The sequence below is a fragment of the Pelodiscus sinensis genome, chromosome 28 (genome assembly GCF_052426305.1).
Source record: "Pelodiscus sinensis isolate ZL-2025 chromosome 28, ASM5242630v1, whole genome shotgun sequence".
Taxonomy (NCBI): Eukaryota; Metazoa; Chordata; order Testudines; family Trionychidae; genus Pelodiscus; species Pelodiscus sinensis.
In genome coordinates, this window is record NC_143079.1 from 11,573,498 (window position 1) to 11,712,946 (window position 139,449).

General features: G+C 51.7%; 4 protein-coding genes and 2 long non-coding RNA genes across 16 annotated transcripts; 2 read left to right on the top strand and 4 right to left on the bottom strand.

Annotated features, from left to right (window-relative positions):
• Positions 1 to 19,127: 19,127 nt before the first annotated feature.
• On the bottom strand, positions 19,128 to 41,085 carry LOC102451755 (uncharacterized). 2 transcript variants are annotated; one of them, XR_012897994.2, is made up of 5 exons: positions 40,946 to 41,085; positions 32,206 to 32,375; positions 31,261 to 31,346; positions 25,334 to 25,707; positions 19,128 to 19,506 (listed from the first exon to the last, which is right to left on the bottom strand). It is a non-coding gene; the product is annotated as an uncharacterized LOC102451755 (long non-coding RNA). The 2 variants fall into 2 exon arrangements; XR_001368675.3 differs by lacking the exons at positions 19,128 to 19,506; positions 25,334 to 25,707 and having other exon boundaries at positions 30,804 to 31,346.
• ITPRIPL1 (ITPRIP like 1) lies at positions 28,166 to 38,961 on the top strand. Of its 2 annotated transcripts, none has more exons than XM_089773848.1 (2): positions 28,166 to 28,239; positions 37,143 to 38,961. In XM_089773848.1, the coding sequence occupies exon 2, from the start codon at positions 37,146 to 37,148 to the stop codon at positions 38,766 to 38,768; it is 1,623 nt and encodes a 540-aa protein (XP_089629974.1). In that variant the 5' UTR covers positions 28,166 to 28,239; positions 37,143 to 37,145; the 3' UTR covers positions 38,769 to 38,961. The 2 variants fall into 2 exon arrangements, with proteins under 2 accessions (XP_089629974.1, XP_025043476.1); XM_025187691.3 differs by lacking the exon at positions 28,166 to 28,239 and adding an exon at positions 35,822 to 36,271.
• Positions 40,950 to 74,056, top strand: NCAPH (non-SMC condensin I complex subunit H). 7 transcript variants are annotated; one of them, XM_089773844.1, is made up of 18 exons: positions 40,950 to 41,079; positions 44,069 to 44,322; positions 45,109 to 45,202; positions 47,134 to 47,226; positions 53,624 to 53,762; positions 56,881 to 57,002; positions 58,200 to 58,389; positions 58,914 to 59,005; positions 61,138 to 61,343; positions 63,256 to 63,404; positions 63,918 to 64,024; positions 64,870 to 64,992; positions 65,300 to 65,407; positions 66,063 to 66,227; positions 66,750 to 66,866; positions 68,644 to 68,729; positions 70,048 to 70,123; positions 72,124 to 74,056. In XM_089773844.1, the coding sequence occupies exons 2-18, from the start codon at positions 44,087 to 44,089 to the stop codon at positions 72,316 to 72,318; spliced, it is 2,298 nt and encodes a 765-aa protein (XP_089629970.1). In that variant the 5' UTR covers positions 40,950 to 41,079; positions 44,069 to 44,086; the 3' UTR covers positions 72,319 to 74,056. The 7 variants fall into 7 exon arrangements, with proteins under 7 accessions (XP_089629970.1, XP_089629969.1, XP_089629971.1 ...); XM_089773843.1 differs by lacking the exon at positions 40,950 to 41,079 and adding an exon at positions 41,724 to 41,821; XM_089773845.1 differs by lacking the exon at positions 40,950 to 41,079 and adding an exon at positions 43,843 to 43,872.
• LOC149521327 (uncharacterized) lies at positions 61,157 to 70,054 on the bottom strand. Its single transcript, XR_016348017.1, has 2 exons — positions 69,839 to 70,054; positions 61,157 to 69,737 (listed from the first exon to the last, which is right to left on the bottom strand). It is a non-coding gene; the product is annotated as an uncharacterized LOC149521327 (long non-coding RNA).
• On the bottom strand, positions 73,885 to 104,028 carry LOC102452579 (uncharacterized). Of its 2 annotated transcripts, XM_075911053.2 has the most exons (18): positions 103,421 to 104,025; positions 98,740 to 98,904; positions 96,340 to 96,388; positions 94,476 to 94,625; positions 93,489 to 93,561; positions 92,447 to 92,641; positions 91,952 to 92,033; positions 91,392 to 91,511; positions 88,489 to 90,966; positions 85,137 to 85,267; positions 80,741 to 80,864; positions 79,825 to 80,004; positions 78,735 to 78,864; positions 78,288 to 78,412; positions 77,466 to 77,651; positions 76,816 to 76,941; positions 75,790 to 75,903; positions 73,885 to 75,287 (listed from the first exon to the last, which is right to left on the bottom strand). In XM_075911053.2, exons 1-18 carry the CDS (start codon positions 103,565 to 103,567, stop codon positions 75,180 to 75,182), a joined length of 4,683 nt encoding a protein of 1,560 aa, XP_075767168.2. In that variant the 5' UTR covers positions 103,568 to 104,025; the 3' UTR covers positions 73,885 to 75,179. The 2 variants fall into 2 exon arrangements, with proteins under 2 accessions (XP_075767168.2, XP_089629968.1); XM_089773842.1 differs by lacking the exons at positions 73,885 to 75,287; positions 75,790 to 75,903; positions 76,816 to 76,941 and having other exon boundaries at positions 76,984 to 77,651; positions 103,421 to 104,028.
• Positions 104,029 to 114,520: 10,492 nt separating this feature from the next.
• On the bottom strand, positions 114,521 to 124,631 carry NEURL3 (neuralized E3 ubiquitin protein ligase 3). Of its 2 annotated transcripts, none has more exons than XM_025187688.3 (3): positions 124,364 to 124,621; positions 118,153 to 118,653; positions 114,521 to 116,677 (listed from the first exon to the last, which is right to left on the bottom strand). In XM_025187688.3, the coding sequence occupies exons 1-3, from the start codon at positions 124,467 to 124,469 to the stop codon at positions 116,466 to 116,468; spliced, it is 819 nt and encodes a 272-aa protein (XP_025043473.3). In that variant the 5' UTR covers positions 124,470 to 124,621; the 3' UTR covers positions 114,521 to 116,465. The 2 variants fall into 2 exon arrangements, with proteins under 2 accessions (XP_025043473.3, XP_089629962.1); XM_089773836.1 differs by lacking the exon at positions 114,521 to 116,677 and adding an exon at positions 116,695 to 117,672 and having other exon boundaries at positions 124,364 to 124,631.
• Positions 124,632 to 139,449: the final 14,818 nt, after the last annotated feature.

Consider the following 139,449-nt stretch of genomic DNA (forward strand, 5'->3'; position numbering starts at 1 on the left):
TGTCGGCTCAGCGCGATAGTCTGGACGCGCGGGTGTCGACATCAAAGGTATTTGTTGACCACCCAGATAAACCTCATTCCAGGAGGCATACCTGGGTGGTCGACAAATACCTTTGATGTCGACACCCGCGCGTCCAGACTATCGCGCTGAGCCGACAAACAGCTGATCAGCTGTTTGTCAGCTCAGCGTGGCAGCCATATAAATTTAAATGAAGCGGCGATTATTTAAATCGCCGCTTCATTTCCCTATGTCTGGTAGCCTAATCTACATGCCTCTGACAACAGAGGCATGTAGTCTAGATGTACCCTTAGAAACTGAAAACATGGTATCCCAAGTCATCTAGGTGTCCTACGTGAAAGGAGATGGTGGGTTCAGTTCAGGAAGATAGTCTCCTGCCATAACCTTGGGGACAATTAGCAGCAGTTTGTCGGAAAAAAGCGCCAGTCTAGATGGGATCTTTCGGAAAATAAAGCCTTTTCCGAAAGATTCCTTATTCCTTATTTTGGAGGAATAAGGGATCTTTCGGAAAAGACTTTATTTTCCGAAAGATCCTCGTCTAGACTGGCGCTTTTTTCCGGCAAAGCCCCGAGCCGGAAAAAAGCGGCAGCCATGTTTATGCAAATGAAGCAGGGGGCATTTAAATCCCCGCTTCATTTGCAATTGCGATGTGTCTAATTTGTATCCCTTTTACGGAAAAGGGATGCAGTCTAGACACAGCCTAGGGGAAAGTTTGAATTAAGATACACCACTTCAGATATGTGAATTGTGTAGCTGAAGTCCAAGTGTCTGAACTCAAATTTTGGGGCTGTCCACACTGCGGGAAGTCAAAGGGAGCATACTCCTTCTTCAACTTCCCTTACTCCTCACAAAAGCAGGGGAGAGGGGAAGAGAGAGGGTGGGAGAGGGGAGGGCAACTAAAATGATCAGAGGTTTGGAACAGGTCCCATATGAAGAGAGGATAAAGAGACTGGGACTTCTCAGCTTAGAAAAGAGGAGACTGAGGTGGGGATAGGATAGAGGTCTATAAAAGCATGAGTGGGGTGGAGAGGGTGCATAAAGAAAAGTTCCTCATTAGTTCCCATAATAGAAGGACTAGAGGACACCAAAGGAAAGGAATTGGGTAGCAGGCTTCAAACTAGTAACAGAAAGTTGTTCTTCACAAAGCAAAGAGTCAACCTGTGGAACTCCTTGCTGCAGGAGGCTGTGAAGGCTAGAACTAGAACAGAGTTTAAAGAGAAGTGAGATAAAGTCATGGAGGTTGGGTCCATGGAGTGGTATTAGCCAGGGGGTAGGAGTGGTGTCCCTGCCCAAAGTTTGTGGAAGGCTGGAGAGGGATGGTATGAGACAAATGGCTTGGTCACTGTCTTCGGTCCATCCCCTCCAGGGTCCCCAGGGTTGGCCGCTGTCGGCAGACAGGCTACTGGGCTAGATGGACCTTTGGTCTGACCCAGTACGGCCATTGTAAGCTCAGCGCTCAGGGCCGGGGGTCTCAGTGTACCACCTTGATTTTCATGCACACCTGCTCCTGGGTGGCCAGGCTGGCAGCTCTCCTGCCCTAGACGACCACTTTCCTGTGCCTAGTGCGGAGGTCGTGGACGAGGTCCACTATGTCTGCACTAGACCAGGTGGGTGCCCGCCTCTTGCGGTCCTGGGCAAGCTCCCGGGAGCCGCCAGCCTGGTCCCGGGAAGAGGGGGAGGGCTGGGGGGCATCGGGTGGCTGGCTCGAGCTGTGCCAGGTGCAGGGTCTGCTGGCTGGGTGCTGGCAGGCTTGCACCTGGCACGGGCACCATAGCCAGCCCGTGCCCCTTTAAGGGGTCCGGGGCTGGGAGGGGGGCATACGAGTTTCCCTGGTGTTGGCCAGAGTGGCCACCAGGGAAAGCTGGGGAGGGCTAGCCTCCCACTAGTTCGAATTAAGGGGCTACACAGCCCTTAATTCGAACTAGTAAGTTCGAACTAGGCTTAGTCCTCGTAGAATGAGGTTTACCTAGTTCGAACTAAGAGCTCCGCTAGTGTAGCGCCTATCAAAGTTAACTTTGTAGTGTAGACATACCCTCAGGTATTTTTCAGCAGCACTAAAAATTCAGACAAAGCAAGTCCCAAAGAAGTGATCAAATAAAGGTCATGGTACTCAAATGATTTCAGAACTGATTAACAAATATGGCATGCACAATTCATGTTGTTCTATTGCCATATAGTCTCAATTATATCCTTGTATTCATTAATGTTAGCTACATAAGGAGTCGTTATAATTACAGTAAATTATGCACTATGAATCCTGGACTTAAAACGTGTTACTAATCATTCATTCTTAGAGGAAAAGCTCTCCTTAAGTATGAAGGCGATAAAGAGGAGCAGCAAAGTTTTACGATGCATGAAATTTTTGCATTCAATGTCTCTTTAGTGTAATTTTTTAGCGGATTCAGCCTGGGACCTAATTCCTACATATACAAACAGCCAAGCTGTTAGACACAATCCAGTTGATTGGTATCTGAGAAACCAAATGCCTTCAGAAACATTTAGATTTCATTACAGAAGCTGACATTTTATCTGTGCTTGCAGAATTTCCAGCAGACTTCAGTTAGAACTTGCATACCACACAATTCAGATAGCAACACTGAAAAACCGCTTCAGAAATTAATAAGTGGCAGTATGTTTCAACAGTCAAATCAATGAACTGGAGAAGAGGAGCCCTGGATCCTATTTTCTATTATTGATGCACTAGAACTTCGAGCAAGTCGTTTGACCTGATTGAGTTTCAGTTTATCCATCCAAAAAATAACACGCAATGAGGCATACTATCAGACCGTCAGATGTTAGTCAATGCACTTTGAAATCTTTTGTGAAAGGATTTGAACACAGGGCATTGAGCACAGATACCACTTGAACTAAAGAAAGAATTTATTTAAGTGCTGCAAAGAACAGGCTCTTTGTTTTTGTGTTCAAAGGCTTCCAAGGGGTAGCCGAGTTAGTTTTTAAGGTGCTGCTAGACTATTTGTTGTTTTTAAAGTTTTTCTAGTTACAGGGTAACAAAACATGTAGATGGTATCATGAGCTTTCGTGGGCACAACCCAGATGACTGGAGTATTAAGAGTCAAGATCCAAAAATAAATAAGGGGACAGGGGGAAGGAGAAAAAAAAGGAGAAAAAAGACAGTGATTAGTTTGTTCAAGTTACAAGAGGCTGATAAGAACAATTAGTACCTCCATTGCTTCTGTGTTGTTCAGCCACTAGAGGGGGACATCACATTTATCCAAAGAGTTATATTTGGTTGAAATGGAAGAAATTCATCCTGGCATTTTGGTCCATTTCACACAAATACCTTAAACCTATATTAGGTGCTGAGGCATCTTTCAATACAATGTACTATCCATTAGTCTATGTGCTAGACCAATATATACCCTGAAATAATAATAATTTCTGAATGCAAACTACTTTTTTAAGTATCCATGTTGCTACTGAACAGGATTTATTAGTAAATTTTTAGAAGTCTTTATTCTACAAGTGGTCTTTCCAAGCTGACATCTTTGATGCTAATACAATAATACCTTGCCAAGCAAAGTGATAGAGATGTAGCCGTGTTAGTCTGGGGTAGTTGAAGCAAAATGCAGGACAATGTAGCACTTTAAAGACTAACAAGATGGTTTATTAGATGATGAGCTTTCGTGGGCCAGACCCACTTCCTCAGATCAAATAGTGGAAGAAAATAGTCACAACCATATATACCAAAGGATACAATTTAAAAAAATGAACAAATATGAAAAGGACAAATCACATTGCAGAACAGAAGGGGGATGCGGGGGGGTGGGAAGGGGGAGGAAGGAAGGTAAGTGTCTGTGAATTGCTGATATTAAAGGTAGGGAGAGTGGGATGTTTGTGAGTTAATGGTATTACAGGTGATAATTGGGGAAACTGTCTTGGTAATGGGTGAGAAAGTTCAAAGTCTTGTTAAGTCCCTGGTGGTAAGTGTCGAATTTTAACATGAATGACAGTTCAGAGGATTCCCTTTCAAGTGCAGATGTAAAAGGTCTTTGTAGCAGAATGCAGGTGGCTAAGTCATTTAGAGAGTGTCCTTTCTGGTTAGTGGCAAGAAACTGTTTTCTCTTTGTGATCTTGTCTGATATCTGTTTTGTGGGCATTAATCCTTTGGCGAAGTGTCTGAGATGTTTGTCCAATACATTGTCCTGCATTTTGCCAAGCAAAGACATTTAAGGCTGATCTTAACACCCAGCTTATTCTTAATCCTTATGGGTATGTCTACACTACAAGGTTAATTCGAACTAATAGACGTTAGTTTCAATTAACTTTCATAGCAGCTATTCATGCAAACCGCTAGTTTGAATTTAATTCGAACTAGCGGAGCGCTTAATTTGAACTAGGAAAACCTCATTCTACGAGGACTAACACCTAGTTCGAATTAAGTAGTTTGAATTAAGGGCTGTGTAGCCACTTAATTCGAACTAGTGGGAGGCTAGCCCTCCCCAACTTTCCCTGGTGGCCACTCTGGGTCAAACCAGGGAAACCCTTCTGCCCCTGTCCCTGCCCTGGAGCCCTTAAAGGGCCACGGTCTAGCTACGGTGCTTGTGCCAGTTGCAAGCCTGCCAGCACCCAGCCAGCAGACCCTGCACCTGGCACAGGATGAGCCAGCCACCCGCTGCCACCCAGCCCTCCCCCTCTTCCTAGGACCAGGCTGGCGGCTCACAGGAGCCTGCCCGGGGCCGCAAGAGGCGGGCACCCGCCTGGTCTAGTGCGGAGATCGTGGACCATATCAAGGTTTGGGGGGAGGCCTTCAACGGCCACGATCTCCGCACTAGGCACAGGAACGCGGCCGTCTACAGCTGCACGGCTGCCAGCCTGGCCACCAGAGGCCACATGCGGATCCAGGAGCAGGTCCACAGCAAAATAAAGGGTCTGCGGCAGGCCTAGTCCAGGGCCTCCCAGCCAGGGGCCAATCTGGAGGCATGCCCTCAATATGAGGCCCTGGACCGCATCCTGGGGGCTCACACAGTCCATGCCCCCCGGGTGGTGATTGATCCTAGGGCAGAGGGCCCCGTTCCTGACATGGAGGAGGAGGATGCCAAGATCCAGGAGCCTGCCCAGGACCCAGGACCCCCAAGGCATCCCACAGAGCCCATCTGCTGTGTCGTCTGAGGCCGGGGAGGGCTCCACATGTGAGTGCCATCATGCTCCTCTTATGTGTATGGGGTGGGTGGAGAGGGAGCCCAGGGACCGTGTGCCTAGGCCTTGCCCAGCATGGAGCAGCAGCTGGGTTTCATGCAGGGGCCCTGGCCCATTCCCCACATTCCAACCTCGCCTGTGTCCCCAGGGAGAACTGACCACTGCGCTTGTTTCATCACAGCCGCAGCACCTGGGCCTGCAGGGCGCACCACCCCATCTGGAACAGCCACCTGCACCTGGGCCAACAGGCGCACCCACAACCAAGAGGAGTACCAGCGGTGGTACCTGCGGGTACTGGAGGAGCAGTTCCGCACCCAGGACCACTGGGTCCGGGAGGACCTGCGACTGCGGCAGTGGAGCTTGGAGGCACTGGAGGAGCAGGGCCGTGCCCTCAGAGGCCACCTCCAGACCCTGGTGGACAGGTTCCTTCCTCCTCCTGCTTCAGCCCCTGCAACCACCCCAGCTCTCACTCCTCCTCCCTCCTTTGCTCCCCGTCCCGCTTCCTCCACCCCCCATCCCTCCTGCCCCACCCTCCACACCCACTCTCCTCCAATGCCCCCGCACCCACAGTGCTGCAAGACAGGAGAGCCAGCAAGACCCCTAACCCTGAGCTTTCCCTTCCCTTCCTCCCCTTCCTCCCCCTTCCAGCTCCCTCCTCCCAGGTTTCCCCTTTCCCTCTCCCACCCTCATTCCTCCCTCCCCCAACCCCAATGATGTAAAATAAAAGAGATTTTTGTTGTCAAAACAGGTGTCTTTATTTGACATTAGGAAGGGGGGTTAGAGAGGGAAAGGGGGAAGGAGGTGAGGGTGGAAGAAGGCCCCATTGGGGCATGCAGGGAGAGGTCAGTCCTCCTCCACCAGGAAGCTCTCCCACAGGACTTCCCGGATCCAGATGGTCCCCCGCTGGGCCTCTCAGATGGCGGCGGTGCGGCGCTGCATGTACTGGCCAGCCAAGTATTCCACATCAACCATTCAGGCTGGCAGGAAAGCCTCCCCCTTCTGTTCACATAAATTGTGCAGCACACAACATGCTGCCACCACGGGAGGGATATTGTGCTCGGCGAGGCCGAGACAGGTTAGGTGGCATCAGAATAGGGCTTTCAGGCGTCCGAAGGCCCCCTCCACTACAATGAGGACCCTGGTGAGCCTGGCATTGAAGGCCTGTCGGGAGGGGTTGAGGTGTCCCGCGTAGGGCTTCATTAGCCCGGGCTCCAGGGGGTAGGTCACATCCCCCACCAGGCAGACGGACATGTCTATTTCCACAACCCTGATGTGGCGGTCGGGGAAGAAGGTCCCAGCGTGCAGCCTCTGGCACATGGAGGAGTTCCGGTACACCTGTGCGTCGTGTGCCTTGCCAGACCATCCCACATTAATGTCCGTGAACTGGCCCTGGTGGTCACACACAGCCTGCAGGATGACGGAGAAGTACCCTTGCAGTTGATATACTGGGAGGTCTGGTGTTCCGGGGCACGGATGGGGATGTGCGTCCCATCGATGGCCCCCAGCAGTTGGGGAAGCCAAGGGCGCCGAACCCCTGGATGACCATGTCCAGGTTGGTGAGGTGGACCACCCTGTGGAGCAGCACCCTGTTGATGGCCTTGACCACCTGCAGAGAGACACAGCAAACCGCGAATGACTGGGGTGCCCGGGTGGCTAGGAGTGTTCGTTCCCTGGCACTGCCCCGCGCCCCACTCCCAGAAGCAACCCCCGCTGCAATCCTGGCCACCACGGGTGGCGTTTAATACGGCCGGGACAGACCAAACCCTCCTGTGTGGGGCACTTTCGCCTCCTCCCTCCCCCCCGCCTGTTTTCCCTGGGGCAGCCCATCCCCTCCTTGCAGCCCCCCTTCCCTGCCAGCCCAGTGGCTGGTGAGTGCCGTACCTGCATGAGCACTGCTCCGATGGTGGATCTCCCCACGCTGAACTGGTTCCCGACGAATCAGTAGCTGTCTGGCATGGAGAGCTTCTACAGGGCGAAGGCCACACGCTTCTGGAGGGGGATGGCGGACCTCATGCGAGTGTCCCATCACCTCAGAGCAGGGACGAGCCACTCGCAGAGCTCCAGGAAGGTGTCCTACTTCATCCTGAAGTTCTGGGTCCACTGTTGGTCTCCCCAGTGCTCCAGCATGATGCGGTCCCACCAGTTGCTGCTGCTGTCCAGACGCCAGATGCGGTGGGGCACGCTGGCATCCAGGCACTGCTGTGGCTCCTCCATGACCCCAGGAAGGCCAGGGGGAGGGGCAGGGGGCTGACGTGCACCAGACGGTGCCATGCAGCCTCCAGCCATTGCTGGCAGGCTTGCAGCAGCAAGTCCAAAAGCTGGAGCAGAATGCCCAAGGTGAGCTCTGGCTCCTTGGTGCCGACTGCGGTGGCGTCCCCAATGGGAACCACCGACACAGGCAGGCAGAGAGGAATACGCTTTGCTGTCCCTCGGTGAGGTAGGCAAGCAAGCAAAAAAGCTGAAAACCGGCTGTCCAGGGGGGTCCCTTTAAGCACGAGCCTCAGATAGCCTCAGACAGCAGCCACACAAAGCAACTACTGACCTGATGCCCTGCCGGAACCGGTTTCAGCTGCCCTTAAATGCGACCCAGTATCCAATCAGTGTGGACGCGCTATTTCGAATTAGCAAAACGCTAATTCGAATTAGTTTTTGGGTCTAGATGCATTATTTCGAATTAGCTTATTTCAAATTAACTAATTCGAAATAAGTTAGTTCGAATTAGCACCATAGTGTAGACATACCCTATGATTGGCTGGAGCAACAGCATCCGTTTTGAAAATACATTATTTCTACCCAACAGCTTCCATTTATGCTGAGAAGGAAGGTGAATCTGAAGCAAAACAACGGAATAGGATTTTTCTCCTCCCCCTTCAAAGAAAATAAAAGTATTTAAATGATAGTGAGATGAACAAAGGAGAACAGAAATCAATTTGCATCAAAATACAAAAGATCCCTCTAGTCACACTAAACATTCCCTCAATGAATCCTAGCCAGCTGAGTCAAGTAACTGGATAGACTTTTAAAACCCTTGCTAAAAAATGGATTGCAAATAACCTGATTACAGACAAATTGGGAAAAGTGTAGATATTGCCTGTGATGTTTTAAGTAATTGAGCCACTGGGTCATGTAGTCTCATTTGCTTAAAAATAAATAACAGCTGTGCTGCTGTGAATACTTCCCGTTCATCTTTCATGCTTCCTTTTGAGCTTTGTGAGCAATACAGTTGATACTCAGATAATGTTCCTTCAAACTATGCCCAGTTGCACAGCCAGTGACCAGAGAAGAGCCTCTACTGAACATGAATATAGGGGCAATGTAGATATAGAGGCAACATGATGACATGACTAAAGCAGAAAACGGAAACAGTGCATCTGGAATCTCATTCCTGGTATTAATCCACAGCCATCTACCTACTGCTTTTCATCATGAGAGTATCCAAGTACATTCCCTGAAGTAACTGTAGTCAAGTTTCAGATTTAAAAAGTGTTAATAAACATACCCAATGAAAGATTGTAGGGAGGAATAACAGCAAAACCACAGGCCTTTGCCACTTCAGCTAATGAGGAATCTCCTTCAGGTTGCAGAAGTGGGGGTGTTGGACACACATTTGAACAGTTCTGCACCCATACACTAGAGGGCAGAGGGATACAGTACAGACACACTAACCAGTTTGTTGCCGTTTTAAAATAAAATCAAAATAAGTACCAAAAATACCAAAAATCAAAACTGTACCAAAAGTGTGGAAATCTGAGTAATGTGAGCCATCCAAAAAAAGCAGTCATGTAGCACTTTAAAGACTAACAAGATGGTTTATTAGGTGATGAGCTTTCGTTTCACGAGGCATAAGGGAGCGATCGACAAAGGCTTCCCCAGCCGACCGATCTGCGTCTAGACTACCGCGCTGTGCCGGATCAGCTGATCGTCGGCACAGCGTGGCGGCCATGTTTATTTTAATGAAGTGGGGATTATTTAATTCCCCGCTTCTTTGCCTATGCCGAGTAAACCAGTTTACATGGCTCCGTCAACAGAGCCATGTAGTCTAGACATACCCCAAGAGAACAGTAAAACCAGAGTTCACTGCATGCATTGCCGTGACAACAAAGACCAGAATGGAATGAATGTTTGATTAGCTGCTTTCAGAGAACCACATAATTGAAAGCAGCTGTAGCCCTTTGCGCTGCACGCAGGGTGGCATCAATTTGTGCAGAACTGGCTGCCATTTCCACTTGTACTGGTTCCTCACTGGATGCACTTGGCGCACTGTTTACGGACTCCGACCATGAGAGCAGACACATTGTACTCTCTACATCGGAGTGGGCAATAATTTTTGGTGGGAGGCCAAGATTTTGGAAAGTGGGCAAGGCCGCACCGTTCTGTGGAGGAGATATGGGGTCTTGGATGGAGGCTGGGTACAGAAGGTGCACAGTGGGGTACAGGAAATGGTGTGAGGTCTGAGAGGGAGTTTGGGTGAAGAAGGGGGTCTCAGACCCAGGTCTCAGACCTGGGTCAGTGATTGGGGTGCAGGATCTGGGAGGGTGTTTGGGTGCAGGAGAGGATTCTGGCTTGGGGGAGGAGTGTATGAGGGGGTACAAAGTCTGGAAGGAAGTTATAACCTGGGGCAGGAGGGTGCAGAGGGTTTGGATGGTGACCTGCGGGAGGGAGTTGGAGTGTGGGAGGGGTAGGAGTGCCAGAGGCTGGCTCTGGCTGAGAGGTGCTTAACTAAGAATCTCTTGGCCAGTACCCCCAGGGCAGGCTGGACTCCCTGCCCGCTGCAGTCCCAGATCACGTTAAACTGCAGGCTTGTTCCCTCCATGTGGCTCTCAGTCCAGGAGGGGGAAGAGGCTTGAGCTGCCCCCATCCCACGGGCCAATCTGTCAGCTCCTGTTGGCAGCTTGTTTCTGGTCCATAGGAGCTGAGGATTGGTCTGGGAGCTGCATACCTGAGGGTCCTGGCAGGGTGGTCCGCAGGCTGGATCTGGTGGCTTTGCGGGCCAATCTGGCCCTCAGGCTGTATTTTGTCAAGTCCTGCTCTATATGAAGGAGTTGAGGTGATCACAAGGGTCTCTTCAGGATTTATAATGTACAAGAAGATTTACCCAGCATTCTTCAGGTTCTTCACTGAAATAAGTTTCATTTTTCTTCATTTAAATCATTCTGGGGTGAGGCTGGGGATGAGGGAGAAAGGGTGAACCAGCCCTCTCTCTCTGCAGCAGCTTAGGGCCAGGCAAGAAGTGGCTGTCCATGGCCACTGGAGCTGAAGTGAGCACAGCTTGAGGAGGGGCTAATTTAGTTACAACTAATCAGGAAAGAGATCTTGGAGTTATCGTGGATAGTTCTCTGAAAACGTCCACACAGTGTGCAGCAGCAGTCAAAAAAGCCAATAGGATGCTAGGAATTATTTAAAAAAGGATATAAAATAAGATGAAGAATATATTACTGCCCCTATATAAAACTATATTATGCCCACATCTTGAATATTGTGTACAGGTGGTGTCCTCACCTCAAAAAAGATATACTGGCACTAGAAAAGGTTCAGAGAAGGGCAACTAAAATGATTAGGGGTTTGGAACAGGTCCCATACGAGGAGAGGCTAAAGAGACTGGTACTTTTCAGTTGAGAAAAGAGGAGACTGATGGGGGATATGATAGAGGTCTATAAAATCATGAGTGGTGTGAAGAGGGTGAATAAAGAAAAGTTATTTACTTGTACCAATAATATAAGAACTAGATGACATCAAATGAAAATGGGTAGCAGGTTTAAAATTAACAAAAGAAAGTTCTTCTTCACACAGCTCACAGTCAACCTGTGGAACTCCTTGCCAGAGGAGGCTGTGAAGGCTAGGACTATAACAGAGTTTTTAAAAGAGCTAGATAAATTCATGGAGGTTAGGTCCATAAAAGGATATTAGCCATGGGATAAGAAATAGTGCCCCTGGCTTCTGTTTGTCAAAGGCAGAAGAAGGATGGCAGGAGACAAATTGCTTGATCATTGTCTTCAGTCTAGCCCTTCTGGGGCACCTGGTACTGGCCACTGTTGGAAGACAGGATACTGGGCTAGATGGACCTTTGGTCTGACCCAGTACGGCCGTTCTTATGTTCTTATGTTCGACTTCAGCTACACAATTAATGTAGCTGAAGTTTTATATCTAAATTCAACCTTATCCCCTAGTGTAGACGTACCCTAAAAATTAAATAAAATGGCTAATTTTTCAAAAAACTAAACACGTAAGAAAAGAGGTAGCACTGCGGTGTATTGGTGGCTTGAGGACTAATACATAATGAGAATGAATGTCACAAGATAAATTAACTTGGGCACACACTGAAATTAATAGGTGACTAAGACAGTAGCCCTACAGTTAAATGTGGATTAATGATGACTTTGCCAAGTTCTTATCGCACACTTCTACAAGTATCATAAAAAATGGGGGAGGAAAGCAAAGGGTCACGAGGAAAGCTTGTGTCATTAACAAATGATGGAGGGTAGAAGGATAAATGATGTGTCTTACCACCTTAGAATAATGTCTCTTGGGAGAACTTTATCATGTGATTCTGTGTACCTCACAGTATGGCAGAACCTAGAGTTTAATGCAGAAGAAGATGAGTTAGCATATGTGACTATGCAGATGCAGCATAGGAACGAACTGTGTTAGCAATGTGGCATGGGCTATCCCTGTACACAAATAAACCAGAAGTGTGCTAAAAATATCACCTGGCTTGGAAGTATTGTGAAGAACCAGAAGTTCCAGACCCATCTGCTGAAAGGCCTGCAGAGCTTCTGACAAACTGAGCAGAAATCCAATCAAGTAGAATGGGTTTCACTAGAAAATTGAAAGAGATTCTACCAAGAACAGCTATTTGTATTAGCATCTGCAATACCTATAAGTATTTAATATCTATATTACTAGAAGTCCTAGTAATCCACCAGGATCTCATTCTGCTAGGCACTATACAAACGGGGCAGGGGGGGAAGAAGACATATCCCTGCCCCACCGAGCTCACATTTCATGTATGGTACAGTTAATTTATCATGCATCACTGATTTCCAGATTAAATGTGCTCAGTTTACACACTTAAAAGATTATTTTGCCCACTAGCTGGCAGACCTCTCAACTTCCTTTGGGATGTGAGAGTTAATCTGCTTTCTTTCTTCATTTACTGTCACCTATTCCTGGTTCTGACAGCAAAACTGACACAGATTTCATCAGCTTTGGATTTGCAACTTTTCAGTTTCATTGAATCCACTTTTGTTGTGGAGTTAGGAAACAGAAAGAATAGATACTCCTGGAATTAGATTATAGGAAATTTAAACTCCACACAAGATTCACATGAGCCATGCACTACTTGGCTCTCTCTCGCTCTACTAATTGCCCTACATTAAGCAGTCCAAGCAATTGGCTTCCAATGAACCGGACTGATTTGATAGACCAAACAGTAGAGCAGCTCTTGGCAAAATACATCCTGGGGGCCAGATCCGGCCCACGAAGCCACCAGATCCGGCCTGTGGACCACCCTGTCAGGACCCTCAGGCACACAGCAGCTGCAGGTTTAAAGCGCAGTCCATGCAGCTCTCTGCTGTGGAGGGAGAGGGAGGCTTTGTGTGATCTCCCCGCTCCCAGACCAATCCTCAGCTCCTATGGACCAGAAACAACCGGCCAACAGGAGCTGACAGATTGGCCCGTGGGCTGGGGGCAGCACAAGCCTCTTCCCCCTCCTGGACTGAGAGCCACATGGAGGGAACAAGCCTGCAGTTTAAAGTGATCTGGGACTGCAGCAGGCAGGGAGCCCAGCCTGCCTTGGGGGTGCTGGCCAGGAGATTCTTAGGTAAGCACCTCTCATCCAGAGCCAGCCTCTGGCACCCCTCCCCCAGGTCACCATCCAAACCTTCTGCACCCTCCTGCCCCAAGTCACAACTCCCTCACAGGCTCTGTACCTTCTCCTACACCCCTCCCCCAGGCCAAAATCTTCTCCTGCACCCAAACAGCCTCCCAGATCCTGCACCCCAATCCCTTGACCCAGGTCTCAACCCCCTTCTTCACCCAAACTCCCTCTCAAGACCTCACACCATTTCCTGCACCCCACTCCCTTACCCCGTGCACCCTTCTGTACCCAGCCTCCATCCAAGACCCCATATCTCCTCCACAGAACGGTGCGGCCTTGACCACTTTCCAAAATCTTGGCCTTCCACCAAAAATTATTGCCTGCTTTTGCGTAGAGGCTTGTGTGCTTGAAAGCAGTGTTCCTGTTAGCTCAGTGTTTCTCATCCAGTGGTCTGAGTACCCTTAGAGGTACTTGAGAGAAGTCTGGAGGATACATCAACACAACTGAAATTTGGAGAAAACTGAATTTTTGTTTTAAGTTTTACAGCGCTTTATTATTTTTGTACTTTTTACACCCAAAAATTTCATCACCCACCCGACTACGACTAAGTTGTTTAAACAAATGTGTTGCAACGGTAGAAAAAAATTTGTGTGTCTGAAAACTTGTAAGTACTGGGGGTTCTTATAATTTTTTTAAAGACTTTATAAAAAAAAAGGTTGCGAAACACTGGTCTAGCTGACATCAGACCAAACAGGAACTCAGGAAATCTGAGTTCAATTTCTGACCCTCCAACTTAGTGACCCTAGACAAATCACCTCCCCTCTGTGTGCCTCAGGTTTCCCACCTGTTAAATGGGGATAATGATACTGATGTCCTTTGAAAAACAGCTTGAGACATATAAATGAAATGTGTCATGTAAGAGCTAGGTATTATTATAACATTAGCCTACCAGCTCCACCATTACAATACTACTAATAAGCATGCTTGAACTAAACAGTACAATTTGCCTACCAACTTCTAAACCACGGCATAAATTAGCAGTTACCTACTGCTCATAGCAGGAGTTAGCATTTGTTTTCAGAAGTCTCTGTTGGCACAAGGTGTAATTACAGGTGTAGCCTAGGATCAATTGTTCACTGAATCAAAAGAGACCTAAGAGAAAACAACTTTTAATGCCAAAAAGGTTGTGTTCATATTTTTCACCAGTCTATCAGTTGTGGATCAGTAAGAAGGAGACATTTATTAACACAGAAAACCTCAACCAGATCATGTTCCATTGTGTCTCAGTGATTTAAACTATGAAGAATGTAACCCATATGCACTCTGTGGTTCTCCTGTCCCCTTCTAATGGTGGCTGGGCCAGCTAGAGAGGTTAATGAACCTGATACGGCCCTGGCTAGAGGAATGGAACATTTTAGCTCAAGAAAGCAACCTATGCTTGTGAGTGGGCCGCATGAGTATCCTTCCTTCATCTCAAAAGGCCACATGATTGTCCTAACCAAAATGGTCTCTCCAGTGTTTTGCTAACTGCATTTGCATACCTTGCATTTGCATGGTGTGCTAATTAAACTGTGGCAGCACTTTGACTGGATGCAGAGGGAGCACATGGCTCTCACAGTCAATGTTTAAAATCTCAGAGGGGTAGTCATCAAGAGTACCCTTTATGGGGGGCTGGGGAAGGCAATAGCCTCCCCTCTTGAATTTGAACCCCTGGATTTCATATTTGAGGGATGCTTAAAGCCCATGTTCTGACTCCAGAGGCAGTTCTTAAATGCAACAGAGTTTGAGCTGCTTGCAGCATTGACTTAGGGGCAGGGACTTTGTTATAAAAAGAGGGAGGCAGAATGGTTAAGAATAACAAAATACCAGGCATTCAAGCAATTAAAGGATCATTAGGTCATCATGAAAACATTGTCGGGTACTCCACTTAAAAGATAGGGGTGGAAGAGTAGGAATGAGTGTTGTCCGGCAGGGATCTGCATTTGGACCACTTCTATTAAAAATTTTAAAATGTCTTTGAAAAGGGGGTAAACAGTGACTAATCCAAAGCTAACTGCAAAGTGTTACAAAGGAATCTCAAAAACTGGGTGATTGGACAACAAAGGGTAGATGAAATTCAGTGCTGATAATTGCAAAGTAATGCACATGGGAAAATGTAATCCTAACTATTGATACAAAAATGATGGGGTCCAACATTGCTGTTACCACTCAAGAAAGAGATCTTGGAATCCCTGTGGATAGCTCCCTGAAAACATCTCTTCAATGTGCAGTGGCAGTCTAAAAACTGAAACGCTAACAGAACGCTGGGAATCATTGGGACAGGAACAGATAATAAAACACAATGCCATATTACCTCTACATAAAGTCATCGTATGCCCACATCTTGAATACTGTGTGCCGATTTGGTCACCTCATCTAAAAAAAAAGATAAATTGTATTTGGAAAAGGTACAGAAAGAGCAATAAAAATGATTAGGGAGTAAGGAACAGCTTCCATATGAGGAGAAATTAACAAGACTGGGACTTTTCAGCTTGGAAAAGAAATGACTAAAGAGTAGGGGGATATGTTAGAAGGTCTAGAAAATCATGAAAGGTGTGGAAAATAGAATAAGGAAATGTTATTCTTCCCTTCAGTAACACAACACAAGATGACCCAATTACATTTATTGACAGCAGATTTAAAACAAACAAAATAGGTGACAATGATGATTCCTTCTTCTGTTTATTCTTTCTGAATTACCTGGCATTGGCCACAGTTGGAAGACAGGATACAGGCCTAGAAGGATGGTTGGTCTGACCCAGTATGGCCATTCTGGTGTTCTTATATAGAGCTGAAATGTATCTGCCCCCTTGCTGTAACCCACTAGACCTCCTCCTCTTCCAGAGCTGAGATAGAGCCCAAGAGTCCTGACAGGGTCTGTCTCTCTCTCTCTCTCCACAGAGTTAGAGACACAGTTAGAATATATATTAAAATTTTAAGGCTAACCAGTGTCCCTTAAGTGTCTTGCCACAAGATACCAGAATATACGAGTGTGAGAGCTGAATGGGTCTAATATTTATTTAATGTGCTTTCTTTTACATAGGAGTTTGATACAATTTGATCCTGTTAGCTAACTGCTAAGAGGTCTGCCAAAAATGTAGAGTTTTCCAGTGACTTAGTAGCTCCTGGATAGAGATGATGTGAGGGGGAGGGCGGATGGTGTTGGTTTCCCCCTCTCTATTTTGTGCTTGGCTTGTACTGAGCATGCTCAGTAACACAGCTGAAGCTTCTGCCCACAGTCCATTCCCCTCATGCTCTCATTCTCGACACACCCCCCATCATGGCATCCACAGATCACCCCCCAAAAATCTGAAATGGCACCCCTGGTAGCCGTGTTAGTCTGTAACTTTAAAAACAATAAGTATTCCTGTAGCACCTTAGGGCATGTCTACACTACCACCCTAGTTCGAACTAGGGTGGTTAATGTAGTCAACCGGAGTTGCAAATGATGCCCGGGATTTGAATTTCCTGGCCTTCATTTGCATGTTGCCAGGCGCCGCCATTTTTAAATGTCCGCTAGTTCGGACTCCGTGCCCCGCGGCTACACGCGGCACGAACTAGGTAGTTTGGACTAGGCTTCCTATTCCGAACTACCGTTACTCCTCCTTTTAGAGCGTGAGGTTCCATGTATTCCACTGTGACAGGGATGCAGCATTACAGGTAGCTGAGGACTGATCATGCACATTTGTAGATTTAATTCAACTTTAATGCTGACATACACAAGAATGTGAACACCAATGCCTCCCAAAGTACAGTCCTGCCTGGCTACCTCCACTTGCGTGATCCCACATCACCAGTGTGACCTTGCTCACCCAGCATGTTTGAGTCAGTGCCAGACAGAGGACAACATTGTACAGGGCACATTCCCCTGCTGGTAAGACATCACATACAAGTGTGTTTGGAAGCTTCGGGGATAGCCGAGTTAGTCTGTACAGTTTAACTTAAAAAACAACAAACGTCTGGTAGCACTTTATAGACTATCAAGGTAAGGTATCATGAGCACAGCCCACTTCTTCAAATGACCAGAGTTTTTGAAGTAATACCAGAAGGAACTGGTCAGCATGCTCTGCAAAATAGAAGTTTCTGTGCCCAGTAGTGGACAAAAGCACATCCTTATTTTACATGAATACTGGATGGAGGGCAACCAGAGAAAAACAGGACTCTCTGGCATAAAACCAGACAAGTAGCCCACCTAACCCCATAGAAACCAGCAGGCACCATCGCTAGGGCAGACAAAGCCAAAAGGCAAGAATCATGAGATAGTGAAATTATAATGGTTCCTGGCAAGGATCTTCAGGGAGCCAAAAAAAAGCAGATGCCCAAATATCACTGGAAGACAATGGCAGTTGGGAGTTTCTCAGCTGTAAATAGAAGTTTGCAAGAAATTAAACTAATTGTATAGTGATTAAGTGTTATTTACACAAGGTCACTTTACATTCCTCTTGCAAATTAAAAGAGGAGTATGTGACATACCTAGGGTATGTCTAGACTACAGGGTTCTGTCGACAGAAGTTTTGTTGACAGATACTGTCGACAAATCTTCTGTTGACAAAGAGCGTCTAGACTACATCCAGTTCTGTCGACAAAGCAAGCCGCTTTGTCGACATAACAGTGTGGACGCAAAGGACAGTGTAGATGCAATAATGCCTTCTATCGACAGAACTCTGTCGATAAAAGGCGTTATTCCTCGTAGAATGAGGTTTACATACGTCGACAAAACTACTGAGTTTTGTCGACGTTATGTCGACATAACTAAAAAGCAGTGTGGACGCAGGGATAGTTTTGTCGACAAAAGTCCACTTTTGGGGTGTGTCTAGACTACAGGGTTTTGTCGACAAAAGTGGACTTTTGTCGACAAAACTAGACCTGCGTCCACACTACCGCTGAGTTCTGTCGACATAACGTCGACAGAACTCAGCAGTTTTGTCGACGCTGGTAAACCTCATTTTACGAGGCATAACGCCTTCTGTCGACAGAGTTCTGTCGACAGAAGGTGTTATTGCATGTAAACTGTCCTTTGCGTCCACACTATCATGTCGACAAAGCAGCTTGCTTTGTCGACAGAACTGAATGTAGTGTAGACGCTCTTTGTCGACAGAAGTTTTGTCGACAGTATCTGTCGACAAAACTTCTGTCGACAAAAGCCTGTAGTCTAGATGTACCCATGTCGACAAAACCCTGTAGTCTAGTCACACCCCTAGTTATGCCCCCTTTGCACTACCAGCATGGAATACATACTCCTTGGTACATGGGAATGAAGCTCTTACTGTTTTTTTGTTGTCAATGGGTTTGAGGACAATCATCTTTTTATTAATGAAAGGGGAAACCTGCTTCTGAAAGAGAGCATGCTTACAAAACAGCCCTTCCTCATTTTACTCCAGTTAAACTCCCATTGATCCAGAGGAGGAGAAGAAAAATAAAAAGCTGTCAGAGGAACTATTATTCAGATTTCTTTTGGAGGGGGAGAAATAAATCATAGTAAGCTCATTTAGTAAGACCTTGAACATTTCTAATGAAAAATACATATTACATTTTAATAAAACCATCGTTATCCTCTTTCTCTCCAAGTAATTTACATTCTGGCTATGTCATGGGGGCAGTTATGAGCCAGCTAAGCTTCTAATATAATAACTATCAGGAAACTGCCGTGCATTATTCATGTTAATTATACTGAACCAAACACTGTGGACAGGAAAAAGTATTTTCCATTGAAATATATTTTGCCCCACAGAGATTTTTAAAATTGATTGGTCCAAGTTTCTTTCTTAAGATTAAACCTGGAGGCAAGGAGACTGATCAGAACACGTGTGCCGCATTGGAGAGAACTGATATTTCTGCTTGCAGAGTTTTGTTATTTCCATCTGGAAGGGCTACAGAGTTTTTGTCTCCATAAACAGGGAGCAAAGCCAGAGTTCTAAATTAGCAGAACTCCCAGTACTCACATGCAAAGAAAGTAATTTCTGGGAAACTATTAATAGGCACATCTAATCTAATATTTTGTCTCTGGGCTTATTCACACGTGGATATTTTTCTGCTTATACTATACCAATGTTGTTAAAGTAGCAACCCTGTTGGAAAAAATCCAGGACACTCTGGATGCAGGTGAAAACAAGCGGAGGATTTATTATACACCAGCTGATGGAGTGACACACAGGGGTTACCCTGGTGAACACTGGTTAATTAACACAATACAATAGGTTATATAGTCAGCAGGTGGACGGAGGAAAAATGATTTGATAGGTCTAGCAGCAAGATGAAATAAGCACATAAGCCAACAGAACTAGTAAAGATTACATAATATCTCCGTCCATTGCAAAGTAACAGCTCATTAATTAATATACAGGTGGTTATTGTTCAAATGCCAAAACATGTCAGCAAAACAGTAATAACATTTTAGTCTGCATAGATGATGATGTTGCTATAGCAGGCGGGTATGGCCTTGAGTTGGTGCAGCGCTTGGTTCTCAGGCTTATTATCTAGGAGTGAAGCAAGACAGTTTAAGCAAATTTTATGAATGTTATCTTAAGCAAAATGCCGTTTGACGTTACCAACTGGGACCCTGTCCGAGTGTTTTAGAACGTGGTTGCTATGGTGCCCAGGGTCTTTTACTGTCTTTAGTTCTTATCCTGACCGTGCTGTTCCCAGGCCTTAATCCTAGAATGGAGTTATGCTGTTTAGAGGCCTACTAGCACATTTAGGGCTGCCTCAGTTTACCCTACAAACCCACCCTCCAGAGTGGACACAATTACATACTTATACAAGCATAGGCTATTCTGGTTCAGTAATTGAAATAAATTAGAACAGTTTTAGGCACAATTATCTATCTATATATTTTAGAAATGTGCATCTATCTCTCCGTCCATCTCTTGGCGGTAAGAGTTTGATTTGGATTCAGTAACTATATCTGCAATAAGAAGGTGTAACAAGATTTCTTTTGGAATGACAAGGGAGTTAATGGGCCAACAGAGCCTTACTTTGGATTTCACTACTGAGATATGGCTCTCAATGAACGAGTAAGTTAGCACATACCAAAGCAGAAGAGACTAGAAAAGAACATGTCATTCAATTCCAAAAATTCCAGGAGTTTATGTTCTCTTTGTCACTAATCTATATCTTTGTCACTAATATGTTCTGTGTTAATAAATCTCTCAGTTATTTGATCCACTGTTGGATTAGGGTTAATTTTTCACAATGCTTTGAAGAGAACTGGCGTCAATTGTGTAACAATGCCCTTAGTCAATTACCGGGCTTGGCTCCCAGAGCAGAGTTAGTGGCTTGACAAGCAGCCACTTGCAAAAGTTTGAGCGTGCCCTGGAACACAGAGAGGGGAGATGTTTCTGGCTGCATAGTATTATATTTTTAACAGTTTTAAGTTACATGACCTAATATTACATCCCTAACAAATTATATTCTGGAGGGGCAATAATTATAAAACTAAACATTTAACAATCTTAACAAATAATAATAATAATAATAAATCTAAACACTTATCAAGTTTGATAACACTAAATCTAAACACTTTAACAAGAATAAATCTAAACACTTATATGCTTCTTCTACTTAACAAACTTATACTACTTAGACTTTTACGTTTAATCCTGCAAGCACGGCAGGCGGAAAAGCCAGAGAGGGCAGTATGGGACCAGGAAGAGAACTGGCAGCATGTTACTTCTAGAAGGGGAAAAAGGCCAGCACAGGAATCCCCCAATGCTACAGAGGTAAGTAATCGCTTTCAGGCTCTCTCCACAGGCTCTGCAGTGGAGAATGCTTTGGAAGGGACCTCACAAAGAAGAAACCGGAAGTGAACACCATCTACTGGAAGGCATGAGATAAGTAGCCATAGAGATGGGGGTTCCATTACTGCCACCCCCAAAAGAAGACGACGGGTGGTGGTGGTCAGGGACTCCCTCCTAAGAGGGACTGAGCCATCCATCTGCTGTCTGGACCCGGAATCTCGAGAGGCGTGCTGCTTACCGGGAACTCGAATTCAGGATGTGACTGAGAGGCTTACAAAACTGATCAAACCTTCGGATCGCTACCCCTTCCTGCTTCTCCATGTGGGAACTAACGATACGGCCAAGAACAACATTGAACAGGTTACTGCGGATTATGTACTGCTGGGAAGAAGGATCCAAGAATTCGGAGTGCAACTGGTGTTCTCGTCCATCCTCCCTGTTGAAGGGAAAGGACTGAGGAAGTAAATGCACGGTTGCACAGATGGTGTCGCAGAGAAGGCTTTGGTTTCTTCGACCATGGGACTCTGTTCCGGGCACAAGGATTGTGAGGAAGAGATTGGATCCACCTAACCAAGAAGGAAGGAGAATCTTCGTGGGCAGGCTTGCAAACCTAGTGAGGAGGGATTTAAACTAGGTTCATCGGGGGACGGTGACCAAAACCCTGAGGGGAATGGGAAAGTCGGATACCGGGAAGAAATGCAAAGAGGAACGAGCAAGAAAGGAGGGCCCCTGACTTGAATGGAGAAGATAGGGCAATCAACTAGTTTTGTGAGGTGTTTGTACACTAATTCGAGAAGCCTAGGCAACAAACAGGGAGAATTGAAGGCCCTGACCCAGTCCTAGAAATATGATTTAATTGGGATAACAGAGGGGAGGAATGACTCGCATGACTGGAGTGCTGTCATGGAAAGGTATAGACTGTTCCGGAAGAACAGGCAGGGGAGAAAAGGAGGAGGAGTTGCACTATATGTAAGAGAGCACTACGATTGCTCAGAACTCCAGAATCTAGAGGGAGAAAAGCCTGTTGAGAGTCTATGGGTTAAGTTTAGAGGCGCAAACAACAGCAGTGATGTTGTGGTTGGTGTCTACTACAGGCCACCGAATCAGGTGGACGAGGTACATGAGGCTTTCTTCGGACAACTGAGAGAAGCTTCCAGATCGCAGGCCCTGGTTCTCGTGGGGGACTTTAATCCCCCTGACATCTGTTGGGAAACCAATATGGCAGTACACAGACAATGCAGGAAGGTTTTGGAGAATGTTGGGGATAACTTCTTGGTACAAGTACTGAAGGATCCAACCAGGGGCCGTGCGCAGCTTGACCTGCTCACAAACAGGGAGGAACTAATAGGGGAAGTAGAGGTGGGTGGGACGCAGTGACCATGATATGGTAGATTTCAGTGCTTTTTTTGTGATGGTACTGCCCAGTACACAGTACCAGCACCTCAAGACACAGTACCAGCACCTCCAGTCAGAGCAGAACAACTTTTCCCCTGGATTCAAGTATCAGAGGGGTAGCCGTGTTAGTCTGAATCTGCAAAAGCGGCGAGGAGTCCTGTGGTACCTTAGGGTATGTCTACACTACCCCGCTAGTTCGAACTAGCAGGGTAATGTAGGCATACAGCACTTGCAAATGAAGCCCGGGATTTGAATTTCCCGGGCTTCATTTGCAAAAGCGGGGAGCCGCCATTTTTAAATCACCGCTGGTTCGAAACCCCGTGCAGCGCGGCTACACGGGGCTCGAACTAGGTAGTTCGGACTAGGATTCCTATTCCGAACTACCTAGTTTGAGCCCCATGTAGCCGCGCTGCACGGGGTTCGAACCAGCGGGGATTTAAAAATGGCGGCTCCCCGCTTATGCAAATGAAGCCCGGGAAATTCAAATCCCGGGCTTCATTTGCAAGTGCGGTATGCCTACATTACCCTCCTAGTTCGAACTAGCGGGGTAGTGTAGACATACCCTTATAGACTAACTGAAGTGTAGGAGCATAAGCTTTCGTGGGCAAAGACCCACTTTGTCAGATGCAAGTACATGTGCATGCATCTGACGAAGTGGGTCTTTGCCCACGAAAGCTTATGCTCCTACACTTCAGTTAGTCTATAAGGTGCCACAGGACTCCTCGCCGCTTTTCCCCTGGAGTACTGGCACCTTTTATTTTTTAACACAAGAAAAGCACTGCTACAGGTAATGACCAGGGCACTGTGGGGTCCTTCAGGCCAATCCTCTAGGTCACCACCCATCAGCACCACAGCAGGCAAGTGCTGCTGCACCCCCACATCCTTGGGGTCCTCCTTAGCCCCCCATTTCAGATGCACTCTGGACACAGGTACCATGAACAGGGTCCCATCTATACCCATCAGGGTCAGGTGGGTGTTGGGCACCACGCAGTCTGGTGCCACTAGCTCGGGTCAGGCCAGCATCATCTGTGTGCCCATGTCCCAGTGACCCATGACCTTCCTCCCATCCACCTCCAAGGGAATGAGGCACTCGCTCCACAGGGGCAGCCCAGCCCCCACCTGGTACACTGAGAAACCTTCCTCTGGAGCATCAGACCCCACAGAGGAACTGGCCTGAGGGGCCTCCCCAACCTGAGCTGAAGGCAGCCAGCCAGCCCCTCCCGCCTGGAGAGCTTACCCCTCCTCCAGCCTCACCCAGTTAGTCTAAGCAAACTGAGACTTCCCAGGATGGTCCCGGAAGCCCTAAGCCCTCTTGCCCACAGTGATGGCAGGGCAGGTCCCATTGGTTACCTCAGGCAGGCTGATTCACCCGTGTACTGGCTGTCCCCTTAGGGAGGAAGTTGCCGGATCCTCCCTTCTGGGAGGCCCAAGTGGGCACCTCTCCCCACTGCACAGCTGTGAGATGGTCTCTCTGGGTTTCCCCTTCACACCTGGACTGGCTGGCTGTAAACTCAATCCTCTGGTTTCCTGTTCTTCAGTCACAGTCTCAGGGTAGGGAGGCAGATTTCATAGAGCTGCTCCAGGACCATCAGCTTAACCAGGTCTGCTGGGGTCTGGGCCGTGTACCCAGTTGTGGACGTATCACGCCATCCAGAAGACTAGATCCTCAGAGCCCTTCTGCACACTGGAATTTTTTCCTGTACACCTCAGGGGTCAGCCCAAACTTGGGCAGCAGGGATTGTTTGATCTGTTCTTAATCCCCCCCGCCCTGTAGCCCCTCCACCTCACTGAGCAACAGAGGTAAATGTCTGTGAGCTAATGATATTAGAGGTGATAATTGGGGAAGCTATCTTTGTAATGGGTAAGATAATTAATGTCTTTGTTTAAACTTAGGTGTAGAGTGTTGAATTTAAGCATGAATGTCAGTTCAGAGGATTCTCTTTCAAGTGTGGCCTTAAAAGGTCTTTGATGCAGGTAATCAAGTTCCCCAATTATCACCTCATATATCATTAGCTCACAGACATTTACCTTCCCCCCCCCTTCTGTTCTGAAATTTGATTTGTCCTTTTCATATGTGTTCACTTTTTTTAAATTGTATCCTTTGGTATATATGGTTCTGACAATTTTCTTCCACTATTTGATCTGCGGAAGTGGGTCTGGCCCACGAAAACTCATCACCTAATAAACCATCTTGTTAGTCTTTAAAGTGCTACATAGTCCTGTTTTTTGTTTCAGCTACACCAGACTAACAGGGCTACATTTCTATCTCTAAGATAATAGTGTGAATAACATCTCATTAGCTCTGTGCTGATTAGGCCTCAACAATTCTGGGCACCACATTTAAGGAACAATGTGGAAGAATTGGAGAAGATCCAGACAAGAGCAACAAAATAATTAAAGCTACAGAAAACATTACCTTAACCTCCAATGGTAGAGCAAGAAGCAATGGGTGGTTAGGTTCCTAACTGGCTAGGTAATAAAGAACTGGAAAAAACTGTCTTGGGAGAGTGTGGAATCTTCATCATTGGAGGTATTTAAGAGCAAGCCTGCTTAACAGCTGTCAGGGATAATCTAAACCAAGGCTACTCAACACGTGGCCCGCATGTAGCCCACAGCCTATGTCTTTGCAGCCCACGGTGCAGTTTGGGTTTACATGGGGCTCACACAGCCCACAGGTGGGATCCTTTGAACATGGCCTCCACTGAGAACATGCTCCACAACAGCAACGCATCTCCAAGGTGGGGTGAGCATCGAAAGACACAAGCAGATGGGCTGGCTGGAACAGACAGGTACCAGGAGTTGGCGTTTCGAGCCCCCAGGGAGGAGGTGAAAGAAGTTATTTCCATATTTTTACATGTATAGTTGCATGTACACACAACCACACTAAAGCTGCAGCCCTTGTCATGCACTGTGAGTATCACTGTGGGCCCCGGAGCTTCCAAAGTTGAGTAGCCCTGGTTTAGATGGTGCTTGGGCCTGCCATGATTGCGGCGACAGGTCTTGATGAGCTCGAAGATCCCTTCCAGTTCTAGTATTATTTGAAGCTATGGTTCTATTATGATTGAAAATGTAAAATTTTTGTTTTTCAGTTTACATGTTTGCAATTGACACTCTGACCTGAAACAAATAAACTCATTTTTGTTTGGCCAGGGGGACCGATGCCGCAACTCACCAACTCTCGGGTCTTCTTTGACCCCGTCCTGGGATCCTTCCTTCCCTCGGGCCGTCCCATGTCCTGGTCGCTCCCGTCAGCTTTCTCCCCCAGTCACCTGGTGCCTCTCTGGCCTCGGCGTCTCAGGGTCCCATGGCTTCTCCGTCGCCCGGTCCAGGTGGATCTGCCTCACGGGTTCCGGCCACCAACCCGACTCCTACCCTCCTCCTCCTTTGAGGGTGGGCACCCTCCTTTTTAAAGCCGGACCCCTCTTCCTGGGACACTGGCACATGCACTTCTCGGCCCCCCACCCCTCTCCAGTGAGTCGGCTGGGGGAATCCCCGCGCCTGTGCAGGCATCGCCAGCTGACCAGGCTTGGCAGAGCTGCTTGCATGCTGCAAATGACAGGAGGAATGTTATATTTTAAACCATGATCTAGTTTTACAATGATTAGTTCAATGTAAACAGGTAAGCCTTGTAGTAATCTTCATAGCATGGCAAGGCTGTAACAGAACATTTCCATAGTAACATATGGCTTAGTGTCTAGGATTAAGTGGTAATTTTGCATTAACACTAGGAACTATAACACAATCTTTCAAACCCTTAAATCACTTCAGGTGTTCGAAAGGATGAACTAGAACGAATCGTAGCACTATCAAAAACGTTATTCTGGATAAGGTCTTTCATATTGATCAATCCCAAAATACAGTAATGGTAGCAGCTCTAAAGATGTGTCTAGAGAATGAAGGAAAGAGAGGCTCTCAGCAGAGACTTGATCACAAAAAGGTCCAGGAGACAGAGTGGGATAAACAGGGCTTCCAGGCGGTGGTAAAAGTAATGATCCAGGCTCACATACCAACAATAGCATGACTTGATACAGAAAGAGAGAGGTTGTTGACAGATGAGGTTGGATTTTGAGGGGAGCAAGCAGATCACTGCTGTACTCATTGAGGGGGGGTGTTGGCCCCAAAAGTTGGTACAAAGGGGGCCAAGTGAGGTGTCAAACAAAAGCTCACTTTCGACTGATTCTGTGTAATGCATATGCTCTTCATATATCTGAATAATGTCTGTGTGTGGACTTATGAATATGTACTCTGTATGGATACTGGAAGTTTCTCTGTATGTGGTTGAGCAATAGGCGAGAAAAGCTCAGTCTATGGACATGCTAATTGGCAAGCCACCAGCAACAATAGGTCTCTTAAGTACTAGGGACCCACCTGGGAAGGAATCTAGGTGCCTGGCCAGAAACCATGTGACTCTCTCCAGCTTGGAAGAAGCTAGGGAGGGATATAAATAGGCCATGTGGCCGACTCCATGTTGGTGCTCAGTTCTTCATCCCAGATGCAGCATTGGAGGGATCAATGAGCCAGAAAGAACTGTGGACCCACCCTGACTTTTAAGCCAGCAGTTATAACGTCTCTGCTGCGAGCCTGCATTGAGAAGTGTGAAATTCAATGCATGTAATATATGATACTTTAACTACCTTAGGGTATGTCTACACTACCCCGCTAGTTCGAACTAGCGGGGTAATGTATGCATACCGCACTTGCTAATGAAGCCCGGGATTTGAATTTCCCGGGCTTCATTAGCATAAGCGGGGAGCCGCCATTTTTAAATCCCCGCTGCTTCGAACCCCGTGCAGCGCGGCTACACGGGGCTCGAACTAGGTAGTTCGGACTAGGTGCCTATTCCGAACTACCGTTACTCCTCGTGAAACGAGGTGTACCGGTAGTTCGGAATAGGCACCCTAGTCCGAACTACCTAGTTCGAGCCCCGTGTAGCTGCGCTGCACGGGGTTCGAACCAGCGGGGATTTAAAAATGGCGGCTCCCCGCTTATGCTAATGAAGCCCGGGAAATTCAAATCCCAGGCTTCATTAGCAAGTGCGGTATGCATACATTACCCCGCTAGTTCGAACTAGCGGGGTAGTGTAGACATACCCTCTCTCTCATGCTTTTCTTTCTTTTAGTAATAAACCTTTAGATTTTAGATTCTAAAGGATTGGCTCAGCGTGGTTTGTGGGTAAGATCTAGAGTGTAAATTGACCTGGGATCTGTGGCTGGTTTCTTGGGACCGGACAGAACCTGTTCAGGGTAGGTAAGATTGGGCTTTAAAATCCCTCACCTGTGAGCAGGCCCGGGGCTGTTTGGGGCATGGAGAGAGCTGGGGTGCCAGAGGGGTTTTGCTCGTGTGGCTTCAGGCTGGCCAGGCAGGCAGCTGAAGTGCTCTGAGGGACTGGTTTGTGGCCTATTTGGGAAGGGCCGCCAGTTGGGGGCTGTAAGGAGTCCCGAGTTTGAGCTATTTGCTTTGAGCTGACGCCCTCAGCTGTGCCCAGACCCGCCTCACACAGTGGGATAAGCAGGGTTTCCAGGCAGTGGTAAAAGTAATGATCCAGGCTCACATACCAACAGTAGCATGACTTGATACAGGAAGAGAGAGGAAGTGTCAGTTGTTGACAGATGAGGTTACATTTAAGTTCTGCATTCAATTACTGGTTTCCACATTACATTCAAGAATTCTCCCTGTCTAAAATGGTAAGAATAGTCCATACCTTGGCTGTATTGTGCTTTTTAACTGTCAGCGCTTCAGAACTGCGTGATGAGATATCTGCCCCACATAGGCAGAGAAGGGGTTAAGAGAGCTACTGGGGAGTCGGTGTAGGAGGCCACCTGTCATGAATAGGAGCTGCAAAGGAGAGTTTGACTTACCTGGGGAGTGAGGAAAGGGTTAAGCAACTCTGGAGATGCATCTTAGGGAGGGGGCTCTGGGCATTCAGCCAGTAAAATGCAGATAACGAATTTCAAATCGAGATTTTTTTTTTCTCTTCCTTTTTTTTTTTTTTTTTTTTTTGAGTCAGAGCAATTTTTCCCCAGGTAGCGGGAGAGACAGACTCTCCCAGAAACAAACTCCTTGAATTCACTGAAATGTGTAAGTAGTCCATCGGGTTTTCTTGTTTTTCTTGTTTGGGGGTTTGGAAATCATGTCTGATCTGGTTAATTGTTTCTTTGGTAGCTAAGGATTACAGCCCAGGGATTCTCCCTGAATCTATTTCACAGTCCATAGTCATTTACTATGCTTGCAACAGTAGTCTTGTTCTAATAATAAAAGTGTTTTCTTTTTGGTTTGGTTAACTGGTATTGGTTGATTTTTGTGTCCATAAACTTACGTACCCAGGGGGAGCAAAAACCCATTTTTCTCTGTGGATTATCTCTGTAGGCTGTGTCCAGACTCAGGGTTTTTTTCAAAAAAAAGTAGCCTTTTTTCGAAAAAACTTCACCTGCGTCTAGACTGTAACCGCTTTCTTTCGAAATTAAATCAAAAGAACGCGGCTTTTCTTTCGACAGCGGTAAACCTCATTGCATGAGGAAGAACGCCTTTTTTCAAAAGTGCTTTTTCGAAAAAATGCATTCTTGAATGCAAACAGGGGTTTTTCAAAAGAGAGCATCCAAACTGCCTGGGTGCTCTCTTTCGAAAAAGCGGCTTGCTTTTTCGAAAGAGGCTTGCAGTCTAGACATAGCCTGTTTGTTTTCCCAACTCCAAGCAAAATGGAGGGAGGAGATTGCCTCAGGGAGGAGATTCCAAGTGATTTCTTCCCTGGAAAACAGCTTATTTATATTTATATTGACACTTGGTGGGTCTCAGGGAAACTGAGACTGGACAAGTTTGTCTCTGGGGCTGTGTCTAGACTACACCTCTCTGTCGACAGAGGGGTACAGTCTAGACATAGCCCGGGAGTTACAGAGACAGGTTCTTACAGAATTTATTCTACTAGCCAGCCTCCATACCTACACTTGAAGTGCCAAGTTGGGGAATTGAGCCATGACACCACACATGGCAGAGACTCTCAGAGACATGGCCATATAAAAGTTGCTGCTAAGAGCCCACACAGGGCATCTGTAGATGGCTGAGAGAATTGTTAGCACCATGAACAGAGCAGGAGCTAACAAAGTGGCCCAGGGAAATAGAGCAACGTTGACCTATGGCACAGAGGAGCAGCAGGAGGCTGCTTGCTATTTTAAGGGTCTGTGAGTTGATCTCCGGAGTAGCGGGTGGGTCCAGATCCCCACCCCCTCCACTCGCTGCCACGCAAGTGTCAGGACTGTATGAAAGTGGACAGCGACCTAGAGAGAGGGCCAAATCACAAAGAGGATGCTGTTGTTCTTTGAGATGAAATTCTTTGATAACGAGCCTTGTGGATAAGGGAGAAGCGGTGGATGTCATATACCTAGACTTTAGTAAGGCATTTGATACGGTCTCGCATGATATTCTTATTGATAAACTAGGCAAATATAACTTAGATAGGGCCACGATAAGGTGGGTGCATAATTGGCTGGATAACCGTAGTCAGAGAGTTGTTGTTAACGGTTCTAAATCCTGCTGGAAAGGGATAACAAGTGGAGTTCCTCAAGGGTCTGTTTTGGGACCCGTACTGTTCAATATCTTCATCAATGATGTAGATATTGGGATAGAGAGTACGCTTATTAAGTTTGCAGATGATACCAAACTGGGTGGGGTTGCAACTTCTTTGGAGGATAGGGACATAATTCAAAATGACCTTAGCAAGTTAGAGAAATGGTCAGAGGTAAACAGGATGAGGTTTAATAAAGAGAAATGCAAAGTGCTCCACTTAGGAAGGAACAATCAGTTCCATACATACAAGATGGGAAGCGACTGTCTAGGAAGGAGCATGGCGGAAAGGGATCTAGGGGTCATAGTGGACCACAAGTTGAATATGAGTCAACAGTGTGATGCTGTTGCAAAAAAAGCAAATATGATTTTAGGTTGTATTAACAGGTGTGTTGTAAGCAAAACTCGTGAAGTCATTCTGCCGCTCTACTCTGCACTAGTTAGGCCTCAGCTGGAGTACTGTGTCCAGTTCTGGGCGCCACATTTCAAGAAAGATGTGGAGAAATTGGAAAGGGTACAGAGAAGAGCGACAAGAATGATTAAAGGTTTAGAGAAGATGACCTATGAAGCCAGGCTTCATGAACTGGGCTTGTTTAGTTTGGAAAAAAGAAGATTAAGGGGGGGACATGATAGCGGTTTTCAAATATCTAAAAGGGTGTCACAAGGAGGAAGGCGAAAATTTGTTCCTCTTGGTTTCTGAGGACAGGACAAGGAGTAATGGGCTTAAAGTGCAGCAGGGGAGGTTTAGATTGGACATTAGGAAAAAATTCCTAACTGTCAGGGTGGTCAAATATTGGAATAAATTGCCAAGGGAGGTGGTGGAATCTCCCTCTCTGGAGATATTTAAGAACAGGTTAGATAGACATCTGTCAGGGATGGTGTAGACGGAGCGTGGTCCTGCCTTGAGGGCGGGGGGGCTGGACTCGATGACCTCTTGAGGTCCCTTCCAGTCCTATTATTCTATGATTCTATGAGAGAAGAGCCATAGATGAGGACACAGACATTGCTGGTGTGCCTGGAGCTAAACCCCAACACCCAAATGAAACTTTTTAATTGAAAGAGTTTTTTACAAAAAATCCAGCCTCTGGAAAAGAAAAACAAAACTTTTTTACTATGTGTTTCATAGAACTTGGGTAACAAAAGAGTCCCAAAAGATTCACAAAATAAATTAACCCCCCAAAATATGTTTTTTCAGACACTTCAAAACTGCAATGTTTCCCAACATGAATGTTTCATTTTTCAACAGCTCAAACTTTAGTTTTTCCAGTGAGTTGCCAAAATTGTTCAGATCTCTCCAAAGTTTTTTAAAGTATGTCCTATTAAAAAGCACACTGTGCGTTCTGAATTGATGTATTTTAGGCTTTGCAAAACCTGAAATTGAGTTTTGATTTGCAGGTAGCATTTTGTAAATCCTTTATATTGGTAGATTACTTTGGACCTTCATACTCATTATTCCTAGTGTGACTTTATAATGCAAGTTAGCTGTGATCTGATATGATTTGCATCCATGTCCTAGTAGCTGTGAGCTTTTCCAATATTTACTTGGCAAGAATGTGTTTCAGCTTGAGCACACTGGTTCTTTCATTGCTGTAGGTACATCCATCACTGACGAGCATGCTTTCATAAATCTGAATAAAACAGGAAAAACTGAATTCAGAAAGCGAATGTTTCCACTGCCATTGCAGAATTCTCCCAGAACAAGAAGGGGGGCATTAGCTGGAAAACTTATCTTCAGAAAGTTAGTGTTGGATGGATTCACAAAAAGTCTGGCCCTATTAAGGAAGGCAGTGTGTGAAAAGAACTATAAGGGCAGGATACATGGAGTGTGGCAATATGGCTATTGGCGTTATTGAAAATAGAATTTAAAATAGCAGAAATTATGCTATCCACATAACCCATAGTAGTGCTGTTAGGTGACAGTTAGAAGGGAAGTATGTATTGGGAAAAGATCCACTAATAACTATTACAACTAGCAGTCAGATGTATAGCAACTTGTTTTGGTAAATGCTCTCCAACCACCAGTGTCCTGGAGAAATAATTGTAGGCAACCTTATTCATTAGGATCAAGTCAAGTATGTTATATCTGGTTACAATTAGGGAAGATTTGAACAAAACAAATGCAACCTCAAAAATATAACAGGAGGCTCAAACACATAAGGCAAAGAAAAGGTCAAAAAAATGTGCATGGAGAGTTAATTTATGTGAATAATTACAACATAAAAAGTTCTTTAAAAATTTCTTATATCGTTGAGATTGCAACACCATGTGCCCGCCCCATTTCAGGAACATATCCTTAATTTGGGAAGCTTGATTAAGCACGAGCTTAAATACCACTGAAGTTATTCAAGTTTAATTCCTACTTAAAGTTATACATTGATTTTTCTAATGCTGGAGCTGGTGGCATTAAATTGGGGTCTCATGTAAGATTTCACTGGGGATGTCTCTGAAGATAGGAACGCAGTTCAACAGTTAGCCACGACCACTTACAAGATGAGAAAATAATGAGTCTGTTCTATAGCTTTAGCCAGCTGGCTTTTGGCTTATGCAGTAATCCCCGGAAGCCCCAGGTTTGTTTGTGTCCGCAGATGACTGAGGTCAGTCAGGGTTACACATGTAATATCCATCCATACAGATTCTGTAGACAGTTTCATTCCTTTCTGTTCAGGAAACAAATTGAGAAAATATAAATGAGAAACTATAAATGTCCGGTATTTTCTAAATCAGATGTAATGGAGATTGTCAAGCATTTCTGATGTTTTTGTTGAAACCATCTGGCAGCCCTATTTGTAGGACCAGTCAGAGTCCAGGCTCCCAGGAAAAGCAGGTCTATTCACAGCTCATTGGTCCAAAACTGGGCCATTCAGGTCCCTAAGTCCCAGGAAGGGCCCTCCCTTAGCATGTGGAGATCAACAAACAGGGTTATGCTTCTACTTCCCCATGCTCCCCACCCCAGAGAGGCACATCACATTGAGCCAGCAGAACGTGCACTGCCAGGGGTTCCAGCCTCGCCAGCAATGGGTCACATCAGGCCATTGGAGTCAGGCATATTCATATTCATAGGTGTATTTCCATAAAGAATATGAGGTGCGACATCACAGGTTACTCAACATCTCTGGCCATGCTAGGCTCCAATCTTGCCCTGCTTCAGGCCATAAATACACCAGCCTCTGTCACGTTATACTCCAGGGCTAGGCGAGATGCGGCCCGGGAACCAGATCCTGCCCATGTAACACTTTGATCCGGCCTGCGGACTGTATCTGGCTGCTTTCTATTTATTTCCTGCTGCCTGTGCCACCAAGTTTCCAGGCAATGACTCGGGCAGTAGATCCTATTTAAATGGCTCCCAGCCATGGCACTGCATTGGTAGGAGCTGAGCTGTGAGACCTTTAAAGAGCCATAGCAACCCTGGGGAGCTGCCAGGCAGCTGTGTTCCCAGCCCAGGCTGCAAGTGGCAACGCTGTACAGAGGGGCCTGCACTAAGGGCCAGGCTGCCAAAAGAGCATGGCTCCAGTGTTCCCACTCATTTTTTCCATCCTTGTGCAGAATAAATTTTATGAGCACTGAGGGATGTGTGAATGTGCACCACCAGTGGAAACACAAACCTAGCTGTGGGTGCTCTGGTAATCAGCTGGGCGGCCGCACAAACTTACAGGGAACACTGCTTGGCTCCCATTTAGACTCCCCCATGAAGACCAGAGTTTCCAAACTGCCAGCACCCTAGGCCTGCACACTACAGACACAAGAGAGCTGGCAGAACAGGGAGCCCAAAAGTAGCACAGGGGAAGATCAAACACCTCCTGGCCAGCAGGATCCAGCCAAGCTCCTGGGATGGGGGAGCCCAGCCAGCAACAGCAAAGAGTCTGCTCCACTCTGGCAAAGGGGCTGATCATTAGTCTGTTAATTAGCACCTGGCAGTTTATTAGCTAATTCCTGTCCCAGCATGGTGGGTTAATACCCCAACCCAGTTCACAGCTAGGAAACCCTAGACTGAGGCTCTGTGTCTCTGATGTGTGAGTTCAGGGCCTTGCATGGGGAAGGCCCTGCTGTGCTGTCACATTACTGGATTTGATGGGGATCAGACAAGTCACTGCTGCACCCAAGGGGGAGGGTTGTCATAAAGTCTGCACAAAAAGGGGCCATGTGAGGTGTCAAACAAAAGCTTACGTTCTACTGATTTTATGTATGTTGTTCATGTACTCGTGTGATATCTGCGTGTGGAGTTATAACTATGGACTCTGTGTCGATGCGGGAAGATTCTGTCTGAGACAAAGCAATGGGCCAGGAATGTTCAGTCAGTGACTATGCTAATTAGCAAGGCTCCAGGGGCAAGGCTCTCAGAGAAGCCAATACACACCTGAGGAATGTGTCTGGGACCTGCAAACCAGCCAATATCTTTACTGCTGACATGGGACACAGGGATAGGTCACTGGGCCATGTGACCTGCTCCAGCTTCGATGATACCAGGGATGGATATAAAATGCCATGAGGCAGACTCCATCTTGCCTTCAGTTCTGCTCCTGATCCCAGATGCAGCCTTGTGAGGAACAGCTAGCCGGGAAGAATCATTGGCCCATCCTGACATCGGATGTACACCAAAGACTTTTAAGATAGCAGTTTGTAACTTCTCTGCTGAGAGCTTGCATTGAAAACTTGGTGATTCGATGCATGTAATGTATTCTCCTTAACAACCTTATTCTCATGCTTTTCTTTCTTTTAATAAACCTTTAGATTTTAGATTCTAAAGGATTGGCGCAGCATGATCTTACGGGTAAGATCCAGAGTTTAAATTGACTGGGAACTGTGGCTGGTCTTTTGGGACCAGGAGAACCTGTTCAGGGTAGGTGAGATTGGGTTTTATAACTCCTCACCTGTGTGTTAGGCTCAGGGCTGATTGTAGCACAGGGGCTACGTCTAGACTGGCATGATTTTCCGCAAATGCTTTTAACGGAAAAGTTTTTCCGTTAAAAGCATTTGCAGAAAAGAGCATCTAGATTGGCATGGATGCTTTTCTGCAAAAGCACTTTTGGCGGAAAAGCATCCGTGCCAATCTAGACGCGGTTTTGCACAAGAAAGCCCCGATCGCCATTTTCGCCATCGGGGCTTTTTTGTGCAAAACAGTTTTTAGCTGTCTACACTGGCCCTCTTGCGCAAAAACATTTCCGGAAAAGGGCTTTTGCCCGAACGGGAACATCAGAGCATTTGCGCAAGAAGCACTGATTTCGGACAGTAGAACGTCAGTGCTTTTGCACAAAATCAAGCGGCCAGTGTAGACAGCTGGCAAGTTTTTGCGCAAAAGCAGCTGCTTTTGCAGAAAAACTTGCCAGTCTAGATGCAGCCAGGGAGAGCTGGGGTGTCTGAGGGGTTTTACTCATGATGCTTCCTGCTGGCCGGACTGGCAGCTGAAGCGCTCTGCGTGACTGGTTTATGACCTGTTTGGGAAAGGTCTCCAGTCTGGGGCTCTAAGGAGCCCTGGTTTTTAAGCAATTTGCCCCGAGTGGACACCCTCAGCTGTGCCCAGACCTGGCTCGGTCTGCCACAGCAACCCAGTGGTAACTCATCATAAAGGCAGAGGCACAAGAGGCTGGGGAAGGAGACAGCTTAAAGCCAGGGCTGAGAGGCTGTAGGGGGGGGAATCTGTGGGTAGGGGGATAGGGGAAGGAAGAGGGCCAGGGCTGGGACACTGGAGGTGGCAAGCAGGGCTTAGTTCATGCTTGAAGTGCCTTGAAGAGGTTACGTGCTGTCCAGAATAAAATGGATTCTCTTCTGCTCCCCACATCATGTGCGCTGCCAAGTTCCTCCCTGCTCCTGCAAGCAGCTGGCTGAAAGGAGCCAGGGGCCAGCCCCAGCCAGCGGTGGAGTAGGGCCTTGTTAGAGCGTCTCTTGGGCTTCTCAGGAACTAGTTGGCACTGCTAAGGAACAGAGCTCCATGTCTGGATGCTGGGTTCAAACCCACTAAGGGCCAGTGGCTGGCAGCCTTGTGCTGGCTGTGGGGATCAGCAATCCCTAGCAGCTCCTGGGTTTGTAGCCTGCGTATGAAACACTGAGAAAAGAAGGCAGGAAGGGAAGCCAGCGTCAGAGCAGAGCAAAAAGCAAAGCCAGGGAAAGCTAGACAGAGCTTTATGGATGCTGCGCCCCCCTGCATAACTCAGCCGAAACGGCTACAGAGGAATCAAACCCATGGCCTTGGCCTTGTCACCCAATCCAGGCTTCTGCTCCAGCATGTCCCCTTTGCTAGAGCTGCTCAGAGGGGGGGCAATTGTTGCCCTGATGAGCCAAGCTTCAGCTTGATCACAAGCCATCCCAACCGCTTTGAACTGTGCCACTTCCCGCCACGCTGCCACAGGGCGCTGTGTGCCGTCCCTTTAAAGGGCTCCAGCAGGTGTGACTTCACAGAGAGCGGGTAACAATGGAAGGTGGCTGGCGTCACTGGGCCAGGGAGCTGGGAAGGTGGTACAGCCAGTGAGTAAGAGGGGCTGATTGTAGCAGGGCTGTAGTATGGGCCATTCCTGGCATAAGCTGCATCCTCCCTGCAAGAGTGTGACATCTCCATAGAGTGAGTAGGGAGAGGCTGGGGAGAGGGGGTCAAATAGAGGGGGTGCCCTGTGTACAGAGTTAGAGAAGCATCCTGACTGCTGGAGCATGGGTGTCTTGAGAGTCCTTAGCATTGGGCCACATTTGCAGGAGCTCCCATTAATCTGAGGTGCCCAGGCCAGAGGTGCTGAGCAGGTGCCGCCCCTGGCACACTAACAGGAGCACTGTGCATGGGGGCATCAGCCACGGCACCTCCAGCTGGGCATGAAAACAGGGGAGCCTCCCAGCCTTCACTGGAAGCCTGACTGGGCTTTTGGGGGCCACAGCAGCTGGCAACTCACGGCTTGCAGTGGGCGGAATGGGACCCAAACTCCCCCATGGCAGGCAGTTGTGTAGATCACAATCAGCTCCTGTGGACTGTTCAGCCCTTCCTAACTGGCTTCCACACAGTGTCCCATTGCAGCATGTCTGGGCTGAGACACAAGGGCAGGGGCAGACCCAGCATGGCACCGATCAGCTCTGCAGGCCCCAGCGGGGCAGAAAATCCCTCCTGTGCCTTAGAGCTGGTGCACCCCCATTTCCCCACAACCGCAGCAGTCCAATCCCCTCCCACAAGCTCAGGGGCCCACCCCTCCAACCTGCTGCACCCGCATACATCCACCCTCTCTCTTGATAGCCCCCATGTTTATCCATGCCCCGACTCACCTGCCCTCTCCCAGGGCCAGGGCACAGGGTGAATGAAAGGCTGGAGGAGGCCCTATGGCTCTGCTAGTAGAGCCTCAGGCAGTACTCAGCCAGGGACCTGGGGGTGCTGTGGCAGAGCCGGGGGGAGGGGCAATGCCCTCATCCTTTCCCTCATATGTCCCCCTGAGTTGGTCTCTTCCCTCCTGCAGGCCATGGCCGTGGGCAGCCTGCTCTTTCTGGCGGTGCTCGCCATTGTGTACCACCCCATGATGGTTAGTGACAACAAGCAAGACCCCATGACTGTGGAGAGGGTGCAGCAGCAGGAGCAGCTGCTGGCCCTGGAGATGAACCGCTTGCAGCTGGAGTTTGAGCAGAGAAACCAAGAGCAGGGGCAGGGCCTACAGCAGAGCCAGAACCTGGGGCCAAACCAAAGCCAGGGGGAGGAGGGAGCTGCGCTGAAGGTGGAGTCTGAGCAAGGGCCTGAGGAGGTGGCCTGGCATGGCTGGCACTGCGGGGTACTGGTTATTATCCTGCTCTTTGAGCTCTGCAGGCCAAGCATGGAGCATGAGTCTAGCTATGACTCCAGCAGCGATGATGCCAGCAGTGTTGAGGAGGAGGAGGAGGCCGAAACAGCACCCAGGAGCGTCTGCACCCAACATCCTGATTTCCCAGACACAGAGACCCTGGAGCACTTTTACGAGCAGCACCTCCAAGGTACGTCCAAGGAGCTGGCTAGCACCTGCGAGTTTGTGACAGGCCTCGTGAACAGCCTGCTGGAGGCATGCCGAGTCCTCATCTGCCAGACCTTCCTCCCCCAGCTGGAGAACTGCATTGGCGTGGCCAGCGCCTTTGAAGGCTGGTGCCCCCACAGGGACTCCAAAACCTACTGCGTGCTCGTGCCCCTGCTGCCGCCCAAGGGGCACTCCTTCCATCTGGAGATGGATTACACAGAGGGCACCCCAGAGAACCATGGCCACATCCTGGTGGAGCTGGAGTGTGTGTGCAAGAGGGAGAGGCTGTTGGGGGACGTGCTGTGTCTCTTGCACCACTCCGAGGCAGACATGAGTGACAGTAAGCGGGGACCCTTCCGAGTGCACATTTTATGCAGCAGCTCCCACCTGGATGTGGAAAAAACTACCCACTGGTTCCAGAGTCTGATAGGCAAGGCCTGGGAGCTCATGTCTCACAACTATAGCTTCCAGCTCTCACTCCAGCCCTCCACCTCCTGCTGCAAGCTCTGGCTGGCTTATGAGTCTGGCAGGGCCCTCTCCATCGAGATCATCCTGGGGGTGCAACGGGGAGACTCTCTGGTCTTCCTGGCCAGCCAGGGGGCTGAGATGGGCCATTCCAGCGGCTTGGCGTGGCTAGAAACCTTCGCTGTTCAGGAAATGTTGTTCTTCCAGTTGATGAGCAGGTATGCCCCCCAGGACAGTTGCCACCTCAAATGCCTCCAGATCCTCATCTACCTCAAGGAATGCAGGATGCCCACCCTAGAGAACAAGATCCTCACCACCTACCACTTCAAAACCGCCCTGATGCACCTTCTGCTCCTCCTGCCACTGTCGGAATGGTGCCCGGAGCAGTTAGCTCAGAGGCTGCAGGATATCCTCTTGTACCTGCACCATGGGCTAGAGGAGAAATGCCTATACCACTTCCTGATTGGAAACAGTGCCCTGCCCAGGCAGATCCCTGTACCCAAGGCCTTCCAGAACGCCAAGCCACTCAACCTCTTTCAGCACTTGGCACTGGAGCCTGCTGCTCATGCCCAGGCCAGAAGCGAATTCTTGGAAGTGATGGAACAAGTGAGGGCTCTACTCCCACAGAGCAGCAAGTAGCAAGACAGAATGTGGGTCCACTGCACTGAGCTCCCTAGACTCTGGTAGCCTAGCACATCGTCCGCAGCACAGTCACCATGCCACTGATTTTAGAGTGGAGCCAGAACAGCATTGCTGAGCCTGGGGCAGGGCCATGTTTCCAATCAGGAGATGCCAGCCTGTGTACCCTAGGCACGGAGACATCTGGAGACAGGTCGGCACAGAAAGGGCACTGTACAGTTAAAGCCAAGGCAGACGAACTTTCTTGTCCCAGAGTATTTTTGTACATGTGTACGTATGTTCTCAAGGGCTTGGCTCTATTGGTTCAAATAAAAGCTTTGACAAAACTATATTGTTAAACACCTGAACCCATCACTCCTGGGCCGAGGAACAATCTTCTACCTCCAAACATATCCCACTGAGCCCCGGGGGGTCACGGAGTCTGCCGTTGAATTTGGATGGAATAAATGAACACATAACCCAGACTGTCCAAGGTCAAACCGGAGTTTGGTATGCAGAGCCCTCAGCTTGCTCAGTACCAGGAAACATTTTAACCCTTTGCTAAAGCTAGAGAAACAATGAGAAACCAGTTAAAAGTATTAAGTGAGGCATTAAGAGCACTCGTGTCTCACAACTACAACTCCCAGCTCACAGGCAAGCCCTCTGCCGCCTCCTGCCTATATCCTGCGGTCCCTCTTCCTATGATTGGAGAAAGGTTTTAGGAGGAAATCTCCCTTTGTTTGGTGGTAACAAAGATGGCCATCATAGGCACAGACTCCATGGGTTGCTTAGCATCTGTTGGCAGCCAGCTCTTCCCATCTGCCAGGGCCCTGCTGAACAACTCCTCCCCCTCCCTCCCAGCACTTCCCACTCACCCCAGGGTAGGTAACCCTTGAAAATTCTTTTTATGGACAGTATAGAAATAAATGATGGACAAGCAAACTGTGTTACGGACACTTCTAATGGAATAGAACAATGGCTCAAAAAGACAACAGTGTGGTGTGGAATGGGGCCCAAGGCTGAGAGGGGGTAGAGACCCATAGGGAAAGTTGGAAGCTGGTACCTGTGACAGGAACAACTGTTTTGGGGAGAAGGAGCTGGAGCTGTCCTTGCAGCTGCTGTTCAAGTCCAAACCCACAAACCAGGAACGAAAAGAACAGGAAAGAAAAAGGCAGCTCCCGCCTCTGGTGTGACACTTGTAGCCTCCCTGCTAGAGAAACCCAGGCTCAGGTACTCTGAGGCCTGGCAAACTCGTACCAGCATCAGGCTGGTCAGGGTGTTGCTTTTAGCTGTTTTTTTCTGGTTTCAGGCTTATAGCAATGCTACAAAATCTGCAGGCTTGGCTGCCTTGACTCGTTAAGCAGAAGGAAAGAGGAGAGGGCAGGCCAAGGGAAGAACAAAGGTAGAGAAAGAAAAGGAGACAGGGGCTGGAGAAGAAGAGATAAAGTTTCACATCCCAGCTGTTGGTTCGGATTCAGCCAGAGTCTGTGATGTTTACATCTCTTTCTAGCTCAGTCTGGTCAGGACCTCACTCAGCAGCCATGCTGGGGGTCAAGAGATAGCAGCCATGGTGGTGATGCTCGCTCCAGAAGCCTCCAGGTGTCTGACAGGCCCCACAAAAGGTGTGCTGCAGGCATGAGCCCATTCCCTTCATTTTGTCCTGCCCATAACACCCTAACTTCCCCTCAGTATCAGATGGGGCTGGAACACACCCCTGCATTCACAACCTACACACAAGTATCAATCTTTTACCAGGTAAGGTATCACCAGAAAACTCATCATCCTGTGCTGACCAGGGTTGGCCTCACTGAAATATCATGGGAAGTTACAGATTCCCCAGCACGGTGTTATTAACATACTCTCCAAACTTCACAGTTCTGCCCAGGCAGCAAAGAGGTCTGTCCTGAACAAATCTTGCCTTGATCAGCATTTTGTTTTTAAAGTTACAGACTAACAGGAATACCCCTCAGACATTTAAACAGAAAACATTCACCAAGCAGAAAATGAAAGCTCAAGGCCCCACCTCTCACGCACAGTTGTGACCAAACAACAGCACACATGTATTCACCCAAAAGACTGAAAACAATGAGTAGTCCTGCAGCACTCAAAGAGGAACAAAAAGAGATCAAGGCAGTCCAAGGGAAGAGGCCTGGGAGTCATCACACAGCAGCCAAGGGTTAACACTTACACTGACTTACCAAACCCTGTCAGACCCAAGCACTGTCTTCTTCCTCTGGTAAGGCTAAGGACAAGGAGCCAGCAAGTCTCAGCAAGATCTCAACTCAGAATGCCGGTTTAGAGCCCTGAGGACTGTTCCTTGCACTCCAGCAAGGTCAGTAACCAAATGTGTCAGGTCACACCTGCCCCAGCTATTGCCTTGGTCTCTTCCAGGGCAGAGGAAACCTTGGGGACAACTCCTTCTTACCCTTTCAGTGCCCACCCCGTCAATATTCCCTGCAGGGAACAAGGAGCCTCACTCCCCACTCACAGCCCCCGCCCGCCCCACTCCTAGCCTTGCCCCCCCCACTCCCCATTCACAGCCCCCGCCCGCCCCACTCCTAGCCTTGCCCCCCCCACTCCCCATCCACAGCCCCCCCGCCCCACTCCTAGCCTTGCCCCCCCCACTGCCCCACTCCTAGCCTTGCCCCCCCCACTCCCCACTCACAGCCCCCGCCCGCCCCACTCCTAGCCTTGCCCCCCCCACTCCCCATCACAGCCCCCGCCTGCCCCACTCCCTGCCCCCCACTCCCCATCCACAGCCCCTGCCCCCCCTCCCCCCCACTCCCCATCCACAGCCCCTGCCCGCCCCACTCCTAGCCCCCCCCCACTCCCCCCCGCCCCTGCCCCACTCCTAGCCCCCCACTCCCCATCCACAGCCCCCCCCCCCACTCCTAGTCTTGCCCCCCCCCCCCCATCCACAGCCCCGCCCGTATCTACCCCCCCCCCCCCCCCAGCGCGGGTCGCTCAGGGTTTGGCCTCTCGGCACCCGTAGCCCCGCCCCCTCTGTGCGCTTGGCGCGTCAGAACCGCCGCGACTGCGCAGTGTCAGCGCGCGCCGATTCAAACCGGGAAGCGGTAAGTGGGGGGGAGACAGCGGGGCCAGCGCGTCACGGGCAAGGGGGGGAGGGGAGCGGTCTCGGGGCAGTTACTGGGGGCAGGCGGGGGGGCAGAGGAGCGGTCTCGGGGCAGTTACTGGGGGGCAGGCGGGGGGGCAGGGGAGCGGTCTCGGGGCAGTTACTGGGGGGCAGGCGGGGGGGAGGGGAGCGGTCTCGGGGCAGTTACTGGGGGGCAGGCGGGGGGGGCAGAGGAGCGGTCTCGGGGCAGTTACTGGGGGGCAGGCGGGGGGGGCAGAGGAGCGGTCTCGGGGCAGTTACTGGGGGGCAGGCGGGGGGCAGAGGAGCGGTCTCGGGGCAGTTACTGGGGGGGGGGGGCAGGGGAGCGGTCTCGGGGCAGTTACTGGGGGGCAGGCGGGGGGCAGAGGAGCGGTCTCGGGGCAGTTACTGGGGGGCAGGCGGGGGGCAGAGGAGCGGTCTCGGGGCAGTTACTGGGGGGCAGGCGGGGGGGCAGGGGAGCGGTCTCGGGGCAGTTACTGGGGGGCAGGCGGGGGGCAGAGGAGCGGTCTCGGGGCAGTTACTGGGGGACAGGCGGGGGGGAGGGGAGCGGTCTCGGGGCAGTTACTGGGGGGCAGGCGGGGGGGGCAGAGGAGCGGTCTCGGGGCAGTTACTGGGGGGCAGGCGGGGGGGCAGAGGAGCGGTCTCGGGGCAGTTACTGGGGGGCAGGCGGGGGGGCAGGGGAGCGGTCTCGGGGCAGTTACTGGGGGGCAGGCGGGGGGCAGAGGAGCGGTCTCGGGGCAGTTACTGGGGGACAGGCGGGGGGGGAGGGGAGCGGTCTCGGGGCAGTTACTGGGGGGCAGGCGGGGGGGGCAGAGGAGCGGTCTCGGGGCAGTTACTGGGGGGCAGGCGGGGGGCAGAGGAGCGGTCTCGGGGCAGTTACTGGGGGGCAGGCGGGGGGGCAGGGGAGCGGTCTCGGGGCAGTTACTGGGGGGCAGGCGGGGGGCAGAGGAGCGGTCTCGGGGCAGTTACTGGGGGACAGGCGGGGGGGAGGGGAGCGGTCTCGGGGCAGTTACTGGGGGGCAGGCGGGGGGGGCAGAGGAGCGGTCTCGGGGCAGTTACTGGGGGGCAGGCGGGGGGGCAGAGGAGCGGTCTCGGGGCAGTTACTGGGGGGCAGGCGGGGGGGCAGGGGAGCGGTCTCGGGGCAGTTACTGGGGGGCAGGCGGGGGGCAGAGGAGCGGTCTCGGGGCAGTTACTGGGGGGCAGGCGGGGGGCAGAGGAGCGGTCTCGGGGCAGTTACTGGGGGGCAGGCGGGGGGGCAGGGGAGCGGTCTCGGGGCAGTTACTGGGGGGCAGGCGGGGGGGAGGGGAGCGGTCTCGGGGCAGTTACTGGGGGGCAGGCGGGGGGGGCAGAGGAGCGGTCTCGGGGCAGTTACTGAGGGTAGGCGGGGGGGCAGAGGAGCGGTCTCGGGGCAGTTACTGGGGGGGCAGGCGGGGGCTGGGAAGAGGAGCGGTCTCGGGGCAGTTACTGGGGGACAGGCGGGGGGAGGGGAGCGGTCTCGGGGCAGTTACTGGGGGGCAGGCGGGGGGGCAGAGGAGCGGTCTCGGGGCAGTTACTGAGGGTAGGCGGGGGGGCAGAGGAGCGGTCTCGGGGCAGTTACTGGGGGGGCAGGCGGGGGCTGGGAAGAGGAGCGGTCTCGGGGCAGTTACTGGGGGACAGGCGGGGGGGAGGGGAGCGGTCTCGGGGCAGTTACTGGGGGGCAGGCGGGGGGGGCAGAGGAGCGGTCTCGGGGCAGTTACTGAGGGTAGGCGGGGGGGCAGAGGAGCGGTCTCGGGGCAGTTACTGGGGGGCAGGCGGGGGGGGCAGAGGAGCGGTCTCGGGGCAGTTACTGAGGGTAGGCGGGGGGGCAGAGGAGCGGTCTCGGGGCAGTTACTGAGGGTAGGCGGGGGGGGCAGAGGAGCGGTCTCGGGGCAGTTACTGGGGGGGCAGGCGGGGGCTGGGAAGAGGAGCGGTCTCGGGGCAGTTACTGGGGGACAGGCGGGGGGCAGAGGAGCGGTCTCGGGGCAGTTACTGAGGGTAGGCGGGGGGGAAGAGGAGCGGCCACGGGGTAGTTACTGAGGGTAGGCGGGGGGGGAAGAGGAGCGGTCTCGGGGCAGTTACTGGGGGGGCAGGCGGGGGCTGGGAAGAGGAGCGGTCTCAGAGCAGTTACTGGCAGCAGGCCGGGGCAGAAGATAAGGTCTCTTTAGCTCATCACCTGTCTTTGATTTCTCAGCTGTGCCCTTCAAGGAAGATGAGTGGTTCCACACCCCAGTGTCATGGTCGCAGCCAGAGTGCCTCCTCCAATGGTGTGTTCGTGTCCCCCAGCACCCGGCGGCAGCCTCTCAGTGCCTCCAACACTCCGGTGCTTGACAGCTTTCTGGGGAATGACGATGAACAGGAAAGGAAGCAGCGACGACGCTCCCGGGCCATTGATCTGCATCTCAGCAGCAATGAGTCACCCCTCTCTGTGAAGTCCATTTCCAACAGGTCAGATCAGTGACAGGCAAATTGCAGCCCATTAGGGTTCTAGGTGTGGTCCACCAGACATTTGGTTTACCGTAGCCCATGCACAGAGTTGCCAGATTCTGCTGGTGTCCATCGGGATAGTTTTTTTTTTTTCCTGCCTGTATTACAAAAGTGACACACACATAGAGGGGTAGGCGTGCCTGAAGTGAGGTGCGTACTGATTGTACACAACATTGTGAAAACTGTGCTCTTCCACTGCATCCATCAAAGTGCTGCTGTGGTGCAATTGGTACACCCCACAAATTCTAGGTACGCAACTACCGTTAACAAAACTACCTTATCCTTGGATACTGTCTTGGTTACGGCCAGGGCTCGACAAATCTGCTTATCTACTCGCCCATGGCGAGTGGATTTCAGCCGGTCGCCCCGTTCACCGGTGGTGCGTGCATGCGCAGTGCGGGTCTGGCGCATGTGCGGGGCTGGTGAGTGGATTTTCGCCATGCTTGTTGAGCCCTGGTTAACGACAATCTTGAGGTCCATTCATGCAGCCTACTCACTAGTCCAGGTTGCCCATGTGAAGCAGGTCTGTAAAAGTTTGATGATTGCATGCAGGATATGCCCTGGTCTGGGATAGTACCAGCGGAGGTGGGTAAATATGCTGGTAGAGTTGTGCTAAAGGCCAGGACTCAAGGATAAGAAGGCATTTCTGAGTGCATAACGTGTGTGTTTTATACCTGCTCTCTTGTGCCTTGCAGTTCAGGGGGAAGCTTTGCTCTCTAAAGCAGAGGTTTTTGCTTGTTTCTTTAGGTCAGCTGAGATTTCTGTACCTGTGATCCCGAAATTGACAAACACCCAGATTTCAGATCACTATTCCACCTGCATCAAGCTGTCAACAGAGAATGTGAGTGAAAATAGTTCTGCATGTAGAACAGCAAGCTAGCTTTGAAAAAAGTTGGTTCTAAGGTGGGGCAGTTCTACACGTGCAGCTCATACCTAAACACAAATCTGAAAGAGGTGGCGTAGCCTGCTGGGGATGGTGATGTTTGAGGCTCTTATGCATATGCTACAGCAGGAACCGGCAATAATTTTTGATGGGCCGCTCCAAGAATTTGGTAAGTGGTCAAAGGGCTGCACACTTCTGTGTTAATGGAGGAGGTGCTGGGGCTGGGATGGAGGTTGGGTGCAGAAGTTGTGAACAAGATGTGAACATGTTGGAAAGAATTCAGAGGAGGGAAACAGAAATGAAAAGGGTTAGAAAACCTGCCCTGAGAGGAAAGGTTAAAATACGTGAGCCTGTTTAGTTTTGAGAAATAGAAGCTGTGTAGGTACCTGCCAACAGTCTTCAAATATGTGATTGACTGTTCTAAGGAGGACTAGTCTCCATGTTGCCTGGAGATAGGCCAAGAAGTCTTGGGGGATTTAGGTTAGATTTTAGGAAAAGTTTTCTAACAGCTTTGTCTACACTGTGCTGCTTTTTAGCAACAAGGTTGTGTCGACACAGGCCTGTTGTTAAGTTGGGCAGTGTAAACGCTGTTTGTTAGTGCTTTTGCTAATGAAATACTTCTACCCCTCTCAAATGGCGACAAGAGTGACATTTGCACTTGATGCAGCAAACTGTGAACAACAAAACTACTGTTGTTTAATTGCAATTGTAGACATGACCTTACTCTGAGGGAAAGTTAGGCTCTGGAATAGTCTTCCAGGGATGACTGTGGGATCCCCATCATTAGAGGTCTTTAAGAAATGATTAGATGGACACCTGTCAGGAGTGGTCTAGGTTTACTTGATCCTGCCTCAGCCGGGGGACAGAGGATGAACTTAGTGACTCCTAGAGGTCCCTTCCAATCATTATTGTGAACCTGGGAAGCAGTGACTCTGCAAAAGTCTTGGAGGTCGTGGCATATAATCAGCTGAACATGAGCTCCCAGTATGATGCTGAGGCCAAAAGGTCTAATGCAATCCTTGGAGGGATAAACTGGGGAATACTGAGTAGGAACAGAGAGGATATTTAACTTCTGTATTTGGCAGCAGTACAGTAACTATTGAAATACTATGCCCAGTTCTGACAATTCAGGAAGGGTGTAGACCCATGGTCACCAACCCAGGAAGGGTGTAGACCTATGGTCACCAACCCGTCGATGGGGAGGGCTCGACCAGTTGATTGCGAGGAGTTCGGGACCCCAGAAATGGGATAATAGAAGGCTTTTCAGTCTGACAGAGAGAACAAGAGCCAGTGGCTGGAAGTGGGAGTTAGACAAGATCAGACTCTAAATAGGCACAAATTGTTAACCGTGAGGAGAGCTCACCATGAGTGGTCATGGTGGAGTCCCACGCGTTGGGAAATTTAATTAAATAATGTTTGGATATTTTTCTAAAATATACCTTCTAGTTCAAACAGGATAGGATTGTGGGAAGTTCTTTGGCCTGTGCTATGCAGGAGCTCAGCCTAGATGTTGGCAATAACTTATAATTGATGAACTCTGAAGGTGTAGTCTGCATTCTTTATGCCTAGATGTGTAAACTTAGCCTTTGGCTGCATTACAACAGTGTGTTTTAAATGGGCACAGTTTGCCCAGGGATACAGATCACTGTGACTCCTGTCATGCGTAGTATTTACCATTCTGCTGATCTTTGTGCTAGCCTCAGATTTTAACAGCTGAGATTTATGTATTTGTGTGTGGATCACTGATGACAATGCTGAACAGTGTCAGGCCTTGAACTGCTCCCCAAAGAAGAGATTTCCCCTGTCCCCCCAAAAAGAGTTGCTCATGTAACTGAATTGAGGGACATGACTTTCCAAAGCTAAAGGTTGACTTATGTGCTCTGTTTCAGAGAATCACCACGAAGAATGCATTTGGCCTGCACCTCATAGACTACATGGCCGAGATACTCAAACAGAAGGACTCCGAACTGACCAATTTCAAGGTGAGGGGGGTGGCTGCTGCCAACTTGGCACAATGGTCTGTCTCTTCCTCTCTGCTTCAGCGTCCTCCAGTGGGCACAGCCAGGTGGATGAGAACCCCTCTGCTGGCCCTGATTAGAAGAGCAGCTAGAAATGACTGGATAGTAAGTAACCCCAAATAGTCTTCAATAGGGCCAGTTTCCCTGAGACTTCACTGAAGTTCTGCATTGGTATAATTGAGCAGAATTTAGCCCATAGAAACTATGTAAAAGATAAGATAGGCAAGAGTATTGACATCTTCATTCAGCAGAGGATTCTGTTAGGCTTGGCGAAAGAAGAGCCTGCACAGAAGAGTTTATAATTCCACTTCAGCCAAGGAGGAATTCATGTCCAAAACATTGTCTCTGTGCCTCAGGGACCTCTTGTTGCCAAATTAGAGAGAGATTACCAAGGATTACAGAGATCCCCTGAATCTGGCCTTTACATATTTGTTTGCCACAGACTGCCACATAGATCTCAACTGAAACTTGTCACCCTAGTGGTCATAATCCTTGTGAAACGTGCACAGATAACCAGTGAGGATCGATGTGTGTATACTCAAAATAATGTGCTCAAGATCTGTTTGAGTTAGGGCTGCTCATCAGAAGGTAGTAATTGAGTTTCTTTCAAACAGGAGACACTTCTCTACCTCTCAGGCTGCAGAGAGTCACAAAGGGATCTCACAAAACTGGGTGACTAGGCAACAAAATGGCAGATGAAATTCCATGTTGATAAATGCGAAGTACTGCACCTGGGCAAATATCTAACTATGCATACAAACTGATGGGTACTAAATTAGCTTACCACTCAAGATCTTAGTCATTGTGGACAGTTTTCTAAACGTCAACTCAATCTGCAGAGGCAGTAAAAATATTAGGAAAGGGATACATATATCCTAACATTAATTAATTAGTTAATATCCTAATGCCTCTGTATAATTCCATTGAACACCCACACCTTGAATCCTCCATGCAGTTCTGGTCACCCCTTCTCCAAAAAGGTATATTAGAATTGAGAAATATGAAGAGAAGGGCAACAACAATTGTTAGGAATATGGAAAAGTTGCCGTATGAGGAGAAATTAAAAAGATAGGGACTACTCAGATTGGAAAAGACATGACCAAGAGGTGGTATGATAACGATCTATAAAATCATGAATGGTGTAGAAATAGTGAATAAGAACATAAGAACGGCCGTACTGGGTCTGACCAAGGGTCCATCTAGCCCAGTATCCTGTCTGCCGACAGTGGCCAGCACCAGGTGCCCCAGAGAGGGTGGACTGAAGACAATGATCAAGCAATTTGTCTTCTGCCATCCCTCTCCAGCCTCTGACAAACAGAGGCCAAGGACACCATTTTATCCCCTGGCTAATAGCCTTTTATGGACCTAACCTCCATGAAATTATCTAGCTTCTCTTTAAACTCTGTTATAGTCCTAGCCTTCACAGCCTCCTCTGGCAAGGAGTTCCACAGGTTGACTACACGCTGAGTGAAGAAGAACTTTCTTTTATTAGTTTTAAACATGCTACCCATTAATTTCATTTGGTGTCCTCTAGTTCTTCTATTTAGGGAACTAATAAATAACTTTCTTTATTGGCCCTCTCCACACCACTCATGATTTTATATACCTCTATCATATCCCCCCTCAGTCTCCTCTTTTCTAAACTGAAAAGTCCCAGTCGCTTTAACCTCTCCTCATATGGGACCCGTTCCAAACCCCTAATCATTTTAGTTGCCCTTTTCTGAACCCTTTCCAAAGCCAAAATATCTTTTTTAAGGTGAGGAGACCACATCTGTACACAGTATTCAAGATGTGGGCGTACCATAGTTTTATACAGGGGCAGTAAGATAGTCTGGGTCTTATTTTCTATCCCTTTCTTAATAATTCCTAGCATCCTATTTGCCTTTTTGACCGCCGCTGCACACTGTGTGGAAGTTTTCAGAGAACTGTCCACGATAACTCCAAGATCTCTTTCCTGATTTGTCGTAGCCAAATTAGCCCCCATCATACTGTACGTATAGTTGGGGTTATTTTTCCCGATGTGCATTACTTTACACTTATCCACATTAAATTTCATTTGCCATTTTGTTGCTCAATCACTCAGTTTGGTGAGATCTTCTTGGAGTCCCTCACAGTCTGCTTCTGTCTTGACTATCCTAAACAGTTTGGTATCACTTGCAAACTTTACTACCTCATTGTTTACCCCTTTCTCCAGATCATTTATGAATAAGTTGAAAAGGATTGGTCCCAGGACTGACCCTTGGGGGACACCACTAGTTACCCCTCCCCAATCTGAAAATTTACCATTTATTCCTACCCTTTGTTTCCTGTCTTTTAACCAGTTCTCAATCCAAGAAAGGACCTTCCCTCTTATCCCATGGCCATGTAATTTACACAAGAGCCTTTGGTGAGGGACCTTGTCAAATGCTTTCTTCAAATCTAAGTGCACTATATCTACTGGATCCCCCTTGTCCGCATGTTTGTTAACCCCTTCAAAGAACTCTAATAGATTAGTAAGACTGGATTTCCCTTTACAGAAACCATGTTGACTTTTGTCCAACAAATTATGTTCTTCTACATGCTTCACAATTTTATTCTTTTATGTAAGACCAGAACCAGGGGTCACCCAATGAAATTAATAGGTTTAAAATAAAAGTATTTCTTCACACCATGCACAGTCTGTGGCACAGGCTGCCAGATGATGTGAATGGCAAGAGTGACTGGATTCAGGAAGAATAAGATAAGTTCTTAAGAGGACAGGTCCATCAATGGCTGTTCACCAGGATGGGCAGGGATGCTAGTCCATGCTCTCAGAGCCCCTAAGCTTTGTTTAATAATTGCCCTGTTCTGTTAAATTCTCCTGAAGTGTCTTGTATTAACCACTGTCCGAAGCCAGGATGCTGGGCTGGGCGGACCATTGGTCTTATCCAAAATGGCCCTTCTGCTGTTGCCAGAGGCTGCTGGTGTTGAGGAACAGATACCTAGTAGACAAGAATTCCTTGTGGTACAGACTGCTGAGAAGCATCAACATCCCACACTTCTGCAATCTTTTCCAAGCTTTGGGTGGACTTAGAAAGCTGGTATTGGCTGAAGGGCACTACAGGCTAGAAAATTGTACAGCATAAGTACAAGTGAAACTGTCTCTGGCAGGCAGTGGTAATGTAATGGGATGGGAGAGGCACATGGAGAAGCCATTAATGAAACTTTCTGCAACAATGTAATAAAGCACATTCCAAACCAGTCTTTGAAATTAGGCACATTCCAACAACTTGGCCGTCCAATCTATTGCTCCCAGATAAAGAGAAGAGCCTAGAAACAGGTTGATAGCTTTCAGTTTGGCAATGACCCACATGTCAATAGAGGGGTTGTGAAATCTGCATTTCTTTCTTGCTTTGTCATTATGTTCTCTATCTCGCTAGTGTTTATCTGTATGGTCTGTGTCTGGTTTTTGTATTGTTTCTGTTTCCTGCATAATTAATGTTGTTGGGAGTAAACCAATTAGGCGGTGGGATATAATTGGTTATATCAGTGTTTCCCAATTGGTGCTCGTGGAACCCTGAGACCTGGCACTCCTGCGCCCCCTCTCAATGAGACAGAGCTTTTATTTTTTGTGGCAGGACTCGTGATTTTTTTAGTTTTTGCTTGATGAAATGCAGTGGGGGCTTTTTTTTTTTTTTTTTTAAGGCAACCCTAGGGGTTCTGTGGCCAAAATTGGGAAACACTGGGTTAGATAATCACGTTGCAAAATGTTAGAATTCGTTTTAATTTCAGTAGAATGATTGGTTTTGGATAGCTGAAAATATTATACTAGCAGATGTGCCTGGCATTGCTCGGGTCTTTAACTGAAGGTCTGTGTGGTATGTTATTTTTTGTGGGAGGGGCGTTGTTTGTGTTTTGTTTTTGAAAAACAAATGAAAAATGTTCATGCTTTATTTCAATTGTTGTATTTTTCGAAAATGAAGGCTTGAGTGTGTTCAGGTGTGAGGAGGGGCAGGGAGTGAGTGGCTTAGGGCAGGGAGTTGGAAGGTGTGAGGGGGCTCAGGGCAGGGAGAGGAGGTGCAGGAGTCAGGGCAGGGGGCTAAGGACAAGGGGCTGGAGGTAGGGGTGGGGAGGGCTTACCAGGGCTTCCTGTGGCAGCAAGGGTGGTGCTGCTCCGGCAGCAACTCCTCTGAGGAAGCCAGGGCAATGCTTCCCTGCCAGTGGTCTCCCTCTGCAGGCTGTCTGCGGGGGGGAGGACCAAGTTCTGGAAGCTGCTGCCTCCACCAGCCCCCACTGGCAGCCTTCAGGTCGTCTGGGGGGGGATACGGTTCTGGGGACTGCGGCTGGTCTGCAGTGGCCTCCCACCATGGTTTTTAGACTGTTGAGGTGGGGACGAGACTCTGGGGGCTGCCATCAGCCTCCTTCAGGCTGTGTGTGAAGTCGGAGGCACCAAACATGGCTGACCCCCTCTGCCCCCAGCAGCCCCTCCTCACAGCCTGCAGGCTATGGGGGGGAACCATGCTCCTGAGGCTGCCTGCCCCCTGCAGGCAGTCTGGGGAGGCAGGCTGCAGGTGCTGCCCCCCGTTCAGCGGCCCTCATTGCAGGCTGTCTGGGGGAGAGGTGAGGCTCTGGGGCCTCCATTGGCCCCCCCTCTACCACCCTCACCCACAGTCTGCAGGCTCTCTGGGGGGATGAGGTTCCTGGGGCTGGCCCTGGCTTGCAGCATCCCCATCCCCATGCACAAAGCCTGCAGTATCTTGAGTGGGGGGAGGATCTGGGGGCTGTCCCGCACAGCCTACAGGCTGGGGGACCCAGGATCCAAAGGTTGCCCCTCCCCAGCAGCCCTCCCTGCAGGCTGTTTGGGGGGAAGCTAGGCTCTAGCGGCTCTCTCCAGCTGCTTCTGTCTGGGGGAGCCCAAGCTCCAGTTAGACCATTTCTTCAGTTTGTCCAGATCATTGTGAATTATAACCCTATCCTCCAAAGCACTTACAACCCCGCCCAGCTTGGGATCATCTGCAAACTTAATAAGCGTACTCTCTATGCCAATATCTACATCATTGATGAAGATATTGAACAGCACCGGTCCCAAAACTGACCCCTGAGTAACTCCATTTGTTATGCCCTTCCAGCATGACTGTAAGCCAGAAATGTCAAACATGCGGCCTGATCGAATTTTTTTGTGGCCCACAACTACATCTTTATAAATTATCTAAGTGCGGCCCGGTTACATTGTTTATAACAGGGGTGGCTAACCCGTGGCTTTCGAGCCACATGCGGCTCTTTGATTAAATAAATGCGGCTCCTGCTGGTTCTGAGCCGCACGCCCAGAGTGCTCACGGCCGACCACTGTGCACACATGTCCCAGCACCTGCTCACGGCAGGCCACTCTGTGCATGCACCCCAGTGCCTGGAGGGAGAAGCACAAGGCGGCAGCGGCTCTGGGACCCAGGCATTAGGTTAGAGCAGGACAGGAAGCTGGGGGGTGCCTGGCTCTGGAGAAGAGGAGGGAGATTGGGTTAGAGAGGAGGGGGAGTGCCTGGCTGGGGGAGGGGTGAGGCATTTGGTTAGAGGGGGAGGGGTGGGAGTGCTTGGCTCTGGGGGAGAGGTGGGAGATTGGGTTAGAGCAGTGGGGAGGGGAGCTGGGAGTGCCTGGCTCTGGGGGAGAAGAGGAGGCATGGGTTAGAGCAGGGAGGCTGAGGTTGCTTGGCTCTGCGGGAGGGGGAGGGCATTGGGTTACAGCGGGGGGGAGGGGGGGGGAGTTGAAGTACCTTAAAATCAAAGTCTTCATGGATGCAGATAACAATTTTACACCTCAAATGACTATTATATTAAAACAAGACCTGAACAAATATTATAAAGTATACCTAAAACATAATCTATAATAAATATTTATGACTTTCCAATAGAAGTATGTTTTCTTTGGTGGTTCTGAAAGCTATCAGTTTTTGTTTGTGTGGCTTCGAGTTTGACATTCCTGCTGTAAACCATTAATAACTACTTTTTGAGACTGATTATCCAGCCAGTTATGCGCGCACCTTATAGTAGCCCCATCTATGTTGTATTTCCCTAGTTTATTGATAAGAAGGTCATGTGAGATTATTCAATGTTTACTGAATTCTAGGTATACCATGTTCACCACTTCTCACTTATCCACTAGACCCGTTAGCCTATTTAAAAAAAAGCTATTAGATTGGTTTGACATGATTTGTTCTTTATAAATCCATGCTGGCTGTTACCTATCACCTTTTTGCTAGTCTCCAGTCACATAGGGAATATAAAAATAAACGTTCTTGCAGAAATTCAGTCCTGCAGCTCCCATTATGTGTATATTTTCTCTGACAGCGCTTTGTCCCGATGAGATCAGATCATGTCTAATTGTGTGTTCTGTTTGGTCTGTTCACAGATAGCAGCCGGCACCCTGGATGCCAGCACAAAGATCTATGCGGTTAGAGTGGATGCTGTCCATGCAGATGTGTACAAAGTTCTTGGAGGGCTGGGCAAAGACTCAGCACCTCCAAGGGATGTGGACAGCCAGGATACAGGTGTGCTGCTTGCTGCTTTTATTTTGGTATATTAATCAAGGGAGACAGAACAGACTCTTCTGGTCATAATTCCAAATACCGGTGCAGAACCTTAGTACAGGCAGTCCCCGACTTATGTCAGATCCGCACTTACGAACGGGGCTTTTCTCGCCCCAGAGCTCACGGGCGGCGGGTCGCCACCCGTGTCCTCCGGGGCAAGAAAAGCTTCTCCCGGTGTCCCTGGTCTGCTGGGGGGGTCCAGCAAAGCCGCTGGACCCCCCCAGCAGACCAGGGACACCCGAGCAAAGCCGCCGCCTGGGCGGCTTTGCTCGTTTGCCCGGGAGCAAAGCCGTCCAGGCAGCGGGACTCCCGCCGCCTGGGCGGCTTTGCTTCTGTCCCCCTGGACTGCTGGGGGGGGGGGGGGTCCAGCAAAGCCGCTGGACCCCCCCCAGCAGACCAGGGACACCCGAGGAAAGCCGCCGCCTGGGCGGCTTTGCTCCTGTCCCCCTGGTCTGCTGTGGGGGTCCAGCGGCTTTGCTGGACCCCCCAGCAGACCAGGGAGACGGGGAGCAAAGCCGCGGAGCATGCCCGCTGCGGGCGTGCTCCAAGGCTTTGCTCCCCATCTCCCTGCAGACCCTGGGCTGTCCTGCTGCGGGCGTGCGCCAAGGCTTTGCTCCCCGTCTCCCTGGTCAGTAGACCAGGGAGATGGAGCAAAGCCGTGGAGGACGCGGGCGGTCCCGCCACCCGTGTCTCCCTGGTCTGCTGGGGGGGGGTGCAGCTAGTGCCCCCCCAGCAGACCAGGCTTTTCTTGCCTATGCCTGGGGCAGAGCAGCTGGGGTGCTGCTGGGTTGCTCCAGTAGCGCCGCTCCTCGGTGCTACTTTACCAACCCGGCAGCACCCCAGCTGCTCTGCCCCAGGCGCCCTGATTCAGCCGCTGCTGGTCAGTTTCAGCAGTTGCTGAATCAGGACGCCTGGGGCAGAACAGCTGGGGTGCTGCTGAATTGCTCCAGTAGCGCCGAGGAGCGGCGCTACTGGAGCAACTCAGCAGCACCCCAGCTGCTCTGCCCCAGGCGTCCCCAAGTCAGCCGCTGCTGAAACTGACCAGGGGCTTACTACAGGAAGCCCGAGGCAGAGTTGCTCTGCCCCATGCTTCCTGTAATCAGCCGCTGATCAGTTTCAGCAGCAGCTGACTTGGGGACGCCTGGGTTTCTTAAGTTGAATTTGTATGTAAGTCAGAACTGGCGTCCAGATTCAGCCACTGTTGAAACTGATCAGTTTCAGTAGCGGCTGACGCCAGTTCCGACTTACATACAGATTCAATTTAAGAACAAACCTACAGTCCCTATCTTGTACGTAACCCGGGGACTGCTTGTATAGCAATCCTATGCTTGAACAGCATCTATAGATTTCAAGGGCCTTTTTAAACATGGGAAAATGGAGGAAAGCGCATAAATTCACACAGTAAGTCAGTGATGGGCAGGATTAGAATCCAAATCTCCTGACATTACGTCCTGTGTTTAGTCTGCTACAGCCTTCTCCCTCCCCTGAGCCACGGGTGAGAACTTGGTTTACTTGGTCTGAAAGGCCTGACAGATTCAAACTCATGAGAAGCAGCATGTTTGTGTTCAACCTATCTTGTTACAAATGCAGAATGTTATGCAGCAAGATAACTCAACAAAAGGAAACAAAGTCTTTATCTAATTTTAGTAACTTCCCTTTGCTGGGAATTCAGATTACCCAGTATGAATAACTTTATGCCCATCAACCTTTGTAGACATACAAGATAAAATAAAACTTATGGAATCTAATCCTTAGGGTACTATCTTCATTGCCCTGGATTTTCCACACCCTTTGTGATCATCAGCGTCACATCGTTGATTAGATGCATTATAGGACAGTTTTGTGTGCAGGTGTTGGCTACAGGTTGAAGCAACATATTGAGCCATATGGACTAATGGGCTGACCTGTTTATGGCAAACCTATATTCCTAAGAAAGCTGGATGAATTCAGATTGCTCTAGTATGCTAGAGCATTCTTTTTTAGCTTCCCAATACATGGGCAGTAAGGGATGGGCTGAATTGCTTGGGTTTCTGATTCCCTGTTAATTTAGCAATATAAGTGCAGTTGAATAAGAAATAATTTAAAAGATTTCTCCAAATGTTTAGTGCTTATTCTGGCCTGTTTGTGCTCCCTACTTTCCTTTAGTGTAAGGAAGGCTTTGTTGTTAGTAGATATTTTGGGGGTGACTTGATCGGTTTTGGGGCCTTGGTTTCTGACTTGTCTAGGTCTGCATTCCCTAATGAATAATGAAGTCCAAAGAGTTGCTTACCTAGACCAACACAAGGAGGAGAAAGGAGATGACGATCTACAAGTGTACAATTAGTTTCCTGTTTGCTGGCAGACAGAACACTGGCTTTGTTAAACTGTGTCCGCTTCAACTGAGCCCAAGGACTTGTCACTACTAGCTGCACTATCAGTGAGGTAGGGCTGTACAATGCGAAATCAGAGAGGATAGTCTTGCCAGCAGTGTCATTCTATAAACTCATTTAAATGGGAAGAGATTTTATGGAAGACTGCATTGGATTCTGCACACCAAAGGACACTTCCTTGTCTGCATCTCTGCAGTATCTGCCCATTAGGTTAAGTAATGCCTGTTGTACTCAGATTGCTACATAACACTAGAATTATTACAAGTAGTTCTGTGGCACCTTAGAGACTAACAAAAATATATAGTATCATGAGGTTTTTTGTTTGTTTTGGGTTTTTTGTGGGCAAAACCCACTTCAGCAGTTGATGAGCTGGAGTAGGAATAACAGAAACCAAGTTATTTATAATGGGGGAAGAAGGGGAGGTATCTGTTGATTGTAGGACTGGTGTTACTTATAGTAATTCTGAGTGTGTTTGGGGTTTTTTGTAAACTCTTGAACCTGCTCACTGATTCTGTGGTAAGACCTCATAAAACCGAATCACACAACCCCTCATAGACAAGGCCTTGAGGGAATAGCAGAGATAAACGGTATGGGTAGGTCAGGTCTAGGTTGGATATACTCTGACTCTTCTTGAAAAGTGGTGAGTTGAACCCTCCCGCTCCCCCTCACTGCTCTTGAGACAGCCTCTGCAGTAATTCTTCTTTTCATAGATGGAGCTGCTGCTGGTACGGAAGCTGCCAAGAAATCTCAGCCAAAGAAGAAGCACTCGTACAAAACAATCGAGCAGAATCTGAATAACATAAATATCTCTGAGGCAGATCGCAGAAGTGAGGTGGGGAACATGACCCTGGTGTCATAGTGTAGCAATTGTTCTAGTCAACCCTGTGCCAGATGGACACTTCTCCTTCCTCACCCCTATGTAACTGCTCTCCTCAACATGGCAATCCTGAGTCAGGCTTTGGCATTCATATGCTCTCCTCTTGTCTATCTACACACTGCTGTCCTAGCAAGTCCCTTTTCTGTCTCCCTCTGCCCCTCCCGTAGTGATGTGCTTTACATTCTACAGCAGCGATGGGCAACCTCAGGAAAGAACATAAGAATGGCCATACTGGGTCAGACCAAAGGTCCATCCAGCCCAGTACTCTGTCTGCCGACAATGGCCAATGCCAGGTGCCCCAGAGGAAGTGAACCGAACAGGTAATGATCAAGCGATCTCTCTCCTGCCATCCATCTCCACACTCTGACAAACAGAGGCTGGGGACACCATTCCTTACCCTGCCGGGCTAATAGCCATTGATGGACTTAACCTCCATGAATGTATCTAGTTCTCTTTTAAACCCTGTTCTAGTCCTAGCCTTCACAGCCTCCTCAGGCAAGGAGTTCCACAGGTTGACTGTGTGCTGTGTGAAGAAGAACTTCCTTTTATTTGTTTTAAACCTGCTGCCCATTAATTCCATTTGGTGGCCCCTAGTTCTTATATTATGTATTTAGGTAGTGAATGGCTGCATGAGTAGCTCTGCATCTCAATGAGCTGCAAAATTATCATAACCAAGATGGTCTCCCAGGATAGGTTTGTTTTGCTCACTGCATGTGCAGGCCTAGAATTTAAAGGCTGTGCTGACTGGATGCAGAGGGAGCGCACAGCAATCAGTCAGTGTCATGTGCAATCAGCATGCACCTCACATCACGGGCCCTTGCTTTACGGGCGTGTCATTTTAGTAATACTGGTAGGAAAAAAATGACACGGATGGATACCAGCAGAATCTGGCAACCCTGTGCATGGGCAACAGTAAACCTCTCACAGGCTGAACACACAACCTTGAGGACTTGCATGTGGCCCACGGGTCGCAGATTACCCCACTGTCCTACAGCATAACAACTCTGCACTAGCCCAGGACACTAACCCAAATGTGAGTGTGAAGCTCATGCATCTATTTAGAGCTTCTCCGTGGTGGGGCCTTGTGTCCATCCGTCATGTTTTCCCTCCCCCTCTGTTGCTTGATTCTTCTCGCTTTGTGTCCATATGCAGGTCGATCCCATGTTCCAGAAGACCGCAGCCTCCTTTGATGAGTGCAGCACGGCTGGCATCTTCCTCAGCACCCTGCACACTCACAGCTATTGCTGTGAACTCCTGTTGGATTCTAAGGTCACACCTCTCCCATCTTCTGAACCTGTAGAGTCGCCGAGCTCAACTCCTGTGAAGGTGGCAGACTTGAAATGTAGGTGCAAGTCATAACTGTCAATAAGCTCATTCTCTATCTAACTCCCTAATGCAGTTCTTATGCTCGTTATCTCTCCATGCATGGGCTGTATGCTCCCTTCCTGTTGGATCATTTGTGAACATTTTGGTCTCAGCTGATCTCATTCTTGTTTGTTATCCAATTCTGGCTCCTCCCCCCCCCCCCCCCCCCAGTTATGTCTTTAGTGCTGTCCTGCATCTATTGCTTAGGGAGATTGATTCCTACACTTGGTGCGTATTTTATGTTTCTGGGTTCCAGCTTTTTAGGCTTAGATCATAAAATTGTCGACCGTGTAGGATGAGAGGCTTCAGGCTTTTATTTTCTGTTTTAGGTCACTCAGCTGTGGGGCAATAGCTTTCTTCTCCAACCTTCAGCTCCCTTGAGTGTGTTCTGAAATGCTCATTCCTACTTGAAGCACCGTCACCTCAGCAGAAGTATATGTTTAGGTAACTGCTGATCATTAACCTGTTTGTAATGTCTCCTTACTGTTTTATGGTACCCAGCTATCCTGCTGCAGTGTCTGGAACAGCGCCCCATCTGCCCAACCTTGAGTGGCTTCCAGTTCACTCAGTGGGACAGTGACTCCCATAATGAGGTATGTCTGTTAACAAGCGGCTTGTATGAGCTCCATGCAGACTGTGATATGGGAGTCGTACTCTGTGTGCTCCACTGCCTCTGTCAAATATTTCTGTAGGCTGGAAAGAAAAGTGAGATTTGCTCTGTGGGGTTGGAGCTGTTCTACCGGAACTGGACAGGGAAGTGGTATGCAGGATTTCCCTGGGGTGCACCTTAACCAGAACTCTGGGACTAAGTAAAGCATTCTCTGAACTACTTTTAAACAGAAAATAGGGTTCAAACCTATTAGAAGGGACATCTCTGGAGAAATACGGACTGCTCAGACATCTAAAGCCTTTGCAAAGGGGTTCCCCAGCACCCATTGGTAGCCAGCACCCATTGGTGTGGAGCAGAAAGGTTGATTTCTCTTGCATATTGAGGTTCTGAGAAAACAAATCTTGTCCTCCTAGATTGGGAGGAGGGTGACGTACTCTGGGCTCAAATGGCCTGCATGTGCCTGAGGATATGATTCATTCTGGAGGCATCACTTGAGTTCAGGGCTTCAGATTCTTAACCATTTCTTCCCCCATCTCTTCCCTAGGGCTAATGTCCTATAGCTGTGGACACCAACAGGTCGATCGCGATCGACTGGTCAATCGCGAGGCCTCGACCAGTCGATCACGAGGCGTCCTGTCCGCCCCACCCCAATTTCCCTCCCGCCCCTGAGAAGCCCCACTACCTACCTACAGTGAAAATGGAGGTAGTGTAGGCTTCCCAGGGATGGACAGAAGTCCCGCAGCTTAGCGCCACTTCTGGCGATTGCAGAAGTGCACTAGCTGCTCTGCCGGGTGTACTGCGGGAGGGAGCATCGGCTCCCTGCACCGCACGGGAGGGGTGAGTCACCCCCGGGGGAAGGCGCGCGCGCGGGGTTTCCCTGTGCCGGGGGGGTCGGCCCCAGGGGAGGCGCGCGCTGGTTTCCCTGTGGGGGCGGAGGAATCCTGGGAGGAGGCAGATACAGGGGACTCTGCCTCCACTGGCACCCCACTCCCCAGCCACAGAACTCTGTCCCCACTCTCCTGTCCCCCACTCCCCGAACTCTGTCCCCCGGTCCCCAGCCACAGAATTCGGTCCCCCACTCCCCGGTCCCCCACCCCCCGAACTCTGTTCCCAGCCACAGAATTCTGTCCCCATTCTCCTGTCCCCAGCTACAGAACTCTGTCCCTATTCCTGTCCCCACTGGCACCCTGTCCCCTGCTACAGAATCCTGTCCTCTGCCCTCCCAGCACCCTGTTCCCTGCCCCCAGCCACAGAACTCTGTCCCCACAAAATGTATAATTTTAAATGCTTCATTTTAGATTTAAATGGCATGAATAAAAAACAGACCATTTATTTCATAACTATAAACACCTGATTTTAATTTTATACATCGCATAATTTAAAAATGAACTGTTTATCAGAGTATGTAAATAAGGCCTGGGGATAGCAAATGATGGACAGGAGGAGAATAGAGAGGGCGGGGCTTCAAGAAAGGGGCGGGGCGATAGATCTTCGCCTGTTCGGAGATTTAAAAAGTGATCTTGGGTGTAAAAAGGTTGGAGCCCACTGTCCTATAGCATCTAATCTGCAGGCTGGAGGCTCCATGGCTGAGCAGGTTATCTGTGACTAGGTCTAGACTGCGATGTTTTTGTGGAAAAAGCTACACACAATGCACTCCGCATATTGCATAGCTTTTTCCGTGTTTTTGTTTTTTTTTCCGAGAAGAGACTTTTCTGCCATTTGGCCCCGTCTAGATGGGGCCAAATGGCGGAAAATCCTCCTGTTTTGGTGGAGCCTTTGTGCCTCGTGAAATGAGGTATACAGTGCTCCCCGAAAGAGTGCATTTACTCTTCCTCAAAAAAAGCAGAAGAGCAAAATGTGTTCCTTGGACACTGGGGTTTTTGTGGGATACCTATGGTATCCCCCAAACCCCTATAGTCTAAATGTAGCTTGAATGTGGGATTCTCTGAAGTGACCATTCTCTGGATAACCAATCTCCTTGATGTGTTTGGTTGGTCCACTGTCTCCAAGTACTGTGGTTTATATTCTGGGGCACGTGTTAAAGCTGTTGGTAGGTGCTTGTTTTGCCCTGGAGGCCCAGGGTTTGGATTGAACCCTTTGTTGCTCTTTCTGCAGTCAGCATCTGCTCTGCTGGATAAATTTAAGAAAAGCGACCACGTGTTTGATATCAACACTGAGGTGGATTGTGACCCTGTAGACTTGGCTGACGCTCTAGTAGACGATGACTTTGATGCAGACATGCCAGATAGGACAGTAGCAGAGGATCTTGGAGAATTCTCAGAAAAGCTGGAAGCCCGCAGGATGGTGCGTGAGAACATGAGGTACGTTGCTTTGGTCTCTAGGGCTATGGCACTCAGCTGGGGTTTGCAATTGAGCAACAGCTTCCAGCTCAGGATTGCCATGCCATACAGCATTGTCTTGCTTATAGGTTTCCTGATACTTTTCCTGGACTTTTTTGCTGGCGGTGAGGAGTGGCAGCAGGCTGAGGGGGCTGATGATAGGGGACCTTCCCTGGTCTGGCAAATTCCCTCCATTGGGACCGCTAAGGTCCTGAGGATACCAGATCAGGGAGGTCCAACTTAGAATCATAGAATACTAGGACTGGAAGGGACCTTGAGAGGTCATCGAGTGCAGTCCCTACTCTTCAATATCTCCAGAAATGGAAATTCCACAACCTCCCTGGGCAATTTATTCCAGTGTTTGACCACCCTGACAGTTAGGAACTTTTTCCTAATGTCCAACCTAAACCTCCCTTGCTGCAGTTTAAGCCCATTGCTTGTTCTATCCTCAGAGGCCAAGATGTACAAGTTTTCTCCCTCCTCCTTATGACACCCTTTTAGATACCTGAAAACTGCTATCATGTCCTCCCTCAATCTTCTCTTTTCTAAACTAAACAAACCCAATTCCTTCAGCCTTCCTTCATAGGTCATGTTCTCTAGACCTTTAATCATTCTTGTTGCTCTTCTCTGGACCCCATCCAATTTCTCCTTTTTCACATAACACAGTCAACTTGTGGAGCTCCTTGCCTGAGAGTGTTGTGAAGACCAGGACTTTAACAGGGTTTAAAAAAGAACTAGATAAATTCATGGAGGATAGATCCTTTAATGGCTGTTAGCCAGGATGGGCAGAGATGGAGTCCTTAGCTTCTGTTTGCCAGAAGCTGGGAATGGGTGACAGGAGAAGGATCCCTGATCATTCCCCCGAGGCATTTGTCAGTGGCCACTGTGGGAAAGCAGGATACTGGGCTATATGGACCTTTGGTCTGACCCAGTTTGGCCTTTCTTATGTTCTTATCACAGAAAACTAGCCAGCATCCATCCAGTATGTTATCCAGGTTAAAAATAAGCTACATAGCTCTCTGAAGGGTTTCTTTAGGCTGCAAAGGGCTTTACATGCAATTAAAATGGTGTTACATTTCTCCCATTCCCCAATACTGACCATTCCTATTATGAATCACTGGGACCCTCCTTGCAGAAGATATTCATGTTGAGCTATGTCAGTGAACCTCCATCTTTGGTTAGAACTTGTCTGTGTCACACCAAAGTATTTGTTACTTCAATTCAAGACGCTTCAGTCTGTTGACCACCAGTCCCTGGCCCTGTGTAAAGCATCTCTGAAAGGACTGGCATCCTTGCCCTGCACCAACCATTTGACCGCTGTGTCCTGAAAAGCTTTTGTAGCTGGAAGCTGACAGCCCCAAACATGTGGCAGGGACTGTAAGGTACCCAGACTGTTCCTTTGGCTAGAGCCAGAACAGCTAGCTTTACCCCCTGTGGACTTCAGAAGGAGGAAAGTAAAACTCCTTCCCACCACTTGCTGGGATGGGATGAGACAAAAAGGAATAACTCAGGAAATCACCCTTATCCAGTTGCTTCTCTGGTACCTCCTTTAGGGAGCAAGATAGCCAGTCACCATCTGCTTCCCAGAACTCTGTTGGCAAGTAAGCTAACTTGTAATACTTTGTGTGTGTGCCTCTATAACAAACGGCATGGGCTCTAGTGAAGAAGAGATGTAGGGATTAGAGGCCCCTGCTCCCCCTTGCTTGAGCCCAAGAGTTGTCTGTGGTTTTTGCAGACTAACCACTGGAGGGGAAAATGACAAGCATCTGAGCAGGGCTGATGTCATCCAACAGTGAAGCAAGCACCCTCTGGGCTCCTGTGGTGTGTGGTGGGGGCTTTTTGAATGCAAAGCTTGCACAGGTTATAACTGACTTGTGGGGGATGCTCTTTCTAGAAAGGACGAGATTCCCCTTGTGGAGGGAGACATCGGGACCATGTGCCTCCATCTCTCTGTGAACCCTGGAGAGTATTCCTACTTCAGCCCTCGCACCATGTCAATGTGGGCCGGCCCTGAGCACTGGCGTTTTAAGCCTCTCCATAAACGTATGTATTTAGTGGATGCAGTTCAGAAAGTGGATCCAATTGCTATACGCTTTGAGTATGTCTAGAGCCACTGAATTGTGAATAGCTGGGTAGGGATCCTCCGTGCTTTGCTCTCCAGTTGTTTTGCAGCCAGTTAAGAGGAATTCTTTCTAGGTAGGTATGGAGTGAGAGGCAATATGTATCTAGGCACTCTCCTAGTACAGCATCTATCCTTGTTCAGCCTGCAACCTCCCTCCAACACCACAAAACTCATTTGCATTTTCTGCTTGTGCTTCTTTAGGAAAACAAGCAGCCCTAGAATGAAAACTCCAGTACCTCTGGTAGCTCCCAGGAAAGCTGTGCTGTGTGAAGGCAGAGCATATCCCATCTTCCTTTCCTTTAGCTCAGGAGTATCTGGGTGAGGTGTTCTGAGGAGCTTTCCAAGTAGGCCAGGAATGCTGAGAAGTAAGCGCAGCAGCACTTTGTTCTCTTCCCCAAAAGGTCTAACGCTGACTCTCACCCCGCTTTCTGCAGCAGACGTGGCCTCTGAGAAGGTTGGCAGGAAGAAGAACACAAAGAAAGACTTTGAACTCAACTTTGATGAGGATATTGACTTTGAGATGCATTTCCGTAAGACTAGGGTATGTACTGAGTTGTCAAGAGGACCTGTCTGTTTGCTGCTCCCTTCTCCAGGACATTAGGAGTCTCTTTAATACAAACTGTTAGCGGCCTTCCCCCCCAGTTCTTGTCAAAGACAGACGACGAAGGATCAGCACTCCGAAGTGCAGGCGATGCCATGTTTATTGGGGTTTGTTCCAAGCAAGCCCGGCCATAGGTCTCCCTGCTGACAGAGTCTGTTTCCATGTGTGCCCCTTCTCAGCCCTGATGCTGCTGAGCCTTTACCCCCTGTGCCCCGTCCCAGCTGGAATTGGGGAATGGTGGTCCTAGCCTCTGTTAGTCAAGCTGGGAATGGGTGAGAGGGGAGGGATCACTCACTGATTCCCTGTTCTGTTCATTCCCTCTAGGGCACCTGGCATTGGCCACTGTGGGAAGACAGGACACTGGGGCTGGATGGACCTTTGGTCTGACCCAGTCTGTTCTTATGTTCTTTTCCCCTCCTAACCGGTTGCTTGATTCTGGCTTCAGAGAGAATGGGGCAGATCTGTTGAGTAAATAGGGTCTCTTTTCCATCATTACTTGTGAGATGAGACCCATAGCTCAAGCCTCTTGAGTTACCATAGTGCTAGGCCCACATACTCTCTGCTGCTATCCCCCACTTGCTGTGCCACATGAAGCTCTGAGGACCCACTGCAGAATTTTTAGTGTGCTAGCTCCAATGCACCATGGACCTTGCAGCTGCTGTGCCCTGGCAAGCAAAGGGGTTCTTTGAAATGGCTCCCCAGTGTGTAGGCTGGAGATGATTAGTCTAGGCCCAGCCGTCAGGTTGGCAGGTGATCTTATGTAATACAGTGCTGACCTTCAACAGGCAGCTACAACTCTGGCCAAATCAACTCTGGACAACCAGAACAAGAAGGGCACCACGCTCCCTGAAGACTTCCACTATGACCCTGACAGCATCATCCAGCTCTCCCTCAAACCAGCTGTCAAGGTAGAGTTCCTGACCTCATTGTGTTCTCTGCCTGGCCAATGTGCTGTAGGCAGAGGGACTCGTATTGTGCAATCACCGAGCATCCTCCAGCAGGAGACAGGTCACCAAGGAGGTGCTCAGTTTATCTGGCCTTACCTGACTTGTTGGTATCGGATGTGTTATGCTCCTCACCCTGTGCACAAGCAGGAGGGGAGGGTAAAGCGGAGGAGGGCTGGGGCGGGCCTAGGAGGAAGGGGATGTGGCCAGTTGTTCTGTGCAGCGGCCAGGGTCTGTGTGTCCTCTCCTCACTCTGGCCTTGTCCCTGCAGCTGTGGAGGAGAGCTGTGCAGAGCAACCCTGCTGAGCAAGAGGATGAGATTGGCGAGTATGATTACAACAACCCCAATGACACCTCCGACTTCTGTCCTGCACTGAAGGTAGGTGGGGCACTCAGATGTGGGCTGTCCTGTCCACCTTACCACGGGTAGGCCCTTTATCCCGCCTGCCCCAGCTGGTAGGGTGGCCTGCCGCACTGCTCAGACCCCGTGTCTTGCTGCCCTGCCTGCTTCCACTCATTCCCATGTGGTCCCTGCAGTCCTTGAGCCAGCACTAGAAAAGCCCACTGGTGGAATGGCTGTTGACTGGCCTATAATGCAGCTGTAAGTTTTCTTGGCCCATAGGAGCGTCTTCATGACTAACTCTACCCCTCCACACTTACTAACCTTGGACTCATGCTGACACGAACTTGCCAGCTCCTGGGTCTGCAAATCTGTCCCCTCCACCTGCTGAAACCCTGGGCCGGACTTTCACCCTCTGGGCCATCTCCAGTGTGCAACCCCTTGCCCAGCCTGCAGCGCCACTGTCACATCCTCCAAGGCCTCCAGCGGCATCTCAGCTGGTTTTCAGGATCCTGGTCCAAGTGCTCTGCTTTGGCTCTTTCAGAGCTTCATGGACTTGTTTCAGGGCCCTCTCAGACCATTTGTTCAGTCACGGGAAATGCACCGTGCTGGGGATATTTGAGGGGTGTGCGAGTGCAGGAAGGACATGGGCTCCAGCAGCTGCATGAGGCCTCTCTCTGCAAAATCTGCTTAGGCTGCTGCCAGTGATGACGACGATGATCCCATGGACTGTGTGGGCCAGGGTGGAACCTTTGAGGTGACTGTCGGGGGGGTGGATCCATACGGTGAGCTCAGCGGGGCGCTTGTGGCTGACATCATGACGTACGGCGAGGCCAACCTTGTTGCTGAGCCCCAGAAGGTAAGAACTGGTGCGCTGCATGTGCAGTCCCTTCAGGTATGTGGCCAAGCGCCATCAGGGCCAGTCCTGTCCGGGCTGTGGCCCCCGGAGAGCAGGGGAGCCCTGTGTTGCTCCCCATAGCACACTAGCAGTCAGTGCAGGAGAGGGTAACTCATCTGAAGGGGGCTCAGTCCCTGGGAGGAAAGCTGTGAGATGGAGCAGGTATCCTGTCAGGGTGGTCAAACACTGGAATAAGTTGCCTAGGGAGGTTGTGGATTCTCCATCTCTGGAGATATTTAAGAGCAGGTTAGATAGACATCTATCAGGGATGGGCTACTGGGTCCTGCCATGAGGGCAGTGGACTGGACTCAATGACCTCTCGAGGTCCCTTCCAGTCCTAGTATTCTAGGATTCAAATCGACCAGAGAGGGGACCCTGCTGGGCTCAGCTCTTTAGTCAAATGGATACATTTCCACTTGTTTGGGGCAACAGCTGTTTTCTTTGCTCCGCACCACCCTTCTCACCTTGCATCTCTGTCTTCAGGTCAATAAGATAGAAATACATTATGCAAAGATGGCCAAAAAGATGGATATGAAGAGGCTAAAGCGGACCATGTGGGATCTCCTGACTGATGTGCAGAAGGAACAGGTGGGGGCAGAGGTGAGTGCAAAGAGAACCCAAAGCCACCATCCATCCACTCACCCCTGTGTAAACCAACCTGACATCCCAATCTCAGGCTGCCCTCTGCATCTTAGTGCCCTAGCTGACTTAGTCCCCTGCATTTGTAGCCAAGGGATCTCTGCTGCTTCTAGGAGTCACCTTAGAATCATAGAACCATAGAGCTGGAAGAGACCTCAGGAGGTCATCAAGTCCAGCCCCCTGCTCTAGGCAGGACCAATCCCAACTAAATCAACCCGGCCAGGGCTTTGTCAAGCCGAGACTTAAACACCTCTAGGGATGGAGATTCCACTACTTCCCTAGGTAACCCATTCCAGTGCTTCACCACTCTCCTAGTGAAAGTTTTTCCTAATATCCAACCCGGACCTCTCCCACCACAACTTGAGGCCATTGCTCCTTGTTCTGCCATCTGTCACTACTGAGAACAGCCTCTCTCCATCCTCTCTTCCCTTCAGGAAGTTGAAGGCTGCAATCAAATCCCCCCTCACTCTTCGCTTCTGCAGACTAAACAGACCCAAGTCCCTCAGCCTCTCCTCATAAGTCATATGCTCCAGCCCCCTAATCATTTTGGTTGCCCTCCACTGGACCCTCTCCAATGCGTCCACATCCTTTTTGTAGTGGGGGGCCCAGAACTGGACACAATACTCCAGATGTGGCCTCACCAAAGCCAAATAAAGGGAAATGATGACATCTCTGGATCTGCTGGCAGTGTTCCTCTTAATGCAACCTAATATGCCATTAGCCTTCTTGGCTACAAGGGCTCCCTGTCGACTCATATCCAGCTTCTCATCCACTGTAACCTCCAGGTCCTTTTCTGCAGAACTGCTAGTTAACTGGTTGGTCCCCAACTTGTAGCTATGCTTGAGATTCTTCCGTCCCAAGTGCAGGACTCTACACTTGTCCTTGTTGAACCTCATCAGATTTCTTGTGGCCTAATCCTCCAATTTGTCTAAGTCACTCTGGACCCTATCTCTGCCCTCCAGCGTATCTACCTCTCCCCCTAGCTTAGTGTCATCCGCAAACTTGCTGAGGGTGCAATCCATCCCCTCATCCAGGTCATTAATAAAGATATTGAACAAAACTGGTCCTAGAACCGAACCTTGGGGCACTCCGCTAGAAACCGACCGCCATCCTGACATCAAGCCGTTGATCACTACCCACTGGGCCCGGCCTTCTAGCCATCTTTCTATCCATCTTACCGTCCATTTATCCAATCCACATTCCCTTAACTTGCTGGCAAGTATATTGTGGGAGACCGTATCAAAAGCCTTGCTAAAGTCAAGGTATATCACATCCACTGACTTTCCCACGTCCACAGAGCCAGTTACCTCCCTGGTGGATCTTGAACGTTGGATGAAGCAGTCCATTGAGTGCAACCCATCTAGCACTGGCAGAATTGTCTTCAGGTGTAGGAGCTCCAAGGACATGCTCTTGGCTTTGGTCCCTTTCTCTCATGCTGAGGTGGGCTTGGGAGGGCTGCAGATCAATGCCCATGGCCCCTTGAGGGCTAGACTGTCCCTGGCAGCCTTAGGAGAGGGGCTGGCTCCCTTCAAAAGGAGCTGTCCCTTCCTGCACTGACGGGGAGAGAAGTTCAAGTCTGGTGCTGCTGTGAGTCTCCTCCTTGATGCATCTTGTGCCTGCTCATATTTGGGAAAACAAAAGACCTGGAGGCTTTCCTGGCGTAGTCTCAGAGAGCACCCGATTGCTGGACCTGCCTGTGCCTGAATATGACCCGCCTTTTCTCCCCTTGCTGAAGCAGAATGAAGAGGCAGAGAAGAAGACTCACTCTGCAACAGTAGCAGGCGAGAAGGTTTTCAGTGGCATCACAAAGGATCTGCTTCACAGGTATGTGGGGCCAAGACCCTTACAGGGGCTGGGCCACGGCTGCTGGTGGCTGACTCAGATGTGATGCTGCTAGAAGCCTCTAGAGCAGAGGTGGACAAACTTTCTGACCTGAGGGCCATGTCAGAGTATGGAAATTGTATTGTGGACCATGAATGCTCATGAAATTGGGGATGGGCTGTGAGAAGGGGAGTAGGGCTCCAGCTGGGGGCACAGGCTCCACAGTGGGGTTGGGGATGAGGGGTTTGGAGTTCAGGAAGGGGCCCTGGGCTGGGACTGAGAGGGCCTGGGCCTGGCCTTGGAGGGTAGGAGGGGGGGATCAGGGTTCTGGTAGGGTGATTGGGCACAGGAGGAGGTCAGGTTGCAGGCTCTGGTGGTGCTTACCTCCTCAAGCAGCTCCCAGATGCACGTCCCCCCTCCAGCCAGCCCCTATGCTTAGGCATGGCTGGGCAGCTCCGTGCACTGCCCCGTCCGGAGGCACACTCCTGCAGTTCCCTTTGGCTGTGGTTCCTAGCCAATGGGAGTTGTGGGGGCAGCACACGCAGCCTCTGGCTGTGCCTACACATAAGAGTTGGAGAGGAAATGTGCTCCTGCTTCCAGGAGCCGTGTGGGGCGAGGCAAGCCTCCGACCCCAGGCTCTAGTAGGAGCTTGAGGAATGGATAAAAATGGCTGATTGTCTGGATGTGGACCGAGGGCCATGGTTTGCCCACAACTACCCATCTTGTCCTGTTGTGGGATAATGTCAGTCTTGGCTTTTAACCAGGGGTGTCAGTCTGAAGCAATTGGCTGCTGAGGGTGTGCCTGAATTACAGTGCAACACCAACAGCTGCCCTGTGTCAGCTCAGGCACAGACGGGACCCTGGGTTCTGGGACCCTCCCCCTGCCAGATCCCAGAGCTTGGGCTGAGTTCATAGGTCTATACTGGCATTTTATAGCCCTGAGCCCAAGCCAGCTGCGGTGCCTCTTGGTTGTGTGGCCAGCGCTGCCTGTCTTGGCTGTAATGAGAGGCTCTCCTAGTTGCTGCGTGTCAGAACCGCTTGGGCTGAAGTTCTGGTTGCTGAATGCCGATTACCCTTCAGCCCAGGCACCATTTAGGCTGCTTTGCTGAGACCAGTGTGAAGTAGCTTCAGGCCTGAGCCGGGTTTGTGAGCACTTCCCTTCGGGGGAGACAGATTTTGGGCTCCTTTATTGAGAAATTGGAAAAGCTGGAGACCAATGAAGGATCTGTCCATACTTAACCAGTGTGCTCCATCGGTGGTATTTTCAGCGAAGCCTGCAGCTGTCTGTATAACCACCTTCATTCCCTTGGCTGTTTTGCAGGCTGCCTTCCATGATGGCTCAGAACCTCTCGGTGCCACTGGCGTTTGCCTGCCTCTTGCACTTGGCAAATGAAAAGGTGAGTGCTGTATGTGAGTGCATTTCCGAGCAATTCCCATGAATCAATGGGGTCTACAGGCAGCAGTCAGTGAAAGAGGGTGGGGTGCTGGGTTTGAAAGACCCACCTGGCACATACCCAGGAAAGAATCCTCTTCAGTGACTCAGCACCCTCCCCACCTAGGGTACGTCTAAACTACATGCCTCCGTCGACGGAGGCATGTAGATTAGCCAGATCGGCAGAGGGAAATGAAGCCGTGATTAAAATAATCACGGCTTCATTTAAATTTAAATGGCTGCCCCGCTTTGCCGATCAGCTGTTTGTCGGCAGATCGGGGCAGTCTGGACGCGCCGCACCAACAAAGAAGCCTTTCTTGATCGGCACGGGTATGCCTCGTGAAACCAGGCTTACCTGTGCCGATCAAGAAAGGCTTCTTTGTCGGCGCGGCGGGTCCAGACTGCCCCGATATGCCGACAAATAGCTGATCAGCAGAGCGGGGCAGCCATTTAAATTTAAATGAAGCCGCGATTATTTTAATCGCGGCTTCATTTCCCTCTGCCGATCTGGCTAATCTACATGCCTCCATCGACGGAGGCATGTAGTCTAGACACACCCCTAGTGTCCCATCTCCGGCGACTGGAGATATTTGCTGTTAGCAGTCCCAGGTCAGCGCCATGCCATTAGAGGCAGTCCCACCATCCTGTCCTGCCGTAAGTCTCAAAGCCACGTTCAAGCTCAAAGCCAGGTAGGTTTTTGCCCCCACTGCTCCCCTTGGCAGGCTGTTCCAGATCTTCACCCCTCTGCTGCTTCATAGTAACCCCACTTTTTTTCTCATTCTGTTTGTTTCTATGGCCAGATACCTTTTCTTGCTATTTAAATTTCCTTTGCAAGAGGTAACTCAGCTTGACTTTTTGAACCCTCTCTCATCCCTATGCTTTCTAGCCTCCCAGCTGTAGCTTTCTTTGCTGATCAGTCCCTTCTGTGAGTCCTTGTATAAGTCTCTCTGCTTACTCCTGCATTCTCTTGGAAGTGGCTATTCATCCAGCAGCAAACACACTGGCCACAATTTACAGCTTGAATTTAGCTTTTCACCTCTGAAATCAGACCCCGAGCTTCCCTCTGAACATCAGTTCTGGGTTTTAGTTCCGTTCCCTGAGTGCAGATAAGAAATAGGCAAGTTGGCTCCTGGGTAGTGGCTCAAGAGCCATCCTGAGCTGCCTGGAACCATTTTAGGGACAAAGCTGGAAGTCGGTCTAGCTACTGCTGACCCTGGCCTGAGCCCTGTGACTGGTGGGTTACAGTGTACCTGTGGGATGCTGTCATGGTGCTTGGGTGCTGATGGAAAGAGTCTGGCTTGTAGAATCTTTCCTACTCTTTTCAGAATCTGAAGCTGGAGGGGGTGGAGGACCTGTCTGACGTCCTTGTGAAGCAAGGGGATTGACCTACCGTGGGCAGAGCTGGCTGCTTTTCATCCCACCATGAGACTGGCCATTTGCTCCAGCAAGTGACACGACTGGGTCTCATCACTCAGAGGTTTCTCTCCCCGGCCAGCAATATCAATTGGCTTTCTCAACCCCTCGTGCAAATCATGGACACCTGCCTCTTCAACCTGAGCTTGTAAGGTCACTCAGGCAGATGGGATTGCTGCTCTTTGGCCTCCAGGGGAGCGGAAGACCTCTTTGAACTATCACCCTTCTCCCTTGCTTTGTTAGGTGGGGTCCCCTGTAATAGTGACCCACAGATTTCTGGTGCTTGCCAGAGCCACTGCTTCAGCAAGGAACTCCCCAGTATCACCCATCTCTGGGTGTGAACACTGCTGAGCTCTCCTGTACAGATGAGGCTTCACCCCCTTGCCTGCGTTCTCTCTGAAATGATTTTACATATTTTGTACAGAGACTTCTTTTTTAAAAAAAATAAACTGCTGCAGCATTGGTTCAGATCTGAGGGGTTCTGCTTTCACGAGGGTGGGGGAGAGAGGGTTTCCCCAGGGTAGAATCAAACCTACCACATCTCCCTTATAGAATTCTCAGGGCTGGGAGGTGCTAAAGCAGAGAAGAGTAAAACAGTGTGAATGCTGCAGCATGGGACTGCGAATGCCCTCCTGCACCTCTGGCACAAGACCTAGGGTGCCTGAAGAGGCTGCATTGACAGACTTGACACTAATTCTTCTGCCCGTTTTCAAAACTGGAGTAAACAGCAAATGGTGCCACCACTGAGCTGTAGAATTCCATGGTGCATCATCCTGGTCACCTTGCCAAATAAATAGTACATAAACCACAAGGGGTGCTTCCCAGTGGTGCTGCAGGCAGTGGTGGATCATAAAGGCCATTTCACTAACATAAAAGTGGACTGCTTGGGAAAAGTCCATGATGCGTGCATCTTTAGGAACATCTTCCTCTTCAGAAAGCTGCAAGACAGAACTTTCTACCCACACCGGAAAATCATTGGAGATGTTGAAATGCCAATAGTCATCCTTGGAGACCCAGCCTACCCCATGCTCCTCTGGCTCATGAAACCGTACATAGTGAAATTATCATGAAGACTATTTCACTCAGGTCTCTGCCATGTTCTATGATTTGGAAAAGACTGATACCATGCAAGTACCAACGGTGACCCTTTTCCTGAGCCCCATTTGAGAGTGTTAAGTTCCCTTCTCTCTCTGCATTCCTGTGGTGTCCCCAGCAAAGAGCCCTGGGGGAGCAATTGCCTTTGGTTCTCTTCCCCAACTTCCGTAGCTGTGGCTGAGAAGCAACAAGAAAGCCTGCCAGCAAGTGGAATTCAGCATGAGGATACTGGTGCAGAGCAAGCTGTGTGGATTGTAACAGGAGTACTGGGAGGATCAGGGTCTGTTTCATCGGAACTGAAACACTGTAGTTGCTTATGACCTTTTGGAAATGTTTCCCCTAGTTTTTGATCTTTCTAAGGCAGCCTTGCAAAGTCGCTTGGAAAATGTATGGGTCAAGGCGTGAAAGAAGGAACATTCTTACTCTGCCCGGAAGAAGGTCTCAGCTGCTTTAATGTCACCCTTTTTCTGTGGCTTGTGTTGGAAGAAAAGTTTGCTTCAGTAACCACAGTGCCTTCCACACCAATTGGGGAAATATACCAGCCCCATCATGGAGATCCAGTGTCACTACAGCCACTTTGCTAAGACCCACAATCTCTCCCTTCAAACTGGTATAAATGCATGTTTCTTGCTATATTAAGACAATGAAATATGAGATTTGTAGTTTGGTTTTACTCCACTCCTGCCAAAGGAGTCAATTCATGGTGGTTTGGTACAGCACAATAGCTCGTTAAGTTAGCTCCTCCATGGGTGCTCCCTGCAATTCTGCCTGTAGGTTAATGTGCTTTTGTCAGTGGCCCGAATAATCCCTCTTGTGGCCAATGGACTGCACACCTTGAATTAGAATCCGAGGCCTGGATTTTGCCCTCATAAGTTTCTCTAAGTTGACCACCCAGTAGATCCTGGAGCCTCTGACAGGTGATCCTGACTGATTTGGCCATGAAACTATCAAATGCAAGCATTTCAGCTGCCCCTCACCTACTGTCATGCTGTACTTGCCCTCTGCTTTGGCTGCCCCACAGGAGCCTCCTGCTTGCTGTGTGAGGGAGAAGAGGGGAGCATGGATGTCCTGGTGTCCCCCTTCCTCCACTTCTGTACTCCATCTCTGCAGAGATAAGGGGAATACGATGGCTCGGGATGGAGGAGCTTGCTGGCAGCAGCTCTTATGTCTGACTGCTCAGAATATTTAAAGGAGTGATGCGCATCTGTCATTCTATACTTTTATGTACGCTGTCTCTCACATACCCTGTCTTTCACACTCACCTACTTTCAAAGTGTTTGTAGGGTTTTGACTGGCCTGTGAATTTCATAACTTTTATTTCTCTTGTGCTTAAATTTTAATTCTCTGAGTAGTGAGTTAAAAAATGCCTAACCTGTCATGGCTGGAGTAATTATCTCTCTTTTTTTTTTTTTTTAATTGCCATATATGAATGGTTTCTACTGATGGTGCACGTCCACATGTTACCTTAATAACAAAACTCATTCTGCACATGGAAAAAATTAGAGGGGAAACCAGCAGGAAGTCTCCTGGAATCGGGATAAATCTTGGAGGCTGCTGTAGCCAAACAAGGAGATTGGTCACAGTTCCCCATTCCTGGACTGCTAGTGGCCACTGGGAGTTGCAGGGGCAGTGCCTGTGGATACAGGGCAGCACACGGAGCCTCCACTTTTTGGGAGCAGTGCAAGGCCAGAGGGGTGAGCTTGCTTTTGCCCTGTTGCACCACTGTCTGGGAGCCACCTGAGGTAAGTGGTGCCCAGCCTGAGCACGCATCCTGACCTCCCAGCCCTGAGTCCCCTCTTGCACCCCAACCCTCTGCCCCAAGCTCAGCCTGGGGCCTTTCCCATACTCCCAACCTCTTGGCCCAAGACCAGAACCTGCACCCAAACTCCTGCCCCAGCCTGGTGAAAGTGAGTGAGGATGTGAGAAGAGGTGGGGTCTCAGGAGTGGAGAAGGAGGCGGGCCACAGGTGTTGGGTTTGAGGTAGATCCTGGATTGCCCTTTAAATGCAAAGTGTTCCTGTGCTAATGAAGTCAGTGAATCCTGCTGGGAGGCCTTCTAGTGCCACGAGCACATAAGGATTTATGCTCCTGCTTAGGGAGCAGAACATACTGGGCTGGGCAGAAGGGGGACACAGAAAGTAGCTATGGCTGAGCCTCCCCACAAGAGTCTGTCCTATGTCCCTCCAGGACAGGTTTTGTTTCCAGCAGCCTGAGATGCTCCTACTATGGGCCATGAGCATCAGTCTATAGAGCTCTGGGCCAACAAGCTCTGTGGCTCCCCCTCACAGTGTCCAACTGGAAACAGCAGTCTACCCCCAGGACTCCCTGGCCGTATCGCATAGCAGGTCCCAGCATGTCCTTTCTGCCTGATGGCACCTTGGTCAAACCCATAGGTGGGATCTTCTCCTGTCTGCTCAGGCACTTTCTCTGCTCTGGCTCGCAGGAGCCGAGCGGGTCCTGGGGAGAAGGCCTAGGACCCCCCCTGGCTGTCCCCGCTGAGATCCAAGGGCGCTGTCAGGGTGGGAAGTGGAAGAACCGGGATATCCTGCTGCCTGGTCCGCTGCCTTGGGGTAGCCCCTTCAGCTGCAGTGGGTGCCTGTGAGCCAGCTCTTCCTCCAGCATCTAGAGCAGATGAGAAGAAAGGGTCAGGGGTTACCAGCAGTGCAGCTTAGAGCCGCTTGCCCAGGGAAGCCTGCTCGGCCTTTCAGCCAAGGCCCTTCCTTGCCCCAGCTGGAGACCCAGGTTCAAAGCAGCACGTGTCAGACATGTGAAGGCTCCACACCTGCTTCTATGGTTGACTGGGCCTTGTGATGGGTGCCTGGAGCAGGGCCAGGAGCGTGCTGCTCTATGTAGATTGTGCCCCACTCCTGGGGATGTGCTGTGTGCACAGCAAGCTCCAGAGCTGCCATCCACCGCTCCTAAGAGCTCCCAACAGCCAGGCTGGCCTGCCCATGAGGTCAGTTTCTTCCCCCATATCCCTGCAGTAGAGTTGGTGCCGCTACAGCACGGTGTGGGGAAGGAGAAGTGGGGCCTAGAACCTCCCCCCTTTGGATTTCTAGGGCTTTGCAATGCTGTTCCCCCTCTCCCGGTGCTGATGTGATAATCCCAGCTCTGGGAGGCTCACTTCTTTGCGGGCAGCGAGCCGCTGTTTCCACTCGCTCAGCTCCATGGTGTGTTCCTCGTCCAGTCCCTTCAGCTGCTTCTTCTCCTGCTCAACCAGCAGGCGGAGCTTCTCTCTCTGGGGATGTGCAGGGCAAGAGCAGTTAGGTAGGGCTGTGGGGAAAGCCCTGCCCAGCTCTGAGCATGCGGCTGGTGAGACGTGTGAGGCAGGAGCAGTTAGCTAGAGCGATGAGGAGACCCCAGCTGGATGTGAACGACTAGTCGACTATCCCATAAGCAAACGTTTATCGGATAGTCACCAGAGTAGTTGACTAGTTGCTTTTCCCCCTTGTTGCCTCTATATCAGAAATAGGCAGTATGGGGGGGGGGAGATGGGGTACTTCAAAGGGCAGCACTGCGTGCAACCCAGGACGAGCTGGGGACTCCAGGAGCCCAGGCTCAGTGGGGGAGTCCCCAGCTGATCCTGGGCTCCATGGGGCACTGCTGTTTTGAAATGCCATGAGGAGTCTGATGCCGGGCTCCGCACAGTGTTTCAAAGCGGTAGCTCCGCATGGAGCCCAGAGTCAGCATGGGAGGCTCCAGCTGTCCCTAGGCTCCACTTGGCACTTTCACCTTTGAAGAGCAGCAAGAGCCCTAAGGCTGCCGTTACACTTCAAAGGTGGAGCCGCCCTATCGACTAACTGGATAGTCAATGCAAAATGCATCGATTAGTCAACTACTTGCAATTTACCATCCCTGCTCTGAGCAGGGGGTTGGTAAAGTGCGAGGCCGGAGCTGTTAGCCAGGACCATGGGGATAGCACAGCCGGGATCTGAGCATGCCGCTGAGGCAGAGCACCTCCAGGCCAGGCTCCCAGATGCCTGAGGAGCTCACAGTTGCCTGATACCAAAACCTGCAAGGGCTGGTGTGCTGGTTCCCGAGGCAACTGCCCAGCAGCCCACGTCAGCCAGCTGGGCCATAGGGGAAGGGAAAGAGGCCTGCTCCTGTGTGGTGCTGGGAAGTGACCTGCCCAGACTTGGCTCAAACTCACCTGCAGCTGCTCCAGCTCACTGAGGCTCTCAGCCAGATGCTGCTGCAGGTCCTGCAGCTGCTGCTTGTGCTGCTGCTGCTGGCGCTGCACCTCTGCCCTCTGGCGTGGCTCCTCCTGCTGCAGGAACTGAGAGCAGGTAGGACCTTGCATTACGCTGCTGTGCTCGCAATTCTGGCAAGGCCTCAGGGGTGGGGGACCTGCCAGAGGCCTTGGGCAGGTGCAGACTCTTCCTGCTCAGCACAACCCTCCTGGCATCAGCCCAGCTCCTTGAGCGGCCCCCCGGGACTGAGCCTGCTGCGGGCCAGGGTGCCAGAGGTCCAGCTGGCAGCCAGAGCCGAGCCAGGAGGGAGGTGGTGGTCTCCAGGACCCTTCACAGAAATTACAGCCACTCTGGGCCCCAGACCCCATGTGCTGGGAGTCTCGGGGACTGGCCAGCTGCTGGTGGCTCCATTACTGGACCCTCTTATCTTCCCTGCTAGCAACGGAAACGTACTCAGCTGTGGGGCTGAGCTGGGCCGTGGCTGCCCACAGCTGAGAAAGCGCCTTCCTCTGCCCAGTGCCTGGGCTGGCCACATGGGCTCTGCACTAGCAGCGGCCTGTGGCTGTGCTGAGGCCCATGCAGCAGGAGAGGGGCTGCTGGTGGCCAGTACCTGCTTAGTCCTGTCCCTCTGCTCAGCGCCCATCACCTCCTGGATCTTCAGACTTTCCTTGAACATGGCCAAGCGGAGCTTGGCCTCCCCACGCTGGGTTTTCAGCAGCTGTACCTGCTGCTGTGCCTGCTGCTGCCTCAGCTCGGCCAGCAGGCGCTGGTGGAAGCGGGTCATCCGCTCGGTCTCCTAGGAGAGAGGCACACACAAGTCTCAGGGGTCAGCAGCCAGCATGGGGCAGGCCCAGGTGCTTAGGCAGTGAGCTGCTGTTAGCTCTGGACTGCCTGCTGGCTCCTGTTGACTGCTGCACAGCCCCTCCTGGGGGCAGAGTGAATGCCTGGCAGAAATCTCCCCTCCAAGCTCCAGTCTCCCTCTCTCTTCTCAGTGCTGGCTCCAGGCTGAGCTGAGAGAACTTCGGTGGGGTTCCAGCAATGATCCCTAGCCCAGCACCCCCCTCCCTCAGGAACCAGCATGAGCCAGGCCGGGCGCCCTGGAGGGGCAGGGCAGTGCAATGCAGTGGCTGGAGGAGGCCGTGTGCAGGGAGAGTGCGGCTCAGGCAGGCGGTGCTCATGTGCACTGGCCCAAGCCTGCCATTCCCTCCCCAGCTTGAGCCTGGGACCGGGGTGGGCAATGGCTGTGCCAGTGTGGGCTCAGCCCAGTTCCTCAGGTACAGGAGATGCTGGGTCCTGCTGGCCCAGGGGCTCTGGTCCTTCTCTGCGGATACTGAAGCCTCCTGCCCTAGCTTCCATTCTGCCCACGTGGCTCACTCAGTGGCTGGGCTCAACCCGCTCCCCTGTCCCATGCAGGGGGAGCTTCAGTGCTCACCTGCTCCTGCCGCTTGTTGAGCTGCTGCTGCTGCAGGGAGTACTGCTCCTTCACCTGCTGCTTGAAGAGATGGTACTTCTCCTGCAGGTGGCCTTGCTCAACGCTCCACACCACTGACTCCCGGGCTGCAAAGGGCGGAGAATCCCTGCTCTGACCCGCACAAAGTGCTTCTCTGCTCAGTCCCGCCAGTCCCCCCTGACCCTCCCTCCCTCCACCACGTGACTCCCCCATGTAGCTGTTCCTAGCACCACCCAGCCCTGCTGCTCCTTCTCCCTCTAAACCAGCGTTCAGAGAAGGCTCTTTAAAGACCTAGGAGGAAGGGGAAGGCAAGTGCCAGTCCTCCTCTTAGCGGGGAAGGAGAGCTAACAATGGAGGACAGCAAAAAAGCAGATGTGAATCATTGGTTTGCTGCATCTCAGCCCTTATCCCTCCCCCAGCTCCAGGTACCTCTCTTGAGACTGTGAATCTTGCTGACGCACTCCCACTCGATGGAGGTCACTTTCTTTTTGTGCTCCTGCACAATTCTCTGCAAGGCCAGGTTTAGCTCCTCTTGCTGCTGCTGCAGAAATCTCTGCTCCTGCCAGTTAGAATCACATGAAGCTGGCCCAGGGCACCCAGTCTCAAACAGTCAGCCCCACAAGCGCAGCAACTGCTGCTATGAGCCAGCTCCATCAGCTGGGACCTCTCTGGGTCAGTGCCCAGGCTGCTCTGCCCACCATTTAGCAGCTTGCTTGAAGGGTCCTTAGCAGGCCTGCTCGGAGCCCCCCAAGGCAGGGAATCTCACCCCAGGGCCCCTAGCAAGAGAGGGCTCCACATGCCCCGTGCTGCTGGCAGCAAAAATTGGGCAGGAACTAACCATTGAACAAAGTCTGTTCTGCAGGAGCCCAGCTCCAGCTTGCTGTTAATGCCATTCCACGAGGCCTGGGCTTTTCCTTGGGCCCAAAGGAGTCACATTGCAACACATGGGCACTTGCCCCCCTTTGGCCTTGTGCAAAGTCCCAGCTTTGCTGGTGTATGAAAGTGACCCAGCTGAACTAGACCAGCACGTGACCCAGCCCCTCCGGGGCTCCAGTCACAAATCCTGCTGTAGGGCAGGAACAGCAGTACAAGGGCTCGGGAGCCAGGAGTGCTCCCCACAGAAATAGCCCTAGCCGTAGGCGCACCTAGGCTGCATGACCAGGGTTTTTACAGGATGGCAGGGACCTTTGGATCCTACTGGGTAAGTGAAGTGTCTTAGAGCCAGTGGCACAGTGGGGGCTGCAGAGTCCATTAGCTAAGTCAGGCGGCTTAGCTCTGAGCAGCCGGATTGTCATTGTTGCCCATTGGCTTAGGGAAGGAGAGGGATCCCTAGATTCCCCATGGCTTAGGGGGGAAAGAAAAGATCCCTGGGTCCCACTGGCTCGGGGAGGAAGGATCCCTAGGGCTCTAGGTTCCATTGTCTGGAAGAAGGATCATAGGTCTCACTGGCTCAGGGCGGGGGGGAAAGGAGACCCAGATCCCACTGGCTTGAGACTGTAGGCTCTCGGCAGGCAGGTACCTCTCTCCTGTTGCCTCTCAAGGCTGGTAGCTTCTTGCCATAGTCCTTTTCCTGCAGGGCTTTCAGGCGCTTGGCTTCGTCCCGGAGCCGGATGGTGAACTCGTGCTCCTGGCGTTCCCGGGCCTGCCGATGCTGCCGCTCCAGGCTCTCCACCTCCTGGTCATAATACTGCTTCTTGCTCTGTGAGCACAGAGCAGGGTGCTTAGCAGGCCTTTTCCACACTCTCCCAGCGGCCCTGATAGCGGGGCCTGCCAGAGGGGCTGAACCAAGAAAGCACCAGCCCCAAATCGCAGGGGTTGCTGTTCCCAGGCAAACAGTTGGCTCCAAGCCTCTGGGCTTTGGCCACCCTGGGTCTTCCTCGCAGAGTGGGAAAGTGCTGGGCACATGAGCCTCTTGCACACTTGCCTCCCACAGGCTGTGAACACGGGGCAGCCTCCAGGCCTCTGCCCTCCTCTCGCCCCCCGTCTGCAGGCCCAATGACACTCCATGCTGGAGGGGGTAGGGCTCAGCCCGGGGGGCAATGAGACCCCATGCAAAAGGGAGACAGGCTCAGTGTGGGGGGGGGAGCAGGGTTGCCAGCCCCAGACATGTGCAGGGAGGAGTCTCAGCTGAGCAGCGACACCAGCCCCACATGGGGAGGGCAGCTCAGGCCAGGAGGGCTTGGGCGAGTGACTTAGACCAGTCCCGTGCCGGGTACCAGAGGTCCTTGGTCCAGTCCCATGTGGTGTCCCATTTCCCTTTGGGAATGATGGTCACCCTCAGCATGTCCCATCCATGTGGGATTTGGAAGAGGAATCTGGGGAGATTGAGGCCTGGGATGGTTTTCAGTTCCCTGCTTGCTGAGCTGCATGTGAGCCTGGTGCTGCAGGATGTGCCATGGGGACGGGAGGGGCTGTGGTCTGCCTGGCCTGGTTACCATCATTTCCTGCTCAATGTGGCGGAACATCTGCTCCCGCTGCTGATGGAGCTTCTGCTCCAGGTGACTCTGGGCTCGCTGCTCTTCCTTCTGGAGGAGGCGGAGTTCGTGCAGCTCCTGGCGCCTGGCAAGTCAGATCCACCAAGAGGGAGATACATTGGCAAGCAACCTCATGACCGTCAGCCATTTCAGACCCAGACTTGACCCCAAACCCATTTCATTTGTCTCCTCGGGTGACCCTTTCCTAAGTTTTCAAACTCCACTGTCTTCAGCACAGCTATGCCAATAGAAACACGAGTCAGCACTGGTAGAATCATAGAGCTGGAAGAGACCTCAGGAGGTCATCAAGTCTGGCCCCCTTCCCAACGCAGGACCAATCCCAACTCAATCAACCCAGCCAGGGCCCTGTCAAGCCGAGATTTAAAAACCTCCAGGGATGGAGATTCCACCCCCGCCCTAGGTAACCCATTCCACAACTTCACCACCCTCCTAGTGAAATAGTTCTTCCTAATATCCAACCTAGATCTCCCCCACTGTAACTTGAGACCATTGCTCCTTGTTCTGCCATCCGTCACAACTGTGAACAGCCTCTCTCCATCCTCTTTGGAACCTCCCTTCAGGAAGTTGAAGGCTGCTATCAAATCCCCCCTCACTCTTCGCTTCTGCAGACTAAACAAACCCAAATCGCTCAGTCTCTCCTCAGGTCATGCGCTCCAGTCCCCTAATAATTTTGGTCACCCTCCGCTGGACCCTCTCCAATGCGTCCACATCCTTTCTTTAGTGGGGAGCCCAGAACTGGATATAATACTCCAGGGCTGTGTCTACACTGGCGCGATCTCGCACAAAAGCAGCCGCTCTTACGCAAAAACTTGCTGCCTGTCTACACTGGCCACGTATTCTTGTGCAAGTAAACTGATGTTCTAATGTATAAAATCAAGGCCTCTTGCGCAAATACTCTGACACTCCCGCTCAGGAATAAGCCCTCTTGCGCAAGAGCACTTCCAGAAGAGGCCAATGTAGACAGGCAACATGAATTTCTTGCTCAAGAAAGCCCTATGGATAAAATGGCCATCAGAACTTTCTTGCGCAAGAGAGCGTCTACACTAGCATGGATGCTCTTGCACAAAAGCACATGCCAGTGTAGACGCTCTCTTCTGGAAGAATTTTTGCAGAAGAACTCTTCCGCGAAAGTTTTTGTGTGAGAACGTGCCAGTGTAGACGTAGCCCAGGTGTGGCCTCACCAACACCAAATAAAGGGGAATAATCACTTCTCTAGATCTCATAGCAATGCTCTTCCTAATGCAACCTTATATGCCATTAGCCTTCTTGGCTACAAAGGCAACTGTTGACTCATATCCAGCTTCTCATCCACTGTAACCCCCAGGTCCTTTTCTGCCGAACTGCTACTTAGCCATTCCATCCCAAGCCTGTAACAATGCTTGGGATTCTTCCGTCCCAAGTGCAGGACTCTACACTTGTCCTTGTTGAACCTCATCAGATTTCTTTTGGTCCAATCCCCTAATCTGTTTAGGTCACTCTGGACCCTATCCCTGCCCTCCAGCATATGTACCTCTCCCCCTGGCTTAGTGTCATCCGCAAACTTGCTGAGGGTGCAATCCATCTCCTCATCTAGGTCATTAATAAAAATGTTGAACAAAACCAGCCCTAGAACTGATCCTTGGGGCACTCTGCTAGAAACTGACCGCCAACCTGACATCGAGCCGTTGATCACTACCCGTTGGGCCTGACATTCCAGCCAGCTTTCTATCCATCTTACAGTCCATTTATCCAATCCATACTCCCTTAACTTGCTAGCAAGAATATTGTGGAAGACTGTATCAAAAGCTTTGCTGAAGTCAAGGTATATCACATCCACAGAGCCAGTTACCTCATCACAGAAGCCAATCAGATTGGTCAGGCATGCTTGCCCTTCATGAATCCATGTTGACTATTCCTCATCACTTTCCCCTCTTCCAAGTGCCTCAAAATGGATTCCTCAAGGATCCCCTCCATGATTTTTCTGGGGACCAAGGTAAGGCTGACTGGTCTGTGGTTCCCTGGATTGTCCTTCTTCCCTTTTTTAAAGATGGGCACTACATTTGCTTTTTCCAATCATCCGGGATCTCTCCCGATCTCCACCAGTTTTCATAGATAATGGCCAAAGGCTCCTCAGTGACATTTGCCAACTCCCTCAGAACCCTCAGATGCATTAAATCCGGACCCATGGATTTGTTTATGTCTAGCTTTTCTAAATAGTTCCTAACTTGTTCTTTCTCCACCCGGGGCTGTGCACCTCCTTTCCCTACTGCGTTGTCTAGTGCATTTGTCTGGGAGCTGACCTTGCACGGGAAGACAGAGGCAAAGAAAGCATTGAGCACTTCAGCTTTTCCCACATCATCTGTCACTAGGGGTATGTCTAGACTAAATGGCTCCATTGATGGAGCCATGTAAACTAGTTTGCCCGGCATAGGCAAAAAAGCGGGGATTTAAATAATCCCCGCTTCATTAAAACATGGCCGCCGCGCTGTGCCGACAATCAGCTGATCCAGCACAGCGCGGCAGTCTAGATGCGGATCTGTCGGCTGGGGAAGCCTTTGCTGACTGATCCCTTATGCCTCGTGAAATGAGGTTTACAGGATCAGTCGGCAAAGGCTTCCCCAGCCAACAGATCCGCATCTATTTAAATCCCCACTTCTTTGCCTATGTCGGGTAAACTAGTTTACATGGCTCTGTCGATGAAGCCAGGTAGTCTAGACATACCCTAGGTTACCTCCCTCAACCAGTAATGGCCCCACACCCTTTCTTCTTGCTCACATGCCTGCAGAAACCTTTTTTGTTACCCCTCACATCCCTTGCTAGCTGGAATTCCAACTGCACTTTCGCCTTCTTGATAACACCTCTGTATTCTCGAGCAATATATTGATACTCCTCCCTAGTCATCTGTCCAAGTTTCCACTTCTTGTCAGCTTCCTTTTGTGTTTAAGCTCACCAAGGATTTCCCCGATAAGCCAACCTGGTCACCTACCATATTTGCTTTTCTTACTGCGCATCAGGATGGTTTCTTCCTGTGCCTTCAATAAGGCTTCTTTAAAATACTGCCAGTTCTCCTGGACTCCTTTCCCCTTCATGTAAGCATTCCCCAGAATCCTGCCCATCAGTTCTCTGAGGGAGTCAAAGTCTGCTCTTCTGAATTCCAGGGTGTGTATTTTGCTACTCTTCCTTCTTCCTTTGGTCAGGATCCTGAAATCTACCATCTCATGATCACTGCTTCTGAGGTTGTCATCCGCCTCTACACTTCCCCTACCAGTTCCTCCCTGTTTGTGAGCAGCAGGTCAAACTGCACATGGCCCCTGGTAGGTTCCTTCAGCACTTGTACCAAGAAGTTATCCCCAACATTCTCCCAAAAACTTCCTGCATTGTCTGTGTACTGCCGTATTGGTCTCCCAACAGATGTCAGGGTGATTAAAGTCCCCAATGAGAACCAGGGCCTTCAATCTGGAAGCTTCTCTCGGTTGTCTGAAGAAAGCCTGGTCTACCTCATCCACCTGATCCGGTGGTCTATAGCAGATCCCAATCACAACATCACTCCTGTTGCTTCCACCTCTAAACTTAACCCGTAGACTCTCAACAGGCTTTTCACTCTCTATATACTGGTCTGCAGGTGTCCTTCCCACACCCCAGCACACATTCTCTGCACATGTCTCACCCACACTGCAGCACATTATCAAACTCCCTCCCACACTCCAGTGCATGCTGTCTGCCAAGGTCCCTCCCACACCCCAGCGCATGCTGTCGGCCAGCATCCCTCCCACACCCTAGCGCATGCTGTCTGCCAGCGTCCCTCCCACACTGCAGTGCATGCTGCCTGCCAGCATCCCTCCCACACCCCAGCGCATGCTGTCTGCCAGCGTCCCTCCCACACCCCAGCGCATGCTGTCTGCCAAGGTCCCTCCCACACCCCAGCGCATGCTGTCTGCCAGCATCCCTCCCACACCGCAGTGCACATGTCCCACCCACACCACAGCGTGGTGTCAACCTCCCTCACACAGCCCAGCACATGCTGTCTGTCAATGTCCCTTCTACACCCCAGAGCACATTGTCTGCACATGTCGCAACCACACTCCAGTGTGCTGTCAACCTCCCTCCCACACCGCAGCGCATGCTGTCTGCCAACGTCCCTCCCACACCACAGTGCATGCTATCTGCCAACGTCCCTCCCACACCCCAGCGCATGCTGTCTGCCAGCGTCCTTCCCACACTCTGACACATGCTGTTTGCAGACATCCCTCCCTTTTTCACAATATGGGAAAGGCAGGGTGCACTCAACCCCTGCACCAGGATCCCCTGCTATATTCATTCCTCTATGTCCCTTCCCAGTTGACCAAGTGCCCCTTACCGCTCTGAGCGCATCTTCTCATCCTTCATATCCACTTTGCTGATTGTCTTTGAGGTTGTCACACTGATCTCCTTCCCATCCACAACAAACTTCCGGGTTTTCCTCACTGTTCTTCTTAGGGCAACAGGCTCCTGAGATCAGAAATGGGGTTTTAAGCTCACAACAAGCCTAGAATCCACAAATTCAGAGCGAAACCCAACAAAATAACTGATGTGGAGTCAGCGTCAGCCTGCACCACAGAATTCCATTTGCTCCTGTACCACTCAGGGCCCAGATAACCATGAGGACTGACACAAGCGTTCACTCTGTTCTTTCTCGGGGGAGCTCCCAGAGAAGCCAAGTCACTGCCTGAGAAAGGACTGAGTCAAAACTCATAGATTCACAGACAGCAAGGCCAGAAGAGCCACCATAATCATCCAGTGTGATCTCCTGCACATTGCCAGCCATAGAACTGCACCCACTCTCTCTAATTCAGACCAGCACATGACCTGCACCCCTTGACATTCCCTCAACCCAGGGCCTCTCCCAATCTGACTTAGCGGAAAATTCCTTTCCTACCCCCAAAACAGCAGCCAGTTAGACACTGCACATGTGGGCAAGACCCACCAGGCAGCTACCTGGGAAAGAATCCTCTGCAGTAACTCAGTGCCCTCTCCACCTAGTGTCCCATCTCCGGCCATTGGAGATATTTGCCATTAGCAGTCACAGGTCAGCTCCATGCCCTCGGGGGCAGCTCCTCCTTCCCGCCATAAACTTACCAAGCTCAGGTAGGTCTTTGCCCCCACTGCTCCTCTTGGGAGGCTGTTCCAGACTTTCACCCCTTTGATGGCTAGAAACCATTGATACATTTCAAGCCTAAACTTGTTGATGGCCAGTTTCTATCCATTTGTTCTTGTGCCCACATTGACCCTTAACTTGAATAACTCCTCTCCCCCCGGTATTTATCCCTTTGATGTATTTATAGAGAGCAATCAAAGCCTCCCTCAGCCTTCGTTTCCTTAGGCTAAACAAGCCAAACTCTTTGAGTCTCTCTGATAAGGTGGGTTTTCCATTCCTCTGATCCTCTTAGTAGCTCAGCAGTTCATCTGTTCCAGTCTGAATTCAACTTTCTTACATGGAGACCAGAACTGCACTCAGGGTTCCCAGATAAAGACTTTGAATATTTTTGAAGCGTGTTAGGGACAATTTCTGGGGGCAAGTGCTGAAGGAACAAACTAGGGATAGTCTGTTCCCCACCACTCAGGTTGTTCTCCTCTTTCACTTCTAACCGATATGCCCCAGGTTATATCAAAAAATTCTGGTTTTAGTCCCCATGTACATGACCTTGCACTTTGCATTATTACATTTCATCCGATTTCTATTATTCCAGTTTTCAAGGTCATTCAGATCTTCTTGCATCTTCTTCTCTGGATTGAAAATACCTTCCTGCTTTGTGTCATCTGCAAATTTCATTAGCATGCTGTGATAGGTAGGCCTGACCACACGAGGCCAGACTGCCTGGAGCTGAAGGGCAGCCCAAAGCCAGCCATCCAATCACAGAATCATAGAATACTAGAACTGAAAGGGACCTTGAGAGGTCATTGAGTCCAGTCCCCTGCCCTCATGGCAGGACCAAGCACTGTCTAGACTAGGGTCTCCCAACCTATGGGTCGGGATCCAAATATGGGTCATTATTACATTTCAAAAGGGTCACCAAGTGTCTCCCTGGGTGGCTCTGCCTCCCTCCCTCCCCCGTTTTTAAATTGCCGTGGGTCACCAAGTCTTCCTGAATTGTCAAAATGGGTCCCCATCTGGAAAAGGTTGGGAACCGCTAGTCTAGACCATCCCTGATAGATGTCTATCCAATCTGCTCTTAAATATCTCCAGGGATGGAGATTCCACAACCTCCCTGGGCAATTTATTCCAGTGTTTAACCCCCCTGACAGGAAATTTTTCCCAATGTCCAACCTCAACCTCCCTTGCTGCAGTATAGGGAGCCTCCTGGTGGGAGGATGCGTTCCCAGGCAGCAGTTAGCAAGCAGCTTGTGGTACCTGAGTGTTATTGTGATGAATTGTTAAAACTGGCTCATCATGGTCCATTTGCAGGACATCTGGGTGTCAGCAAAACTGGTGATAGGCCGGAGCAAAATTTCTACTGACCCCACATGTTCAGGTCAGTGAGACAATATCACAGAAGCTGAGTTGTGACAGAAGCATAAGAAGTTAAGGGGGCCTAGCAAGGTGCCCCTGCAGCCTCTACCCATCATTGGGGAGGCCTTTGCCAGAGTGTCGGTGGGACCACTCCCAACGCCTTTCAGGAATGGGAAGGAGCCAGGAGCGGCCCGAGGCCGACTGCGGCAGCTGGCGCCCTAGGCGGAAGGTGCGGTCTGCGCCCCCGCCTGCATGGCCATCAATGGCCGTGACATCATCATTGGGCGCCCGGGCCCGCGGCGCCCTAGGAAACTGCCTAGTTTGCCTAGGTCCACGGGCCGCCCTTGGAAGGAGCACATCTTTGTGGGGCAGATTTTGCCAACAGGTACCTTGAAGCTGTAGCTTTGTCTAATGTGGAGGCAGAGACAGTAGCAGCAGCTTTGTTTGCTATTTTTAGCAGGGTGGGTTTCCCCAAGGAAATTCCATCTGGCTGTGGGTCTAACTTCATGTTGGTTGTTTTCAGGCAGTTGTGAGGTGAAGCCCCCGAGGGCTGCTCCATACCACCCACAGACTAATGGGCTGGTGGCGAGTTCCCAAAGCCACGCACCATCCATACTCAGGCAAAGCTCCAGTGCAGGAGATTTTGGAACAGCTCCTCAGCCAGGGTAAAGTGCACGTGGCACCAGCGGGGAGTCTGTCCCACTGAGCACAGGCAGAGAAAAGAGTGTCGGGGTTGCTGCTGGCAGTTTAATCCATTTCTATGGCTTTTCTGTTTCACTATGTGCTGTGAGACACACACCATCCAGCACTGTGCTACTGGACTGCTTTGCACTGCCCAGCCACACAGCATGGCTCGGAATGGAGCCGGCCCTTGGAGCGGCCAGGGGAGAGCACAGCAGGATGATGTCCTGTCTGCAGCCACGAAATGGCAGCAAGTTGCTTTCTCCTTTACCCATGGCTGTCTCAGCCCTGACCCAATGGGACCCGTTTCTCAATTCCATCAGCTCAGTCCTCTCCAGGGAGCCAGTTTGTGCTGGGCCAGCTGTGTTACAGGGGCTCGGGGGGAATGGACACAGGACTTAGCATGCCAAGTCAGCCCACATCAGCCTCTCAGCCAGGCCCAGAGACAGCCCTAGAGATAAAAGGCCCCAGGCCTCAGCCCCTGGCAGCCCATCCCACCCCCATACAAAGCATTCTGGACTCATGTGCCGTGCCACCGTACCTGTGTGATGTCTTGCACATGGCATGGGGGCTGCAGCCTGGCAGAAGGAAGGTGGTGGTGTATGTCAGACTCTGTAGCGCCTGGTGACGTCAGCGTCTCTTCTCCTTGGCTTTGTATTAAACCATCATTTAAGGTCGAATCTCCCTTACCACTAGGATCTTTTCCATCTCTCATTGCTCCTCTATCAGCTGCTTGTTCCAGGGGCTCCTCACCAAAGCTCACTCTCTTCTGTACCTTTGGGTGCTCAGGAGGTGCCCTCTGGGGTTCTGGCACAGCTCCGTTCCCCAGTGGGGCACTTATCTCTTCTTTTCCAGCTCCTGAAGCCCCTTCTGGATCCTGAGCAGCCTCTGCCAGATCTTCTCCAGGTGGGCGTCTCTCTTCCTTCGCTGTTTCTCTACCATGTACGCCTCCCTCAGCTTTATGATTTCTGTCCTCAACAACATGTAATGGGCCACCTCTAGAGCTGTCTATTGTGTCTTTCATTTTCTCCCCTGAGTGTGCTTTGGCTGGCACCAGGCTCTCCTCAGGGGAGATATCCACCACTGAGTTTTCAGCCTCTAAATTTAAATGTCCCAGTGTTGTGTTGCCTTCCTGGGCTCTCTCTTTTGCAGGCCCCAGTATCTCCTGGCTGGAGGTGTCCACCTCTGCACTTTGGTCTCCATTGAAATATTCCTCCACAACCTGCTTTACAGGAACTCTTTCCGTCTCCTCACGTGCTGGCCCCATGATCTCCTTGGGGGAGGTGTCCACCCCTGACTGTGGGTCTTCATTTACAGGACCCCTTCTATAGTCTGGAATTTCTTCCTCAGTTTTCCCTCTTTCCTCTTTGGCTGGAACCTCTGTCTCTTTAGAAAATCTATTGCCCACTGTCTCAGTCTCTCCCATACAGTGTGGCTCTTGTTGCTCTTCTAGGGCTGCTGATCCCACCTTTATGTTTTCATTTGTGTTCTCCACATCTCCTTCTGTTTCATTTGTCACTGAGGATGGTTCTGGCTCCTGCTGATTCTCATCGCTCTGGGCTAGTTCCTTGGGGAGCTGTTCCTTCTCACTTTCACAGGGTGTCTGCTCTGCTATTGCTCGTACTTCTGCTGCAGGTAAGCAATTTTCAGTCTGTAATCTAACCCCACTTGTTCCCTGGTTGACACACGTTCCAGAGCCTTTGGGCCAGACGTGTCGCCAGGATTCTGTGATGCTCAGACCTCCTGTGCTCGTCTGACAAAGGTCTAGAGCTGCTATTAGCCGCATGCCCTCGCTCAGGTCCAGCTTTGCACGAGGGCTGGGCACAGACGCACAATCCAGGTAATGGTTCATGGCTAGGCGCCGCATTTCCTCTGTCCTTTCAGCCTGAGTCCTCAGTCTCCTGGGACCGGGGGCAGGATTCTCATCCCCTGTCTGCCCTTCTCCCATCCCAGCTGAGCGTTCAGACATGTCCCACTTGGCTGCTCCTGCATGTTCATGCAGAGACAATAAATCACAGGTAGGGTCGTGATTTGACAGGCTTTCCGTGGGACTCCCTGAGTGCAAACTGGGGCACGTCGGGGTTCTGCCCTCTAGGCCTGGAGCAGCCTGGTGACTCTCTGGAGTACTGCAGGCTTCTGGGGAGGGAATTCTGTCTGTTGTGGGGGACTCACAGAGTTTAAAACCTGCCTGAATCCCTTCCAATACAGACTTGGCCTGATCATCAGCAGTTTCTGCTGCTTCTCTTTCCGGCTCTTGCCCTTCGGCTGGATCTGTAGATGGTGCTAAATGATTTGGCTCAATATACAGTTCTTTTGCTGGAGCTGGTCTCTCTACAGGGCTAGCCTCTTTTTCACGGCGGTCTATAAATTGCGTCTCTGCTTCTAGTTTGAGTGCTGCTGTTCCTTCTAGTGTGCCTGGCCGTCCCACACACGGCTGAGGCTCAGGACACTCAGACAGCTGCTCCTCCTCCAGCCCCTCTTTCCCAGTGGCTGCATGCACCCCAGGCTCGCCACTGACCCCACGTTGTTTGCTGCCATTTTCTTGTGTCTTGAATCCACCAAAGAATGACCTGCGTCTCATTAGCTTCAGGATGTCGGGGGGCCTTCGAGAGGGGAGCCTCATGGAGCCACGCAGCTCCCGGGAAGCCGCAAACAAGGGTGTGGACTTTCGCCTCATTTGTTTTAGGAAGTCAGAAGCTTTTTTTGCCCTCATCTGGGGACCACAGTGACCAGATTCCCCCTGAAGACTGGTGCTTCCCCCCGGTCCTGCAGACTCCAGCTGGGCAAGAGGGGAAGGGCTCCCTGTCTCATTCTTTGGAAACCCCATTTGCTCTTCCTGCTGACTCTCCTCTGTTGGCGCAGCAGACTGGCTGGCTGGCTGAGCCATCTCCATCTCCCCGCCAGCTCCTACCAGCCAGCAGGGAGGCACTTCCCTCCCCTCTAGGTTCTGGCTGGGTTTGGACAGTGTCTCCTGCTGGCAGGGACTGCTGCTGGAGGCCTTGTAGGAGCCATGCGGTGGCTGTTGGACCAAAAGGAGATGGGTTAGAGGCTGCATATGGATGTATCCTTTCCCATCCCAACCCCGGGAACCTGCCCTATCAAATCACGAGGCGCCAGTGGGCCAGATCATTGCTCTAGAGCCCAACATGCCTGGCCTTGCTCGCTCCACAACCCCAACACACCTGGATTCACACACTCTACTCCCCACTCCGGAAACTAGCCTTGCCCCCTATCACCCCAGCCTGTCCCTCCCAGCACATGGGTCTTGCTCTTTCTCTCCCGTGCAGCACACTTGGCCCCCCACTATCACCCCTCCCCCCAAGGCAGGCCAGGTTCAGCAGGGGCTCTTTGAGGGGCAGGCTGCCCTGGTCCACGTGGTCTGATGTTTCCCTTCCTGAGCTGACAGCCTTAAGAACACGAGAATGGGATTCAGTTGGTGCTTACTGACAGTACGTGTCCTTCTTCCTCCTCCTCCTCTTCCACCTCCTCCATCACCTCAGCCCTGGCCTCTGCAATCAACTCCCGCAGGGGCCTCTTCTCTGACACCTCTGCCACGAAGGGATGCTGGAAGGAAGCAAAGGCCCATACGGTGCAGTTCTCCACCAGATGGTCTCTGTCTGCCAGGCCCAGGGCCAGGGCCCAGCTGGTGTAAACTGCCCCATGATGTGAGCTCCACAAAACCAGGTGGAACCTGAGTTTCACTGCTGAGGGAAGGGGGATTCTGGGGCACAAGATGACATGAACTCCCCTCCGGTATTCCTTGTAAGCTGTGCACACATGCAGCCACTTAGGAGAGAGTCCAGTGCCGCCCAGTTGATTAGTAGAGCGCCCACAGCTAGGTTTGTGTTTATACTGGTAGTGCACATTTTCACAGGCCTTGGTGCACATAATTTATTCCACACATGGATGAGAAAGATTAAAGGGAACATTTCTCCCCTCGCCCGCACCCCCACTCTGCCCCTTCCTTGATTGGAGGACATGGCCAATGTGGGTGCGTGTCTCACCTGAAGGAGCTGGATGGCTGACCACCGGGCCTCGGGATTCCTCTCCAGCGATTTCCTCAGAAAATCTTTGAATTCCTCAGACCTGCAGGACACAGCAATGGACAATTCAGCCACTCTGTGCTGCTTCGCCCTGAGCTCTGCTAGCTCTGGGCTCCCCCAGGCAGCCTGGCCAAGGACCCTCCTTTAAGCCTAGGCAGGTGGTGGGAAGAAGACTCAGTTTGTGGCTAAGAAGTGGCCTAGAAGCTGGCACTCCTAGGAGCTAACTAGGTGACCTTGGCTCAGTGCCTGCAGCTGCCTTATGGGGTGATGGTAACCACCCATTACCAGCTTGCACCATGGACCAGAGTTACCAGGACATTGGTGCCCACCCCAGAGATGCTATCTGCTGAGCAGTGTGGGTTGCTGGAAGTGAGTGCCCTTGGACGTCACTGCTGTGGCCACGAAGGCGAGTTTCCAGAACGAGACATTGCAGGGTTCCCTGGTCAATGGACTCACCACCGCTTGGGATAGCACAGGGTGGGCGGGTGGGACTTGGAGATTTTCAGCAGCACCCTCATGGGGTTCAGCTCATGGTAGGGGGGCTCCATCTCCGCCATCTCGATCAGGGTGATCCCCAGGGACCAGATGTCAGCCTTGTAGTTGTAGGGGTTCTCCTTTGAGGTCTCACACTGCACCACTTCTGGAGCCATCCTGCACCCCAGGAGAAAGACAAGCTCACAACGGTTACTGGTGCCCCCTGCAGTCCACTGCCCTGGTGCACTCAGGGGACAGAGGTTTCAGCATCTGCCTTGCCCGGAGCATTTGCTGTCTACAGCACCAAGTGGCATGTCGGGCTGTCTTGCAAGTGGCCCAGGAATGAGGATGAGCTTGGCGTCTTTTCCATGGAGCCCATCCAGCGCTGCTCAGGCTCCTAAAGCGAGGCATGTGGGAACAGGGGGTCTGCCTAGGTGAAGTGGCTCAGGGCCAAAAGCCTGTTCGGCGCTCACCTGGGGCTGCAGATGCCACCCAATGTCAGGGGACAGCTGGAATTGACTACATCCTGCACCGGACACAGCTGGTCAAAAGGCCAAGAATTTATGATGGGAAACATCATTGTTTCTGGGTTTTTTTCAAAATTTCCTAGGAAATTTGTCACATTTGCAAAGAAAAGCCGGACTCGGAAACAGAAAAAAATCGTTTTATGAAACCATCGCCAGTAAAACAAAATATGGGTTTCAATATTAGCAAGCAACAATTTTTACCAAAAGCCAAGGATTGTCAGATTTTTTTCAGCTGCTGCTTTTTCATCCAAACCTCTTTTTGTATCACATTTTCCTTTTCAATAAAACACCCTTGTTGTGCTGAAATTATGCCAATGGAAACCCTTGGTTCCCGTTTCCCGTCTCTTGGCTCACTGGAGCTCAGCCTGCCCCTGAAGGGACAGTACTGACCATTTCTGATGCGTATCTACAGGCTCCAGAAGCCAGTCGAAAAGCACTTTGTTCCCAAGTCCATTACCCACAATGCCCTTCTGTCCCCAGACAGTGCTTGAACTTACCAATATGGTGTCCCAAGGAAGGATGCCCGTCGCTGCAGGGTGCGGGCATTTTTGGCAGAAACTCCAAAATCAGCTACGTGATAAAGAAAGAAGACAATGACTGTGAGTGGGCCTCGTTTCCTGGGGCTGAGCTCTCTGTGTATGTAACTCCATAGCAATGGAAGAGGGCACTTCACTGCTGCCAGTGGTGTTATGGCAGCCAAGTGTGTGACCCCTCGCTTGCCCACACCACCGCTACGGTTGCTCTGGGAACACGGTGCATCTCGCTGGCTGTGGCCCATAGCTCCTGCTGATCATGCACTAGAACGCTTCTGAGGGTAGAACTATCTGTGAGTTACCCAAAGGCATTAGCTAGCCTAGGGGGTACCTCTACCAGAAAAGCTATGCTGGCATTCCCCCTCCTGGAAGCTTGGTCCAGCAAGAGTCCTTTTGCTGGTGTAGCTGATACCAGGTTCCCAAAAGAAATGGGTTATGCCAGATAGCAAAAGGATATTTTTGCCAGTATAACTGTGTCTACACCAGGGCTTTTGCTGGCACAGCTACGTTGGTTGGTAGGGGATTTTTTCATGCTCCTAACCAATGTAGCCACTTTGTCAAAACTATTCATGGCCAATCAGGTCTCTAGGAGCATCTGTAATGTCTGAAAATGAAGTGAAATGGACGGGGGGGGGGGAAGGAAATTTAATTGCCAGGACCCCACATTTCCCTAGCTGGGACAGCACACCTGGAGCAGTGTGTGGACAGTGCAGGGCCACCTGCAACCCTACAGTGTGTTTACACCAAACACGTGACGGCTGACCAACCTCAGGTGCTGGCTACATGGAGCACAGGGACCAAAATCTGGTCCCTGCACATTTCACAAGCACTGGGGGAAGGTGGTGCAGCTCCCCTGCTGCAGGATCCTGGGTTGCTGCTAGGGAGTTGTACTGCCTTTGAGCACACGTGTCCCATCCCCAGCCTCCCCACTTCCCTTCCCAACAGGCTCACCCAGCTTGACATCCCCTTCCAAGGTCAGCAAGACATTCCCAGCCTTCAGGTCCCTGTGAATGATCTTGTGGCTGTGGAGATATTGTAGGGCCAGCAGGATCTGCCTGCAGGCCACTCGGATCTGCTCCTCAGTCAGGCCCTTCTCCAGCTCTGCAAACAGAGACCCCTCTGGGCAGTTAATGCTAACGGCCCACAACGCCTAGGGCACAGTGCAAGAACCATCATGACCCTCCCTCAGGACTGGGGTCTGACTCATGAGCCGGGTCTCCCTCTGCATAGCCAGCCCCTGTGGGTCTCCCGGGATCTCTGCTTGAACAACCAGGGGAGGGGCCCCTATGGCCTGGCTCGAGGTAGGCAGAAGTGGTGCAAGCAGACCTGCAAAGAAGCACTTGAAAGCTGGCCTCTCTCACCACAGAAGATGGTCCCTGCCTCACCTCATCTATTCCACAGAGCTGGGTGGCAGAATAGAAGTTGTTATGAAAGCAGCAGAAGGGTTCAGGGCTGTGTGTGCAGGCGCCGCGCAGACACCGAGAGAAGCCCTGGCCTGGAGGTACAGCTGGCCTAGCTAGTGTGGGTACAAAGGCAGCCTGGTACAGGGACTTCAGGATGAATCAGGGCCCCATTGAATGGGCAGAGCCAGAACCCGACCCTGCCCCAAAGAGCCTGTACTCTCAATAGATAGCCAGGCACAGGGGGAAACTGTGACACAAAGCCACTCGCTCAAAGTCACCAAGAGCCTGTGGCAAGACAGGAGTTTCAGCCATATCTCTCACATCCCCATCCCAGCCTTAAGCACAAGTTACTCTTTTCTCTGGGCCTTATTCACCTGGCGATTGGGAAGAGTGCTGCAGGGCTCTTGTGAGAGGCTGTAAAGAGCAGTAAGACTGGGGCTGAAAAGGGCTCGAGTTAGTGCAAATCACAGTTGCACTTTCAAAGCCCTGTCCAGGCTTTGGTGACACAGATCCTAGGATCTGAGGGTTGTGCCGGGGTGAATATGACACCAGGGGGAAAGGAAGTCTGGGGCGGCTTGTCTATACAAATATTTAGTTGGCGGCAGGCTAGGGTGTAAATCTGCCATGTACTGGCCTGCTGTGCACTAAGTGTCTGTGAGATCCCTGCTGCCATGCACTGGAATGTCCCTACGGCGCCTTGATCTAAGAGAGGGCCTGGAGCACCTTGCCTGGTACAAGATCTCAGGCCTGACCCAGAGCCTGTGAACCAAAGTCAGACTATGGATTAAAGCCAGCCCCTGAATGTGGCGCAGTTGCTACTGTCCCAGGTATTAGAAATTCACGTCAGCATAGCCCAGCTGGCACAGACACTGCCTAACTGGGCACAAGATTAGATGGTTTGACAAAACTGGCTAGAGGTGTTTTGTCCACGAGACGAGGAGGAACAAAGGGACGTAACAAACAGATGCCATGGAGCATGTAAGGGGGGGTGTAGTCGTGTATTCTAGTTGTTTGTCTCAGCCTATAAACGACCCTACTTCACCTTAATTCTTTGTCCAGGCAACGGGGGGGCAGTTGAAAGTCCCGTTGCTGACTGCTGGCCGAGTGCCTTCAAATCGAGTTGTGCTCGTGCTCTTCCTTTATGAGTCTGTAGAACTCCCAGGCTGCACTGCCTACTGATAACATGGGAGCTCCGAGGCAGCCTAGACAGTGTAATTGAGGCAACACCCTTCCAGTCTCCAGCACCTAATCACCCTGACTAGCACTAGCAAGGTCTGCTGAGCCAGCTGTCTGTGCACATGGAAAGCACACACACACACACACGCACGCACAAGCCAGCTGACAACACTGCTGTGTACTATGTGGTCATACAGACAGGCCCCTGGAGAGATGACAGGAGAATATTTACTTACCCAGCATTGCTGCATCCACTGCTCCTCCTGGGCAAAACTCAATCAGGATCTGAGAAGAGGGCAATATGTCAGAGCAGGGCCACGCCAATGGCACAGCGTCTAATCTCTTGACATGTCGGGGGTGCTGGCTTGGATACTCCCCATTCTCCCCACCCAGACAGTGTCACCTATCTGCTAGTCTCTCTTTCCCCACCATCAATGCCTCATTCTCTGACCCTGCCCTAGCTATCCCCCACTGCTGCTGGACTGATTGCACTGCTGTGATAAAGGCAACGATTCCCTAGACTTCCCTCCAACACCTCTGCTCTTAGTCGTGTTGAAACCCCAGTTTCCAGGGAGGAAGCAGAGATGGAGCTTCTTGGGCACAGAGAGGGCAGGACAGGCAGGCAGGGGGATTCCTGAGCGGCGAAGCTGCTGACTGTTCGTTCCTACAGCGTTCAGGGACTCAAGCACAGTGCATGGCTACGTCTAGACTGGCAGAATTTTCCGCAAATGCTTTTAACGGAAAAGTTTTCCGTTAAAAGCATTTGCGGAAAAGAGCGTCTAGATTGGCAGGATGCTTTTGCGCAAAAGCACTTTTCGCAGAAAAGCGTCCGTGCCAATCTAGATGGGCTTTTCCGCAAAAAAGCCCCGATTGCCATTTTCACGATCGGGGCTTTTTTGCGCAAAACAGATCTGAGCTGTCTACACTGGCCCTTTTCCGCAAAAGGACTTTTGCCCGAACGGGAGCAGCATAGTATTTCCGCAAGAAGCACTGATTTCAGACAGTAGGAAGTCAGTGTTCTTGTGGAAATTCAAGCGGCCAGTGTAGACAGCTGGCAAGTTTTTCTGCAAAAGCAGCTGCTTTTGCGGAAAAACTTGCCAGTCTAGACACAGCCCATGTGTTTCGTGAACAGTCAAGATCACACACCTGAGAATATCCCTGATTCGTGGCATTAATTTCTCATGCTAAAGGGAACAACTCTCCATGGCCTCAATTATGGCAATTGGCTCAGGTCCCAGGGCAACAGCTAGATTATTTTTTAAACTGACCACATTTAAAAAAAATCTCTTTTGTGTTAAAGCACCTGTGAAACCACATGCCCCAGGAGTACCTTTGTGGGTCCCTCTGCTCTTCTGTGGAGGATTAGAAGGGTCTTCGAGCAGACACCTCACATGCTCTGTCCCACACCTCCTCCCCTTCTCTCCCCACTGCTACTGGCTACTTCCTTAGCTGCCGTTTCTGATTTACTGCTTCCTGCCCAGGCCTGGGACAGGGCATGCCCAGAGCAGCACAAGAGCTAAATTATGCGTGAGGTAGGAAGTGTGTTTGGCTAGCAACCAAAATGAGACTGACTTCACTCACTGAGTGGAGGCTGCACAACGTGAACACATGGAGAAAAGCAGCATTATTTTGCTAACCTCCTCCCGCCACTGTCATGGGTGGCACTTTATCATTAAAAGCATTTCCGGAAAATCATGCCAATCTAGACTCAGCCATCGTGTGTGTTCTTGTGCAAGTAAATTTACAGTAAAGCGTCAGAACAGAGAGCTTCTTGTGCAAGAGTTATTTCTCTCCCCACGAGGAATAAGCCCTCTTGCCCAAGAGCTCTTGCACAAGAAGGCACTGTGGATGGGCAACAGGGGTTTCTTTGCACAAGAAACCCCTATGGCTAAAATGGCCCTCAGAGCTTTCTTGCGCACGAGAGCGTCCACACTGCCATGGACGCTCTTGTGGAAAAGCACGTCTCTTGTGCAAACGCACATGGCAGTGTGGACGTGCTCTTGCGCAAGAACTGTTTTGCACCAGAACGCTTAGGCAAAACAGTTCTCGCACGAGAAGCCTGCACTGTAGACGTAGCTGGGATGTTTGGGGAAGTGGTCCAGGGAAAAGGCTGTAGTATTGGGGCCAGATGAAAAACCCCATCAGGCGCTCCTATCTAGGATCCTTGGGTTGGAACCTGGAGTAGTGGGTGGGCCTGGGTTGCCCCAACCCTCCCCACACCACTAGAGTCTGCTCCTGGAAAGGGAGGCTAGAATTACGGAGGGGTTTCACCCCAATCCTTTGACTGCACCAATGATGTGAATAGCTCGGTAAGCGTGACTCTGGCCTCTAGAAAAGGTAAGCGGGAGCGTTGAGGGTCACAGAGAGCCACAATAACTGCCTAGGAGTGCGGGGCCCACAGGGCCTGGCCAGAGCTTTGCCACACTGCAAGAAGCTGTATGAGCTCCCTTGAGCTCAAAGGTTCACACAGCTGGTCCCAGTTACCTGCCCAGGGTGCCTGTGCTGGTAGGGTCATTAGCTCTTTCCAGGCCTTGCCTGGCACACTCAGCTTTCATCCTAAGGCTCAGTAGGGACCGTGGCCTGGGGCAAGCCTGGCTTGGGGGTCAACCCCTGGCAGGTTAGGTCCCGCAGCTCACCCACAGCCGGCCATCCCAGTACAGTGCATCCAGCAGCTTGACGATGTTTGGGTGATCACAGCCCGCAAGGATGTCGATCTCCACCATGTAATCTTCCAGCTCCTCCTCCCCCTGCGTATCAATCACCTTGGCAGCAGCCAGCACTCCTGTCACTCTGTTCTGTGCCTGGTGAGACAGAGGTCACATGTGCAGCGCAATCTTCAGTCAATCCCCTTTATTTCCCCAAACCTGCCCAGTCACCTTGGGAACAGCCAGATGCTGAGGGTCAGCTCTAGAAAATCCCCTAGTTCACATGATGTGGCACTTTTCATGTGAGGATCTCAAAGCACTTCCCACATGTTATACTCAGTGCCACTGAATTGCAGCCACCTCTTGAGGGGAAGATGGAAGCCAAGTAGGAAGAGAGGAAATCCCAGCAAACAGGCAACATGGCAAACTCAAATTCTCACAGAGCAACTTGATTGCTAACTCACTTAGCAACATTGTCAGCCGATCCAACCACACTCTGAGCCAGGCAGAGGAATCTGTCCTATCTTGAGGACTCTCCTGCCCCACCACCCCCATGAATATGATTCAATTCCATGGAGAGCTGGAGGCCTACTTTTACCGCCTCCACCTAAAGGAATATTTCTAACACACCAACGTGCAACAACCTCTGCCAATTGTACAGGAGGAAAGCGTCTATGTGGAACCCTACTAACAGTCGTAACGAGAGTCTTGACTTCTACATTGATTGCTTCCGCAAAAATGCCCGGGCTGACATTGTTAGCAAACAACAACATATAACACATAACCAAAGCCATGCAGACTGCAATACTATACAGTAAGGCTATGTCTAGACTGCAAGCCTCTTTCGAAAGAGAGCGTCTAGACTGCACGCGGAACTTTCGAAAGAGCAAGCCGCTTTTTCGAAAGAAAGCACCCAGTGAGTCTGGATGCTCTCTTTCGAAGAAGCCCTATTTACATTCAAGAACGCCTTCTTTCGAAAGAAGCACTTTCGAAAGAAGGCGTTCTTCCTCGTGAAATGAGGTTTACCGCCGTCGAAAAAAAAGCTGCGTTCTTTCGATTTAATTTCGAAAGAACGCGGCTGCAGTCTAGACGCAGGTGAAGTTTTTTCGGAAAAAGGCTACTTTTCCCGAAAAAACCCCTGAGTCTGGACACAGCCTAAGTCTCCAAAACAATTCTAGCATCATAATCCAAGAGGCTGACAAAGGGGGCGCTGTAGTCATCATGAACAGAACAGATTATCAACAGGAAGCAACCAGACAACTCACCAACTCCAGATTCTACAAGCTTCTCTCCTTTGATCCCACTAACTAAAGAATACCAAAAAACCCCTAAAACACCTGCTCGTGAAGTTCCCTGATACTGCTCAGCACCACATTTTCACAAACACCCCCTTCCTCTCCAGAGGCGTAGCGAGGGAGCTATGCGCCCAGGGCAAAGGCAAAATTGGCGCCCCCTCCTGCCAAATGGTGGGGGCCCAAACCTGGCTCATAGCTGAGCTCGACCCCGGGTGGAGTGGGGGGAGCTTGTACCGCATCTTACCCACCCCCTCCAGTTTGGGGCTGGGTCCCGCAAGCACTAATCCTTTGGCAGAGGTGGAGGGAGTCGGGCTGGGGGCGGAAAGGCGGGGAGCCGGTGGTGGCAGGCAGAGGAGTTATTTGTTGATTGCTAAAGAAACTATTGCAAAGATGCACACGCAGTTTGTAAGGGATCCGTCATGCTGCAAAAGCTACAATGTCAAGTTCCTGCACTACCACTGAGCTGTGACCCTCAATTCCATGGCCTCGAGATGGATCGGCTGTGAGCTGTAGTTCAAGGGAAGAGCTCTGGGCATACTGTCCCAACAAACAATGTCCAGTGTCATTTGGCCCAGGCTGGTTCTGTGTGCTGTACCCTGCGTCCCAGATACCCAGCTTTCTGTAGCAAGCTCCATGTGTTGAACAGATACATTCTTGTTCATATAATTCAGCACTGTCTTGAGGATATATCGCACTGACACTGAACCTGTGCACCCATGCCAAACACAAGCCACAAACAGATATGAAAGATAGTGCACCATCTCTGCTGAGACTTGATCAGCGGGAAAGGGAAGGAATGAGCTGACAGCCAATGAACTGACTGTTGGAAATCAAAAGACCTTCAAAACACTAGACCCAAGGAGAGTGAAGTAATGGTGTTGTATGGATGCTATGAATCCATGCACCCATGCCAAACACAAGCCACAAACAGATGTGCTTCAACATCAAACTGTCTGCTGGAATTTTTTGAGAGCGTCAGCAAGCATGTGGACAAGAGGGAGCTATAGTGTACTTAGATTTCCAGAAAGCTTTTGACATGGTCTTTAATCAATAGCTCTTATAAAATAAATAAATGAATGGAGATTGCCTATCTCCTAGAGCTGGAAGGGCCCTTGAAAAGTCATCGAGTCCAGTCCCCTGCTTTCACAGCAGGACCAAGGACCATCCCTGACAAATTTTTGCCCCAAACGGTCTCTGCAAGGATTGAACTCACAACCCTGGGTTTAACAGGCTATCCCTCCCCCCTTACACAAAGTATGCTGTCAAACTTTAAATAATAGCTGGTCTACAGTAACCTTCACTATAGCAAGCGACTCCAGCAGCCTTCCATGCCATACCAGGGAGAGTGGAGGGTCAGGGCTGTCCACCCCCGGCTGCTGGGCAGGAGGCTCAGAGATGTGGAGTGGCCCATTTGAGCAGTTTGGCATGGAATGAGCACACCTCATGGAGATGAATCCACCCTAAGGCAGCAGCTCTGAGATGTGTGAACTGCTCCACTCAGGGCAGGGGAAGCTGGAGACCCTGGGATATGACCCTGTGATCTGCCCGTTCTTATCTCCTCCCCCCAGTTCTTGGTGCACACTCCCCAATACCCTCTTCTCAGCAGGGCTTCCCCAGATCCTGGCTCGCATGGGGGACACAGAGAGGATCTCAGACCCCTCCAGAGGAACAAGCCCTGCCCCCTGCAGATTTCAACCCACATGATGGGGACCAGAGATGCTCAGACCTTCACAGATGGCCAAGGCATCCCAGATCTCTACACAAACACAGGGGCAGGCAATGAGGTTCAGACACCCCCAGATCTCAGAAGTGGAAGAGCAATGTCTGGGCCAGACCCCCCTAGAAGGCCTGCCCCCCTCAGACCCTGGCACACAGAGGAAGGGAATGTGGGGCTGACAGGCACTTCTCTTCCCAACATCCCATCCCTCCAGCTCCCTCCCCAACTCCTCTCCCAGTCCTACCCACCCACTTCCCATAATCACCCCATCTCTTGCTGCTCCCCAGACTCCTCTCCTCCATTCCCACTGAGTCACCTTCCCCTCCCAGCAGGCCTTGCATTTGTCATTTACGTTCTTTCCACGCTCCCCTCAGAGCGCATTGGATACCTCGGCAAGGCCAGGGGAGCAACAGCTTCCTCTCTGTCCAGTGGTGAGCTTGCAGGAGGGGCAGCCGGGCTGGTGCTGCCTGTGGCTGGTTAACATCCTGTTCCTAGGTACCCACAGCATTCAGTGATGCCCTACGGACGCTACAAGTGCCTCGAGACGGCCCTGCCTGGCTCCCTCTCCCAGAGTGGGGCTGGGAGGGCTGAGAGGCAGCGAATTATTCTTGGCCCTCGAGTGAGCAGCTGGGACTCTGACTCCTATAGAGCAGAACGCGAGACACGCTCTGGAACCCTTCCAGCCCCAGCCTGGCGCTGCATGAAGCTTGGAGCTGCCTGGGAGGCCGTGCCATGGGGCAGCCATGTTTCTTCCCCTCCCTGCGGCTCGGCTCTCAGCACAGAGCAGCAAGGCCCAGGTGCTGAGTGCATGTGCAAGGCCCTGCGGAAGTCATTGTGGTTTCTTAATTACCAGCGATTCTTGCTCTGCTAGACACCCTGCAAGCCGCTGGCAGGAACGGGTCTCCCCAAACCCTGGGAGTTCACGCCCCTGACCTTTAAGCTATTGGGCATGACCCTCTGTACCTCAGTTTCCCTATCTTTCAGAGGGAACTAAGATGCAGGGACTGAGGAGCTGTATGTGGAGGGGTTGAAGATCATGGCGAGAGGTAGAAAAACTAAATGATGAGGCTTTGTTATCAGCCTGATCCAGAGAGTTCGGGCAAGTGGCTCATTGCACCTGGCTGAGAGCTGAGTACAAGATCTGAGCACAGTGAGAAGGAAATAACAGAGCCCAGATTTCCAAAAGCAACCAGTGACTATGGGTGCTGGCCCTGAGCTTCCTTCCGGGGGCCTGATTTGGGGGGGCTGAAAAACTCTGAAAATCAGGGGTCTTTAAGGTGTTTCAGCTGGGCACCCACTATAGGGAATCCTTTTAAAACGCTTGCCCCGGAGGCACAGTGGTACACGCAGGACCCCTCCTGAAACCCACGTGTATTCCTCCTCCAAACAGTCCATTGCCCACACACCAAAGACCACAGGACCCCGGGAAGCGAGCCGGGACATTTCCTCTCACGTCCCTTCCTTCCCGGACCACCCAAACCAGAGGCCTGGTCCCCTCCACAGCATCTCTGGCCTCCCTCATTGCCGGTTTGTGGCCTGGCACAGTTCTGAACACTGGCCTTTGCTAAGGGACCAGGCTGGGCTGCTAGCCCTGACTTGGCCTGACTTCTGAGCAGAGGGGCCTAGCGATTGGGCCTATCCCAGCCCTTCCCCCACTTACCTTGAAGACTTTCCCAAAGGCGCCATCCCCCAGCTCCCCCAGCACAGTCCAAACGTCCTCGGGGTTGACATCTCGCTTCACATTCTCGTAGTGTCTCACCTTCTTCTTCTCCAGGCCCAAGCGGAAGAGCTTGAGGAGGAAGGCCATGGCATTGGGGCTGGTGGGGCAGGTCCCCTGGGCTCAGCCTGGCAAGGAAGAGTGCGGCCCAAAGGAGACCCCCATTCAGAGCCCTTAGAGGCACCACCAGAGACATGGTCGCTTCATAGCTGGGGAAATCTGTGTTGGGGGGATCCCTAGACAGAACCCTCTGGGGCACAGGGTGCCTGAGGGCTGGCGGACAGGAGGACAGGGGAGCCGAGGGCAGTAATACCAACGTTTATCTTCTCACGTTCCTGCGCCTCTGCAGTCTTGAGAATGCCTTCCAGCCACCACGACACCGCACAGGGCACCCCCACGCCATGTGCCTCGGCCACCAGCAAGCTCCCCCGCACCGGGGGCCTGGGACAGGACAGAGATGTTTGGAGCTGCTCAAAGAGCCCGCACGTTGCCTCCTGCCCCTAGCTCGCCGAAACACTAGTGCAGGAAGCAGGCTGCAGCGAGAGCGAGAGCTGGTGCTGCGCAGAGCGAACGGTTCTCACAGGATGTGTGGAGCCTGTGGGTAAATATAGCCTGCAGCATGAGAGCACGGTGCACTTCGTGCTAAAGGACGCCCTTGCCACCGGGGAGGTAGCTACAAAATGGCAGCTCATTAAACTCCCGCATCCCCTGGGCTAATGGACCAGCTCAGCCGGGCCTTGGCATCTGTGAACCACGCCTTGGAATCGTGTCTCCGCAACCCAGCCTGGAGCCAGCCCCCAGGCTAACGCCCTCTACCAATGGGGCTGGAACGCTCTTTAGAGTGAGGATGCTGTTCCTCTTGTGCCCTGTCGGCACCCCCTAGAGCTGGAGCTGGGAGCAGGCTGTGGCTCTGGGAGAAGAGGAGGTAGACAGAGGTAAGGGGGCAGAGGAGCCCCAGGAGCAGAGCCCTGGGTAAAACCTGGGGGTGCTGCAGGACACCCTCCCCCGCACCCATAGTTCCTGTGCCTCCTGTGGGCTAGATGTGGCTCTGGAAACCCCTTTCCCCAGTGCCTGCACTGTTCAAAGTCTCTAGTACCCAAGGTACTAGGGGCACTCTCTTTGCTGAACCCGTGGTAGGTTTTTATCCTCTTATGTGCACAAAACAACCCCCCATGCCATGCTAGTGTGGGGAGCGCATGCACCCTTCCCTGCAGGTGGCTCTCAGAGCAGCAAGCGCATGAGCCGAGCACAGAGGCGGAGTCTGGGGCATGGGGGCTGTTGCCTCCTTTCCCCAAACTGCAAGAGGCAGGCAGGCGGCCGGAATGCGCAGGGTGTTCTGCAAAAACAGCTTCCTGCTGCCAGGGGCCTGCACCTGTTGCTCCCTCTTTGCTGTTGTCCGAGGGGCTGCGAGTCCCAACCTGGTTTATAAGCAGAGTGATTCACAGGGGACTAAGACAAGAAAAGGCAGTTGGGTGTCTCCTAAAGTTAAAGGGCCCCGGGGACTTGCAAAAAGAGAGTGGCCTGAAGGATAGAAAGTTCCTGCAGGTTTTTTCCATTTGGCTCAATTGTTGAATCAAAGAGGTGGACAAAGGAAATGCAGCAGAGCTAATCTACCTGCATGTTCGCAAGGCAACGGGTGCTGTTCTACATGAGCACTCATTGGAGAATTTGGAGAAGATGGGAGCAATACAAGAACGGAGAGGTGGCTAAGGAATTGGCTGTGCGGGTGACTGCAGTGGGTCCCACTGAACGGTGTCAGGCCAGAGGTATTTGTTTGCAGTAGGGATGTAATAGTATAGTCGATTAACCGATAAGCATAGCTTATAGGTTAGTGCAGTGGTCCCCAACGTTTTGGGGCTGCCGGGCGCCTGGGAGCGGGGCTGCTCACGCGCCGCGCGTACGGGGGCGGGGCCATTCACGGGCCATGGGCCTGGGGGCAGGGGCCGGCCAGGTGCCGTGACCCTGGGCAGGAGCCGCCCAGGCGCTGTGTGCCCTGGGGCCAGCACCGGCATGTGCCACGCACCTGGGACCTGCTGCACACCCGGGGGTGGGGCCAGCCCAGATGTCTCCGCGGGCGCACGTAAATGGCCCGGCGGGCGCCATGGCACCTGCGGGCACCGCGTTGGGGACCACTGGGTTAGTGCTATAGACTACACACAATTCTACCCTCCCCCTCACCAGTCCATTTCTTAGCAGACTGGCCAACAGCCCAGCTCAGTCCTGGCTTGCGACGGGTCCAGGACCTACCTCTGCTGCGGCTCTGCTATCCTTGGTGGTTGGAGACGGGACACTGGCTGGGGAGGACTCTGAGTTACTGCAGCAAATTCTTTCCCAGGCTCTGGCTGGTGGGCCTTGCCCACATCCTCAGGATCTCACTGATCCCCGGATTTCCCCCAGGTCAGATTGGCAGAGACTTGGGGGGGGGGGAGAGTTTCACCTTCTTCTGCAGCGTGTCCCTTGCAGGTTTGAGCCAGTGTCAATGGTGAATTCACTTGAAATCTGTAACCCATGATTTGAGGACGTCAGCAGCTCAGCCAGAGGTTCGGGGTCTCCTGCAGGAGGGATGGGTGAGGTTCTGTGGCCTGCACCATGCAGGAGGTCAAATGAGATGATCATGTTGTTCCCTTAGGACTTCAGTAAGTGTATCCGAGTCAGACTGTGCGTTCCATTTTCACCCCAGCTAATGTCTGGAAGTGACTTGCCACAAGCTGCCAGCCAGGGCTCTGCCGAAGGGGGCAGGTGAGCCAGGACCCCCGTCTCTCCCACAGTCTGGTGTCCTGCTGCCAAGTCTGTCAGGGCTGGAACCATCCGAGGTTCCTCTGCTCAGGCTAGTTTTCCAACTTGATTCAGATGCTGCAGCCTGGTCACTCACCTCAGGAATGGTTGTATCGCCCCCTTGTGTGGACAAGTGGGTTGTACTCACAAAAGCTCATGATACCATCTTCAGTTGTCCCCGACCTTTGGGGGCTGCTGGGCGCCCGGGGATGGGGCCACTCTCGCACTGGGCCCCCGGGAGCGGGGCTGCGCACGCACTCAGGGTGGGGTGGGGCCGCCCCTGCGCCCGGAACCGGAATAGCCCATGCGCTGCATGCCCGGGACCGGCGCCGCTCCTGTGCCGTGCACCCAGGGACCGGCACTGCCCATATGCCATGCACCCGGGGCTGGCACATCCCTGCTACTTAGCCAGTCGGTCCCCAACCTGTAACAATGCTTGGGATTCTTCCATCCCAAGTGCAGGACTCTACACTTGTCCTTGTTGAACCTCATCAGATTTCTTTTGGCCCAATCCTCTAATCTGTCCAGGTCACTCTGGACCCTATCCCTGCCCTCCAGTGTATCTACCTCTCCCCCTAGTTTAGTGTCATCTGCAAACTTGCTGGGGGTGCAACCCATCCCCTCATCCAGATCATTAATAAAAATGTTGAACAAAACCAGCCCAAGAACTGATCCTTGGGGCACTCCGCTAGAAACCGACCGCCAACCCGACATCGAGCTGTTGATCACTACCCGGTGGCCCGACATTCTAGCCATCTTACAGTCCATTTAGCCAATCCATATTCCTTTAACTTGCTGACAAGAATATTGTGGGAGACCGAATCAAAAGCTTTGCTAAAGTCAAGGTATATCACAGCCACTGACTTTCCCACGTCCACAGAGCCAGTTACCTCATCATAGAAGCTAATCAGATTGGTCAAGCACGACTTGCCCTTCGTAAATCCATGTTGACTATTCCTGATCATTTTCCCCTCTTCCAAGTGTTTCAAAATGGATTAATTGAGGATCCCCTCCATGATTTTTCTGGGGACTGAGGTAAGGCTGACTGGTGTGTAGTTCCCTGGATTGTCCTTCTTCCCTTTTTTAAAGAGGGGCACTACATTTGCCTTTTTCCAGTCATCCGGGATCTCTCGTGATCTCCACAAGTTTTCAAAGATAATGGCCAAAGGCTCTGCAATGACACTTGCCAGCTCTCTCAGAACCCTCGGATGCATTAAATCCAGGCCCGTAGATTTGTGTATGTTTAGCTTTTCTAAACAGTTCCTAACTTGTTCTTTCCCTACCTAGGTCTGTCCATCTCTTTCCCATGCTGCGTTGCCTAGTGCATTTGTCTGGGAGCTGACCTAGTCTGTGAATACAGAGGCAAAGAAAGCATTGAGTACTTCAGCTTTTCCCACATCATCTGTCACTAGGTTACCTCCCTCATCCAATAAGGGCCCCACACCCTCTCTGGTCACCCTCTTATTGCTAACATGCCAGTAGAAAGCTTTCTTGTTATCCTTCACATCCTTTGCTAGATGCAATTCCAATTGCACTTTCGCCTTCCTGATAACTCCTCTGCATTCTCGAGCAATGTATTGATACTCCTCCCTAGTCATCTGTCCAAGTTTCCACTTCTTGTAAGCTTCCTTTTTGTGTTTAAGCTCACTAAGGATTTCCCCGGTAAGCCAGTCTGGTCACCTAACATACAGGCAGTCCCCGAGTTACGCGGATCCGACTTATGTCGGATCCACACTTACGAACGGGGCTTTCTCGCCCCGGAGCTCACAGGCAGCGGGACCGCCCAGAGCACAGCAGTCCCGCCACCTCGACCTCCGACCTCTGGGGCGAGAAAAGCTGCTCCCGGTGCCTCTGGTCTGCTGGGGACCGTCTCCAGCAGACCAGGGGCACCGGGAGCAAAGCCGCAGCCGCGGCGGGGTGCCACGCCTCTGAGGCTTTGCCAGAGCCGCTGCGGCTTTGCTCCCCCTGTCCCTGGTCTGCTGGGGGCGGGGGGCGCACTAGCTGTGCCCCCCCCCCCCAGCAGACCAGGTTTTTGTTGTGGACCCTGGGGCAGAGCAGCTGGGGCGCTGCCGGTTGGTCCCGCAGCGCCGCTCTGGGCACTACTGGACCTATCCGGCAGCACCCCAGCTGCTCTGCCCCAGGCATCCTGATTCAGCCGCTGCTGGTCAGTTTCAGCAGCGGCTGAATCAGGACGCCTGGGGCAGAGCAGCTGGGGTGCTGCTGGGTTGGTCCAGTAGCGCCAAGGAGTGGCGCTACTGGAGCAACCCAGCAGCACCCCAGCTGCTCTGCCCCAGGCGTCCCCAAGTCAGCCGCTGCTGAAACTGACCAGCGCTGACTACAGGAAGCCCGAGGCAGAGTTGCTCTGCCCCGGGCTTCCTGGAATCAGCCGCTGATCAGTTTCAGCAGCAGCTGACTTGGGGACGCTTGGGGTTCTTAAGTTGAATCTGTATGTAAGTCAGAACTGGCGGTCAGTTTCAGCAGCGGTTGAATCTGGACGCCAGTTCCGACTTACATACAGATTCAACTTAAGAACAAACCTACGGTCCCTATCTTGTACGTAACCCGGGGACTGCCTGCATTGCTTTTCTTGCTGCACATCAGGATGGTTTCTTCCTGTGCCTTCAATAAGGCTTCTTTAAAATACTGCCAGTTCTCCTGGACTCCTTTCCCCTTCATGTAAGCATTCCCCAGAATCCTGCCCATCAGTTCTCCGAGGGAGTCAAAGTCTGCTCTTCTGAAGTCCAGGGTGTGTATTTTGCTACTCTTCCTTCTTCCTTTGGTCAGGATCCTGAAATCTACCATCTCATGATCACTGCTTCCCAGGTTGTCACCCACCTCTACTTCCCCTACTAGTTCCTCTCTGTTAGCAGCAGGTGAAGATGCGCACGGCCCTTGGTAGGTTCCTTCAGCACTTGTACCAAGCAGTTATCCCCAACATTCCCCAAAAACTTCCTGGATTGTCTGTGTACTGCCATATTGGTCTCCCAACAGATGTCAGGGTGATTAAAGTTGCCCATGAGAACCAGGGCCTGCGATCCGGAAGCTTCTCTCAGTTGTCCAAAGAAAACCTCGTCTACCTCGTCCACCTGATCCGGTGGTCTATAGCAGACCCCAACCACAACATCACCCCTGTTGCTTCCATCTCTAAACTTAACCCCGAGGCTACATCTACATTGCAGGCTTTTTGCACAAGAACTGTTTTGCGCAAGAGTTCTTGTGCAAAAGATCTTGTGCAAGAGTGAGTCCACACTGACATGTGTTTTTGCACAAGAGATGTGCTTTTGCGCAAGAGCGTGCATGGCAGTGTGGACACTCTATTATGCAAGAAAGCTAGGATGGCCATTTTAGCTGTGGAAGCAGGAAAAGGGAATAAGGGAACTTGTGTGCAGCCATCTTGGTCTTGTTAACAAGAGAGCAAGAGTCAGGCGAAGTCTGTGGCCTGACAACGCGAGATCTGTAATTAGACGCTGCCTTTGCCTCTCGCCTCTATACAGAGATAAGGATAGAATGCTGACTCTGACAGGGACCTTGAGATAAGGAGCATCTGGGTGGAACTAAATAACTGTTAGCCATTGAAACAAAATACAGGACTCTGTAGCACTTTAAAGACTAACAAGATCGTTTATTAGATGATGAGCTTTCATGGGCCAGACCCACTTCCTCAGATCAAATAGTGGAAGAAAATAGTCACAACTGTATTTCTACGGCTACATTTCTATCACTGTTAGCCATTGGTGTTTGTAATGGAAGGAGACTAATTGTAATTGTTATTATATTTAATAGACAGTATATAAACTGCTTCATAATTGCTTGTATTCGAAGATCGAAGATCTGCCTCGAGGGGGGCTCCCCCCCCCCCCCGTCCGAACCAGTTTTCCCTTGCTGCAGCTCGTAATAAAACTGCCTCTGGCTACTTGTTGCTTAAACACAACGCAGAGTGAAGGCTTGTTTTCTTCCACAAGAAACCCCTATTGCCCATCCACACTGCCTTCTTGCTCAAGAGGGCTTATTCCTCGTGGGGAGAGGAATAACTCTTGCACAAGAAGCCCTCTGTTCCAATGCACTACTGTAAATTTACTTGCACAAGAACACGTATGCAGTGTAGACAATCCGCAAGTTTTTTCACGTTCTTTCGCAAAAAGCCTGCAGTGTAGACATAGCCATAGACTCTCAACAGTCTTTCTCCCTCTAAATACTGGAGCTCCGAGCAATCATACTGCTCTCTTACATACAATGCAACTCCTCCTCCTTTTCTCCCCTGCCTGTTCTTCCTGAACAGTTTATACTCTTCCGTGACAGAGCTCCAGTCATGCGAGTCATCCTACCAGGTCTCAGTTATTCCAATCAAAGCACAGTTCTTCGACTGGGCCAGGGCTTCTAATTCTTCCTGTTTGTTTCCCAGGCTTCTTGCATTTGTGTACAAACTCCTTAGATAACCAGCTAATCACTCTACCTTCTACCTCCGAATCAGGGGTCCTCAATTGCTGCTTGTTCCTCCTTGTGATTCTTCCTGGTGTCCGACTTCCTCACTTACCTCAGGGCTTTCGTCACCTTCCCCCAATAAACCTAGTTCAAAGCCTCCTCACTAGGTCGTCTAGTCAAGTGAGCTGTAAACTGTTCAAATGGCGGGAACCTTTCAGTTACTTGGCATTTTACATCATTTGAAAGCTCTTCAAGTCTTCTACTAACTAAAGATGCCCCAAGCATCTTTACATACCAGCATTTTGCTCCTTTCTACAGCAGCTGGAAAGGTCAGCTCTTCTCCAAAGTCATGGCCTTTGCAATCCAAAGTGCTGGTAAGAAAGGTGTTTTCAAAGTCTTTTCTGATGTTTGCCATTTGAGTTTTCTGTTAGTTATGTTCTTCTTTCTTTAGCTGAACAAAGTCTCTGGATTTATCTTTATACTGCAGGTGCCTTTGTTGGAAGGTGTCGTTTAAACTTTGCAAGTTTCATTGCTTTGTTTGATAGGCTTTGAAAGCATTGCAGTCCTCCCTCATGAAATGCCATAAAACCAAAATCAGTACAACTTTCATAAAATGTTTTGTTATTTGTCCAGGACTTCACACAACTGACAGTACTAGAATGAGGATGTTTAAAACATGTATCCATTGTCACTGTTGTTCGCTCACACTTGGCATAATTACATGCCACTTTCACCTGCTGAGGACATCTCAGTCATCAAAAAAAAAGCCATAATTTCTGATCTGCTGACACACACAATGAGATTTTTAACATTGGTGCCTATGCAATGTGAATATTATTAGATCCATCCCTATCACCTATTCCCAGATTCTGACAAACAGAGGCTAGGGTCACCATTCCTGCCCATCCTGGCTAATAGCCATTGATGGACCTAACCTCCATGAATGTATCTAGCTCTTTTTTGGAACCCTGTTAAAGTCCTGGTCTTCACAACTTCCTCTGGCAAGGAGTTCCACAGGTTGACTGTGCATGATGTAGAAAAACTTCTTTTTATTTTAAACCTGCTACCTATTAATTTCATTTGGTGGCCCCTAGTTCTTGTGTACTAAATTTTCCTGTTTTTTCTGAATGTTCCCATTTTCTGTGCTGACAAGTCTGCTCTACGCCGCCTCCCTGTTGACTAAGAAACCTTCAGATGTTTGTGTTGACCTACCAGCCAAAGCATTCAATTATGACTCACCAGCCATCCCATGTTCTAAAGATATCAACTACTTCTGGGTAGTGTTCCCTGTAAGCTGGGTGCTTGTGTGGCTGCTCAAAAGAAATGCCAGTGCTGCCCAGCTGATGGCCAGGAGAGCTCCTGAGATGGGGGTGACTGTCATAAGGGTTCCATCCCCACCATGTTTGCATTTCTATTGGTGGTGCACGGTCACACATACTTTGGTGTGTGTAAAAATGTAGTCCGCACATGGATGGAAAACATTAGAAGGCTGATTGCTTCTGGGGAAAATTCTGCTTTACTGCCACACACACAGAATTCCTGTCCCCCCCCCCCAGATTTTTTTTTCTCTTAAGAAAATACATTGACAGAGAGATGCTGATGTTATGACTTTTTCCCACCAGAGGGTGCTGTGGTACCAGAACAGAGGACAGCCAGCAGTTAACAGGGAGAGCACAGAAGCAGGGACCTGTGATAGAAATGTAGCCGTGTTAGTCTGGTGTAGCTGAAGCAAAATACAGGACTATGTAGCACTTTAAAGACTAACAAGATGGTTTATTAGGTGATGAGTTTTCGTGGGCCCGACCCACTTCCTCAGATCAAATAGTGGAAGAAAATAGTCACAACCATATATACCTAAGGATACAATTAAAAAAAATGAACACCTATGAAAAGGACAAATCACATTTCAGAACAGAAGGGGGATGCGGGGGCGGGGGGAAGGAAGGTAAATGTCTGTGAGTTAATGATATTAGAGGTGGGGAAAGGTAGATGTCTGTGAGCTAATGGTATTAGAGGTGATAATTGGGGAAGCTATCTTTGTAATGGGTAAGGTAGTTGGTGTCTTTGTTCAACCCGCCGCGGAGAGTGTCGAATTTTAGCATGAATGACAGTTCAGAGGATTCCCTTTCAAGTGCAGATTTGAAAGTCTTCTGGAGTAGGATGCTTGTAATTAGGTCGTTGAGACAGTGTCCTTTCTGGTTGAAATGGCAAGAAACTGTTTTTTCTTATGATCCTGTCTAATATCTGTTTTGTGGGCGACCAGCGGCATGGTGTGGAGTGGCGGCAGGTGAAGTGCGGCGACCAGCGGTGTGGTGTGGAGCGGCGGCAGGCGAAGCGCGGTGATCAGCGGTGTGGTGTGGAGCAGCGGCAGGCGAAGCGCGGTGATCAGCGGTGTGGTGTGGAGTGGCGGCAGGCGAAGCGCGGTGATCAGCGGTGTGGTGTGGAGTGGCGGCAGGCGAAGCGCGGTGATCAGCGGTGTGGTGTGGAGCGGCGGCAGGCGAAGCGCGGTGATCAGCGGTGTGGTGTGGAGCGGCGGCAGGCGAAGCGCGGTGATCAGCGGTGTGGTGTGGAGCAGCGGCAGGCGAAGCGCGGTGATCAGCGGTGTGGTGTGGAGTGGCGGCAGGCGAAGCGCGGTGATCAGCGGTGTGGTGTGGAGCGGCGGCAGGCGAAGCGCGGTGATCAGCGGTGTGGTGTGGAGTGGCGGCAGGCGAAGCGCGGTGATCAGCGGTGTGGTGTGGAGTGGCGGCAGGCGAAGCGCGGTGATCAGCGGTGTGGTGTGGAGTGGCGGCAGGCGAAGCGCGGTGATCAGCGGTGTGGTGTGGAGCGGCGGCAGGCGAAGCGCGGTGATCAGCGGTGTGGTGTGGAGCGGCGGCAGGCGAGGAGTGGCGACCAGTGGCGGCAGCAGACGAGGAACAGCGGCAGGTGCCCAGCGGAGCGTCCAGTGGCATGGGATGAGACAGCTGGTGGAGCGTGGCGGAGTTTCGTATAAGGTGCCCCCTATCTATCCCCCCACCCCCATTTTTACCTAGGTTGGGAGGTGAAACCCTGCGGGTGAACTTTGGGACTCTGGGTGACACGGACCAGGGACAGAGACTTTTGGGGTGTCGGACTCTTTGGACTTTGGGCAATTCTTGGCTGAGGGGGGTGCTTGGCTCATGTTTGGGTTGCGAACTCTGTTTGTGGTGTTTTCCCCAAGTTAATGCCGTATGACTTCTCTCCCTGGTTCATGAAATGTTTCTCTCCTACCCTCAGACTCAGTGCTTGCGAGTGGGGCAGCATTGCCTCTCAGAGGCACCCTGGGGTGTGTGAATTTCCCAGATTACTGGGTGGGGGCTCGAGCCGGTTCTATGTGAGATGCACCCCAAGATATTGAACCCAGCCCTGGTTACTGCCAGGCCTACCCGGCAGAAGGGTTACACACGTTTCACATATCAATATTAAATGTTCGTTATTAAAAAAACTAGCCAATAGCCCATCATAAGACGGGATTTTCAGGTCTCTCCTCCATGTCTGTCTCTCTCTCTCCTCCTCCTACTGTCTCTCCTCTCTCTCTCAGCTCTCCTGCGCCTCCTGCCTCTCTCTCCATCTCTCTCTTTCTCTTCTCCTCCCCCTCCTACCTCTCACTCGCGGAGCAAACGGCCGCTCGCACTGCTTGCTCCCGCGGCGGCCCAGCTGAGCGGCGCAGAACTCAGCCGAGCGCCACAGTGGGAGGCGAAGGGGGGAGGGGAATGACGTACACGGCCAGGGGGTGGGACCTGGTGCCTCTGTCACGCCCTTCACCTCCCGCGGTGGCGCTCGGCTGAGTTCTGTGCCGCTCAGCCAGGTCGCCGTGCAGGAGCAAGCAGCACAAGCGGCCGTTTGGGCCTCACGCTGCACCCTCGTGCTGCACAGGGAGCGCGGGGCCCCAATGGCCGCTTGCGCTGCCTCTTGCTCCCGCGCGGCGGCTCGGCCTATTGAAGCGCAGGGTCCGGGGCAGCCGCCCTGCTCACCCTGCCCTATATCCACTGCTGCCCTGTTCTGCCCTTTCCCCTGTGGCCCTGCTGTTCTTTCCCTTCCCCGACCACCCCAAGGCTTGTGCCAGTCTCCAGGCTTCTGCCACCCCGTACTGGATTCCTGCTGAGGGGCCCATTTTTCCAGCATCCCCCGATTAGCTGGAACCTCTGGACTCAGGCCCGATGGGCCCATTGGCTAATCTGCCATTGTGCCGCTGCCCAGCTCTTTTCATGCCTGTGCAGACCCTAAACTCCCGGTGCCGGCCAAGTCTGGGACAGATGTGACAGGCTGGTTGCTCTGGAATAGGGCCACGCCCATTTGCCTGGCTGGTATAAAGATAGAATCAAAACGCTTGCGATCAAAGAACCTTTGAAGGAGTGACCCAGATTTTGGAAAAAGGCAGAAACTGCCCCCTCCCCCAGCCTCTGGCCTGGCCCGGAGCCCCAATGGTCAGTGAAGAGAAAGAGCCGAGCTATAAAAATCTAGTTTATTCACAGTAGCATCACCACACAGACACACCTTTGAGCTTTGGCAACATCTTGCTATGTACATGAATCACGCTTCCCTCCCCCACCCTGCATCGGCCATTTGAATGAGGAACGTTTTATAGAGTTAGGAGTGAGAATTTCAACTGGGTCACCAAAAGCCAGCTCATTATGGAAAGGCCTTGTGGCCTGGGCATGCTGTCCATGGCGGGGGGGGGGGGGGCTGTCGTCACATTGGATCGACCCTTGTGTAACTGATCAGCATCTGCCCTGGGTTTTCACAGTCTGTGCCACATTTAGTCTCAAATGACAGGGCCTGATGCAAAACCAATGGCAAACAATACCCAGGTCTCAAAACCATTTACAAAAGGGGGCCGTGCGACCAGATGGGGAAACCGAGGCACAGCACAGAGCAGGGGCTTGCTCCGGGCCCCTGGAATGTAAATGGCAGGCAAGAGTAGGGCCCAGAATCAGGCCCTAACGAAATGATATTTGTGGGACGGTGTATCCCCAAGGCACCTGAAGAGGAAATCTCCCTCCCATGCAGTCGGAGCTCAGACGCAGGCCCCCATGGGGCTGGCTCCATGGAATTCTTCTCCCCAAAACAGCAGGAAATTCCAGGCATTTTTCCACTCCCCAGAGTGCTCGGGCCTCTGCTGTGGCAGGCTTTGCTCCATAGGAGGAATTCCCTTATGATGAGTGTCCTGGGACCAGAGGCGCCGTCGGTCCCTGGTTCTGTCTGTCCTGCCAAGGTGCAGAACCCCGACCACCCAGGGCCTCCATTGGCTCACGGCCACAAATCAAGCGATGCCTGTCGACTCCAGTGGACTCAGCATGAGCCCCCCCCCCCCCCCCGTGTGGGGCCTGGGTGGGATCCCGCGGCAGCAGCACACGGCACAGTGCGGGGGGGTGGTCAGCCAGCTGTGGGCCGAGACCCACAAAGCTGTGCCACTTGAGCGACACGCTAGGGGGGGACGGAGCCCTCATGACAGTCACCCCCATCTCAGGGGCTCTCCTGAGCCTAACCCTAACCCCTTCCATCCCACAGGCTGGCTTGCAGGGTCTCCCGGGCCTGTCCTTTCCGAGGGGCGAGACGTGGGGGGTGCAGCAGGACTGTTGGGAGTGGGGAGACGCCTGCCCCAGAAGGTCTCTTAGCGCCTGCCCTGCATAAGTCCCTGCTCAGAGGAGGAGGCTCTTTCGCAGGGCTCCAGAGGCCCTTTCACAGATCCCTCCACTGCCCTCTTCCCTGGGCTAGCAGAGCGCTGGCGAGGGCCAGGTGCCATGGCAGAGGTGAGGGGCACTGCTGCCCCCGCTCAGGTTCCCAGCCTGGCCTGGCTGATGTTCTGTATCTGCCCCCGGCAGAGGGGACAAAGGCCGCTTCTTCTGAACACCTTCTGGGCACAGCAGTAGCAGAAGCTGGCATGGCCGCAGGGATGCAGCAGAGCGCTGGTCTCGTGCGAGAAGCAAATGACACACGGCTCGGTACACCCTTCCGGGCAGCCGTGGAACTCCCTGCACGCCGGCGCTGGAGAGACAGGAGCATGGCATTAGTCCAGCTTCTTCCCTGACACCCAAAAAGATGCATGCTGGGGTAACGACTAGCCCGTGCCGGCCCACTGAGGCAGGGCAGTTGCTCCAAGGCCCGGCGACTCAGAGGGGCCTGAGGATCCTGGCTGTGGCAGTGGCCGGACCCTTTAAATCACCACCGGAGCCCCACACGGCTCTCAGCTGGGGGGTTCCAGCGCGTGATCCAGGTGGCACTGAGGGCTGGCTGCCCTGGCCCCGCCCCCTTCCAGGGCCACCCCCTTACCCTCACCTTGCCCAGGGGCCTGTGGCAGCAGGGAGGCAGGGCCAGAGGTAGAGTTATTACCCCGCTGTCCTGCAGCGGCCCCTTACAACACAGCGGCAGCCGTGGCTCTGTAACCTGTCTACGGCCACAGGCTGCTTTGAGTCAGTGACAAGAGCCTGCCAGCGGGTGCTTGCTGCCCCGGAGTGGCCGGGCGTCCGTCCCAGCCGTGTGTCTGCACGCGCCGCGGCCAGCCTGAGCCTGCGGGGGAAGCGCTAGCGCCCTGGGGAGCAGCTCCTGGAGTGGGTGCCCTGCAGTGACTGGATTTCAAGGCATTTTTCAGCTCCCGGGCCCCTCTCCTGTGCTGGGACTCCCTGAATGGGCAGATGGACAGGGCTGCCACTCAACCAGAGCTCTGAGTCTCCCGGGACCGGCATGGCCAGGCCACAGCACCCAGTTCATGGGACGGCATGTCCCCTACAGCCACCAGGTGTGGCTGTTAACCAGCATGAGCAGGGACACAGCCACCTGCGCAGGGTGTCTCCAGACCTCTGCCTGCCAGGTGCCCGAGTAACCCTCGCACCTGCTGGGTGTGGGACTGTCCCGTTTGGGGCCCCGAGACACTGTCAGAGAGAGTAAGAGCCACGCCAGCCACTGACCATGCAGCACGTCAGATTGGAACGGGCTGAGGGGTGGGGCAGGCTCCCCAGCGTCTCCACAGAGCCTTGTGGGATCTAGGGCAGAAAACCACAAAGTCGAGGATTAGCCTCAGCAAATGCAAACCTCCCTCGAAGGAGCCTGGCCTGGGCTGCTTGCTCCAGGAGACCAGAATCTACCCTGGAAACAGGCACCCAGGCAGGGCTGCCAGGCCAAGCCCTCCAGGGCAGCTGTCTGTGCAGAGCTCAGAGGGCAGGAAAGCTGATCATACCACCTGAGGGGGCTGCCTGACAGCCCCTCCTCTCCCCCCCCCCAGGCAATGGTGGGTGAAGGGGCAGTCGGGGTGGCCTTTCCCTCCCCCGCAGTCAGGGGGGGTGAGGTGAAGGTGGGCTGAGAACTCTGCCTCTCTCCCCACTCGCCAAAGGGTAGCCATGCCGTGCCAGGCTCTCCCTGCCCTGGGCCAGTCACCACTCCTGTGCCACCCGTGCACTCCACCCTCCCCTCCGCCGGGGAATCCCCGCAGCCTGACTCCATCCCCAGTGCTGCCGCACACTCACCCAGGAGCTGGACCGCCTTGGTGTGTCCATAGACGTCAACGATGGCCCAGAGAGGGGCTCTCACGGGGACGCCTTTCAACAGGAGAATGTCCTGGACCCCTTGCTGCCTGCCGAAGAAGACCCTGCCCCTGTGGTCCACCCAGAAGGTGAGGACGGTGTCTTCCTCTCCACAGACATCGGGCAGAACTGCAGCCCAGGTCCTGCCCTGCAAGACCAGGTTGGGGCAGGCAAAGGGAGGCAGAAGGCTGGCATCTATCTCCAAGGGATCCATGGAGGTGAAGCCCACCCTCAGCCCCCCATGCCAGGGGCCCTCTTTCTTCAAGATCTTCAGTGTCACCCTCTCGTGGAGATGGATGGGCCGGCTGGTGAAGATGATGCCGTCATGGAAGGAGTCAATCCGCTCGGCCACCTGGCAGGACTCATACAGGCGGATCTTGGAGCCATAGGTGGAAGGGTGGAAGAAAAGTGTCTGGGAGGAGTCCTCATCCCTATTGTCCACGTCTGCGTGAGAGAACAGAGGAAGGAGTGAGCTAGTGAATTTCTGTCGCCCACCCTTCCGGGGCCAAGCACTGTCTTCTCAACAGGCCAAGTGCAAGGGATCAGGCCCCGTAGCCTGCTTTGCACTGACATGCCAGGGACCCTCAGCAAAGGGAACCCATGGCAGCTCAGCCCTATGCTCCTCCTGCTAACATCCTGCTCACCTCAGCCCTGCCTGGAAGGGCCCCGACTCTGGGCTAAGAGAAGAGGGCAGGCTCCGAGGCTTCCCTCTCCTCCCAACCCCCTGGGCCTGACTCGAAGGCATCTTGTCCTCCTGTAGCAGGAGGGGAATTCCCCATGTTGATCCTTCCATTCCCCTGCAGCACATCCTGCAGAAGGAAAGCCCGTCTCCCTGGGAGAGCTATCTCTCTAGGTCAGCTGCCGCCTTCCTTCCTCCTCCGCCAGGCGTCCTCTCTGCAGCCGTCACGTGGGGAGCAAAAACAACACTGGGGCTTCCTCCCAGCGCCAGAGAAAGCGAAAGCCTGGGAGTTGTGTGATGAGCCCTGGGGCAGGCTCTGGTCGCTCACCAGCAGGAGTCTGATGAACATTCTGGGGAAGGTGCCCAGATGTGACTCCTCCTCCCCAAAAAGAGGGTGCCCCAGTTGATCGCCCTTCCTGTCTGGCCTGTCACTGGCTAATCACAGCCCAGAATGTATTTGCAGTCTGCTCCCCAGCAGCCAGCTGGCACCCAAGCCATGCAAACAAGCCCAGATGCCGCAGGAGGATCTGTGTGAGCGGCGAGAGTTCTGCTCTCACTGCGCGAAGGCCAGGCCTGCAGTGCTCCGTGCAAGCTGTGCTACTCTGGGCTAAGTGCCGTGGCGGCTCCTCCCAGCACCACTCCCGCTGCTCACGGGCTGGAGGGAAGAGCTCTCCCTCCTGCCACCTGAGAACAGAGACATGAGAGAGCTGCAGCCTAGGCTGGGCTTTCCCAAGCCTCCGGGGGCTGCGTATCACAATCCAGTGGGAAAATCCCAGCCTGCCACATGAGGATGACATGTGCCAAGGAGAACAACAGGCAAAAGGCCTGTGGTTTCTGCCTCTCACCCTACAGCTGCTGGCCCTCCCACAGGTGAAAGCGCCTTCTAGCGCTGTGGTACTCAGCTGGGAGCTGAGAGGGCCGCGAGCAGGTTTTGGGGGCCCCAAAATAAACCTGAGAGCACACAAAACCGAAAAGCCTCACACGGTTTAGACACCCCCCTTTATTTATTTTTAACCAGAGAGGTTTGCAGTTTCCTTCATGATACGCTGGAGTCTAGTGGCTTCCTCAGGGCCAACATTAGCAGTCAGCAAGGATGCTACACGGAAACCTGTGCGGGGATGGGGAGGGCGAGGGCATATTCAAATTTAACACAATACTCAGTTTCTTACTTTTGTATCTATATTTCCTTTTCTTCCATATAAATCTTATATGTGGCATTCGAGGCAAGAGGGGGTCAACACAACAGCGCCGTGAATTGGAGACAACACCCTACTCTTCTGGCCACTTTCCCACTCATGGAGCCTTATCTGAGATGGCCACATCAGCCCAGACACCGTGCAGTGCTGGGAAAGTCAGCAGCCACACAGCGCTTACTGGCACTGCTACCACACCAAGCAGATTAGCTGTTGCTGGAGAAAAGTAATCTGTGTGCAAGCTAAGGACACAAAGGCTATGTCTACACTGGCGGCTTATTGCGCAAGAACATCTTGTGCAAGGGTTCTTGTGCAAGAAAACGTCCACACTGCCATGTGCGAGCTGTGCTTTTGCGCAGGAGCGCCCATGGCAGTGTGGACGCTCTCTTGCGCAAGAAAGCTCTGGTGGCCATTTTAGCCATAGGGCTTTCTTGCACAAGAAATCCCTGCGGAGCGTCCACACTGCCCTCTTGCACAAGAGCTCCAGCGCAAGAGGGCTTACATCTGTTAGAAAAGAGCGTAGCTCTTGTGCAAGGAGCCCTCTCTTACCACGCCGTACTGTACATTTCCTTGCGCGAGAGCGGGCGGGCAGTGTGGACGCTCTGCGGATTCTTGCGCAAGAACGGACGTACTTGCGCAATAACCCGCCTGTGTAGACATAGCCAAACAGTGGGTCTGCTCTTACAGGAGCTGGCAGGTGAAGAGACCTGGCAGGCCGGGGATGCAGGTGGGGCTCTGGACTGGAGCTTGACAAACAAGGAGGAACAGGTTGAGTATTGAAGTGGGAGGCAGCCTGGGTGAATGTGGTAGGAGGGAGAAGAGCAAAATGAAGGTGATGGCTTTCAGGAAGGACGACAGTGTCAAACTCAGGGAGTTGGTAGGGAGGGTTCTATGGGAAGCAAATCTAGGGGGAGAAAGAGTTAAAGAGAGTTGGCCGTTTTTTCAGACATTTTGAGCCAACTCTGCCAATCATAGGAATGGCTTAGCCAGGAGATCTTCAATGATCTGCAGGACCATTCCTACAGGGCCCAGAGCAACCCCCCATCTCTTCCCACCCCCTCTTGCCCCCATTGACCCACTCCTCTATACTCCTCGCCCAAGAGACATGACCCAAGAACAGGGCCATCCGAGGGGATCCAAGGCCTGGAATGTTGTAAGCAAGTCATGAGAAGAAACTCTCCTGCTCTACTCTGTGCTGAGTAGGCCTCAGCTGGCCACCACATTTCAGGAAAGAGGTGGAGAAATTGAAGAAGGTCCAGAGAAGAGCAACCAAAATGATGAAAGGTCTAGAGGACATGAGCTGTGAGGGAAGACTGAAGAAAATGGGTTTATTCAGTCTTGTCTGGAGAAGACTGAGGGGAGACATGATAGCAGTTTTCAAGTACTGCAAGAGAGGGAAGGAGAGAGAAAAATTGTTCTCCGTGGCCTCTGATGACAGGACAAGAAGTAATGAGCTTAAACTGCAGCAGGAGAGGCAAACGTCCTACCTGTCAGGGTGGTTACGCACTGGACTAAATTGCCTCGGGGGGGAGGGGCGGGGTTTTGCAATCTCCATCATGGAGACACTTAAGAGTAGGGTGGATGACACCTGTCAGGGATAATCTAGATGGTGCTTGGTCCTGCCGAGAGGGCAGGAGACTGGGCTCAGTGACCTCTCGAGGCCCCTTCCAGTCCTATGAGACCAGGATTCTGTTCAAGGCAGCTGACAGTTGCTTGGTGCCGTGACGCCGTTCCCCGAGAACTAAGTGACTTGCCCAGGGTCACACAAGGAGCCTGTGGCAGAACACAGTATCCGTGAGCTCTTTTGCAGCTTTTACTGCCTAGCAAAGTGGGATTTGCTCCCATTGTTCCCTTGTGAACCACAGAGCTGCAGAGGGATGGGGCCTGGCACCGCTCGCTAGCTGCCAGTGTAATCAAAGCGCCTGGTGCGGTTCACTGTCCCATGCAGTGGCACTTAGACCACAGCAACAGATAAGAACACGAGACCTCTACAGCCTGGGCTGAGAGCCAGCTGGCTTCATCGCTCAAGCTGTAAAGTCTCTTATACTAAGCTTCAGAGATCCCAGGTTCAAATCCGCCTGGTGGCAGTTACACCAGCAACTTTGCCAGGAACTCAGCTGTTGTGTCAAACAACCCCCGCCCTGCGAGTGCGGAGAGCATGGGGACGAGAGTGTGGAGAAGTGGGAGCTTCCCCCTTCCCCTCTGTGAGCATTAATGAGAAATAGCCCAATGTCTGTGAGGCTGAAATGCTGGCTGGTCCCTCTGGGTGGCGTGTGCTACCTGGGGAGTGCAGGTCGCTTGCTCCCCTGCAGTGGCCCGGCTGAGCAGCGCAGAAGTCAGCCGAGCACCACGGCGGGAGGGGAAGGGGGGCGGGGCAGTGACATACATGGGCGGGGCCTGGCTGTGTACGTCCCCGCCTTGCCCCGCCCGCCGTGGCGCTCAGCTGACTTCTGTGCGGCTCAGCCAGGCCGCCGCGTGGGAGCAAGTGGCACAAGCGACCGTCTGGGCTCCACGCTCCCCCGAGTGAGAGGCGGGAGGAGAAGAGAAAGAGAGAGGCAGGAGGCGGAGGAGAGCTGAGAATGGGGGGAGGGAGGAGGAGAGAGAGAGAGGGAGCGAGAGTGAGAGACCGGAGGCTCAGGAGAGAAGACTGACGTGGAGGAGAGACCTGAAAATCCCGTCTTATGATGGGCTAGTTAATGAGAATGGGCGATGTCTCCATTGTGAGCTATGCAGCTGTTGGCAGGGGCAAGGGTGCACGGGCGGGGCACATTCAGCAGCACCCTTTAGCAGGGCCAACTTTCAAGTCACTGGGGCCAGGGCAGAAAGCACAATGTCCCCAATGCCTCAGCTTTGCTCCACCCCTTCCCCCAAGCTCCCACCCTGCCCCTATACCCACTGCACCCCTTCCCCCACACCTAGCTCTGGCCCACCTGTACGGCACCAGAAGCCCCGGCTCCATGCCACCTCCTCTGCCCCGAGCCTCAGTACTGCTCCTGGGAGGGAACGGGAGGAGCTGCTCCACAGCAGGCAGGAGGGGCTGGTTGCTAGTGGGGGGCGCAGTCCTGGCGCACCTGTGGAGTTGGTCCCAGGTGGCTGAGCCCCCAGAACTAGCTCATCCCTCATGTAAGAGGGTAGGCGGGGCCACAGATCCGCACACATCAAAGGGTTGTCGTGGCAGGACACGGGACAAGATTGCGCCAGTTACGGCTTCACTGTTTTTAAGTGTCAGGAAGGCCTCCTGGGGTGTATCCCCAGTTCTGCCACTGATTTGGTGGGTTATCTTGGGCAAGTCACTTAGCCCACTGTCACCATGTGTAAAATGGCAAATACAACAGTTTATTTCTATCGGTCCTTCTTCAATGAGCACAGAGTTCAGCCATCCAGCCTCAGCCTGCCTGAGACCCTGGCTAGCCTGGCCCCCCAAGACACAGAGCCAGTTCTGCTCTACCAAGCAAGGGGATGGGCTTCCCTGCCTGCTGCCTTACTCCCTCGCAGAGGGTGCAACTTCCAGGACATGCTCGCTTGCTGCTTGCTCATGGGACCTGCAGGTGTGCACTGAAAGTCCCTAGTGTACGTTGGTCCAGCCTGCGAAAGGGGTTGGGTCAAATGCACGAGGCACCCAGTGCCCCCTTTCCAGTCAGTATGCATCAGAGTCACACACGCATGAAGTGCTCAGCACCTGCACTAGCCCATCAATGTGCACCAGGGTCACACGCACATGAGGTGTCCAGCACCCCCCTGGCCAGTCAGTGTGCGGCAGGGTCGCACCAGGGTCACACACACACGAGGGGCCCAGCGCCCACACTGGCCAGTCAGTGTGCACTAGAGTCACACACACACGAGGGGCCCAGCGCCCACACTGGCCAGTCAGTGTGCACCAGAGTCACACACACACGAGGGGCACAGCGCCCGCACTGGCCAGTCAGTGTGCACCAGAGTCACACACACACGAGGGGCCCAGCGCCCGCACTGGCCAGTCAGTGTGCACCAGTGTCTCACACACACACGAGGGGCCCAGCGCCCGCACTGGCCAGTCAGTGTGCCCCAGAGTCACACACACACGAGGGGCCCAGCGCCCGCACTACCCACCGGCGCAGAGTTGCTGTTACTAGGAGGGAAGCCCAGCCCCAGAGTGGGCAAAGCTGAACTGGCATTGAGACCAAGCACCAGGCGGCAGGATGGGTGGTTCACTCATCACTTTCCTGAGCTGTGCTGCCCACCCTGTGCCCCCGCCACAGCACCATGCAGCATCACGCCACACCTGGACACGGTTCCCTCTTACCGCACGGCAGGCCAAAGCAGGTCCCCATGGCAGGCGGCTCTTCCCACACACAGGCAAGGCGGAGAGAGCTCTCCTGTGCAGCTCCTGCTGGGCCGGCCCTGCCCATTTTTATAGGAGCCGCGTGTGGTGTTTGTTACTCCCTCCGCCCCCGCGAGCCAAGGGCTGACGCTCCCCGGCATGGTGCAACTGCATTTGTTCTGGGTATTTCCAATATTAATTTGTAACGTGAGCTCGCTGTAGCCAGCTGGCTGTGGGCCTGCAGCTGGGATCTGCCTAGTGCCCTGAGCGACACAAAGGGTTTTCCTTCCTGCAGTTCTGCACAGAATCCTGCGCCAGGGACTCCACCGGGAAGGCAGCAGCCTCCGAGATCAGGCTGCGAACTGGGGGGAGGCTCCCTCCCCGGCGTCTAGAGACAACAGGGGGTCTGCTCCTGGTTCTGTCCAGGCAGACAAAACTCTCAGCCCACAAGTGCATCTTTACAGCATCTGTTCCCACCCTGCGCAGCGGCTTTCTCTGTAGCGTGGGGCTTGGTGGACCTGTCCACATGGCAGTTAGACCCCGTGGCTGTGGGCTGAGGAAGGGGATGGGCTTCAGGGTGGGGTGAGGACACCCACTGAGATTGTGGGCTCTGGGTTGGGCCAGCCTTGAGGCATTGGGGTGCGGGCTGGGGTTAAGGGGTTTGGAGCGTGGGAGGATGCTCAGGGCTGGGGTTAAGGGGTTTGGAGCGTGGGAGGATGCTCAGGGCTGGGGTTAAGGGGTTTGGAGCGTGGGAGGAGGCTCAGGGCTGGGGCAGGGACTCAGGGCTTGGACAGGAGGTGGAGGGTTAGGTCTGGGGAGGGGGTTCAAGGAAGAGATTCAGGGTCAGGCTGGAAGCAGGAAGCTTGATGACATAGCACGGGCAGCGTCTGGGACGGCATCCTTTTGGGGGTCCCACCAACGGGGCGGTGTCTCGCTGTGTGGTGTCACCTTAGGGGCCTTAACACTGGGTTGCTGTGGCTATGAGCCCTGACACCCCTCGCCAGTCTCCAAGCAGAAAGGTCTCCTCTGGCGACCACAAGCTGGGTGCAGCTCCTCCATCCCCGAGCGGCGCCAAACCCCAGCTGCCCACATTTGTAACGACCAACCACTCCGGCTCATCACCCCACAGGAGGGAAACTTCCCCCTCTCAGCAGGCCACCTCAGGGGACACACACACAGACTTGCTTGGGGGCAAAACACACAGCTTATTGAATGGGGAAATCCTATGTCACAGAGGAACTAGTGAGAAGGCCAAATCCAGGCAAGTGGTACAGAAAACGAACAGAGCCCCAGGTTGTACAAATTCCCTCTTCTAGCCTCAGCATGGCTTGCCTCAGGGCAGCTTTCCAGCAGGCCATGCCAGGCAGGGCTCCAGCCAATAGCCGCCTCTTCAAACCCGGCAGGGAGTCCTGATGGGGGAAATTCCCTCCTTAGGTTTCCAAGAAGGGGGATGGTTTCACTTTAATGGCCTGTTACTTATCTTTTCCTGGGCTGTACCATGTGCTTGGATCTTGTCTCTCTGGCTAGAGGCAGCCCCTCCTTGCCTGGCTGTGAATGCCACAGGACAAATTCCAAGCCCAGGTTCATGGACACATACGGTGTCCGTGTCATGGCATGCATGCAAGGCCACCAAGAGAAATGGGAGGCCAGGTGATGGGGTTTAGAACAGCCAAAATGCCCACAAGGGGGGAATGTGGCACATGCAAAGGGCCACAAATGGGGGCAGTTGGGGGAAATAGCTCTCCCTTTGAGAGGGGACATACATAACTCAGCTCCCATGCACACCCCGATAGAGGACTTCTTGAGCTACGTCTAGACTGCAAGTCTCTTTCGAAAAAGAGCATCTAGACAACAGGAAGATTTCTCGAAAAAGCGGCTCACTACTCTAGACACTAAAAAGCCCGGCTTTCATGCACTAGCGCCTTTTTGCGAAAGATGCCTTTTGAAAAAAGACGGTATTCCTTGTAGAATGAGGGATCTACTGTCGGCAACGCGGCGCTAGTCTAGAGGCAGGTAGTTTTTTGGAAAAAACCCTGTAATCTAGACACACCCTTGGTCACCAGGGGCAGCAGCAAAGGCCGAGCAGATTAGGTTAAGCGGGTCCAGGTGGATGGTCACTCCAAGAAAGTTAGGGGATGCTGGGTCCCTTCCAAACAGCATAGTGCTCCCCTTTGGGCACAGGGGTCGGCTTCCCCGTTGTTCCCGCATCTGGAAGAGGAAGAGAAGGCCCACCAGAGCCATCTCACAACGAGGCCTTTTAGTTCTTCTGGGTCTGTGTGCTTGTGGACTAGGCAGTAGTGTCCCTGGACCCACAGCGGGCTTGCTGGCAGGAGTTCCTTGGCTATGTTTCATAATATTGACCAGTGGGAATGAGCTCATTAGAGTAAAAGGCACATGCCTGGGCAGTGGGTATCACAGGCCTGGGGAAGCTAAGCCTCCCCAAATGGGTCCTGCCCCCACCTGCCCTAAGGTCCCTCCTGCTTCCCATTAATCCCTGCTGGCTCAGCCCAGGCTGCTCCTCTTCCATCCCATGCTCGGCCTCTCCTCCAAAGCAGGCAGGGGCTGGGGCCAGGCTCGGACAGCCAGCAGCACGGGACCTGGAGTTGCTGGGCCGGTGTTTGGCTGGGATTAGGTCAGCTGAAGCTGTGCTTACCCGGCTTGCTGGGCTGTGGAGATCCAGGGTATGTCTACACTAGCACCCTAGTTCGAACTAGGGTGGTAATGTAGGCAACCGGAGTTGCAAATGAAGCCCAGGATTTGAATTTCCCGGGCTTCATTTGCATAAAGCCGGGCGCCACCATTTTTAAATGTCCGCTAGTGCGGACTCCGTGCCTTGCGGCTACACACGACACGGACTAGGTAGTTCGGACTAGGCTTCCTAGTCCGATCTACCGTTACTCCTCGTTTCATAAACTCGGGTGGTAGTGTAGACATACCACCAGTGAGGGGAGCTCGCTGGGGCTGGTGCTGCCTGGTGTTTGTGTGGGAGGCAAAGGAGGAGCAAAGGGAGAGTTAAAATGGACGCTGTTCTCTTTTTCACCTGTTAAGATGCTATTTGGTTCCCTAAACTGTTCAGGTGTTGTCAGCTAACCCCCATCCCTTCCCCGAGTGAGTGCAGAAGAATGTCTGAGGTGGACACCAGAGGCGGGAAAACTCTGAGGTAAACAGCAGGAGTAAACAACAGAGCACCCGGCCCGAGAGGCCCAGAGACTCAGAAGCTGCATGTGGCTGACCCTGAAAGGAGAGAGGGACGCAGACACAGTGGGCTGACCAACAAGCGGAGCCTCCCAGATCGCCTGGCCAGCGGACCAGCTCAGGAGTCAACACAGGAAGATCAAACAACATGAACGGCCTTCTGCTCGCCTGATATCCTGCCTGGGACTGTCAGTGTGGTTGAGTGAGACCCCCGCCCTTCCCAGTTTGAACTGAACAAACCAACCCTTTGCACCCCTGTGTGGCGACCCCCTCTCAGTGTTCAAAGCAGGTGCAACCCACACCCCCTTGCAACAGTTTGGACTTGTCAAGAGTGGGGATCCTGGCACTGTGGCTGGAGCAACCCAGAGCCAGTGACCAGGGCCAGCTCATGGGCCATGACTTGGGCCAGCTGGGGCGGGGCTTCTCTGGCCATGGAGCAGGGGAGAAGGGCAAAGAGGAGGCAGGGAGGGACTAGGCTCCCAAAGGGGGCTTCTTGCACAGCCTCTGCGATGCCTCTGGGAGGACACTGCAGCAGTTGCCGCGCAGAGGAATGAAGGTTCCTGTGATAGCTGGGAGGCAACATGCAGCCAGTGCTGGGCTTCCAGAGTCCGGCAGAACTGAGTCTGCCTATGGAGCAACAAGTAGCAGAGAAATCTTCCTGGAGACTCAGATGAACTGGCAGGAGAAATTTGTAAAGGCCCCAACATTTGCGGATGCTCCAGGTGGCTACCCAGCCGCGGGCCACCTGTATCTTTCAGGATCCGCCTTGGTTCCTTCTGGGGACAGGCTGAATTCCAGAAAGCCAGAGGAAACGCAATTGAAGGGTCACACATGACTCACGCTGGCAACGCTCCAACATGAACTGTGTGTTGCTCAAGGCGTCTGACAATAAGCACCGGATGCTGTGCTGATCCCAGGAGCCGGGTGCCTCCTTCCTTACATGCTGCAATGTAGTGGGGCCGTTGTCAGGTGAATGCGGCCAGGCAGGTGCAGAGGGAGGTGCCTGACTCACCAAAACAGAAACAGGTACTGAAATGTCACCTTCACTTTCCCTTTCGGGGTGAGCTGCAGCAGGCGGAGTTGAACCCAGGATCTCTGTCTGGAGGCTCCGCATGGTAAATGAAACTTAACTCAGTGCTGGCTTGGCTGTTATCCCACTTGGAGCAAATCCAAGTTCCCTGTTTGCTTTCCCTTCTATTAGGCATCCCTGGAGTTCAGCCTGGCCCAGCCACAGTACTCGCCTAGGTTTCATTTTTGCAAGATGCTGATTTCTGGGAAATGCTTCATTTAATAGAATCATAGAATCATGAGGCTGGAAGAGACCTCTGGAGGTCATCAAGTCTAGTCCCTTGCCCAAGGCAGGACCAATCCCCAATAAATCAACATAGCCAGGGCTTTGTCAAGCAGAGACTTAAACACCTCTAGGGATGGAGATTCCACCCCTCCCTAGGTAACCCATTCCAGTGCTTCACCACCCTCCCAATGAAATAGTTTTTCCTAATATCCAATGTATTAGGACCCCACCCCCCCACTGCAACTTGAGACCATTGCTCCTTGTTCTGCCATCCGTCACTATTGTTCTCCATCCTCTTTGGAACTTCCCTTCAGGAAGTTGAAGGCTGCTATCAAATCCCCCCCTCACTCTTCTCTTCTGCAGTCTAAAAAAACCCAAATCCCTCAGCCTCTCCTCATAGGTCATGTGCTCCAGCCCCCTCATCATTTTGGTTGCCCTCCACTGGACTCTCCCAAATGCGTCCACATCTTTACTATAGTGGGAGTGGGGGGGGGTCCAGAACTGGACACAATACACCAGATGTTGCCTCACCAGAGCCGAATAAAGGGGAATAATCACATCTCTAGATCTGCTGGCAATGCTCCTCTTAATGCAACCTAATATTTGCCAGTAGCCTTCTTGGCTACAAGGGCGCCCTGTTGACTCATCTCCAGCTTCTCATCCACTGTAACCCCCAGGTCCTTTTCTGCAGAACTGCTACTTAGCCAGTCGGTCCCCAGCCTGTAACAATGTTTGGGATTCTTCCATCCCAAGTGCAGGACTCTGCACTTGTACTTGTTGAACCTCATCAGATGTCTTTTGGCCCAACCCCCTAATCTGTCTAGGTCACAATGGACCCTCTCTCTGCCCTCTAGTGTATCTACCTCTCCTCCTAGCTTAGTGTCATCTGCAAACTTGCTAAGGGTCCAATCCATCCCCTCTTCCAGGTAATTAATAAAGATGTGGAACAAAACCGGTCCTAGAACCAATCCTTGGGGCACTGCGCTAGAAACCAACTGCCAACCTGACATTGAGCCATTGATCACTACCCGTTGGGCCCGACAGTCTAGTCAGCTTTCTATCCATCTTACCGTCCATTTATCCAATCCATACTCCCTTAACTTGCTGGCAAGAATATTGTAGGAGACGGTATCAAAAGCTTTGCTCAAGTCAAGGTATATAACATCCACTGACTTTCCCATGTCCACAGAGCCAGTTACCTCATCATAGAAGCTAATCAGATTGGTCAGGCACGACTTGCCCTTGGTGAATCCATGAGGAGTATTCCTGATCACTTTCCCTTTTTTCAAGTGCTTCAAAATGGATTCCTTGAGGATCCCCTCCATGATTTTTCTGAGGACTGAGGTAAGGCTGACTGGGCTGTAGTTCCCTGGATTGTCCTTCTTCCCTTTTTTGAAGATGGGCACTACATTTTCCTTTTTCCAATCATCCCGGGATCTCTCCCAATCTCCACGAGTTTTCAAAGATAATGGCCAAAGACTCCTCAATGACATTTGCCAACTCCCTCACTACCCTCGGATGCATTAAATCCGGACTCATAGATTTATTTATGTCTAGCTTTTCTAAATAGTTCCTAACCTATTCTTTCCCCACCAAGGGCTGCTCTCCTCCTTCTGGGTATGTCTACACTTGCAGCCTATTTCGGAATAGAGCTCCAAATGTAGGCATTCAGAATTGCAAATCAAGCCTGGGATTTAAATATTCCTTATTGCAGGAGGAATAACAGGTAGTTCGAAATAGGGCTTTATTTCGAACGCCCATTTCACTGCCGCATGTAGACACAGGCAGTTATTCGGGGCTTGTAAATTCAAAAATGGCAGCCGGCCGGGAAGATGCAAATCAAGCACAGGATCTTTAAATCCCAGGCTTGATTTGCAATTCCGAATGCCTACATTTGCAGCCCTATTCCGAAATAGGCTACAAGTATAGACATACCCTCCCATACTGCGTTGCCTAGTGCAGTAGTCTGAGAGCTGACCCTGTCTGTGAAGAGAGAGGCAAAGAAAGCATTGAGTACTTCAGCTTTCCCCACATCATCTGTCACTAGGTTACCTCCCTCATCCAGTAAGGGCTCCACATCCTCTCTGATCACCCTTTTATTGCTAACATGCCTGGAGAAACCTTTCTTGTTTCTCTTCACATCCCTTGCCAGCTGCAATTTCAGTTGCGCTTTCACCTTCCTGATAACTCCCCTGCATTCTTGAGCAATATATTGATACTCCTCCCTAGTCATCTGTCCAAGTCTCCATTTCTTGTCAGCTTCCTTTTTGTGTTTAAGCTCACCAAGGATTTCCCCGATAAGCCAGTCTGGTCGCCTACCATATTTGCTTTTCTTACTGCGCATCAGGATGGTTTCTTCCTGTGCCTTCAATAAGGCTTCTTTAAAAAACTGCCAGTTCTCCTGGACTCCTTTCCCCTTCATGTTACATCCCAGGGAATCCTGCCCATCAGTTCTCTGAGGGAGTCAGTCTGCTTTTCTGAAGTCCAGAATGTGTATTTTGCTACTCTTCCTTCTTCCTTTGGTCAGGATCCTGAAATCTATCATCTCATGATCACTGCTTCCCAGGTTGTCATCCACCTCTACTTCCCCTACTAGTTCCTCCCTGTTTGTGAGCAGCAGGTCAAGCTGCGCATGGCCCCTGGTAGGTTCCTTCAGTACTTGTACCAAGAAGTTATCCCCAACATTCTCCAAAAACTTCTTGAATTGTCTGTGTACTGCCGTATTGGTCTCCCAACAGATGTCAGGGTGATTAAAGCCCCCATGAGAACCAGGGCCTGTGATCGGGAAGCTTCTCTCAGTTGTCCGAAGAAAGCCTCGTCTACCTCATCCACCTGATCTGGCGGTCTGTAGCAGACACCAAGCACAACATCACTCCTGTTGCTTCCACCTCTAAACTTAACCCGTAGACTCTTAATAGGCTTTTCTCCCTCTATATACTGGAGCTCCAAGCAATCATACTGCTCTCTTACATACAATGCAACTCCTCCTCCTTTTCTCCCCTGCCTGTTCTTCCTGAACAGTTTATACTCTTCCATGACAGTGCTCCAGTCATGCGAGTCATCCCACCAAGTCTCCGTTATTCCAATAGTTCTTTGTCTGGGCCAGGGCTTCTAATTCTTCCTGTTTGTTTCCCAAGATTCTCGCATTGGTATACAAACACCTTAGATAACCAGTTGATTGCCCTACCATCTTCATTCAAATCAGGAGCCCTCCTTTGTTGTTCGTTCCTCCTTGTGTTTCTTCCCGGTATCCAACTTCCCCACTTACCTTATGGCTTTGGTCACCATCCCCCAATGAACCTACTTTAAAGCCCTCCTCACTAGGTTTGCATGCCTGCCCGCAAAGATGCTCCTTCCTCTCTTGGTTAGGTGGATCCCATCTCTTCCTAACAATCCTTGTGCTCGGAACAGAGTCCCATGGTCAAAGAAACCAAAGCCCTCTCTCCGATACCACCTGCGCAACCATACATTTACTTCCTCAATTCGACTATCCCTACCTGGGCCTTTTCCTTCAACAGGGAGGATGGACGAGAACCCCACTTGTGCTTCAAATTTCTTGATCCTTCTTCCCAGTGCTACATAATCTGCAGTGACCCGCTCAAGGTCATTGTTGGCCGTATCATTAGTTCCTACATGGAGAAGCAGGAAGAGGTAGCGATCCGAAGGTCTGATCAGTTTTGGAAGACTCAGAGTCACATCCTGAATTCGAGCTCCTGGTAAGCAGCACACTTTTCGAGATTCCTGGTTCGGACGGCAGATGGATGACTCAGTCCCTCTTAGGAGGGAGTCCCCGACCACCACTACCCGTTGTCTTCTTTTGGGGGGGGTCGTGGAATCCCCATCCTAGGACTACGCATCCCATGCCTTGTGGTGGATGGTGTTCCCTTCTGATTTCTTCCCTGAGAGGTCTCTGCCAAAACATTCTCCAGCGCAGTGCCTGTGGAGAGAGCCTGAAAGCGGTTACTTACCTCTACAGGAATGAGGGATACTTGAGTTGGCCTCCTTCTTCTTGTAGAGGTTCATGCTGCCAGTTCTGTTCCTTGTCCTGTATTGCCCTTGCTGGCTCTTCAGCCTGCTGTGCCTGTAGGATTAAATGTTGCCTTCTATCAAGGAAGTCTTCATCCTCTCTGATGGAATACACGGTTGATACTTGGGCCTCAAGTCCTCTAATTTTTTCTTCCAAAATGGTGACCAGATTGCACTTAGTGCAGATGAAATCCCTTCTGTCTTCCGGGAGGAAGACAAACATGGCACATGCTGTGCAGGTAACAGCAGCAGACCTATCACTATCCATACCTGCCTTCCTTCTGAGAGATTCCTCAGATGTTTTTAAAGGCCTCCTGAGCTCCTCTCAGACGTTTCCCAGGCCTGTTGGCTGCTGCCCTGTTCGCTGTTCTCTGCGTTCACTCTGGCTGCCTTTTTCATAAGGCCGAGGCTAGGCCCAGCTCAAAGCCTTGCCTCTGATGCAATCAACCCCTGAAGACCCACCTGAGATCAGGAAGTTTTGATTATACTTTAGTGTAAAGGTTTTAAAGAATGGCGAGTGTCCCGCGCCCCCTTCCCACTCCCCTTCCAAACTCCCTCTCAAAGCTCCCTGTTTGCAGCCCCTGGTTGCTGACTCACTGTTTTATAAAGCCCTGTCCTCAATTAAGGCTCAGCCAATGAGCAAAGGCTTCTGGATTTCAAACATTGATTAGAAGCTCACAGCTTCCAGCTGCCAGACACAGCACACACTCCTGGGGCGGAGGAGACACAACCAGACAGACAAACACAAGCTCAGCACACAGCAAGAAGCCCTCAAACACAAACACATACTACAGACAGCCACTTCCCTCAAGGGTCCTGTATTAGCTCCTCCTTCACCTGGAGAACTCCCTCCCAGGTGCCGCCTTTCCCTCGAGATGGACCTGCCTGAATGTTCCTGGTTCCTGTGCGGACACGCCTGTTCTACGCAGTGTCCCTGTGGACGAGTAAACCTCCTGTTCTACTTGCTGGCTGAGAGTCACGTCTGGCTGCGGAAGAGGGGTGCAGGCAGGAGTCCCAGCTGGGCACACTTGCTTTGGGGCCCGCACAGTGTTGGCGGGGATGCTGAGGCCAGACTCCGTGCGAGGTTTTACCCTGGTGACAGTGTGCAGCTCAGAGGGAGGCCAGTTGCTGTGGTGAGTGGGCCTGAGCCCTGCTGCTGGCACCAAGGCACCTGGTAATTCCCCAGGTCACGTTGCTCAGGAGAGGGGTCTTGGGGACAGGAATGGCAGAGCAGCGGCAGGGCTTGGAGGAAGGGGTGGAGTCGGGGGCAGGGCTGGGGCAGGAAGAGGCAGGCTGAGGGTGGGGTGGAGTGGGGGGTTGCCCTGGGCCGCACACCCCCAAGGGAGGGCCCTGAGCTCATGTCTCCGAGGGTAGTGACAGGATCTAGGCGTCCCTGGGTTCCCAGCAATCAGTCCTATGCGTTTCCCCAACAGGATGCTACCACCTAGTGGTGGAAATGAAAAATGAAGGGGACTCCGTGAGGACACTTGTGGCTCTATCCTCCTTCAGCCGAGGGACCCCTGGGACCATGGATCAGGTTGGCTGACGCAATCCCCTGTCCCTGCCCGAGAGCTGGGTGTGGAGAGGGGCTGACCCCAGGGCCAATCCTGGGAGAACACAGGTGTAGCCACATCTTAGCAGGCAAAGGAGGATAGGCTGGGTGACCCTGTGGATCAGCTGTTAATTCCCAGCCTCATGGTGAATCCTTTCTACCTCATGGAGCACTGCAAGAGGTGGCTGCCCGGGAGGAGGCCGAGGGCTAGCTAGTCCCTGGCAGCTGGGGTCACAAAGGAGACAGCTCCCCAGTGGGACCAGGCTGGGGACATGGGCAGGCCAATGCAGACAGAACTGCCTGAGCAGAGGAGCGAAGTAGACGCTATAAGGAGCTGCTAGAAATGGCCCAGGGAGGAGCCACCGAGATACCTATTACCTGGAGGTACCAAGGGCTGGAAATCCACAGCTGGACTCAGGGTGTGAACAGTGTGATATATGGAGAACACTCGAAGGGGAAGGAAACTGCACGTCACGCGTTAAATTGGTGCAAGACAACAGGAGAATCCAAGGCCCTCTGAACACGAGGCCCCTGCATACTAAATAGGCTTTGGTGTGAATTTCATGCCACGGTGTCATGAAAACTATGGGGGCAATTTGTCCTTGGCTCCTATTGGGTGAAACGAGGAGGATTAGGGTTTGCACTGCGGAAGGGATCACCCCACCTTGTCGGGTGCATGAGTCTGATCCAAGGCCCTTGGCACCCATGGGAGTGTTGGCTTGAATCAGGCTCTGTGGAACTGTGCTCTCCGTTTATGTAACATATGGTCGGTTTTTCTGGGGTTTTCCTGTCACTCCTCTCTGTCCCTCCAGCACAAATCCCTTTTAAACCCTGCTTATGCGTCGCAGGTGGGGAGGCAAATAAAACAAAGTGAAAGCCACAGCAAAGAATAACGAGGGGCTACCCCCCTGCTTCCTCTGTTCTTCTTGGGCTGGGACGGAGATGACAAAGCAGCTGTCAAGTTCTGGGTAGCAGGGCCAGACAGGGATGCCCAGAGAGGTGAGTCTCATCCCTGGCTCTCTGATGGCTTGAGCCCCTTGGGCCGCTCTCTGCGGTCACTGGTCCCTTGATGTCAGTGCTGCAGCTTGTCTGATTTCCTTGGCACAGCCAGTCGCTCCTGGTACCCCAGGTAAGACAGCCCCTTGGATCTCAGTGGGAAAGTGTGACACTGAGGGATGGGAAATGGAGTCACCCCAGACCGCACAAAAAGAGAGCTGGAGCTTGACCCCAGACCTGTGCTCAGAAGCATCCTAGCAAGGCCCATGGGGAATCAAGCCACTAGATCCTGGAGACCTGTCCACAAGAAGTTTACACTGAATTTTTGTTTTGGATCCTGAACTCTTTTGTCTTTCGCCTCACAGATGGGCTGTAGTTTCTTTCTCCAAATACGTGCTGGTTCTGAATCAAAGTCTTTTAGTTGTTCAGATTCCTCAGAGAGCTCATGAGCATCTACTGGTGTCTTTTCAAATTCTTCATCACTCCTGCCTCTTCCAGAAACGCTGTTGTCTAGCAGAATGTGTATCAAAGTCCTTTGCCTTACTAGTTTCTTACTAGTCAAGTTAATCTCAAACAAGGTATCATATCTCAAAATGGGTAAAACTTCACATTTGAACTTGCAAAGGCCAGTTGCAAGAGCTTCTGCCTCTGCGTGTGCTGTGTTGCCAGATGCTCCTTTTAGGGTAGTATCATTGGAAATTTCAAGTTGTGCATTATAGATATTTCCACGCTCGTTCCGAGGCGGCTTTAAGACATCGATTCAACTTTCCCATCTTTTTTGATTCATTGGTTTCAGAGCTGAAGAATGTGCCCAGGCACAAAGAACTTCCCTCCAGCATGTGGAACTTAAAAAACCCTGATGTATGCGTTGCACCAGGTCGTAGAAACTATTTGCATGCCAAACTGTGAGTATGTCGTTCTCTGCCTTTTGAAACCTTTTTGGTGACTTACTGCACGGGTGAGGCTATCATAGTAACATAAATCAGATACATTTTAATTTATTTTATCATTTCAACATTTACTTAAAACTACTCATTTAAAGAATTAAACAGAAGGCCAGAATTTCTATTATTATCGAACGCTATTGCAATTAGAATAGAAAGGAATGCATATGGTAATGGTACTTGTTAACATTAGCAGTCAGATGTTTGAAAATCAGGGCTTTAACACTCTACAATAAATACAAACTAAGATTAGGATTGTGTATTTATTGTAGAGTGTTACTGTTAAAGTAATAGTCATAAAACGGGATTTTCAGGTCTCTCCTCCAGGTCGGTCTTCTCTCCTGATCCTCCGGTCTCTCGCTCCATCTCTCTCTCTCTCCTCCTCCTGCCTCCCCCTCTCTCTCTCTCAGCTCTCCTCTGCCTCTCTCTTTCTCTTCTTCTCCCACTCCTGCCTCTCACTCGGGGGACCACGGAGCCCAAACAGCCGTTTGGGATCTGCACTCCCCGTGCTGCATGGGAGGTGTGAAGCCCAAACAGTTACTTGTGCCGCTTGCTCCCACACGGCAGCCTGGCTGAAGTCAGCCGAGCGCCACGGTGGGAGGCGAAGGGGGACAGGGCGGTGACGTTCACGGCCAGGGGGCGGGACCTGGAGCCACTGTCACGCCGCACGTCACCATCCCACCCCCCTTCCCGTCCCAGCCAGCATTTCAGGCAACAGAGCCGCCCAGAGGGAACAGCCAGCATTTCAGCATTACAGGCTCACAGACACTGGGCTACTATAGGGTATGTCTACACTACCCTCCTAGTTCGAACTAGCGGGGTAATGTAGGCATACCGCACTTGCAAATGAAGCCCAGGATTTGAATTTCCCGGGCTTCATTTGCATAAGCGGGGAGCCGCCATTTTTAAAACCCCGCTGGTTCGAACCCCGTGCAGCGCGGCTACACGGGGCTCGAACCAGGTAGTTCGGACTAGGCTTCCTATTCCGAACTACCGGTACACCTCGTTCCACTGCCTCCGTGTAGAGGGGATGTGTGAAGGGAAAGCATCCTGCTGGGTCCCGCCCCAGGGTCGGGAGGATGTCAGGTCTCTTCACACAGGCATGTGCCTATTGGGCCACGGCCCCTGGGTGTCACGCAGCTGGAGCCACCTGCCCAAGGGTGGCATGGCACATGCTTGCACGTGCACAGGTGTTTGTATGATCCATGGGAGGCATGGCCCACGCACGCGGTCCCTGGTCACCCTCTCCGGCCCTCCCCGCCCCGAACTACTTAATTCGAACTCCTTACCCGGTACGGTCTCCCTGGATGACCCTGCCGACTCTGGTGCTAGAACTCCTTGCGCCCGGGTCAGGGCCCTCCGGTCCCAGCTCGCTGCCTCCTGGGCTGGTGCGGACCACCCCGCCCCCAAGAGTAGGTCGAGGGTGGGGAAGTAGGGGCAGGTGGCAGCCCCTGCTGCGGCGCAGCACCTGGTGCCCCTGGCGTCTGCCTGCCGCAGCTGTTTTAGTTTCAGGCGCACCTGCTCTTGGGTGCACCTCTGTCCCTTTCGGGCCACTGTGGCCACTATGCGGACGTAGACGGCCGCATTCCTCCACCTAGTGCGGAGATCATGGAGGTTGGGGGCCTGCCCCCAAACCTCAATGAGGTCCATGACCTCCGCACTAGACCAGGAGGGCGCGTGCCGTCTACGGCCCCTGGATGGCCCCTGGGTGCTGGGGGACTGGGCGGGGGACGGTTCGCTGGCACTGGCTGCCTGGCTCATCCTGCGGCCACTGGGTCGGGGCAGAGACTGCTGGCAGGGCTGGCTGTGGCAAGTGCCATCTGGCCAGAGTCCACCCTTGTAAGGGCCCGGGGCTGAGAAAAAGGAGAGGAGTTTTCCTGGTTGGGCCCAGAGTGGCCACCAGGGGGAACCTGGGAAGGACTAGCCTCCAGCTAGTTCGAATTAAGTGGCTACACAGCCCTTAATTTGAACTACTTAATTCGAACTAGGCGTTAGTCCTCATAGAATGAGGTTTACCTAGTTCGAATTAAGCGCTCCGCTAGTTGGAATTAAGTTTGAACTAGCGGTTTGTATGTATAGACGCTATGAAAGTTAATTCGAACTAACGGCTCCCAGGTCAAATCAAGTACAGATTCATCTTCATTCTCCATCTGAATGACCACTCTAGAAGTTTTCTGTCTAGTTCTACTGCTCATGGGAGTCTCTAATTCAGGGGTGAGCAAAAGTGCCCCCACGGTCTGGATCCGGCTGCCCCCCGCCTCCAGGCCAATTAGGGCCTGGGAGCAGGGGGAAGCGCACGAAGTTTCCTCTGTTGAAGCGCCATACACTCCTGGCAGGGCAGGAGGAGACTTTGCACATTCCCCTGCCCCCAAACCCTGATTGGCCTGGGGGCAGAGGGAGTGAAAATTTGAAAATAAAAATAAAAAGTTTCCTCCGCCCTGCCCCCAGCCCAGTGAAGAGCATGTGGCACTTAGAAATGCCGTGTGCTCCTGGCAGGGTGGAAGGAGGCTTTGCGTGCTTCTCCGCCCCCAGGCTCTGATTGGCCTGGGAGTGGGGGAGCACAGGAAGTCTCCTCCCACTGCCAGGGACATGGGTGCCCAGGGGAAACCTGGGTGTCGGCAAAGGTGCTTCCCCACCCTCAGACCAATCATGGTCTATGGGTGGAGAATCCTGGAAGCATCCTGGATCCGCCCCTTCCGTTTGAGGCCCCGCCCCTTCCGTTTGAGGCCCCGCCCCTTCCATAGCAGCCAGGGACCACTTCAAAAATTTTTGAAGTGACCCCCAGCAAAAAATTATTGCCCACCCCTGCTCTAACTTATTATCTTCTATTGATTATGAGCAGAAATATATCCACACAGTCTTAGCATGCTCCTGTGAAGAATTTGCATAGGACCCTCCCTAGATTCTGCTTGTACTTTATAAATGGGGATATCATCTTTTAGCTGCTCTAGTACCACATGTACTACTCCCATCTACCTACAAACCTCTGCTTTTCTCTAAGACTCAGGTTGCGCACTAGAACCCTATATCATGGGTCTATGGTTGACAATTATTTTGGCAT

Excerpts from the sequence above, each read along its gene's own strand:
- ITPRIPL1 (XM_089773848.1), top strand. The coding sequence starts at position 37,146 with ATGGCCGTGGGCAGCCTGCTCTTTCTGGCGGTGCTCGCCATTGTGTAC.
- NCAPH (XM_089773844.1), top strand. The coding sequence starts at position 44,087 with ATGAGTGGTTCCACACCCCAGTGTCATGGTCGCAGCCAGAGTGCCTCC. Across the intron at positions 63,405-63,917 it reads TTTTAAGCCTCTCCATAAAC|CAGACGTGGCCTCTGAGAAG; the intron begins GTATGTATTTAG and ends CGCTTTCTGCAG. Across the intron at positions 64,993-65,299 it reads CCCTCAAACCAGCTGTCAAG|CTGTGGAGGAGAGCTGTGCA; the intron begins GTAGAGTTCCTG and ends TTGTCCCTGCAG.
- LOC102452579 (XM_089773842.1), bottom strand. The coding sequence starts at position 103,567 with ATGGCCTTCCTCCTCAAGCTCTTCCGCTTGGGCCTGGAGAAGAAGAAG. Across the intron at positions 80,865-85,136 it reads GAGAAGATGCGCTCAGAGCG|GCGCCAGGAGCTGCACGAAC; the intron begins GTAAGGGGCACT and ends CTGACTTGCCAG. Across the intron at positions 78,413-78,734 it reads GATTCACAGTCTCAAGAGAG|CCCGGGAGTCAGTGGTGTGG; the intron begins GTACCTGGAGCT and ends CGCCCTTTGCAG.
- NEURL3 (XM_089773836.1), bottom strand. The coding sequence starts at position 124,469 with ATGGGCAGGGCCGGCCCAGCAGGAGCTGCACAGGAGAGCTCTCTCCGC. Across the intron at positions 118,654-124,363 it reads CTGCTTTGGCCTGCCGTGCG|ACGTGGACAATAGGGATGAG; the intron begins GTAAGAGGGAAC and ends TCTCTCACGCAG. Across the intron at positions 117,673-118,152 it reads CAAGGCGGTCCAGCTCCTGG|ATCCCACAAGGCTCTGTGGA; the intron begins GTGAGTGTGCGG and ends TTTCTGCCCTAG.